At 37.7% G+C, this 144,179-nt stretch overlaps 1 protein-coding gene across 1 annotated transcript; it reads left to right on the top strand.

The window, feature by feature from the left end:
- The first annotated feature begins 55,125 nt into the window (after positions 1-55,125).
- LCORL (ligand dependent nuclear receptor corepressor like) lies at positions 55,126-142,644 on the top strand. Its single transcript, XM_059817901.1, has 8 exons — positions 55,126-55,279; positions 85,463-85,528; positions 92,420-92,499; positions 92,769-92,898; positions 101,983-102,237; positions 110,732-110,822; positions 120,063-124,939; positions 142,619-142,644. The coding sequence occupies exons 1-8, from the start codon at positions 55,126-55,128 to the stop codon at positions 142,630-142,632; spliced, it is 5,667 nt and encodes a 1,888-aa protein (XP_059673884.1). The 3' UTR covers positions 142,633-142,644.
- The last annotated feature ends 1,535 nt before the right edge of the window (positions 142,645-144,179 follow it).

The raw sequence follows: 144,179 nt of genomic DNA, 5'->3' as shown, positions 1-144,179 counted from the left end.
GGCAATTATCTCAATTACTGTGAACTCGGAGCCGAACCTGGCAGTATTTCAAGGTGGAACCCGCAAGTTTGTCTGCACCGAACCTTCAGAAACTCTGAACAATTAATAATAGTGGCTTTATATAATCTGCAGAAGAGCAATGTCTTATTTTTCAGTCATCTTAAAAATCACAGAAGATAAGAGCTATCCTACTGTGTCTCTCCTTTTTTTTTCATGGTTGCTCTCCCTCACTGGAAATTATCAAGGCCTTAGGCCCATGTGGAGAATCACTCAGATCCCCATACACTCACCAACCATCCCTCCTGCAGCTGAGCATCCCTTGCAGCAAGAAGGGAAGCCATCAGGAGCCCAAAAATACCCTACCCTACCCTACCCTGTAGCATCCATTTATCTCTCAGGACCTGCACAATGTCTCACTGCCATCACCTGCCAAAGTAACTTAAAACTTGGAAATGTTTTAGAAACCCAATACGGACATTACAGTCAATCAAAATGAAGCAAGGATATATCTGCTATGATATCTACTGACATAGTTGGAAAAAACCAAGAAGCTTTCAGGCACACAGATTGCTTTTCAATTACAATTGAGATTCTGTGTTTGTTATAAATCCATGCAAACATTGTTTGCTGTAACCTGATAAAGAGCTTGTCTTTATGAGGATGGATACCATATTAATTTGCTGCTAACATTCAACATTTTGAAAAATTGAGTCATTCACATTTCAACATTTTAACTGTCCTCTATTTTTTTCAATTTGCCTGCACTTGTACATACATGATTCTTATAAAAGCCATGGTTAGCTTGGTGTAGCTCACATTTTCTTCTACAGAATTCTAAGCCAATAACCTCAATTACTGTCTGAGTATGTCTTAAACTAGCATTGTGTTTTTCCTAAAACTTGCCATAATATTAGACAGTTGCCAGCTAAAGGAAGAACAAGGAGCAGCTGTAATTTGATAAGCAATTATTGTAATGTACTTGTTTTTAACAGATTTCAGTTAATTCAGGCAGAGGAGGATAGCTATGAAGTTGTGATTTTAAGATGTGGGAAATTCTGCATTGTCACATTAAAAATAAAACACAATTTATATGTTTCATGTAACAGTTCAAAGAACGAGGAAACTATTTTTTTGACTGATATAAAACTGAAAAGCTAATATTGCAATTGTGGAAGATTGAGCTTCTGCTAAAGTAAAAAATCATAATTGGGATCTGGGATATAAAAACTGTGGAGTGAGATTTATCCTGAAAGAGTAATTAGAACCTGCCAAGCAAAGTCACCGAAATCAAAGTAAGGTTTATGCAAGCTAGATGGTATTCTAACGTTATGGAGAAAACAAAATACCACAAGAAATGAACCTGGAAGCAGACAAGCAGACATACTTCAAATGAGTCTTCAAGAGCTACACTAAAGACACTTGGCCAAACAATACAAACCAAATTATGATCCAATATTTGAAAGAAGATGTAAGGTGGTAAAAGCAAAGAGAAGAAGGCCCTTTAGCTCAAAGATCACTTCATCGGCATGAGGCACAGAACTGCAGTAGCAGAGGATAATACTAAAAGCCTTGCTGCAAAAGATGTGTTAGTTTTCAATTAGTGCATTGGCAGTATGGTGCCAAAAGCAGTAACATTAGTTTCAACAGAGCCTCATGTTTTAAAACTTATACTGATACCACTCAGTGTTATAAAAAAATACTGTCCAGGTTAACAAACAATGTGAACTTGATCTGAGAGTAAATAAACTGGAAAAGATGGAATTTGCAGTAATACTTCAGGGAAAAGCATCTTTTAGTATATTTTTAAATGAACAAGTATGTCTACCGAAGGAAAAGGGGGCTAAAACAACTGAGGGAGAGTTTAAGGAGAATTTCCAGGTGGATATCTCATCAGAGTATAGAATATAGGTAATGGACCCCAAATCTTCACTTTGTCCCAAGGTAAAGGATGCATATCAGAAGACACTCATCACTCTGGAAATCAAAGACCAAACAAAAGAACCAGTAGAATAGTTGCATGTGCTGACCACTACTAGAGAAAAAGAAAAAAGAAAAAAATTACAATGCATTGTTTAAGTTAAATAGTAGAATACATAAATTAGGGATATTTTCCAGTACTTCAGAGAGATTTTATGAGAGAAGGCTAAGGTTAATTTTATTTAATGTAAGAAATACATTGTGTATGTGCTGGTAGTCACCCTTCCAAAAATACTGTATACACCTGTGCATGTTCAATTTCTCTTTTAGGTGATTCTTGCACTGCTATTCCCATTACATGCCATAGCCAACATGCTGAAAGTTTAAAGGCTGACAAGAGAAAGTTCAACACACACACAACATGATGTGTGTTATGTGTGTGTGTGTACATTTTATGATACATATGATACCATGATCCTCAGAAGAAATATTTTCATGCATGAGAAGTTTCCTAAAGTCTTGCCTAAAGTCTCGGTTCCCTGATGAACACTTTTACATACAGTACTCCTGAATAGTATTCCTTGAATAGGTCTAGCTAATCAAGCAATCCAGATTTCTCCAAATGACTGCAAAATCTTCAGTGTTAGTTATATCTCCATCCACACATTTTATCATTGCTGATTTCATATTTACTTCCTCATATCATTGCTGAAATGTTGAAAAAACATTGAGCCTAATATGAATCTGAGTAGTACCTCACTCGTAAATCCACCATTTGATGATGATTCACCATCGACAAGCATTTGAAATATGTCATATATCTAATACTTAGTCCATTTATCAAGTGCTTTTTTTGCTGTGCTATAAATCTGATTTTTCACCAGAATATTATTCACTGTACTTATTACAAAAAACTTTATATACTCTATATCTACAGGAAATTCTATGCACCAAACTTCACATTCAATGCAATAAAAAAATCAGGCCTGTTTCAAATTATCTATTTCCTTAAAGTCACACTAACTACAATAAATTCTATTCCTCTTCTTTAATGCTTTTATCAGATAACACTTTTCACATTATTTCACTTGGTTTTGATTTGAGGATAACCAGAATATATTTACATAGCTATCTCTTTTGCCCTTTTGAATTACTGGCACAAATGGGTTTAGTTTTCAACTGTATGGAACTTCCCTGGAATTCAAATGTTTATTAAAATTAACACTAGCAGACTAGATATCTTAGCTAACTCTTTTCAAACTCTAGACTCCAGTTATTGACGTCAGCAGTGGTATCAGCACTACTTCTGTGAGCAGGCTAGAAAGTTCTTCCTTGTTCTTATGTAACTCCTGTACATCAACCTTTCCAAATAGGGAATAGGAACAGTTGTTGAACATTTCCTGCGTAATTATCTTCACTTTAGCCATCCAATTTCATAATGGCCTATCCCATTAGTAGGATCTCCTTTGCTCCCAGTGTAATTGAAAAAAAATTTCTATTACCCTTTTTACTGGCAGCCATAACTTTTTTGCAATTCCTATTTTATTACCAATTTTCTATGCCCTAGATTGAAGCTCATTTCTCTCTCTTCTGCTTTTCTTCAATTTCATAGACTGTTTTTCTATTCTGTTATCTTCATTGCATCACTGAATTAGGGTAAGCTTTTAAGAAAATCAATCTCTTTCCTGATAGGGAATCATGACTTTGAAGATTTTCTGATAATTCTCTAGATTTAATCAGAATGCCTACTTTCTAATAACTCTTTCTAAAGGAGCCAAATTTATTAAACTTCCAGTTCAGTAAAATTTATCCACTATAATGAGGTTCAAAATATTGTTACTTCATGGTGAATTCGTGTATTATAAAACTACTGCATTTGGTTTTAAAACCTCCAACAGTGATTAGAGGTTCTTGCTCCATAAATTCTCCTACACCTTACAGTCAGATGTTTTCTATTTTTATTAAATGGTCTTTAATAGGTTCCCTTTTGTAGCTGTATTTGTTTGCCCTTACATGGAGTTCTCAATACTATGCTAGAGATACACCAAAATGTGCCTATTTGAATTCAAATAGTAATTCAAGTGGAAAGTAGAAGGAAAAGGGTTGTGTGCAGAACTCAGTAGACACTCTCAAAAGTATCCATTACTGAAAACTGTGTTACCATACTACAGTTTTCAGACATGGATGCCTAAAGTTAGGCACCAGAATAAAGAATGTAAAATGAGCTAAGCACAAGCAATATGATTTTCTTGGAGGCACTGAGAGGGGTTTTATTTTTTCAGGTGCCTAAATATGGGTTTCAATGCTTAATATTTAGAATATTAGATAGAAAATTGTAAGCAATCATTATTAAACTGTTCACTTCAAAACTAAAATTTGACAAGGGCTTGTAAAAATTGCATGTTGTTTCTTAAGGAAAATGAAAAGTCATAATGTCAATGGACTGGAAATCCCACATCATCCCACGTGTTTTCCCACATCCTTCTCAAAAGCATTGCCTTTGTCAGGTTTTGACTTCAACTCTAATTATTCTGGTTTCTTAATGGAGGGAGAACTTAATTCTATGGAGTACTGAAGGGAATTTGAAGGGAAAAAATATCTGTACTCAGAAAAAGGGTAAATATGTTTTTAATTGGGCAATGCCCCTTCCTCACATCTGGGGGGTGGAGGCAGTGGTTCCATAATTTTAAATACATTTTTAGTACAGTTGAGGAAGCTTTATCATAGCTTTCATCTATCCAACGGCTATTTGTCATTAATTTTAAATATGACTTGAGTTACAAATCTTACACAGAATAGCAACTCACAAGAACTATGTTCCTTCTTAGACAGAGAAAAGCAAGAAAAAAAAAATTGGGTGTCACTTCACTGACTGTAAAGCTGATGTAAAACAGCTATAAGGAGAATCAGATACCCTATTAACAGATCTTATATAAAAATAGAATATAGCATTGTTCATTACACTTTTATTTCTGGTTTGTATTTTTGAGAAATCTTTCTGAGAGCTCATACTGAGGTAAGAGTTTGTTCATCATTTGCAGGAGTACAGGTTTTTATTCTTTCTTCACCTTTTGGTGTCTGTTAAAAATTATGATCTCATGGAAGACCAGAACCTCAATTTGCTTTTAATAAAAGCAGATATTGTGCACAGTTTTCTTTTTATTTGTTTATTAAAAACTGAATGCCCTGATAAAAGGTATGATGAAGGCCCCACACGTACTTGTTTTCACCTGCCTGATTTCGGCTATTAATTTGATCTCAGTGAATCAGCATGTCTTTGGCAATTAGAACACACAATTAAACTCTATGATCTGGTTCTAATGTTTCTCTGCTCTTGCATACTCACATTTTATTTCAATTTTAGTTCTTTAGATTTATAAATAAATGGCATGTCTTCTCCTCTCACCCCAGGCAACCAGGTAAACAAAATCTAAGCTTAATGATGCTGTGCTTTCCTCCCTCTGCAAACTCTTGTAATCGTTCCCATTCCAAACTCTAAGTGTTATAAGAACATGGGTATTAAGAAAAAATGGGTTTGTTGTCATATTTTCTGGACATTTCATCAGCTTTTTATTACAGATTCTTGTAAGCATATTAAAGGTTGCAGTTGATGCCCATATACAAGAAGGGCCAGAAGGAGGATCCAGGGAACTACAGGCCTGTCAGCCTGACCTCGGTGCCAGGGAAGATTATGGAGAGGTTCGTCTTGAGGGAGCTCACAAGGCACGTGCACGACATCCAAGGGATCAGGCCCAGCCAGCACAGCTTCATGAAAGGCAGGTCCTGCTTGACCAACCTGATCTCCTTCTATGACCAGGTGACCTGCCTGGTGGATGAGGGAAAGGCTGTGCATGTTGTCTACCTGGACTTTAGTAAAGCCTTTGACACTGCCTCCCACAGTATCCTCCTGGAGAAGCTGGCGATTCGTGGCTTAGACAGGTGCACTCTTCGCTGGGTAAAAAACTGGCTGGATGGCTGAGCCCAGAGAGTTGTGGTGAATGGAGTTAAATCCAGCTGGTGGCCGGTCACAAGCGGAGTCCCCCAGGGCTCAGTTTTGGGGCCAGTCTTGTTTAATATATTTATCGATGATCTGGATGAGGGGATTGAGTGCTCCCTCAGCAAGTTTGCAGATGACACCAAGTTGGGCAGGAGTGTTGATCTGCTTGAGGGTAGGAAGGCTCTGCAGAGGGATCTGGACAGGCTGGATCGATGGGCCCAGGCCAATTGTATGAGGTTCAACAAGGCCAAGTGCCGGGTCCTGCACTTGGGTCACAACAACCCCATGTAACGCTACAGGCTTGGGGACGAGTGGCTGGAAAGCTGCCCTGCAGAAAAGGACCTGGGGGTGTTGATTGACAGCCGGCTGAATATGAGCCAGCAGTGTGCCCAGGTGGCCAAGAAGGCCAACAGCATCCTGGCCTGTATCAGAAATAGTGTGGCCAGCAGGAGCAGGGAGGTGATCGTGCCCCTGTACTCGGTGCTGGTGAGGCCGCACCTCGAATACTGTGTTCAGTTTTGGGCCCCTCACTACAAGAAGGACATTGAGGTGCTGGAGCGTGTCCAGAGAAGGGCGACGAAGCTGGTGAGGGGTCTGGAACACAAGTCTTATGAGGAGCGGCTGAGGGAGCTGGGGTTGTTTAGCCTGGAGAAGAGGAGGCTGAGGGGAGACCTCATCGCTCTCTACAATTACCTGAAAGGGGGTTGCAGAGAGGTGGGTGTTGGTCTCTTCTCCCAAGCGACTAGCGACAGGACAAGAGGAAATGGCCTCAAGTTGCGCCAGGGGAGGTTCAGGCTGGATATTAGGAAAAATTTCTTTACTGAAAGAGTGGTGAGACACTGGAATAAGCTGCCCAGGGAAGTGATGGAGTCACCATCCCTGGAGGTGTTCAAGGAACGTGTGGACGAGGCATTGTGGGACATGGTTTAATGGGCATGGTGGTGTTGGTTGATGGTTGGACTTGATGATCTTACAGGTCTTTTCCAACCTTAGTGATTCTGTGATTCTGTGATTCTGTGATTGAAAAAAAGGCTGACTTCGTACTGAAAGGGTCCCAAAAATATACTTCATATTTTGAATATGATTATACAAATTCTGCTTATGCTATTTGATGTCAAAGAAGGGTGGGATCATGCTGCAGTTTAGAATAATATAGTTAAAATTCAATTAACTACAAGATACAAGCTCATAGCAAACCAGACTTCATTAGTTCCACTGTTCGTGGAACTACTTATTTAAACACACAGCCAATTGACATTTACCGAGACTGTGAATTATTATTGCTACAGATGCAGAACGTGCTGGGTCTGACAGAGCTTCCTGGCTCAACCTCAGAAACAACAAAACAGAGATACATTAACCCCAGCCAACTCTTGCCCAGAAACAGTTCAACTTACTTCATGTGATACAAAGGCTAAGGTTGTAAACTCAGCAGCCCTAATTTTGCTCCTGGAGAATCATCTCAGTGCCTCAGGATTGCACTTCTCAGCACCCCAACTCCAGAAGAGTTTCTTAGATGGGCACAGCAGCATGTGGACAGCAGAAGTGAGAAGGCTTAAGCCCAGCACCCAAGCTACCCAGGGATATGATCAAAAGATACCCAGTGCACGAAGCCAGCATGTAGCTGGAAAAGCCAATGTTGAGCTTTGGAGCTGAATAAGCTTTACTGAGCCCAAAGTAAGTTCCAAGTAATTACAAAAACATTCTGCTTTTCAGCCAGATTCATAATATTCATAACATCCAGGTTTTTCCACTAGCCTAGAGCTTCCTAGTCACCTTTCTCCAGCATAATCCATAGCTGACTATGGCCAAAACATGAAAAAAAAATTCAAAGTCCATTACTATGTCTGTTGCTAGATGTAGATATTAAAGTCACAAGCAGTGATGTCTATTTGACAAAACTGTCCACTATTTATTTCTATTCTGTATTTGTAATGAAGCAGAAGGAGATGTTATATCCCATATGATGTTAAGGATGCAATAAAAGTTTACCATCTGTTGACAAAGAAAGATGTGCAGGAGCATTTGCTAAAATTAATTATTTCAGTTAAAGCTGAGTATCTTATATCCAAGATTCCCACAGTACCTAGCTGGGGAGCTCGCTGGAACAGTCTAGGGCTATTCTGAAGGACTGGGGGACCCTTGGTGTAGTTCCAGTGTCAGACATGGGCAAGATCAAGGGTGAATCAGGGACTCCAGGCCAGCAATCACTCCCTGCAGCACAGGAGGGCTCCCATGACCAGCTGAATGGCTCACATTGCCAGTGATGTGTAAGTAGGGGTTTGCGGGTAGAAACTCCCCCTGGGAGTGGTACAGATGCCTCTGTTGGGATGCTGTGCTCCAGCTTCTCACGTGCTTCAGGAGCTCTCAACAGCAAGGGAGCAGCAGCAGGCACATTCCTCCACAAAGTCAGTGTCCTGGGAGACGCAAAAAAGCCAAAGCAGCATGCATGGATCTGTGATGGGAACAACTGGGAGGGAAAGTGCTCTGAATGAGGGCCTGGGGTCGCGTTAGCCCCTGGCAAATCCCCACCTGCCAATTTTAAAAAGAACTGGAGAACAGTAATGCTGGTCTGGCATTCATGTAGTAGTTTATTTATCAAAACTCATGCTTCAGGGATTCAGTCAGTCCCTTAATTACATTAGGAAAATTTTCCCTTCCTTTCCTCTGCAACACACAACTGAGAGGTGCATTCAGAGAGACAGCTGGTTTTTTAAGAGTTATGATATTGGTCAACAACAGAGAAGGTCAATCTGCTTCCTTTGCTTTCTTTGCTGCAGTCCACTTTCTTAGCATGTCTGACTGAAGTATTCTGCTTACATGATCATATCTCCATCACTAGATTTGGAAAGTGTGAACTTCTGTTCTGCTTGCAACAGATATTCCAGGACAACGAATATGTCATTGTTTAGTCTCCTGACATTTGGAATGATTTTCATTAACAGAAATCTTCAAACTATAGGGGAAGATCAGTATGCAATGTAACAGCCTTTAATATACAGAAAGTCACACTAAGTGAATAAATGGTATTCTTCGGCAAGCTGATCTGCTGAAAAATCTGACTTTCATATTCCCTACTTAAAGAAACAGCCAAGACCTTGAACACAGAAGAAAAATAAAACAGAACTACAGACCCAGCTGTGATGGAGTCATGGGCTCAGAGGCAGAAAGAGTGCTCCATAGAATGAATTTCACGGACCACTGGATCACTAACAACAGATATCCAATAGGAAAACTAATTCAACAGGTAAGCTTTATTCTGTGTAGTAGGCAGATGGAGAAGGATTTAGCTGCCTAAACACAGGCAAAAATTTTAGATGCTCCAGAAGCTGGAGTTATCCACACTTGACTGGCTGGTAGACTCATCACATTCTGTAGTTGTAGCCAAAAGCAATAGGGAATCTAAAATGAAAAATATGTCTGGACACATGAATATCAATAGGTAGCAAAAGTCCATTTAACAGTCATAAACTGTTTGGGCTCTTAAGTCTTCCTGTTATTTCCCAGGAAAGAGACTGGATTTTCCATATGCTAGAAATGAAAAAGGTGTACACATCCTCGACATCAGTTTTTATTTTCCTCCCCATTCACCATTCTTTTGTTCAGAGTTTCATATTGAAAATCAAATGGCTAAATTTAGAAGATGAAATCTATATATTGAAAAACTGCAATGGGCCTCCTAAATTAGGGCAATGAGTTAGAGAATAGGCCTGGTTTAAAATATTGAGATAAATCAGTCAGACATCAAAGGGAATGGAATTAAAGTGGACTGATACAGCCAAAACAAGGAATCAAACAATGATTTTATTTTTTGGCATGGACTTATAACTGCTTATAGAGCCAAATTTATTATGAAAATGTGGTGATGCCATACTAATAGGCTGTATTAAAGCAAAAGACAGCATTGCCTTTCTTTTCAGGGATATAATATGTCCCTACAACAAATCGTTCTTCACTGCTCCTGAAAGTTTAAAGTACTGGGTTAGTCATAAGGCAACAAAAGCAAGCCTCCAGCAGTAAGTTACGCTTCCTCTTTTTTCAGATTAGCTACTCTAACAATTCACCCTGAGAAAATAGAGCTACCATGTATGATAGAGCAAAAGCACAATCCCATGAATACTGAGTAAGACAGAACCAGAAGGTATGGTTAACATGGGTCATAACAGGTAACAAAGCTTTAGCAGGACTTGCAGGTCCTATCATGCTGTTATAAGAGACACACAGTATAACAGTAGAGGGGTTTAATAAAGAAGGAAGATAAAGGAAATCCATTATTTTCTGTATCTGTATCTTGTATCTTCCCTTCCACTTACAGGGAACAGGACAGATAAGTAAGCCCAACAAGTCATCAAGCAGACTATTAACCGCTTTTCTACAGCTCTGTCTGCAGGTTTGTGAGCAGGTAGGGAAAGAGCGCTTTAACTATTTCCCTTCATGCCTCCATTCCTCACATCTCTCCCTCTACAGATTTGCTGAGTAGCAAAGCAGGTTTCCTTCCTCTCTGGAACCCTCAAGTGAGACTTTCCTCCTTCTTTGGTACATCTGGATTCTAGAGGAGAGAAATGTTTCTGCTTTTAATTTGCTTTCTCTACTTTCTGCTCTCTGTCTTTAATGGTGCTCCCATCAAGACCCATGGGCTCCCCAGGGAAGAGGAGTTTGTGGGGTTTCTGCAGTGCTTCCAGCAAAAAACCTGAGCAATATCTCCTTTGTAATCTGTGCCCCACAGTTGCATAAACAAGAGTTTTAACGTGCAAATGCAAACAGGGAGTGACACTGTTGATTCAAATGGTCCATATTAGCATATCACATGTAGTACAAATGGACCTAGCATAAAGTCATTTGTTCTAGCCAATATATGCATTAGCTTTCTTTTTATTCTCCAGTCAAAATATTTGTCAAAGCAAGAATAACATTCATCTAAATCGTGATTATGGAAAATAGTTCTCCATATGATATGGTCAACCCTCCCATTAAAATATTAATTAGCAAATGATAGCAGTAAATTTTCAGGTATGTTTTTAATACCTAATTCACACATTTCATGTCCTCTGAACCATAGTTTACTTTGTAAACATTTGCTAATCTAACAAAATATATACTGCCAGCCTCAGGTCATAATTCATGCAGATAGCAAAGAGGACTTCATGCCATTTTATAATGTGACTTCCCCATTTAATTAACTCCTTTAAGCTGTTAGTATCAGACTTTTTTTCCTAGCTCTTGTGTTTTTGCTTGTGTGACTAAAAAGCTCTATGTTCCATTCAGCACAGGTCAGCTTCCTCCCTCTCTCATAGCAACAAAATCCTGGCTACATCTGAAGTGGATATGCTAAATGGGAGGGATTTCACATCATCTCTTGTCTCTCTAGCTTACATGCACAAAATGCCACAGTTCTGCTCAGAATGTATTTTTCAGCAACCATTTTGTGTGTGATGCTTATCAGTTTGCTATTGATGACCACATCTACTCAGTAATAAAAACATATCAATAACTAGTCTGTCTTATGTTCTTTCCTAATTCAGTAATGTAATGTATGGTATATACAGACATTCTTTTCCCAATTTTTTAATTTTCCAAAAGCCATGCTTAAAGAGCATGAACTTTTAGAAACCTGCTTGCTATTCTTGCTTAAATAAGAAAGCCACATTCTTCTCTGGATGCTTCACTTAGAAAAAGATTTGATGCTATCAATTTCTTGCACCACTTAAGCATTACATTGAACATCGTAGCAAATTTTTTCTGACACAACTTACACTTTTTGTAAAGACAAGGTCCAGTCCTGTAACCCTGATTCAAATGACCACATGGGATTAATCTCATCAATTTCAGACAATCTATTTGCATTGGTGCTGTTTAATATTCTACTCCGTCTTGCTGAATCAGACCATTAGCAAAGATATACAAATGTATTCAGCCATAGGCAACTTGTATTTCACTGTTTCTAAATTAATGAGCTTATCCTGCAGCATAAACAGTTCTTATTTTCCACAAAGCTTTGAAAGAATGAACATGGTCAAGATTAAACTCTTCTTTTATTATGATATCCGTTATTTTTTTATTATCCATTACTAAATTTTGTTGGGTGCCCTGCAATCAGAGAATGTTTTGTTGCTGAGTTCAGTGGTAAAAGGATTGTTTCTACAAGGCACAACTGAAATATTTCCCGACCAGTTGGATGAACTTCTGAGCTCCCTTCACTTCTAACGAAGCACCACTACTTAGCAATGATAGAGCATTTACTAGCTCTCAATAGCTTTTATTCAGTGAGGCTATTTATGACAGCAGAACTAAAAGTGAGTATAAGCATGTGCAGTGTGACGGCTTTGACAAGAGGTTCTGCAAAGAGTATTGCTAACACAACACCTTACTCCTCAGAGCAAAGGCAGGCAATGTGGTGCATTGCTGACCAAGCTGCTATGTTAATGCTTGAAGAGTAATTGAAGTTAAAAGGGCTTTTGACCTAATGGTAAAAGGAAAAATTAAATACATTTACCAGTTTGGTGTAGTAATACTGCCCAAATCCATGTAACCTCATTTACGTTCATCTACATTACTGCAGTGATGTTTCTCTCCTTTTATCTAAGTCAAAATTCTGGTTTGATAGCTTTATTGGAAGGGGAATATGAGAAACAGAAGGTCTGCTGCAGCTGAAGGGAAAAGGAAAGATCAGGACCTTCAGTGTGACTGCAGTGTGCATTGCCTGAGTTTTCCTTTCCCTCTCCTTAGACAAATAAGAGTGTTTCTAGTCTAGGTTACCATAGTTTCTGGTTTCCTTAGTAACCCCTTTGAGATCATTCATGTGTTTGTGTCAGTAAGAAAGGGTGTGAGGGGGTCTAAAATGGAATACAAACCTCTCAAACTTGGAGTGAAAAAATCCCAGATTTTCTCCTCAATCAACAAAACCAAACAAAACTTAAAACAAGCAAAGTCTCACTGGAAATCAGCTGAAATAATTATGAGTGGGTATAATTTAAATCATGATGTGATGAAAGGACAAGTTTGTTCTCAAGTCAGAACCATTTAGGGTCTCCAGGGTAAACCTGGAAGTTGAACAGAAGAAAAGCACACTTATTATCCTTGGGATGGGAATTTGGAGTTATGAACTCTGACTCGCAAGGATGCTTCCTTTCTAGAGTTTTGTTGCATGGTGGTTACAAAGAAAGTGGTTACCCACTTGGGGTGTAATATTAGCAAACAAAAACAAGGCCAGTAAGAATTACGTGTTTTCTAGTAGCTTTGTGTAAGTGTAATAGAAATGCTGTCACAATGATACACCCAGTAGTATTTTGTACAGTACTTCCTTCTCCTTTCACCCAATTGGCACTAAATACCACAATAACATGTTCCATGAGTTAATGGCTTGATCTTACTTTTTTTTAATCTGAAGTAATGGATATGCTCCTTAACTACTTGAGAATTTAAATTTATATTTAAATTTAGACATTTATTTATGTTTAAAGAAAACTATTTTTTACTAGTAGCCTTCACTGACCCTTATTGTTGTGCATCTGTCCTGCTGTAGAAAGAAAATTGTCAGTAGATTTGCTCTTTTGCTCTTGTTCTTGAAGAGCCCTTTTGTGTTTGGAAGCTATGCAGACACTTAACTGAAGCAAGTCTTAGCTAAACAGCATAAAAAATGAATATAAGAAAAAACATTTTTACTGTGAAGGTAATTGAACACTGGAACAGGTTGCCCAGAGAGGTTGCAGAGTTTCCATCCTTGGAGATATTCAAAACCCAACTGGACACAGTGCTGGGCAACCTGCTCTGAGCAAGGCGACTGCACGAGATCTCCAGAGGTCCCTTCCAATTTCTGCTGCTATGTGACTCTGGGATTCTGTGAAGTGTGTTATGGTTGGGAAACTGGCTAAATGCAGATTACTGAGAGAACTAGAAAAAGTCTATGATACCTGTAAGGAGGCACCAGCACATGCAAAAATGCTGTTTCATAAATGTAATACTTTCCTAAGTTAATTTATAGCATTTGAGAGTTTAAAGTGTAAGTGCTTTTGAGGATATTTCCATATAAAAAATAGTGAATAGTAACTATGGCATTGGTATTAAATAGGTCTAATGTCCTAACAACAATTTTGATAATTACAGGATTTTGAATTATAGGAATTTCAGGAAGTTAGAAGAATTAGAAGTTACAGTCAGAAGAGTTTCTTTTTTGTACGACAAAAGGTACAGCTCTTGTCACATACAAACGGGAGAAAGATGGAAAACAAGTGCATAGACAACTTGAGAATAATATGAAGGATGAAATGCTGGTAGAAAGACAGCAACATAAACATATATTGGGTTTTTTGTTCATATTTCCCATTCTTGTCCCTAAGCTGTCATTCTCCTGCACTATTGATGGCTTGCTGTGTTTCTGAAGGCAGTGATGGCAAAGCTGTTGATACCACTTTTCTAATTTTTGGCTTCTGTGCCAATGTTTTTTAACTTAAAGTAAGAGATTGCAAAATACATTTGTTGATCTTTGTCTAACTAATTTTCTAAAATGAAAATAAAAAAGAATGACATAGGTTAGCAATGAACGGTTTAGTTCATTTCTATGAGCTTCTCCTCAGAAGTGGTTTGAAAAGAAATTGAAGTTTTCATATACTGTACATGACTGGAGCATTAGTAACAGCCTCATTCTATATACAACGCATTACATACACATCTTTAATGAGGTAAGCAGTTTCAGTAGGTGGCTCCTAATGAGCTATTTGCTACATTTCAGAAGTGATTTATTGATTGGGTTTCCATTAATTATCAGTAGGAGCTCTGCCCTTCAGTAGATATGTCTCCACTGGCCAGTTTATTGTCCTTAAACTATTCTCTGATCCTACCTTTGTTTGATGTTTCATTGCCTTGAATATTATAGAATATTTACTTCAGCACAAAAAGGAGAATCAGAACAGTAATGTTTTGCGTCTGTTTTGCTGTGACAAAATTAACTACCTACTGTCCACACCAAAAAACACTCAGGACCTTTCCTTCGGATAAATGCCACTAAAAACACATGGGAACACAGTGCACCACTTAAAAGTCTGACTCAGACCTCAGTAAAATCAGTGGGAATCTTTCTATTTAATTGAATAAACTTCAGATCGGATCCCAAATAGCCCTGGCTTATATTATACTCAAAGAAATCTCTTTTCTCTAAGAGGCAGAGATTACTCCCTAGTGACTTCTAATGCTGTTTTTGAAAAGCAGGAAACTGTAAAGATGAGACTGCAGAATAACAAAAAAATAATGGAAAATACCATTACCACAGTTTACTTCTTAGTTGCTGACCACAGAATTCAAGAGTCAGCTCAACTGAAAAAAAAACAAACAAACAAAAAAAAACCCCTACAGTGAGGACTGTAGTTTGTATGTGTCCAGACTGCTGGGAAAATTTCCCCCCTCATGCTTAAACAGTCTGGACTGTAGGGGCTACTTATAATTTGGGCATCATTCTTGGTTTGCAAACTGAAAACACTCATGTATTAAGTAGAATGCTTTTAACATAAAATACTAGTGTAACACATTAGTGCAATAACTAAGGGTAATATTTTTAGAAAGATACATAGTATTGCATATTAATATATTTTCTTCTTAGTAAAGTGGGTTCCTTCCAGATCTTGATGTTTACTATTCAATAAGATGAAACAAACAAGTGTTACTATTTTCTTTCATCTTCTCATTTCATCTTTTACTGCTGACTTTCAGGTTTCATATGAAAAACATAATGAGCATTCTTTAATAGACAAAAAAAAAAAAAATCATTGGCGTTCTATTCACCAATTAGCAACTAGCTCTCACAATAAAAATAAGTCTTTTCTAACCCAGAAACATGCATAAATATGATAGGAATCATTAATTGGATAGCATACTTATTATGATACCATATATTGTACTCATCACAGCCACAGAATCACATATGAAGTATCCAGTACGGTATGTTACTAAAATGCCTTTCTTATACAGATAAGGTTATACTTCAAACATCCTTCTTAAAATACATTTCCATAAAACCTGCAATCAGATGTCTCAGAGGATTAGCAAATCGATGCCTATACTTTCAGTTTCAGGTACATGATTCAAGTGTCAAAAGGTTGTGGTTATCAAAACTTGTTACCATCTGACGGTGTTTAATGGCTCATATAATCCAGGGCATACTTCACTTCTTGCAGCAAGTGATGTCCTCCCACAACAAAAACAGATACTGCCTGGGACACTTGGTGACAACCTCAAGGTAAGGATCTTGAATCACAGAGGCTTAAATGATCTCTCAACATTTGGGGTGCCACCCCAAACCATGGTTTAGGCAAAATGATACAGGGAACTTTTCATTAATGCTGTCTGGTATTGAACCTTGATGATAAAAATATTACATTACCATGAAAAAGAGCCCAGGGGATAGTCTTTTTTTGTACATGATGGCTATTTTTAACAGTTCTTATCCTTGAGTGCTAGGTAGCAGTACAGGGATAATACTGATAATACTGATTTCAGCAGAGGCTGTCTGGTAAAGTTGTTGGTGAACCAGCCAGAAAAGTGTCTTATTCTGACTAGACTACTTGTTTCTAGTAACTTTGTCATTTGTTCAGGTTCAGAGGCAAAGAAAGAAATTCATGTTCCTTATTTTCATCCCCTGGCTTTGTGTACTTTTCTTTTAGATTGAGAAACACTGAATTTCCAAGGTAGTATTAAATAGATGCATTGTCAGTAACGCTAAGAAAATCCCTACTCTTATACAGTTAATTAGTCTTGTTACATTAATTGAAAACCATTCAGAACTCATATCTGAATGGAGGGCGAGCTGGGAAAGTGGCCAAGCGGGGTTTTAGAGAGCGATGCACAATGTGCCTCTCCACAGCCTGCTGGAGGCAACGGACGTTGCCTTCACAGGGCAGTGGATCAGGCTACGCTCCTATTCAAAAATGTTGCTGAGGAGCCATGTATTTATCTTAAGTAATCGCATTTAGTAGCAGTTATAATAATGAAAAAGGTGGAAAGGGAAAGCCTTTTAAAAGGCTTTCAGCAATTAAGAAGCAAGGAAGCTATCTTCTTCAATGACCATAAGGGTGTACAGAGGGCAGATTGATAATGACTAAATGCTCTTCAGGAAATAGCTGTGCCCTCTTGCAGGTATTTGCAATGATCAGAACACATTTTTGCCTCTTTTTTTTGTTCCCAGTTTGGTTCTTTGTATAACAGAATGCTAATAAAATAATTATAGATCATAAATAAAAAGTAGATCAAATATTCTGTTTACACAGAGAAACTGAACTTTGCAGTGTAGCAAAGAGGTAAATGGACTAGATTGAAAACATTTTTAAGAACTGGATCATTGAATGTGAAGAAATGTTTTCTCAGCTCTTTCTTGAGCTTTCACTCTAGAAGAAAAGATAAAACACAGTAACAAAATACTGTATGATGGCTTTCTCTTACTAAAAGGCAAAAATATATAAATATAGAAAATTAGGCATTATACATACATTTGGAATCTAGTTTATGGAAAAGTGAATCACAGTGCAGTTGTCTTAAGGAAAATAAATGTGTTTGTAGTGGGTTACCCTTGGCCAAGGACCAAACTCCCACCCAGCTGCTCCATCACTCCCCCTCTTCAACAGAACAGGGGGAGAAAATAAGATGGAAATACTCACATGCTGGGATAAAGACAGGGAGATTGCTTACCAGTTATCACCACGGACAAAACAGACTCAACTTGGGAAAAAAATCCATTTAGTACCAATTAAAATAGATTTGGGTAGTGAGAAACAAAGACAAAAATTGAAACAACACCTTCCTCCCCTTCGTCCCAGGCATGACTTCACTCCTGCCTCTTCTTACCTTCCGCCAAGCCTGAGTGGTGAGGACTGGGGAGGGGAATGGGGGGTTGTAGTCAGTCCATAATGGTTCCTCTCTGCCGGTCCTTCCTCCTCACACTCTTCTCCTGCTCCAGCATGGGTCCTCCACAGGCCACAGTTCCTTCAGGGACTATCCACCTACTCTGGCATGGCATCCTCCACCGGCTGCAGGGAAATAGGTGCTCCAGCACCTTCAGCAGCTCTTCCCCTCCTTCTTCCCTGGCCTTGGTGTTCGCAGGGCTGTTCCTCACGCTCTTCCTGCCCACCTCCCCACCCCCCAATCTGTCCAGCATTTCCTTTACTTTCTTAATACGTTTATCTGGAGGCTCCCCACACATGACTGAGGGGCTCAGCTGTGCCCTGCGGTGGGTCTGCAGGAGCCGGCTGGAACCGGCTGCGTCCGGCACAGGGCAGCCCCGGCCTCGCCTCACAGAGGCCGCCCTGCAGCCCCCGCTGCCAACACCTCACCAAGTAAACCCAGTACAGTGTTTGGTTCAGAAATTTGATTAAATTTAAATATGAGGGAATGAAAATACATTAAGCAAGGCTCTTGGTAAGGAAAGCCTTCGGAGGTAATAACAAAATACTCCTGAACAGTTGTAGGATATTTTTTACATTCTTGTGGTACAAGCTGATCCAAATTAAATCCAATTGTACATTGAAAGTTAGTAGTAGCACTTGATTTTCTGACAAATCTATAGTTCTTCAAAGAGGCAGATCATTTGTTTTCTGGAAAATGTTGACAGACTGCTGGAAAAGATTCAGCTCTTGGGAAATAACGCTTCGAAACAGAGGATGGTGTTGAAAGTCTTTGTGGAAAATAAAGATATGCACCTGAAGGCTCTCCTCTTTTTATCATGCTGTGGTTGGACTAGTAAATGTATCTTTCCTTCAAAATATTGCCTTTTTAGATCACTACAGCGTTCATTCCAATGTCTTGAATACCGTCAGGTTTGTAAGATGCTTTAGTAATCAAGACTGTCATTAAATGCTGTAATTCATTGCTATAGTGTATTTGCTCTGTTTTCCTTTCCTTTTTCCTCCCATGTGTATGTCATAAATTACTGTAAGTCCAGATATCATATTATAGCCATCCTCATTCATTCGTCTGCATCATCTTTGACTTTTTGCTACTATGACTGTTTTTCTTTTTTAACTACAGATCATTTTGTGACCTGAGCTCTTTCTGTAATAATGGAAAAACCCTGGGATCAGGGCATGCATTTTGCAAAAATTGATGCTTGAATTATTAAATACAACTCTATTCCCACGTGCAGTGAGAGACAAGTAGAAAATGGAAGCTGTCTATAATTTAATTATAGTACATACAATAATAATCAGTTGTCATTAAGACCCTGATTTTCACTGTGATGTGCAAATAGAGAAATGCCCAATTCACAACTGAGGTGTTGTGTGGCTTGCAGAGCAGGACTGGGTTCTTCTTTGTGCAAAACTGGACTTTTTGTTTATTTCTACGATTTATTTCTGGTGACAGTATGTCACTCTAAACTTTTAATTGCACACAGTGAATACCTGACACTAATAGGTGTGATAACTTAAAGAATCCCTAGCTTACAAATAATTTATTTTTCATGCAAATTGCAATAGATGGGCATATTCTAGAAAAGGAATCAGAAACAGTATTCTTATGTCTATGTGATTCCAGTTTAAATTGTGAGCCCATGCTGCTATTTTGAAATTAAATGCCATAGTCTCAGCTCTCTAATGATAGAAATTTGTTGATTATTACAGATCTTTAAACAGCTCTCAAGCACATACCGAAACAGATTGATAATGCCAACTGGATACAAACTGGAAGTGTTAAATTCTGCTGCCAGTTTCAGATGCTTTGAAACACTTCAGCAGTAGAGTTCTGGTGGCTCCAAATTGAGGACTGTGCTAAGCACTGTATACATATGTAACAAAAGGTCCCTATCTTAGCCAGCTTACATCCCAAGCATAAAAAGATTCCCATTGACCAGATGTATGCTCAAGTGACACTGGGCAAAGGTCATTAACACAATGATATGAAGATATGATAAATTCAAAGTCTAATTATCATAGCTGTGCAACTGAAGTAGATACTGGCAAGAAAGATGTCCATTGTCCATTGAAGGACAACTGAAAGTCTACTTGTGGCACTGTGTGGAGAAAGACATGCAGCCTGGGAAATACCAGAAATAGGTTTCAAACATATATAGCTCGTATTGAACATGTGGTGCTAGTAATGACTAGGTTTTGTGTACATGTTTTGAATATTAATAAATTAAATAAACAATTAAAAAGGCACATGATGAAAATTATAATCTATAGGATTTTGTCTAAGGAACTGATTAGACCTCTATGAAGGAGAGGTGTAAGGCGGATTCAAGTTGCTGGACAGTTGACACAATGGTGCTGGCAATGATTAAGCAGCAAAACACTCTCAATGCTTTTCAGTTGCTGTACAGCCTTAATAAAGAAACCCAAGACATAAACCAGGTCAGTTTTGAGCCACTTCAGTCAGTCGTTGTGTCTGGGCAAGGCTGAGCAAATCAGGTCCCTATGAGAGTTGAGATTTGAGGTAGACCCTGGGGCAGTGAGTAGTAGCTTCTGGAAGAGCCCATGAGCCCTGTAGCGCCTGGCAGGTCAGGGTAACCAGCTGTACTGGCTTTTTTGGCAGCAGCTGTGGACATATTCAGCCCCTCTTTTCCACCCACCACCAAACACAAGGAATTTCTAGAAGAAACATCTTAATGTTCTATATTGCATGTTTTGGGGTTTTGGAGGCTTTTTTTTTTTTTTTTTTTACAGTTTTCACACCCAGCAGAGTGCCCAAACCTGCACACTGGAAATGGCTACTAACTCCCACTGAAATTAAGTGATATTACTTTTCAGACCGGTTGAGTTTTCCCATTCAGTTGAAGAACATTATTCAAGACTACCTGAAAAACATACAAAAACCAAACGCCAAGATTCAAGACTGCACCCCACTGCTAATATACAATGGAAATCACAATACACTGCTTGCACGGGAGCTTGATTGCTGACAATTTCACAGCTACATTTGCCACAGTACAAAAGGGTTTGTTAAGGCCTTAGCTCTCAAACTGGTGCCATGAAATGAGACTCGCAGCTTTTATGTAATCGAAATAATGATTTCAGGCTGTCATAGTTGCAAGCACATTCTTGAATACATGACTCAGGTGCACCTTGTGGGCCTAGAAACCAAAATGTAGACCAGTTATTTACAGATACGCTCTGCAGCTTCAGAGTGGTTTGAACTGCCTACCCTAGTGCCAATGTCATATACCTGAATGCCTTTTCCTTTCCCTTACTAGAACTGCAGTCTGAATTCTTAACAGTGCCTTGATCCAGCACTAAAATAAGGAATTGCATACCGGTCAGACTAAACGCGCCAAGCCCAGTGTCTAGCAGGGACCAGCACACTCCACTCAAGTGTGCCACAAAGAAGGCTTTTACCTGAAGTAAAGCACAAAAATCATCCCATACCTACTCCTTTTTTTATGTAATGTATTTTCCACAGTATTTGCCTACAGAATTATACATTTAAGCCATGCTACCACATATTTTTTTAAAATTACATTTTTTTCAATTTGCTTTCTTTCTTCCATTATAATTATAAGGGCCATCTAATGCTTTTGGTGATGTGGAAGTTTTGAACTACCTTCAGTAAGAGCATAGCTAAACCCTGTAGGCAAAAATTGAGCTCTCTATCACCACAGAATTTCTCTGCTTATAAGGAAGAAAATACTTACTAGCCAAAACACAAATCCACAAGCATTTCACTTCTGGAAAAATACACATTTCAGGATATGGTATCAACAAAAAACCCATCCCCTTTCATCCAAACATTTGTTTTTACACCTGTCATACAGGACTAAATATAGCCTGATTCTGTGCTCTGCCACCATATGTTGCCAGTTTCTGAATGCAGCAAAAGTGGTTTTAGATTTAAAAGGTTCTATGCAAATTCCAGCTGCTAATGGCACTCATTTTTATGTTCAAAAGGGGTTTACTGCTTTATGTAGATATTTAATTTCTACTTCTGGTTACTTACAGTATATTCAGACATCAGATGGCACTTGTCTAAATTTTATATGGTATAATCATCCTATACACGTGTGAAAAATTCTTGAGAAGAATAAGGTACAGCCAACTACTCACAGAAAATGTTAGTTCATGCTAATCAGCACATTATGAAAACACATAAGTCATTGCTTAAACTCATAGCCTCTATATATTAAGACCTTACAGATTACATCTTCTCAAATAGGATTAGAATTATGGCCTTGTTATTACACAGTTCCACAAGCAAAATGGGGTGTTCTGGAAGCAGGTTAAGGGAAGCATGCCTCCCAATGTTTGGGACAAGACTCTTGCTCATAACCTGTACATGCAAACACCTTTAGGTCAGGCACAAAGTAAATCCATAAGCAAATACCACTCTGCACATAAAGTGATAACTTTTTCCAGCATAACTGGAAACTGAACTTATTGTAGTAAGTTCAGCAGAACAAGACTCCACAGAGTGGCAGCAACAGAAGAGAGCATCTGTGGAGAATTAAATATGCCGAACACCAACAACAGAGCACTAATACCATGTTTAAGGACACCTCATCTCACTGTTCCCTGCAGGAAAAGAATCAGCCCTTTCATACCCTTAGTCCTACTGCAGGTATGTTACAAACACATGAAAGGGTTGAATCCCTAATTCAGTCATCCAGATCACTTATGTTCACCCTGATTCAGCTCAGGTATTCCCTGGGTGAAGCTCTCACTGAAGTTCTCACCTCATCCAGATGTTGCCTAATCACAGCTTTTCAGATCTGGCCTGCATCACATCCCAGACCTTTCTCAGCATCAATTCTGCCCTTTTTTCCTAGAAAGTCTAGGTTAGGTGGAAAAGCCTGGCTGTTCTTTTGTTCATAGAAAAAGAGGGTAGAAGAAAAGTTGTCACTACTATATCCAATAATATATAATTCATTTTTTGGCTTCCGGTTGTCTCTAGTAAGACTCTACAACACCTTTAATACTTGATGACCTCTTAGAGAATTACCTTTTTGTTACTCTGTAGACCCTGATCCAGGAAAACTTTTATATACAGTCCAAGTTCATGCTTATCTTAAAGAGTGTCTTCACACCCTTCTGGAGAACAGGGCTTTCTCCAAAACTGTATTCAGAGCGGGGAAGAGGATTTGGAAAACCAGTATAACCATCTGATAGTTTATAATCTATATTCTCTATAAACTGACAAGCAACACCTGAAACAAACAGCATTTCAAAGTCAAAATGTTGCTCAATATTTCAAAATACTGATTAGTCATTTTCTTCAGCAATGTGGAATTCACTAGTGCAAAACAGCAGCTATGACACCTTGTGGAACCCATGCTTTTTTTGTCCTGCCTAAAAGCCAATGGGCAGGGCAAACAGGAGAAATGCAAAAACCTTAGAAAACTAAAAGAAAACTCAGGAGGGAAAAAAACGTTCAAAAGCTGGTTGAGTGTACTTTATGTTCAGGTGCCCAACTTGAAATACATCAAGTGCTTTTGATTTTCAGGAAGCCCCAAACTTACTTTCTGAAGACGAGCTCCTCTAGGACAAGGCACATTGGGAATTCTTTGTCCATTCAAATTGCTTTGAAAAGTATCAGCCAAAGTTGGTTTGAGTTTTCTTAGGTCTTCAACTAAGCTGACAAGTTTTCAGTTGCTCTTCTGCAGAGATACATTATAGGATGATTTGAGATTGACTTTTCTTGAAACTCAAATCAGGCTCCAGCAATGAATTATATAAGACTGTTAATCCAGAGCTTGTATAACTAGTTTGTAACTATTAACTTGTGTAACTTGTGGAACAGTTACATCATCCTATTTTGCATCTGCCTTTTTCTATTTTATGCAATTAAAGACAGTGACATGAAAAGACTATCAATTAGATACAGGGCACATAATGATAACAGGTTTTATAGCCATGATTCTGGGAAGAGTACGTTCCTCACAAAGAAGTTACACAACTGATTCTTAGAAGTGCCAATAAAATCTTTATTCCTCTCCTTCCCCACCCATTCCCATTTTTTTTATTAGGACAAATTTTTATGCTATATTTTGGAAAAACACATTTTATTGCATTTTCAGAATTTGAGCCTGTTTGTCATTCACCTAGTTTATTCACTATTCTGTACCTGTGTGAGGCTTTCAACAGCTTCATATACATACCATACATATATAAATATATGTAAATTGCTTCTTTGTCCTATCGCTTCATTAGGCATCAGAAAAAAAGATTTTAAAATATTTTAGGTCAAGTCTGGAAATATTCACTGCTAGGTCACGCTGTTCTGAACATACTGTCTTGTAAAAGAGCATAACTGGAAACTTGTAGATTATTGCATTGGACTACTGGAATTCCAGTCTCTCCCAAAACTTTTAAAGCGTTTGCAATAACCTCCTAGTTAGAGAGTCATCAGTCATATAATCAAAACATGCATTTTTAGAGATAATCCTTTTAATCCATTTTGAAGTTTTGCATTTCACAACAGAGAACACAGGATGATCTAGTAAGGCAGAACATAAACAGCCAAACTGTACTGCAGATTTTGCTAGGGATTTCTTGGGTCAGAGCAGGCAAGAAGATTTCTAACTGTCACACACTGTGTCTTCCTCTGAAGTAAAGAAACATGGTTTCTCTCTTTCACAGAGCACTTCAGATTTACAAGGTACGTGCTTTTTTCTCCCCGCCCCCCGAGGAAATAAAAGTCACAAAATAAAAGGGGGTTTCTTGATCAGAACAATGACAAAACCAAAACTGACAGAATAAAGTCAAGACATTTCTGTGAAGCTTATTACAACAGCAGGTACAACTTTACAAAATCCAAAAAAGGGTTAGCTATTTGGGAATAGAGTTTCTCATATGTATTAAAGATACTCATGGTTTAAACAAATCACTGTGTATTAGAAGTTAGGATAGCATTTAATATATGGGAAAATTTTTTACTGTAGCTGCTTATTGGAGTTTTTGATACTGTCTTCTTCAATCTATACAATCTTCAATCACTGGCTGTTGGAAAATTCTGGCTACGGGTTTGATCCACTGTGTCTATTCCAGTATGTGTATTCTGTTGTTTATTACATTGATAAAAGTACTATAGTGTCACAAACTGAAAAGACAAAAATACTACCTAAACAAATTAACAAAGCTGAAAAAAACTTAAACAGTATTTCTCAGTCACACTATTAGCTTATGTGCAGTACAGATTAATTCCTCTGAGGTAGCTCATAAATTTGAGACAAAGACTTTGCCTCCTATAAAGTCTGAAAGTTGTAGGTGCCGCCTTCTGTAAATATTAATAATGGCACCAGCGCGAGTGCCACAAGCAAAGGGCACTTGGCCATTCAGAGCCTTCCCAACAAAACCCTCACTACCACATAGACTCGTATCATTAGTTCTCGAAGCTTCCTATAAGATTGCAAATGTAAAGGAATTTATATATATATACCACAACAACATGTGGATTAAAGACCACAGTTACTCCTTCATTGCTACTTGCATTCTGGATGTAGCATTTAAATATTTTTTGCAGCAGTCAGAAAAGCTTCGCTGTGCTTTTGAGCACTCGCAGTGACTGACCCAATCCAAACTACATACGTCCCCCAGCCAGTCTTCTCTAACTGCACTCCAAATTGTACTCTTCAGCTGTAAACTTGGAAACAGCTGCATTTAACCTCTTTTACAGATTTAAAAAAAAAAAAAAAAAAAGGAACTTTCCAATCACTATGAAAGACACCACCCTAAATTCCGCTAACAACCTGACCACCCGAGTGGGTGCCGGGCAGAGATATCTTGTGCCTCGGTTTCCTGGCTAACAAGCAGACAGGCTCAGGAATGGAGCACAAACCTGTCAGGAACAACACAGGAGCCATTCCACTTTTTTGCTGCTCTATCGTTTTAAAATATCCCACAAGCATTCACTTCCTCAAAAGGCAGCTTGAAAAGAGGGACAAGTTACCTTGTGTGCATTTTCCTTTTGAATGCAGGGCAGATCAATGATTCTTTATTTATCCTGTGTGAAGCAAGTGATGTTTTTTCTCCAAATTCTAGCAGACAACACTCCCATCACTGAACCTGGCACAACACATCTCACACAGAGCTGGGAAGGGGCATGGGACTGGAGCAGGTTAGAAACCGGCTGCCTTGGTCACACAGAGAGCACAATTACTTAATGACAGCAATTTACCAGTTTTACAGTTTGCAGTGCCAAGGAAATATCGCTTGTGACAGTGGAAACAAATCAAGCCTGAAGTGGTTATTCAGCACAGAAAATCAGAGCTAGTTCTTCTAACACTGAAAATCATGGATATTATTTCAGTACTTAATTAATGCTTTGGATACCCAGTTCTAAATAGATTTGCTGGAAATTCTGGGACACCGGCCTTTTTAAATAACCGGAAGTTATGGATTAAACTGTCTTTGCTTCTTCCAGTTATTAACTTGACACTAGATTTTCTTCTAATGATTGTTCACTGTATGCCATTAGTCTTCCAACTGTGAGAGTTATTTGTTTATGCTATTTCCCTAAGCAACCCTGATAATTCCCTACTGAAAGATAATGCATAAGAATAGGGCTACCAAAGCCAGCTGAAGTCTTTCAATTCATAGGGACAGGACATTAAGGAAGAAAAGGGTTGTTGAAACCTCTCAAGGCTAGATCTTTACCTTTCCACACTAAACAAGTGCTTTTCAAATTTGTATTATCATCAGTTGTAAAAGGAGTTCATAGACAGAAAAATTACGATTTTTTTGTATTTAAAATCATGTAAAGAGGAAAGAGAGAAAGACATTCAGGTTTCACAGGTAACAAGTTCACAACAGTCTCTCAGGAATAACGTCATCAGTGCACAGAAGGGGAAATCCCAGCTATATGTATTTTTCCCTGTTGTTTATATACAGCTGCAGTGATGGTCTCCTAGAGTTATAGGAAATGAATGAGAGTCAAAATGTGAAAGAATTGGTAATTAAATTAGGAGGTTGATTTTCGACTAAAAAAACAATTAGTCCAGAAACTAATACACAAAGGTTTTTACAGTCGAATAGATTTCAGACCAAAAACCATAGAAATCTATGACTGCTTTCTGACCTACTTTCCATGGTCATCGCTAATTCAATCTTCTTGCCTTTCGTATCTCTCTGTCTCTGCCAACAGACAGATGAGCAGTGGAAGAACAGAAGAGGCAGGTTGGGTTAAGAGGCCAGATCAAGGCAAATCATAGCAAACAAGAGATTGGAAGATTTCAGAGACCTAATCCCTAAATAAGCAGACAATTACTCTTATTAGGATGAACTCAAAGGACGTTGTTATCACAAATATAGTATGCCTCATAAATCACCAAAAAGTGTCCAAGTAAATGATCTATGCATGGATCATGTAGTGTCTGAAACAATTATTATACCACTTACAATATCAAATCCAAATTCTACAAAAAGTTAATCAAGAGAATTGAATAACTAAATCTGTTGAAAAATGAAAAATCAGAAACTGAGGGGAAAATTGAGTACATCAGACATTTTCTAAAAGAATTATTGTTATTTTTGTTTGAGAACTATGTCTTTGTTTTGAAACAGAAGCAATTTATAAGATGTGAAATAACGCAGAAATCATACATTTCATTTCTATTCCGCTATTTTATCTGACCTGAACAACATAAAAGAGTGCTTTTCAAGCTAATATAATTTTGCTTTTTTTCCTCCCTAAGAAACTTCTCATATGTCCCAATTTCTATCCTGAGCTCTCCCACATCAATTTTATTCCTATTTCCTAAGTAAATGAGGTTTATGTAACAGCACTGTCAATTGTCATCTGTACCCCATGTCTTCCAAGAGATTTTCTTCCCATTGACCACTTTAAAATAGCTTGTATGAAGATACAAATTTCTATAACTGTGTCTGAGCATTGACAGCTGTTTGGAGAAGATATAGACCCAAATTCATGTCCCTATTTGAAGCAAGATAGTGTAACTCCACCAGTTCCCTTTTAGACAGGCAGCATATACATGGACTAAGCCAGCCTCTGCGTGAGCTGCTACATGCCCAGCTGAACATGGAAGTGATTTAGGAGCTACAAAAAAAAGAGGGGGAGAAGACAGGAGCATTAACACATCAGGACATTCTGTGAGATGAGAGATTTAAGACACAGATCAGCTGGAAGCTAGTCTCCACTAGTTTTACTGTTGACATGACTTCTTTCTCCCCTCGAATTTTTCAATTTAGCTCCCAAAATGAAGTAGTCACTATTTGCACACTCCTTATTAAATATCAATAAACTCTCAGGTACAAGCTACATGAAAGAGATCCAGAATCTAATCTTGAAATTATTAGGAGGGTTTGAAGGGAGGTACCTTATATGTAATTACACTGCCTTTATTCTGAGGATCTGCATCCTCCCACCTTGGCCCAAGTGTAAAACAAGCCACCGACTGCACTGATCCATGTCTACGGTTCCTAAAGGCAACTATCATGTCTACGGTTCCTAAAGGCAACTATCATGTCCTTCCATGTTAGCTTCTAGTAAACACAAAACACATTGCTTATAGGGAATAATTGCCTTTTTGAGATGAACAGTTTATTCCTCATTGAAAATTATATTGGGACTGAGACAGCTGTAAAACTGATAGGAGTGTCAAGTCTGTCAAAGAACATGCAGAAGTCTTCCCAGTCCCATGTTGTGTGTACATCTATGTAATCCAGTTTTAAGGAATGTGTTGATTTTTTCAGCCTTAAAAGAGCTAACTGGATTTTGTGCATTTCAGTTATGACCATAGGAACCTACAGGACATGTTTCAACAAACTGTCCTAAGTTCCACCCTCTAACACTGAGATTTCTAGAGGAGCTGTGTGCTCCCCACCACCATGAAATAACAGCACCTGTACTATTGTTCTTTATGGTTTTGCAGAAATCAATTTTTATTTATTTGTTCTTGTCTGCAAATTTCACTTCCAGAAAGCTGTCAATATTGGAAATAATAAATATTCCCAAAATGCTGTTCTCTCATTTGCTATATTCCTTTTACAATCCCTTAGGAAAACAAAACAATAACAAAATCGCCTCAAAAAACCAACTACGTTCTTTTTTTTTCAATAAAGCTGTGGAACAAAAATGACTAATTTCAGTGAAAGACTTTTAATTGGAAAATACTATAATGACGAATTTTCAGCCAGCTCAATGCCAAAAGAGAAAGTAGAAATACAGAGGTATTGTTCAGCTCCATGGTTAAGGATGTATGAACTGTTAGACCTTGACCTAGATTAGACACAACTTGGTTTCACAATTTAATAATCACAAATTTGAAAAAAAAATTCTTCGGAAGATGACAGAACAGAGATACAATTTTTAATTTAATGTATAATTTTACATATAGATGCTTTATTCTGGAGTGTTCTGGCCACACAGGGAAAAGGAAAAGGGGGAGTTAACTTTACTGCAACTTTCAGTTTCAAGATTGCTAATAAAATTTATTTCTTTGAATTCAAGAACCGGACCCATTGTTTGTGTTGTCTAATGCTGCTACAGATTTTTATTTCTATAGATATTTTGGCAGAAAATAAAGTAAAAATAACTGGAAATCATTTGGGGAATTTATTTTAAAAATAATTAACAGGAAGTTAACATTTTACTCTAAAACCTTTTAGGACTGTTTCAATTTTTTTAAATTATTTCTTTATACCATAGAAGATTAATACACCTAAAAAGATAGTAAAGTACTAATCATTTAGGTAGTGAAACTCCCTAAGGCATATAGTAAATCTAATTAAATATTTGTGGGCTTTTACTTTTCTTTCTTTTTTTTTTTTTACTTTATAGGCACCTCAATTGAGAGGTAAAAGTATGTGGAATATTGATAAAATGCTATATTAGCCTAATGGCTATAATTTTATCTATATTGAGTAACCCAGTTCATACTAAAAGGGGTTTAGTTAGAGTACAGTTGTTCATACACATTTGCAGACTACCAGCTTGCAGCATGGTGCTCTACTTCAAATGTGTTTTTAGAAAAGCAGGTTCAACTAGGGATATATATGAAACAAATATAAAGCAAAGAAAGTTCACCTTTGAAAAACCAGTGTCTTTCACGTGCTTCTTAAACCAAAGAGGCTATAATTTTTTTTCTGTTATTCAGAAACAATAATTATTTTATAGTTTTCTGCTTTCATACTTTTTTTTAAAACCTTTGAAGCCGTGCTTTTGTAAGAAAAGAAAACATTTTCTTCCCTCAAGACAACAGGAAGAAATTTCTGTTGTGTAGCAGAAGTACAAAGTTCAAGCTCAGAAACCTATGATAGATCTGTATTTATTTATAATAGTTTACCTTCGACCTTATATGGGCTAAAAATATCCTCAGAGTTCTTTCACCTTTTTAAACAATAGAAATTGTTCATGTATTATGATATTGCTTCAATGGTCTTCTAAAAATTGTTTTAGAACTTCTTTTATAAAAGGTATGTGTCATTTTTAACTATAAGAATGTAATAAAACATTTAGTAAAAAATTCTATATTTCTCTACTGAAAGGAATTATGAATCTTCAAAGGTCAGCTATAAATACCTTTTCTAATGCCTTTGTGACTGAAAAGAGCTTCATAATAATGAGCATAATCTTTATCTGTCCAGATTTTCTTTTTCAAGGGAATCACAAATCGGTAATTTCTACCTGTTAAATTGGTTTCTTTAACTCTCTTCTTTACAGGTGCTCTGCAAGATTCATCCTCTCATAGCAAAGGAGAAAAAAATAAACCTGTTTAAAAGGAGTAGCTGGCACCATTGCATAGTAGACTGAGAGACTATCTTCAGGGGAAAAAAAAAAAGACTTCAGGAAGACAGGGGAAAAAAAATCAGTTCTGCTTCAGTGTGTGAAACAAAGTGAAATGTTTTTTGATTAATATAGAGAAACACAGGAAAACCAGATGAACAGGTAGGATTGCTGTTTTCATTGTTTTCTTAGATGGGCCTCACCCATAGTTTTTCCCAACACCAGATCAAATGTACAATAAGTCCTGAAGGGCAAAATAAGCTACTGATGTACCTTTCAAAATTACAGTCTTCAGCAGTTTTTATATGAAATCTATAATAATACGAACAGGCAGTAAAGTTGGAGACATTGCAGAGTTCTCATGCAAGTGCATCTTGTCTGCTGTTTTAAAAGATCTCATGGAGTATTTCTTTCTCTGTTTATTTAGTGCTCTCCTTAATGCAAACCAAACAAGACACTGAAATATGGAGCTGAGTAAACCAGAGTAAGGCCCATGCTAAATACAAGAATTCCCAACATCTAGGGTTTGGAGTTGTTTGGGTTTTTTTAATTATCATCTCTTTTTTAACCTGGAGCGTAAAAATGTTATTTATTTCATGGCAACTAGCAGAGAGAGAAATATATTGACCTTTGTGGAATAAAAAGCGTACTGGGATGGAACCAGCCAGTAGTCTTACTGTCTGTCTCACTCTAACTTGTCTTCCCTGTCAAGCAAAAAATCTTTGAGATATATACGTATAAATACCTCTAAGCATTTTCTATATATCTGAGGTAATATATATGTATTTCCCATGTCCTTACTTAAGACAACTATCACCAGAAGACAAACTACTCCTAGACCTTTCTTGATGACTCGAACACTCCTGAAAGTGTTTGTAACCAAAAAAAGGACCTATACAGATGAAAGTGACAGAATTAGGAGCCTCAGTTTTATTTGAGCTGACACACTGAAAACAGTTCATTTAGTCTGTATGTGAAGACATGGAAGAACATAATTTTTTATGCCTCAGCTACTTAGCCTTTAGACCCCCAGGGTACCAGGGTCTCTTTCAGGGCACTGGGTCGCACATCAACGAGAATAGGAATCACCCTTCAGGTAGGTGTGATATGTACACTTATCTAATAGCAACCAAATGAGGAAAGACAAGATTTCAATCTCTTCGCTTCAGTCTGACTCAAAACCAGACAGAAGAGTAGGGGGTTTTTTTCCCAGAAGTAGTAGCACAGGTAATCAGTTGGCCCAAAAATCTTGTTTTTGAAGGCCTGCCAGCAACAAGTGGTGCTCGAAGGCTGTGTAATGAGCCAGATATCAGCTCTCAACAGCCTGCCCAAGAAATGACATGAATATAGAGCTAGAAGCAAAGTAACACACCTCAGAATAACACACAATGCAAGTGATCTAAGGGTTGAGTGATCACTGACCACCACATGACGCCAGATACAAAAAAGAAATTCAGCTGCAAATGGATCGTCCCCAACCGCAGCTGAAACTCTGGATATGTATAAAACAACAAGGAAGTGTAAGATACTGCTTAAATTTTTAAGTAGAAGCAATGGGGGCTACAAAAAACAGATTAACTGTTACTCTTTTTCCTGAGATGGCTTTAAGGCATTCAGTGCATGCAGCTCTGTTACAGAAATCTGAGGATTATTTCATGTCAAGGAACCATAAAAGGGTACTAATTTTAAACGAGTGCTAAATACTGACGTTTCCAGTGCTCAGGCCAATGCAGCAGTAATTCATTCTGTCTGAACTGTTGCAATCAGGAATGCAACATGAAGCTTTATGTCATGATGCCCCAATTAGTTTAATTCAGTGTAGATCCACACTACTGCTGAAAGGGTTGAGCCTGTCTCCCTCCCCGCTTCCAAGTTCCTGTCCCCTCTCTTGTGCTAGCACTAGCACTCAGGGAGACACGTGGTGCACCAGGCAGAGATCTCATCTCCATGAAAATTACATTTGGGGGGTTAGTTTCTTACCAGATCAGTGCCAGATCCAGTTCACCTTGCAGCTGCATGAATGTTCATGTCTGCTCAAGGGAAGCGCCAAGAATAAACAACTAAGGCTGTGCCCTTCAGTAGCAACAATGATTTATGCCGTTTAAATTGCTGTTAGATGCCCAGGCAATGGCCGCCACAAAAAACCTTAACATGGAGCGAGCAGACTGTTGCCTACTGTAGCTTTGCACAGGATCAGTGACGGTGATTCCTCAGCCACCTCTTGCAGTTTCTTTTTCTGCCTGACACTTCATACATTTTTCTGTTATTTAAGCTATTCAGTTGCAGTAATAATAGTTATTCCAGCCTCATTAACTAATGAGAATAATTGCCTATTGTCATCTTTATTAAATCCCTCCTTTTTCCTTTTTTTTTTTTTAACAGTCATGCTTCTTACAGTACTTCTTTCCCCTAAGTTGAATAGGGTGAGTTGATTTCCATAGTGTCTGCTAGAATAGGATGTTGGCTTAATAATTATGGACTAAATCCCTGTCCAAATTAAATCAAAAGCATCTCTCTATCATTGTATTGCCACTTCGATTAACGCATTGCTATTCAAATGCAAGAATTCTGCTAGAAGACCTCCAAGCCTCTACTTTTTTCTGTCTAGGAATCAGCATCCTTACTTGCGCTGTAACTTCCCTGAGTCAATGCAGATTTTGCAGTGCCTCTGACCTACTGTGAAGGGAGTTGTATTTTCCATCCCGCAAGCACACAGATCTTCCCTAGCTGCCTTTAGACTAATTTAAGGACACGTGGAGAATTTGGCAGAGACTATTACAGTGCAGTGAATGGAACCACTGTAGTTAGTAAGGGCTTCATGAACAAGTCCGTACTACAGTGTCGTAATACAAACATATAAGTAATTAACTAAATAATGAAGGAGAAACATAAAAACAGTTTCTTATGCCTGGGGAATTACAGAGCCTAAGGCTCAAATGGCAGCTTTAAGTAAGAATTTCTTTGCTTTTGTTAAGACAGGTTGCTTTATTTTAATACACATTTTAAATTAAAATTAATTATAATGTATATTGGATTCTGTGGTTATAATTTGTATCTTCTGCTTTATGTATCACTCTCTCATTAGTTTCCTAAATAAAAGAGAACACACTTAGTCAGTTGGCATTTTCCAGTGTTTTAATTGCCTGCTGTGATATAATTATTGTGACATTTTGGGATGTTTTTAACATCCTGAATTAAATATTCTGACATCCCACAGAGCACTTCATGAAAACAGTCAAACTGTATTCAAGTCATTAGGAGTCTACAGTTGTCCTTTAATATTAAAATTATTTTTGACACAAAAAATGCAGATAAAATTAAAGTATTTAACAACTTACATCTTATGTCAATTTTCATCTTTAAGATTGTAAAATGTTATTAGAATATAATGAGTAACTATGGAGCTCAAAATACTGCATTAATATGTATTTTCTTTTCTTTTCTTTTTTAAGAAGCTATCAAAGAATGCTACCTGTGAAATCCTATCTACAAAGCTTAATTTTCGGTGAATTCTCACAGTCAAATATGCTACACTTCTTTTAAAAATAAAATAAATAATTTATTCTATTATTTCACAACAATGGTTGTACATCTTTAAAAATTATTTTACTTGCACAAATATAGTTTATGACACAATATAAAATGCTTTGACTTCCAGATTAGACTTCCTTTCTGCAAACATTAATTGTTTAAAGGATTAAACAATAAGAATGACATACATCAAATAAAATGTTGTGAATTAGCTCCTAACAAGGTGCAAGAATACCTAAGAATGAGATACATTTACATAATAAACAGCCATTTCCCTGTCTTGGTCTTTTCAGCCCTGTTTTGTAAATGGCTTGGAAGTTTCCTGGTATGTGCTAGGAGAGTGTGGAAAAGGTTTTGGGAACCATAGAGCCAATAAGGTCAGCTCCATTCAGCCTTTCAGTCCAGCCCCTCCTGTCTCTACCACCACTGATGCAGAAATGTGTAGGTCTTGTCAGGGATAGAAAGAGAAGTCAGGCGACTGATGGAGAGTGATGCTGCACTTGGCAATCTCCAATTAATACCTGGTCCCTAAAGACTCATATGCTGGCTTGTGCACAGCAGTATATTAAATTGCACTACGGTCAGGCTAGAAAACCAGACAGACATAACCTGCCACTTTACTTCCCCATGTGAGAGTGTGGCTCTAAGACACAAATTGTGCCTGTTTATTAAATATACTTTTAAAAAGCAAGTCAATGTTTTAACATATGCTTAAGGTCTCATTTATACTTAGCACTGATATCCCAAAAACTCAAACAAAATCCTCAATTTATATTCTCACATTTCAAGGCCTAAATAATGATTTCTTAATCTTAACTGCAAATTTAGTTAGTCTATAGTACTAATCAATTAAATTTCAAAAGAATGTCTGAATTTCCCTGTAATAAGAATTAGACATAAATGCAACACTGTAACACTGAAGTAATATGCCACAAATCTTAAATGTAATCATGTATGTTTACACCAAAATATATTGACCTATTGAGTGACCAAGGCACGGTCCATGCAAGATGAGTGACAATATCAAGACTTTGTAGCTTATGTGGAAAGACAGTAGTTGCTAGTTATCAGAACTGAAACTAGAAGCAAGGAAGCAACAGCAAACAGCCCTGTACTACGTTGGCATCAGTCTGATAGCAAGAATATAGAAAGTAAAGTTCTTTCTATTTCTTAAGCACAATACAGCAAAAACTTGTAAATAGAAGCAATTATCTGATACAAGTGGAAAAGATGACAGTATTACTCAGTGCAGTGTGTGCAAAATTAATGTCCATCATAACTTTAGTGAGAACCTGGAGAGAGAGATAATGGAGTTATGACTAGGGGACAAATCTGCAGCAAGGATGTTACTTTTATGTATACAATTACCTGTCTCTTCTATGACTTATAGCTTTACTTATATGAGTACTTGTTTACTTTACATCTTTCTGATAGTATACTGATGATTCATATTGACTTGAGCATGCCCTAGCATATTTACCACAATAAAATACACTGAAACAATCCAAATTATATGATCAAAATCTTCAATAACCTAGCTGACATTTAATGCTGACACTCCATCCTCACATCAAATGCAGACTTGAGAGTCTTTTTTTGTTGTTGAAATCATGTCTCCACTTTTTATGTCTTTAAAACACTTTAAATGGGTTAATTACAATTCCAAACAGCAGATGTGGGTTTTAACAGCCATAGGGTTTGCAGTAACAGGATATTTGAGCAAATATCCTATTAACTTAAGTGAAACTAGCTCTCTTGCAGAACTGCAAGAATATGGAACCAAGAAATAAGAGATTACAAATAACATTGTTACAGTTAAGCTCACGTAAACTCTGTCTGCATTTATAGCCAGGAGCAGATCAACACTGGTCTTATTTTACTCCAGTTCTGATTCATTTTTTAATATAAGATCAGTGCAAGTGTCCTCAACCCTACTGACCCTATTGACGTCAAAAGTTCTACTACTTCATTTTACCTGCTGTTTGGCCAGGCATCTAAACTAACCATGCTAAATGCACCCGCATTCAGCAGAGTGTTTAAGTACATGCTTCGTGCAGCTGAACCCAACGTAGACTTAAGCATCCACTTATAAGGAGTATGGTAATACACAGCCCTGAATTTGCTTTCCCTTCCACTTTAAGTATTACCAAGCATGAAGATGGTGACAGATCACTGGAATTGGGAAAAGATTATCCAGAACAGCTCAACTGTTCATTCTCAGGCAAAAAATCTGAGAGAACAGAGTTTTGTAATCTGAAATATAATCAGCTGACATTGTACTCCATTGTGGTATAGTATTAAAACCCAAAGAATAAACCAAAGCACTGTTAAGTGTCAGAAGCAAGCCTTTAAAAAGGCTTTCCAAGTTTTATGAGATTTTTTTTTTTTGCAGTAATATCTACTAGAAAAAAAACCAACTTGTGTTTGTGTGTTGAAAGATGCTAAAAGACCATCTCTTCATTAGAAAATAAGCACCCAGCTAACAAAAAAACCTTAATGCTCTAGTCATTTCATTCATGACTTGCTCTGAGATAGTATGGAGTTACCTTCATATACTTACTTACATAGTTCTTTCAGATATATCAAAGTGATTCCTGAGGTCATGAGTAAAATCACACTTATGTTTCAACACTGTCAGACAAGGTATTTTGCTATTAATAAATTGGAATTGGATCATTATCTTTACTGAAGGAAAATTATATTGGGACCGCCTACATTATCATTTTAGTTCAATCAAAAGTTAGTGTTTTCAAGCATGTTTCCCACTCATCACCATGTACTCTGCTCCACAATACAGAGCTGTTTCAGAGTACAAAAGCTGCATTATTTTCAGATGAAATTAAGCTAGAAGGTATGCTCTAGAAGGACACCTAATAGTGTCCACTCCTAGCCAGACAACTAGTCCATGGGGCCAGACTACAGAAGTCCAAAGTAAACCTCCAAAAATATAAATAATGAGGACATAAACCTGATCACCAGTGCATAACTCTACAGGTTCAATGGGTGAAGCCACTTGCTGATGTGAATGTAGCCCTTCTGTCCAGAAAAGTGCCGTGAGAGGTTTGATGTTTAAATGTACAAATCACTGAAAAACAAGATTTTTAAGAGAAATCATGAGTACTATGGTGACTGAAACGGGTGGCAGCAAGTTTTTCTCTTTTTATGAGGTATATAATAATTCAGCACTGTATCACATCCTCCCTTGCCAATGGTTCTAACTCTATGGGTTTCCCAAAATATCCGGTGATCAGCCATCCCTGAGACTTAAGCTTCCAGGTTATATCTGACAAATCCTTCTTGTCAATCATCTTCACCTCTTAAATAGCAAACCCAACAAGGTGATCCAAACTCCACACCTGCTTCCATCTGCAGGGATTTAAACCTCTCCCTCTCAAGGGATATGTATAACCATGAACCTGTGGGTAATTTGGGGGAGAAGGTGTTCTCCATCCATTCTACTGATACTGTGACATCATGCAGAAAGGAATTCCTGATAAATTGCACAGGAAATAGAGAGCTCAACTCTAACTTATAGAATAGGACAGTCTGCAGGTAGTTGTAGCTGCCATTACAGAAAGTGATCCCTAGCATTGGTTTTAAAAAAAAACATTACAACTGCATTTTGCCAGGGGCCTAATCCTGTAGTAAGTACTAGGTATGCTCTGAGAATGCCTCCCAGATCAAGCTGCTTAGAGGATTTGGTAGAGAAACAGTTCCCAGATTGCTGCCAGACTGAGGTAGAGCATAGGCAAGCCTCCAGCAGCCTTGGACATGCATAAAACCAAAAGTCTAGACATATGTGCACCTTTAAAGGCAAAGAAACAAAGACATTCAAGTGCATCTAGAATGAAACTGCTGAGCAAGGTCTTTTTGGATCGTATTTTAGGGTTCGTGATCATAAGCCCCTTATTTGAGCTACTGTGATTCCTCTGATTATGAGGTCTATCAGTACTTTCCCTACAAAAGAAATAGGAGGACCATGGGGAAATAAACAGAGGCAACTGCTCTGCAGAAACTAGAGCAGACTAACAGAAGGAGGTATATACTGCAAGCTGCATAACTTAACAGGCTTTACCAAGGCAGCTTGAGCACTGGAAGCAAGTCAGTGAAATCACCCCGAGCACCAGGCAGCTGTGGTTGTAGACTGTTTCCAGCCCCTGAGCAAGCTGCTTTCAAACTAGCTCAGATAGCTCTGTGCTCTGCTGCAGTCAACAGGCATAGCATAAAACCAATCCAGGAAATAACTTTTGGTATGCGCTTAAGTTCATTTCTAATTAGGAAAGTGGGTAAGTGGATGCTTGAAGTTAATCACCTACTTAAGTGCTTTCCTGAATTACAGCCATACACTGGTATAACCGATAACTATATCTTTATGTAGACTCCGTTTTATAATTCTATACAGAAGCAGAGAAGGAAAGTATGCAGATTAAAGGAAGGGGAATGAAGCTGAGTAAATTCTATTCATGCCAGTTTTGTTGGCTTTCTTAATGCTGTCATTTGGTCAGTTTGACCTTTATTTAGAAATCTGATTTTTGTCATTTGAGATTGATATGTTTCTAAGCAATAGACTATTTCTGGAAGGAAAAACATTTCTTCCTTTGGTTTTTTTTTTGTTTTTCCTCATATTATAACAATTTGTACCGTTTCTTAATTCTATTGCTAAATAGATACGGTTATTAGGTTTGCAGTAATTCCAACCATAACTGTTCAGTGTATATGGCAGAGAGCTGTTTCCTGTCCCTCACCCTGGTGAAGCAGCTTTCTGAGTAAATATTTACAAAGAAATAATTTCAGTACAGTTTAATTAACATTTTAATTTATAAGGAATGAGAAATACATAAAGTTGATACGATTAAATCAAATGAAAAATCAAAACAAATATGAAAACATGAGCTAGAGTCAGTATAATCCTATTGATCATTGTAAACAATAGAACATTTATTCTTGAAAATGATCATTCAGCACAGAATATTTTATGTTCACTGAATTCATACAAAAACCCTTCCACACCTTTGTGTTTACTAAACATTCTCCAACATACCTTATTAAAAGTGGAAACAATACTGTTAGCTATTCTGAAAAACTCCCAGGTTTCAGTAAATGCAGTCTATTCTGCTCACATCAGAAGCAAGCCATGTGCAGTTATAACATCAACAAGGGCACCTATTAGTCCAAAGTTTGATCTTCGCTCTCTGAAAATGTTGTTCACATTGTTAAATACTCACTGCATTTCATTTCAGGGGTAGGAAAACCATCCCTTTGCAGATTATATTTCAGATTTGGTATTACTCTTTTCTCCAGAACAAAAGATACCATATATAGTCTCAGTCTTGCATATTTTAAACCAAGCTTTACTAAAAATTTGCCTGTGAAAAAGTCACAAAAAATAGCTACAGGATCACAAAAGAAATCATTATTTTGCAGATATAGACCTGAGTAATAAAACAAGAACCCAAATATCTTTAATTTTTAGCTATGTATATCCATTTGTTTGCAGTCAGGTAAGCTAGGATAGAATTTTTTGAAGATTGCTACAAATGTAAACACTTATCCACATAAATTGTCTTGCAGGATCAAGGCCTAAACTGCTTCAAAAAAGAACCCAGATTCAGCCAGAAGCTTGATATTAGCTCAGTTTCACCTTTTTTAAAGATAAATTCACTTAAAATATGCTACAGATTTATAATCCTTACAAAGAGGTTCCATTGGACAAATAATAATGAAGCAGAACAAACTAATCCTGTCACTAGAGCAAATTCAGAAATATTGAGATATATGTTTAAAAAGTGGTTTGAGAACAAATCTGTCCTCTACCTGCTGAGCCCCTAGAGGCTATGAGCTTCCTTGCAGGCCATTTTTCTCACCCAGAAGTTTCCCAAACTGAATATGCTCTGCATAATTTTCTCGAGAAAGCCAACTTCTTTCTATTCCCTCTGAGGCTTAACCATTTGAATGTTAACACTACTGTAACTTAACCCTAACTCTTTTACAAATTTGTTTCCAGTTGCAAATTCACCGTGTCCTCTTTCTCATCCTCATAAAAAGGCAAGATTTTTTTTCATCATGTACTAAAGAAATTACTTCTTGTAATAATCCTATTCTTTCACACCTAAACCTTCTTTCACACCTAAACCTTCTCCCAGGTGAACACGGTTAACTGCTCCCAGGGGACTTCCCTCTCCCCTATGGACTTCACCTGACCAGAGTGCAACAGCCAGAGCAGTACAGGCAGCTATTCTCTCTGTGCTCAGCCACAGACTTATTAACAAAACATAGCATAGAATAAACTGTGAATAAAAAGTTCAATTGACTATCATAATAGGACTGGTTTTAACTCTAAGCTTGGGTCATCAGGTTAGATAAAAATAACCTTTGTGTCCTATCTTCTAATGTGAAATGTGTCTCTTTCAAGAAAAAAAAAAAAAGAGATGCTGACTTATAGCCCTTGTTTGGGGAGTGATTAGCTTGTGTTTCACATTACTCAGTGCTCATACTGGGTGAGTATTTTAATATTTTTTCCTTTGCTCTGATTCTTTTGAAGATAGTAAATTAAAGTTTTTTTGATTCTGTATTTTTCTTTTTTTTTTTTTTTTTTTTTTTAACAAAGATCTGCTAATATTGCCTACAAAGCAGATAGTATGTGCTGGAGATAGGAGTATCGGTTATGTTAGAGTCAAGTTAGCAGATCCTCAAGCAACCTTTCCATAAACTCCAGAATCCTTACTCTTCATGGAGAGAAGCAAGATGACTACTAGATCACTTAATATTTTGAGGAAAGGTGATTTCTAAGTCATCATTTCCCAAGCAAGACATATCAAAAGAAAATGAAAAGTTCACTAAAATGAAACCTCAAGAATCTTATGTAGCTTGAAGGTTTACGTAGCTTGTACCAAGAGGTCTTTTCCAACCTTAATGATTCTGTGATTTCCTTACAACCTTTTCCTCTAGCTACTCTTGCCTGTCACTTACAAAAAGAAGCAAAATTTGTTCTCAGTATACAGTAGAAAAAAACTTGTCGTAATGACGCTTTCTTTATATGCTTTTGCTGAATTGGTAAGACCATACTCACCTGTCTCTCTAATTCTGTCATATTTATAAGAAGAAATGTGAAGGAGGAAAAAATGTTTAATAATGTATTTCAATAGTCCCTTCTTTTGACTTTCATTTTCATACTGAGCTTTGCTTGCATGATGAGGGAGTGCTACTGGTTTATGTGTGTGTACATAGGGATATGCGTGTGTATACATATATATGGCTTTGTTTCAGAGAGAGAAAATCTGTTGCAGGTCATCCGGATTCTGCATGGAGTTGAACTGTCTTTTTACCTTTAAGGTTTGTTTGGTTTTAATGTTACAAACTGGCATTTTTAAGGAAGAACATTGGCTCCGGAGGACTTGTTTTAAATGCATTTTCCTGCTCCAAGGCATGTTATTGCTTGACTGAATACCTCTGTAACTAAGAGGAAATGTCTTTCTAGATGACCAAAAGTGTGACTGTTTTCCCGTGTCTAGAATCACTACCATCACTTAAGTTTGTATCTTTAGATAAACCTACTATATCATTTTTTCTGCTTCTAGTGGGAGCACAGCTGTGCTTACAAGAGTAAATTCTAGCTGTAGATGGTATAGCCAATTCCCATGTTGGCTAGAACAGTTGCATCAGACACTCTATGAAGGGTCACTGTGAAGTGTACAAGAGAAAAACAAAATTGAATTAGATGTGATGCCTTAAACATCTCGAGTATCTCAAAAGTTTTTGACAAGTGAGAGATGAAGTGAAGGGGAGAAGAAACTTTACATACCTTTAGAGGAGAAGGTCTTAATGGATATTGAATGTATTTATTTACCTCATTGTACTATGAAGTCCAGAAGCCCAGACTTTCAATGGTGAGTGAAATTTCATGTGTTTTACACTAAAGCAGTTTCAACCTGTGTTTCACATTTTGGAAATTATTTAATGCTCTACTTAATTACTGTTCTCTCTACATTAAATTACATATAAAGTTATTGACTGTTGAAATAATGAGGGAACAATTTCTAAATTGTGACATTCTATACTTTTGTAAGGTATTTGACTTTGTCTTGAGTGACATTTTTTTCTTAGAAATATAGCACAATATTTTTAATCATCATTTGAAGATGTGAAGCATCTGACAATGTAGTGGTTAATAAGGAATTCTTTATTGAAGACGTTTTAGCGGGCCTCAGTAAAGGTTGACAGAAAGCTCCAGCACTATTTGATACTTTAAAAAATGGATTGCTATTTTGAAGTTATCTTTAATGATCTAATACCAAAGATGGAAATTTGCGTCTAATGCAGAAATTGTTGTGTTTGTCAATGATGGTAAGAATAAGCTTATTGCATTGCACCCAGTCTTTTAAATAAAATGTGGGTCTCAGTATAGCCAAGTGGAAGACTGAACATTTCTAGGAAAAAAGAAACATAGGTGTTTCCTACAAAATGGAGAACCATATTCTAAGCAGCAGTGATCAAAAAAATCCAGGGACAATATCACAGACCCAATGAGTTCCTCTAAAAAGGCTGATGTGATTCAGACATTTATATTCTATCAGGGAAGTAATAAGTATCCTTTAACTGAGGTAATTTTACTTCCAGTATCTCACTTTTGAGATTTTCTTAAAATTCTGCTGCCTGTTCTTATTCTTCCTTTTTAAGTGCATTGAGAAGCTAGAAAAGAGGCCAGCAAGGATTAAAAAAAAACTAAACAAACAAACAAAACCTCTGGAATATGGCCTAGTTTGTGACTGCAATTTTTATGACTCCAAAATGTAAATCAATATATTTCATGGTGAAGTCTATTTCTTAAAAGAAAGTTGTCATTGTTTACTTGTTTAAAAAATACAATTTTGAGGACTGCCTGAAATATCTTGCAAGTGTTGATCATATCCATCAAGTATTTTTGGACTGAGAGTGATGAGGTTCCTGAAATTATGCCTTCATGCACTTTTAACAAAGGCTGGGGCATGGGGGCAGGAGGGGAAAGAGCACCTCTGCCATTGGGTCACATTTTCCTTCCAAAATAGTCTACGATGTTCACCCAGGTCATGGGAGACACAAAGCACGTTATCCTCTGGCCTAGGAAGTTAAAATACACATCTCTGAGTACTGGGAAGAGCCTGATAGCTTTCATACCACCAAGGGCATAGGGCAAGGCTTGCTTGTCTGCTAGCTCACGTGCTCTTTCTTTTTACAGCTGTCCACTTTGTATGGATTAGCTAAATAGTTGCATTGCCTATTTGGTGACTAGCTGTATATCCATGTAGGGTCCTATAATGAGGGCTGATCTTAGTTCAAGCTTCTGCTTCATTTGTTTCTCCAGCTTGGTTTTGTTTCATACCTTCCCCTCAGCTTTTTGTCCTCTACTATGTATATGTTTATCATCTTATTCTAGATACGGTTCTTGTATCATCTATTGCATCACTGACAGGAGCATTATTTTATTAGCAAACTCCAAGGTTTCCCTTCTGTGAAACAAATAAAATGCATCCCAAGTAACTGTATAAATTGGTGATAGAAGTGGTATAATAATATTTAACACTTAATATTGAACTCTCTTCATATCAAGATGTCCTTGGGCAACATTGATTTGTCACTGGGTCACATGCTGTATAAGACTTTGTTTATGACAATTTTGATCAGAAGGACTCAAATTTAACAATCAATCAGGCCACAGATGGCAGTTAATCTAATATTTGACTAAATTAATTGCTTTCATAATTGGGTACACATTGAGCTGTTTAAACATTAAGCACAGTGTTCTTGGCCATACTTTCTCTTGTTAAAGATACCTGTTTTAGGCAAATGCTTTGAGCAGCTAAGAATAACAGGAGAGCATGTGTCATAGGAAAAAACTAGAATGCTGTGGCTGCATTTAGCTCTGCAGAGACAAGAAACAGCAAGATTAGAATTGGCATGTTTGGTTAAATTTGAGAAATGTTTTGTAATTGCACAGAGGTAGGAAACTTGTTACTGTTACCCCCTCACTGGGCACAGAATTAGCTTAAATGTTTGGGAGATAACATGTTTTATCAGTTTCCCCTACGCTTAACCAACTGACTACCCACATATGAAAATAAGAGGGGAGGAGTTTTAGTTACTACTTGCACAGCCTTTCCAGTGCTGGAGTGTGCAAACCTTGTTGAAGCTCTGACATATCTAGCCAGGGACCCTTTGTGCAGAGGGTGGTAATAACCAGGGTGAAAACATGATAGCTGCAGTAAGGGGAATCTGATAAGTACTAGAATACCAGGGAGTAGGGATTTTTGCGCTTGGCAGTTTGTACACTTATGTAGCACTCTACACATAAAGTTACTTGTGAATCATAGTAACTTGTGCTGACCTTGACTGGTTTCTACCTGACAAGCCAAGTTCTGTCTTACCTGATCAGGTAGTTTTGGGGAGATAATTTTTCACATACGCACAAGCTCCTGCCTAGCAACCTATAGATCTATACAGAACTGCACAGGAATTCCCCAGCAGCAGATCAAGCTCCTGTCTTGCAGGGCACACCTGGTAAGGCTACATCAAACAGCGAAGCATCTCCACTAAAAGTCCTAATATCCCTGAAAGTGCAGTGAAAATTCTGTCACTTAAACTCTATTTATATTGCAGCCAGTATGCTCTTCCTAGCCTTTCCTTTTCTACAAAGGATATGCAATATGTTTTAAAATACAATATTTTCACAGATAAGAAATATTGATCCTATCAGTGAAAAGATGCTATTTCCAATAATCTGTTGCCAATAATCATGCAAAACAGTTGTACAATGTCAATGTGGAAATGGAGCTGAGATTTATTTTAGCAGTAGCACTCCATGTGTAAAAGTAGCACTCACAGGGGACAAGGCCACTGTTGAGGAGCTTAATGAGTTCTTTGCATCAGTGTTGGAGGTGGGAGAAGCTAGGAAGATCCTTATGCTGAACCCTTTATTTCTGGGAGGAGGGAACTTGACAGAGGAGTTGTCTGAAATCAAAGTGGCTATGCAAGAGCTGTGGAACAAGTTGATAAAATAAACACTAAAAATAAATCACGAAGACTTGAGTATTCACTTGACTTCTAAAAGAATTCCAGATTGAAATAGCTGAATTACTAGTGGAACTGTATGACCTCTTACAGCTTTTTCGGGTCTGAGGACTGGAGATAGCATCCCTAGAGATTTGCTATCTTCAAAATAAATAAAATTTTTAAAAAGATCAAGATCAAAATTGCTTTGGATCTTAAAAGCTTATGTGCTTTCTACAATGTGCTTGTAGCTAAATCTATTCCAATTTCATAGTCCTGTAGATATAAATGATAAAAGATTGAGCCCACTTTAATCATCAGCAACAGATGCTGCTGGTTTAAGGCATTCCCAGCACCTCCTTTGACTCTCCAGTCTGAATGGCTAGTTGAATCACACTGGAATCTATTTTATGGCAGAAACACCTGGTTGATAAATGTTGAGAAAAGCTGATTGTGAGAATGCCTAAGAGCCTAAGAATATGAGAAATCATTTAAATGGGGAGGGCTTGTTACAAGGGTATGAAAGGTACTCAGTATGAAACTTTGTCAACCAAATCTGATAAAGTGGTGGTACAGCCTTGGCTTGTAACAGTATTTGTGTAACACTTAAGTCCATGGTCCATTTTTTATTTTTAATAATAAAATGCTATAGTTAAGATATAGTCCCTACCTCAAAGAACAAAATGTTGCCAGTGCTCACACTCACATTACAAATTCTGTTATTTCTTTAAGCCCAAGACTGTAGAATCAGTGAAGACAGGAGCCTCCTGTAATTATGAATTTACATACATAATAGTGCAGAAAAGGTTGAAAACATACCTTGATTCAACCCTAAGCAGAAAGGCAAGAAAAATTGCACAATGGAAAGTAATACAATAAAGAGACTGGAGATGGAGAAGGAATATATCTGAATCACTGTGGCAGTGTGCCCCAACTTGATGGAGCAGGTTCCCAGCATTGCTCTAAAGTGGTTGTAGCACTTCTAGATCTACACCAGCTTCTTAACCATCTTTGCTTTGAGCTGTGGGGAGGCATTGCCAGAAAATATAGATATCTAGCTGTGAAAACATCCTTCAAGGCAAATGATAGGAACTTAAACACTTACGTTTTAAACAAGAGGTGGAAAGGGAAGAAACAAATATTTGGGGTTTTAGAGGAAGTAGACTTGCTTAAAACAGAGAAAGAAAAGATTAATTCTGTTTGCATCTGAACCCATTAATACTTGGAATGCAAAAGGCCTTTCCAGGGATGATCAAATTATGGGAAAGGACAATAGCAATGTTAAATTTTTTCTTACGACGATCTGCAGTAGAGGTACTCTGCTGTCTGCTTCTCAGCAGGAATCCAACAAGGAACTGTTCAGTCTGCCATATTCAGCCTACTGCGACTTCATTTTTTTATTAGCTGAGGGGATTACTTAATGCAGTCCCAAAAAGGAGTACTTAATGTGAATCTATGATTGTTCTGTTAATTTGTTTGAATACAAAAATAGTCTTTAAAAATTAATGTGAGAATGGTCAGACAATGTAAGAAAATAATAAAATCAAGTTAAAATCAAAAAGCTAGTTGAGAAATAACATGAACAAAAAAATCATTCCATGTGCTTGACTTTAAAATCGAAGTATGAAAAAAGGTACAATAAGAAAATATCTTGGTTATGTTGAATTAACTGTCTTTGGAAATAGAAATATTCTTTTCAGTCCTTTTGCAGCACAACTAAGATTGATTAAAACCACATGAAAAGATACCTATTGAGAACCAGCAGAAAAAAAATCCAAACATTTCAAGAATGCAGTTATGTGAAGCAATATAAGGTCATAGCAAACTAAACCCCACAGCACTGATCTAGCTAGTGAAATACTTGCATTTCAAGAATAACCAGGTCCTTATTCTTAAATTATTTTGGGTCTCAGAAATCATGTTGCTCTCCGTTTGTTTTGCTAAATGGGTGGTGAATTTCACCCACAATATTCCTCCTTTCTTTTTCTTCTACTTTTTTTTTCAATTTGAGATGTTTAGCTTGAAAATGGAAGAGATGGAATTGGTGGGAAAGGAGGGAGAAGGGAGTTGAGTGGGGGATTCAGAAGATAACATAACCTAAACCACAGACAATTCAACTAAAAGGAAGGTTATACATAAAATTGGTAAGATGAAGCTTATAGATGTAGTAAAAATAGTTTTTCTAAATCAAACCATGAAGAGCTCTACTTCAAGAGGCAGTAATTCCGTAAGTGTTGTTACAGGAAATAAACCGCTTTGCTCAAGTGACCAATGAGCCATTCAGTCTCATTTCCTACTACCTCCCATGGTGGATGCTGGTTAGGTTGGCTATAAAATTCCAGCCTATGCTGGAAACTGCAGCTGGAAACAGTTGCAAAGGACTCCAAAACACAAATTTCTGCAGTAAAAACAAAAACCAAAAACCTGTTACAGGCATATACCTTCTTCCCCCCAGAATCACATACACATCCGCTCCTGGGGAGATGCTGGAGACCTAGGAGGTGGTACCCTATGCTCTGCTTCCTGGGCAATGACTCTGTTGGAGCAGCTGTCTTGTGAATTGGATGTTGCTTATGCGATACTCTCCCTCTATATTTAGATTGCAGTCCTTCTGGGAGAAGGAACCACGTCCTCTGTTTGATGCTCCATGTGTGCTGTATCTTGTCACATGCTCTGTTGGTGCTACTGTCACACAAGGAAACCCACCCAGTGTGACATTCCATGCAAGGAGTAGTACTGGGGGAAAAAACTTCCTCCTTAGCTTAAATGATAATTAATCTGTAGTCTGCATCAGAACTAGCAGCCCTTGTATTACTTAGCTTCAGCAAGTACTTAGCTAGTGTAATTGTATAAGTCATTCATGAAGACAGTAAACAGTTCTTTGTCTTTTCAATAATAGCCTAAGTTTGGATTACCAGTGCATGCTCTGATGGCTGGCTCAGTATTTCATGTCTATCTCTAATATTAAGCTGCAATTAGTGATCTATTCTCTCTGGGTTTAATAGCAGTATATTTTCAGCTGCAGAGTTGTTCTGGTGATGGCATACTTAAATTACTTGGCCACTTGGGAAACTTTAGAGAGAGTGAGTGACATTACTCAGCTGTGTGGAACATAGGATAACAGTTTAAATGGAAGCAAAAAACAGCCATATTTGATAGATAGCACTATGGAGACGTCACTTAGGAGTATATATCGGATTTTACCTTCCCTCTAAATTTAATTTTAATAGTCAAATAATGACATGTTAAAACAGCAGTCTAATCTATAGAAGACTAATTTGTTATTTTTTGGCATTTCAAGCTGGCTCCTTTCACTTACGCACCTTTTTCTGCCAGGCTAGTACTGAAACATAGGATATATCGTCCTCATAAGAACACTTTAAGAATAATAAATGTTTTAAATTAGTAGTGAACAAAGTTTCTATATTTCTAGTTGCAAAGTATTCGAATTGTTTTTTATAAGCTAAAACCATGGAGTCTTTCATGTAGTTTGCATATTAGCATTTGATTTCACCTTACAAGCCTGTATTGTTTAAAGCCCTATTTTTTTTTTCCACCTTACTGTGCACTGAAATGTAGCTCTGCTGTGAGGAGTGATTCTGTAAAGTAACGTTTTGGATTCCACTCTGATCAAACGTGTTCAGCTCACCATAAAAGCTGTGTGATTTCCCCCCCCACCCCAGCTCTAGGGTTTTGTCTAAATGTAATGCAGTCTTCATACATGTGTGCTCTTGCGTAGCAGAACATGTGTGTGATGAGACCGTGGCCCTTTGGCCACAGTATCACCAGACCCTTAGTCTCTAAAGAGCAGTGATAAACAAACATTTGAAAACAACCTATGAACATTTCACTGCGTATTCTAAAATGGTATAAGCTGAAAGCTCTATTCACGTTTTAGTTACCCATGTAAAACCAAGTGCATTTATTTTATAAACATCTACTTTAGAGTTTTATTATAATGCTTGCTTGCTACAAACAAGGCTAGTTTGATACATGGAAGTGACATCTCTATTAAACCAGCTAGTATAGTTACTGTAGACAGGACATGAAGAACATTGGTGTTCTTGAAAGCTTGGCTGCTTTTTACGAAGTTAATTAGATGGTCTGATAAGAAAACATCCGTTCAGATACAAACTTTGTTTTATCTCTTTAGATCCTCACAGCTTTAAGAGCGCCACTGCTAGAACATATGATAAGAAGCATTTTCCCATTTTTTACCTTCCTATCACGGGATAAAGATGTTTGTGGAAAATGGTCATCTGCCTGCAATAATCATGTTTCGTGTACTTAGAAATAGGTCAGTAACAGGGGTGCAAATATAGCGCTGACTTGGTTGGCAGTGCTGCCTTTCTACTTGAGGAAAGCCTCACTTCATGAATTTCCTGGTACTTTTCTCTAGGTAGAGATTCAAGGAGCAGGTTTTTGCTAAAAAATGTTATTGTGCACTTAGAAGTTTGCCTTGGCTAGCTTTCTGTTAACCTGTGCTTAGATACAGTTGTGCACATATGTCGAAAGATAGTGATATCAACTAATTCTAATGAGACTCACAAAAGCAGACCCTGTAATTGAGAGACAGCAGTACTTTTCATTGTATATGCTGCTGAAATACGCAGTCACTGGAACACCAAATATTATACTCCAAGATTTCAGATGTAAACAAGTGCCATTTTTTTCTTCATCTGTAAGTTATTTGGTATTAAATTATAGCCTCTTCACACATCACCATTCGTAAACTATTTTGAAGTTTATAGCAGCACAGTGAGATAAAAGGCCTAAAACTCAGGAGCCTGGGATGCTTGCAAATCTTACTTCTTCCTGGTGATCTGAAAGCCAATGTGTAGACCTGAAATTGCCTGACCTTTCTGCCCTGTTAAAAAGATCATTCTTTTACCTGTTAGTGAAATGGAAACTTCTTCAATTGTTCTTATTTTGGTTTGAGCTTTCATTTTCCTTACTAGAACTGATGAAAATGCAAGGAAATGTCTTGGGTTTAAGTTTCAAGGTTCACAGAACCCCTAACCCAGATGTCTGCAACTAAATGTGAAGAATTTTAGTAATTTTTAAAACAGTTCTGTTTTTTAAAGATATTTTTGTGTAACTTCACACTGATTGAGGTTGTTATGAAAATTCAAAGTCTAAGTTATTTGATTAGGCATAATCTTTTCAGTTGGGCTGCGTTGCTTGCCACCACAGGCAGGGAAGAGGTAGACAATGGGATGGCCCCTCTCTCTCAGCATTGTTGCTGTACTGTACTACAGCTGCTGGTCCAGCTTCTTCTGCTGGAGGTTACCTTCCTCCTCCACTGGAGGAAAAAGAATAGGCTGTATATCAAACTTAGAATAGTGGAGGTATCTGATGGCAGTAGGTGAAATGGTAAGTGGAGCAGTAATGCCTCAAACCATACAAATCCAGCTGCAGTGGCAAAATAATTATCGTTGCCCAGCTGTCTGTGCTTACCTCTCTTTTGGAGGTTGCCAACCTATTCAGCTGCAGCATTTTACAGTAGAGTGTATCAGTTTAAATCTCTGAAATTCACAATATTCTAGCTGATGAGATGGTGCTCTTTTGCATCTTGCCAGACTCCCACAAAACCACTGTCTGTGCTGGCTGTCCACTCATCGCAGCCTGAATCTAAGGATGAGATTGTGACTGAAAAATCCTGTTGCTTTTGAATAGGTGTGCTTTTCCAGCTCCTGAATTCAAGCTCTGCTTTATGCAGGCAACTCTAGAGCAACTTAAATACTTTGTATGAATGTGCCTTTAGGAGTGACCACAGGGATTCTGCCTTCAAAGCATGAATAAAAGCATATGCAGATCACTGAACAGAACTGGAGGGTTTGCTTCTCAGAGCTGCTTCTATGGAACCTATGTGCTAAGTCCCCTAGCATTTTTAAGATTAAATCCTCAATGATCAGTGAGGAAAAAATGATAATTTAAAAAAAATGGAAAAATGGCCTAGGTAACTGATTGCTTAAAATGACATTTTTCCTACATTTGACACTGCAAAAGAAAGTGGTATATCTTACGAGCATCTCTGAATTCTTTATAATGTGCAAAATTGCTAGAAAATGGATATTGCAAATAGGTTTAAGTAGTCATGTATTGGCAATCTAATATTCATACTGATTACTAAATAACCCTTATTCAGTTTGGCTAGATCCTGTATCTAAACAACCATATTAGTGTTTACGGTGAAATCTCCTCTAGTGTTTTTTTGTTTTTGTTTTTTACCCTTCTATTTTCTGCTGTGGTATATCTTCCAAGTATGAATGATTCTCTGCAATACTCATTCATAAAGCTATCACAGAATTAATCATTTAACTCTTTCTGTTTTATCAGGAACACTGACAATTTTCAGGTTTACAAATTGCATTCATGGGGGGGGCGGAGATCACCACTTCAGAATGTATTCACTTCAAGATAGCATCTGCAAGAGGCTTACTACAGGGTTTTGACTGTTCGAGTTAGAGTGCTTTAATTACACTTCATCCTTACCCCCAGTTTCTGCAAAGCAGTACTTATGTGACAAAGAGCCATGCAAAGCTGTCTGTACAGGAGTGAATTCCACCTTTGGGGATTAATTATAAAGAGGTTTTGGTGATGAACAATTTTGCAATATTTCAGTGAGATAGTTAAATCTCCCCAATGTGTGTTCAAAAAAAATTAATTCAAAATGTCAGATTTTGAGGGGGTTGTGGTACAAACCTTAAGCATCTGTGACTATTTTAATTTGTCTTTACCCCCAAATTAATATGAGATGAAACATACAGAAAGAACAGCAGTAATAATTCCTGTAGCTTCAAACAAAATTGTACTGGACTTTGCCTCCAGAGCCTCTTCTAAGTAACTGACTCTCTGATCCCATAAAAATTAGCTAGGATAGGCAGCTAAAATTAACTAAATCAAAATTATCCCTCACTGCTCCAGCTTCTGCCCTCAATCAGCCTTGGAGTTTTGATCCAACCTTTGTTCAGAAAAGTGGAATCACTTCTATAAAATCAAGTACAAATCCACGTAAGAAGTGACCTCTTGGCTGGAAAGTCATTTTCATAGAGAAGAAAAAACAGTACTGCTAATGTAAAAATAACACCCCTGATGGTTTGATGAAGCAGGATCCTTGGCTTGCCTGTTCAGTTTTAAGTTTGGAAGAATAAAAAATCTCAAAGGGAGGGAGTGGTTCAAAACCTAGTCTCTACAGCATAGCTGATGTCTAGGCAGTGTTTTCAGAAGGCTTAGGAGTTCAAAATCTAGGCAACTATAAAAATTCAATTTGAAATTGTTTCTTTCCCCTTTCCTCCTCCTGCTCCCTTAAATCTGCCCACCAACTTTGTTAGCCAGGTTTACTTCTCTTTTCTTTCATGCATGGAGAAGTCTCTCAAACGCGAGGAACCTTGAAACTACAATAAAAAGTGTGTTAAATGAAAAAAATGGGGGGGTGGGGGGTATAGTTTCTTCTCTACTCTTTATTTAATTATAAACATCTCAAAATAAAACACTTCAGATGCAGGGCATTTGTGTCCCTACAAAACTGACTCATGTCAGAACCTCAGGGATTCAGTTAAATGAAGTGTTTAAAATCCCTGTGTGTTGAATTCATTAAGCTCAATTAGCTGTTTTACAGAAGTGACAAAGTTTATTTTTATGAAATTTACAAAAAAAGGCATGACCTGCCATCTGTTACCAAAGTTTTGTTCATTCCAATGACTGTGCTCTACAAGCAATCCCTAAATATGTCCTTCACCTGCAAAAAAAGAACATCTTTAAGAAATTGAGAAGGAAATACCCACCTTGGAGGCTTCGTAGGTGAAGCAAATGCACTACAGATTATTTTTTTTTTAAGCCCGTCTTATGGCAAAAAAATAACTTTTTACTGAAGGATATTATTAGTTTGATGCATTCTATCCAAATAAGGTTCCATTTTAGTTTGAGTGGGTTTTGACAATGCCTTCCCAGAGCTGCCTTGGTTTTTGCCGTTTCTCTGAGGCAAGGCTGATTATTTTTGTTGCTGTTTGGAAGTTCAGTGCAAATAAGAGAGCCAAAGTACTCGCCACAGAGGTAAAGGAGGAGGTGGCCAGGAGACTGGCAAGCTGCTGCTTGCTGTTCATTGCTGGCTGCCGTGATGAAAAGCTAGAGGAAGCAATAGGCTGCCTTCTCATCTGCACTTCCAGTCTTGCCATCCTCCTGAAATGCCTCACTGAAAGGTGGTAAGGGCTCCATTCCGAAATAGCCCTGCTTCTGGTTGCACTGGCAATCTACGCAGATACTTAGAGGGCTGAATGAGTGGGGAACGGCTTCCCGTTCTTTGTTCAAAGTTGAAGACCATCTGCAGTTTTGACGCAGTATTACTGTTGTTAACTCCGCTCATCCTCTAGTACAAGAAAAAAAATTATGTATAGATAGGGGTGACATGATTCTTTCCAGCATTGCTCCTTCAACCCTTGGGGAAGGGGGGAGGGGAGGGGAGAAGATAAGCAAGGGTGTCTTTTCTTTTCTATGGCCTTCTTAAACCCTGTTTTCTATCACAACCAGCAAATAGGCACAGAAAATGCCGTTTCTTGCCGAAGTAATGCTGCATGCAAAGACTGTTTTGAAAAGGGGAGCATGGGGAAGGAGGAGGCGCTCAAAGATGCACCAGGATCTGAGAAAACAGCAAGATCTTGATTTTTCTGTCTGGGGAATTCAAGACTGCTAATTGCTGTCTTGCAAGGTATGGGTAGCAATTGTCACATTAGACTGGTGCTGAGGGATGTCTGTCTTGTGCTGGAGTCTGGAGGTACAGCATGAGGGTGACTGTGTGCAGAGCAGCAAAACCGACTTGTCCAAGTGGTTGTCCAATGCTGCAAGTAATGCAATCTGACGTTTGTGTGTTAACTTTCTCGCAGTTACCTTAATCTGACTTTAGTTCTGAAGTCATTCGTAGGTTGCTGGTGAGCTTTCTCGGGCGTGCTCCCGGGTACTGAACTAAACTGACTTGCTTCTAGTTTCCATGCTAGTCTTTTCCAAAGGGGGGGTGGGAAATAATGCTGGTGACGCCGGTCCCCAGCTCACCTCCCGGTCCGACTCCGCATGATCAACGCCCTGATAAAAAAGCAGGTTGAAGGCAAAGCCGTTAAAAACAGTCTGGTGAACTGAGCAGTAGTTGAGAGAACTTTGAAAATCTCCCTAGGGAGTGTATTTGGCAAGCTAATTAGGAAGGCGTAGCGTTGTGCCTTCCCTCCTGTGACAGCCACGTCCATCCCGGTGGCGGAATAAGGGAGGGACGAGGGAACGGACTGCCATGATGGGTAGCGGCCCTGGGGCGTCAGGTGTGGGCGAGGAGGTGGAAGGGGCTGCGGGGGGACAGTGGGCCGCGGGCGAGCCCTGCTCCAGGCAGCACCTGGGGCAAACCATGGGATGAGGGAGAGACCTGCGCCGCTTTTTGAAATCCTCTTAACCCAGAGCTGCCTCCCAGCGAGCAGCGGTGCTGGGAGGTGTGGGGCGAGGGTCGCCCGGCGGTGTGGGAGCTCAGGCAGCCTGCAGCCGTTGGAAGGACCGTCCGGGGTGTCTTCCCGCTGGGGAAAGACATTCCCCCTCCCTCAACGAACTACGACTCCCGGCGCGCATTGCTGCCGCCTGCCCTGGCTGGGCTGGAGCAGGTAGCGCGCTGCCCTGCGGGAGTTGTAGGCCGGAGGGACACCGATGGGAAACGGGGCGGCGGTGGGGTGGGAGGGGGGTGGCCGTGTTCGGCCCAGTTACCGAACCGGCCCGCTGTCTGCGGCGGAAGGCGGGAGTCCGGGAGGGCCCGCGGCGGGGCGGGGGCGCCGCGGGGAGCGGGGACACGTGTCAATCACCCCGCCAGGCGGCGCGCGCTCCCCGCCCCGGATGCTGAGCGGGGGGGTGGGAGGGGGACGCGGGCACGCGCTCGACGAGGCAAGGGGGGGTGGGGGGGAGGGTGAGGAGCCGGGGGAGCGCGCGGCTCTTCTGGGTGGCGCGCGCGCTCGTATGTAAATGAGCGGGCGTGAGGTCAGAGGCAGATGGAAAAGGGAACAGACAGAATGGCCGCCGCGGCTCCCGCTCCTCCTGCCGCCGCCGCCGCCTCCCAGTGCCGGAGCCCCCGCTGCACGGCGGAGCGCAGGGGAGTCCGCCGAGAACTCGACTCCTGGCGGCACCGGCTCATGCACTGTGTGGGTAAGAGAGGGGGGACGACGGGGTATCCCGGCCGCAGTGGGGGGACCGAGGGGCGGGGGAGGGGGCAGCGGGGTCCTTGAGGGGAACGGGGTGGCGAGTCGGGGAGCGCGGTCTCCGCGGCGGGAGCAGGCGAGGCGCCTTGCGCCCGGGTCTCTGGGGTGGGCGGAGGGGGGGAGCGGGGATGGAGGAGCGGCTCCAGCGGCTTTCTCGGAGGGCGGAAGCGGAGACGGGGTCTGTGGGGAGAGCGAAGGTCCTAAGCCGCCTCCCGGCAGCGGAGGGTGGTGGGTGTTACGGCTTCGGTTGGGGCCACTCGGTCCCTCCCTTTGCCGCCGACCGAGACCCTTTCTCGGCTCGGGTCCTTTTGTCTCGGCTTCTCGTCGTTCGCGCGGTGAGTGCCGGTGGTGCCCCCCTCCTCTCCTCCTCCATCGCCAGTGCCTGGGGGGCGGAGGGGGGGAGGGAGCCCGCCTGTGTGTGTGCGCCTTTAAGAGGGAGCCGCTCCTGCACTGACGGTTGGGATTTGAAGTTTTCCCTCCCCCCTGGAAGTTGTCATGGCGACGGCAGTTCTCCCCTCGCACTCCCCCCCCCCCCCCCGCCCCCGGGGCTGCCCCGGTGGCTCTCGTGCCGTGAGGTTCCCCGGGTCACGTGACTTCCCCGCGTGTCTGGACGGGGGGCGGGGGAGCGCGGTCCCTGGCGGCCGCCTCGGCGGCGTTCCCGCGCGGGGAGAGCCCTGCCGAGGGGACGGGCGGCGGCGGGGGACGGAGCCGCTCCGCCGGGCGGGTGCCCGTGCCGCGGCGGCCTGCCGGCTTAACGGCTCGCGCCTCTGCCCTCGCCTCCCTGCCCCTTTCCTGCGGGCGGCCGGGCGGGCTGCCCGCTTCGAGTGCTGGCATTTGTTACGTGTGCCGCCGCGGCGCTGCCATCTCAAGGCGGGGGACGCTTCGGTCTGGGGGCTTTGGTTAGCTTTTTTTTTGCCTGGGGGGATGAGCACTTTGATGCCAGGAACTGCTTATTTGTGTCGTTCCAAGAGACGTTTCCCTTCTTAGGGAAATAGATAAAATCCTTGATCTTCAAGTAGCGTGCTAGTGTCAGTACTGGTCTTCCCTGATGGCTGAGCGGTGGAAACACCTCTAGCTGTAACTGGGAGGGTAAGCAGCGATTCATTCAGTGCTTCTGCGTGTGTGTGAGACGAGATCAAAGTAAGAAGTAAATATCTAACAAGTAGGTACACTTATAACTACAGATGATCAGCTTTGTGCGGGTTTATGGGGGTTTTCACATATTTTCAGTAACCTGTTAGCTGCTTCATGCACACATGCTTCTTGTTCTTGCTATGTTGCCCCAATAACACTTTTAAACACCTGTGTGTATATTACGATACCTCTATGCTTGCACTGTCTTTTTAATCCTTCAAGTTACAATATTGTTTAGGAAAACAATGTTTATGTATTCCCATATGCTAGCACATTATATAACGCTTCTTGTGGAAAGAATGCAGATTAATGTATAGGAAGAGCTAGTTCATTGGCATAGGTGCTGTGATAAACTGTGAAATCTGATGGACTGATATCTCTCACAATATATAAGTGGCCATTCCTCTGGTTACCTGTTATTTAATGGCATTTCAGTTTTAAATGTAAACTAAAATCCTAAAAGTCTGCTTGACAACGGGTGACTGAAGGGACTTTCAGGTGGTAATGGTATGCTGCCAAATGTGTTCCGGGAACACAGTTGCATGACTGACATGACAAGGACTGCAAAGAAATGTAATGAATGCTCCATAAGACGCAGTTTCACCAGACATCGGTTCTTCTGCTGGGCAGACCTGTTGTGTTTAGGGAACTTCTTCAAAGTTGTTTTTTTAGGGTTGCGCTTTCACTGAGAATTGCAAAGTGTAAAACCGTAACATAATTACTTACATTTTGCACTGATTGCAGCATGGCATCGCTTGACGGTCAGTTTTCTTTTCCTTGGAATGAAAGTTATTTAGGGTATGATTTCTTTGTATGTTCATGATGCAAAATTCAGTTAATAGAAAGGAGCCCCAAAATGATTAGCAGCTCACTGAGGAAGGACGTTGGTTATGGTTTAATAGTTAGTCGAGCTATCTCGGTTAAGAACTGTTACTTGGCACGCCTGTTGAGCAGCTCTTTATCTGAGAGAAAGTGTAAACAAAGTGGCAAGAAAGTAAGTAGTCAAGGTAATGGAGGTAGAGTACTCTTAACAGGTTTGGGTTGTTTTTTTGTTCCTTACTCCTTTGAAATTCAGTAGCATTAACTTCTGTGAAATAACCTCCTACATTAGCTCAAATTAACTTCCAAAGTAAAAATGCTTAATTGTTCTCACTCGGCAAAGTATTCCTAAGGATTTGAAGAGTCTAACAATGTTAGTATTAACTGGAAGGTCTGAACAATTGTCGGGTTGATGGCAACATGGCGGGGGGAGGAGTGGTGAATATGGTGGATTTGGTATAACCTTTTTTTTTTTCTTTCTCCACCCTTCTCAAGAATCATACATTTGTAGCAAATTGAGGAAAATTTATGTGTAAAAGTAGTAGCCCCCCGATTCTTGAACTAGCTTACTGTCAATCCTAAAACAAACAAAAAACCACTACCACCAAAAAATTCGGATCATTCTACCCTTAGCATTTTTTTAATTAAAAAAGATGTTGAAAGGTGATATGGTTCTGTGGACTATCATTTGTCAAGCATTATGTTCAGAGAGCAAAGCTATAAGAAAGTAGACTCCTTGAACATGTCATATTGTTTCTGCTAAACCCTTTGGATGAACGATTTTATTTTGATGTCTTGTATCACCTACCGTATTGATACTAGATTTGATATTTGTTTTTCTGTAGTATAATCACTTGAGCACTTTGAAATCCTTTATCTATAAAAGATTCCTCATCCACTTACTTTACGGAAATGGTAAACTGAGCCAGAGATACTACCTTCAAGACAGTGATTGCCCAGCTTGAGGCTCATAGTCAACAGATCGTTAATATCCACAGCAGTGAGACAGAAATAATACTTGGTTGCCTGCAGCATACCATTTGCTTGAGGATCAGTGATGGTTAGGGACCTCTACTCAAAGGGCTTGATTGCTGAATTGTTTGTTTGTCAAAACCTGGTTGCAGACTTGAATATTTGCATGGGCTTTAGAATTAAAAGCTTGGGTTTTGCCAGCCTATTACATTAATTCGTGACCTGTGGAATATGATTTAAAATCTTGGGTCAAAATGTTCAAGCATTTAAAGAATTTGTGAAGAAAACCAATGATAAAGTTTCACTGACATTACTGAGAATTCTCTTATTTGGTATCTAAACATATTTGAAGGTACAAAAGACTTCACGTTGTAAATGAATGGAATATATTCACAGAAATTCTGAATAGGTGTTCAGTACAAAATGGTTGTTCAGACAGTAGTCTTTGTGTGTGTGTTATGTTGAGCACTGACATTCCTAAGATGCCTAGACTTGTGCTTATGGATGTACCTAACTCTTGCATGACTCAATCTGAGTTCAAAACTAGATGCTTTCAGAAGGCACCTGAAGGTCTTGATTTTTGTCAGTGTTTTTACACCATGCATAATAAGTGTTAACAAGTACTGTTTATAGCAGCACTCACTGATATGTTTTGTCCTAGGTACAGTCTGTGTGACATAACTAACAAACAAAATACCCTAATTCTAAATTCTGTGTTTATGGAAAAGTGCCAGAAAGCTCAGAGTTGAAGCACCTAACTTAGCCAGCAACTGAGTTCTGTGGTGGTTTAAATTGCAAGGTATTTTATAGAGGTGAATATCAGAATTGTTAAAAATTGCTCTTTGATGCTCTTTGATTAAAACTTTGTAATGTGAATTGGCTAAATGCATTCCATTGGATTGAGAGGCTTTGGTAGTATGGAGCTATAAAAGTCTAGCTTCATACTGTGGTCAGCCTTAAGAAACAGGATTTATGCAATTTTTTGAAGTAGTCGTTGATCCTACTGACTGATGTCATTTGAACTTTACAGGTAGAGTGTTGGCAAGTACATTGAGTCCCCATAACTTTCATGAATAGGCACAGAGGAGAGACCTAGTAATTGCTGGGGCGCAAGAAAAAGCTTCAGCATGAGGTGGTGCTTTTTACTATGTTATCACAGTATCCTAGGGGAAAGTTTGGAGGAGTAACTTGAGGCTTTTTAATGGAAAGCGCCAGGTAACTCCAGTCATGGAAGTTGAAATCTTCTTGCTAAGACCTTGCATTGTATTGTGAAAATGTAAAAGACTCTGAATAATCTTTTGTTGTGAAAAAGAGCATTTAAAATATTACCTCAACTACTTTAAAAAAAAAAAAAAATGCATTGCTATTTGGGGGGAGGGGAAGGGTAGAAGTTTTACTGTTCCTCTGCTGTAGCTCAAGGGCATGCATTTGACAGGAAATAGCCTTTTTATTGCTTTCTTACAAAAATGGATTTTCACTTTTCATATGCTTGTGAAATCTAGCATACAAATACTCCTTTACTCTTGTTATATTTTTTCAGACTTTTTTTCCCTCTAAACTAGGATATATTGGTGCACCTAATTCTATTTTGATGGATCTAGACTTTCATTATCTTTTTAAAAATATTTTAACTTTTGCTCTAGCTCACTATTTTTGAACAAGCTGTCTCTCAAGTGTACTTTCCAGGAAGAGGAAGTCCCCCCACAAGCTCAAACAAAAGGTTTGTAGCTACTGCATTTGGTATTATCCCCATGCTTGCAACACTCCTGCATTAACTACTTTGTATCTTTTTTTCCCTACAATATGCAGAAGTGTTCTCACTTTCCCTGTGGCTGTAAGTACTTTACAGCAGGTTAGTGTCACTTTTTTTGTAACACTGCTGCAGTTGTAAGTGATTTTCTATAGTTGCCACAGTAGTAGCGGTAGAACTAGTTACTTTACGTCTATAATGTTCTTGTTGATCTGCTAGTGATTGTTTTGATGGCTCAATGTTCTGTTACCTGTCAGGCCACTAACAGACTGTGTGCAAGACATTTCAGAATGATACCTGCTTTGAACTCTTTTGCTTCCTTGGCACTCCAGCTTCTTTAAACAGCAAACAGGCGTGCTATAGCTGTAATGCCATCATCCAATATGATGGCTAGTAACTCTGGTGTATGGTATTCCTGTGGATCTGTCGTGCTTTGAGCTGTGATGTGAAACTCTTGGTGTTATTCCAGTGTAAAACAGATCAGGGAAGTAATCTCAGTGTTACTGCAAATGTTGGAAGAAGAACAGGAATTAAATCTAGATCAGAATCACAGCACAGGTTCACAGGCAGTTTTTGATGCAATGGGGGAAGAAGGTAGCTCAAACTAGTATTACAGAGGCAGGTGTGCAAGTCCGCATTAGCATGGAATGCTTATTATGAAACCACAATCTAAGATTACAGTAAAGTGCCATCTTGCATCATCAAATGTCACAGAACTAGTACCGGAATGGGGAAATTGCAATCCTGACTGCGTGCTCCTGCTGCTTGTATGCGTGCATCAGCACTCATTGGACCACTGTCTGATCTGCTTTAACTCAGTAGCTGGTCAGTTGTCTGTTGAGAGGAGTTAGGGGCTTGCAAAAAAAAAAAAAAAAAATCTGATGGATGCTGGTGCTAGCACAAGGACAGCGGTGGATCTGTGAGACAGAAGCAGGATGGTTAGTAGCAGAAATAAGCCATTGGATTGGTTTAGCTGCCTATGGCACTGTCAGCTGCCAGGAATGGAACACAGCCCTAGACATACCATTCCCATTTCTCCTGAACTAAGCAGGTTAACAAAAGAGGAAAAAATGGTCAGTGTGTTTATATATGTCATTGGAAGTTGCTGCTGTGTATGTATCACCTTAACTGTCTTTAGATTGAAATAAGAGAAAACACATGGGGTTTGTTTTGCTTGTGTTGGACTTTGTTTCACATATGTAGTGTTAAATCAGTTTCTTTTCCATGTCTTCTCACAATCCGTTTCGACTCATCAGCTTTTCTCTCAGAAAGAAGTAATTGCCTACTGCTGTCATTATGTGTTTTTGAAGGGATATCTTACGTTTGACTCTTGAGATAAATTTTTACTTGGGAAAACAGTACAAGAAAAGTTAGAGTAATGACACCCAGAGGCTTAGTTTAAAAGGCAGAAGGTAGAAGTTCTGTGTATTTAGCAGTAGATGCAGTGCTAGTTCACTGATCTCTTGTGAACCTGCAATTGTAAGGATGTATGGAGCATAATTTTATGAAGGACAAAACTGTACCCTGCTACACAGACTAATCCATGGACCATGCAGGATGCAAGCGACGCTTTGTTTGAATTCTTTGCACTCGGAACAGGAATGTGTTGCAGAGCATGCAAGTAGATATACATATCTTCAGTAGTGTTGATAAAACCTGTGATTATGTTTTTGGTAATCCTTATGTCTAGATATTGGTATATGGAAGCAGTTCAATTTTTAAGTGTTCCAGGAACTACCGTAATCTTTGTCAATGTTTTTAAGCATAGCTTGAACTTTCTTATTGTATGTTCTTATATGGTAGATGTTTACTTTTTATGTGGCTGATAGTGAGCTGAGAAACTCTGATAGTAGGCACTAAGAATTTCTTAAGTTGGAACTTGTGTAAAACAAAAATGTTGAGTACAGACATTGTCACTGCAACTCAGCTCTTCCCTTGAATTGGCATTCAGTAACTGTGTACTAATGGTTGAGGTTGTTAACTTTCAGGTTTTTTTGTTGATGCGTAACACGATTTTATTGTTTTTCTTTCTGGGCTCACTGTACCTACCTTCATGATTTATGTGGGCTGGTATGAGCATTCATTTATTAAGCAGTTCAACAAACTAGACTGTAAAACTAATCTAGCTTAAAACTAACCTAGAAAAAAGGAGGAGAAACGTGGCAGGAGGAGGAATAGGAAAGAAAAGGTCAGATCTAGTTTAACTTGGATCAGTTTCCTAATCAGGTTTACTACATACCTGCTTTTTTCCTGAGTCAATTATAAGTAGTTTTACTGGAGAGAACAAGGCTTCTGATTTTTATAACTGCCTATTTTAGCAACAGTTTTTTGGGGGTTCGAAGTGAGCGGTAAACTAAGTTGCCTGAACAGCATCCTAATCAACAAGATTGTTGACAAGAGCAAGAATACAGTACTGCTAACAATAACATCTTTCCACTTGTTCTCCCTTTGCAGTGGAACTTGTCTGATGTAACGGTGAACTACCCTTCTGTTTTAAGTTAGTCTAGGGGGCCTACTGTGATTTTTTTGTTGTTGTGGTTGCTCTGGGTTGGTCTTCTGTTAGTTGAGTCTCCTGAACTGTCTTACTATGGTAATAAGTACTAGTAGTTGTGTAAGGGAAATAATAGGAATGTGTCATGCTGATCAATTTATCAGATCAGTGTATGCTGTTGAGGAGCTGTATTCCAGCTACTGGCAAGTAGCCAGGGCTTGTACTACCTACAGCTAAAATGGGAAAAATTAGTACCTCTTCCCCTTATCCACCCTTGCCTTTTTTATTCTTCAACTGGATTATATGTGTGTTTTGACTAGATAGTTACAATGGATCCCTTCTTCTTGAATATGACTCAAGTGTCAGGGCTTCAAACAAGGTGGTTGTTCTAACCTTTAGGCTTCAGTGTGTTTATGTTTTCTTTCAGAAAAGCCAGAGCTTTATAGACTTCACTAACTTAAAATTCTTTGTCCCAGTTAGGACCACTGTCTTTTATGTTATTCTTAAACCTTGCTCTCTTCCACGTGCTTAGAGGGAACTCTGGTAAGATAGGTTGGAACACTGAGAACTGAATTTGTGTGAGTCACATGTCTAGTATCAAATTTATGAAAAATAGGATGCCATTATAAACTTAGCTACAATACATGAAAAAACAAACCAACAACCTTGTTTGAGTATGTAAAGTTGTTATGGGATTTTATTTTTTTTTCCTTTCTACTGCTAATCTACCACTTTATCCTTCCATCCACTAAAGGCATAGAGAAGCCAGGAAGAAGTGGGGAGAGAGTAGGGAAGGGAAGGTGGATGGTAGTGGCTCATCTGTTTGAGCCTGTAAGGGGGTGGAAGATGTATTACAAAGAGTACGGGACTCTGAATCTGCAGAAATGCATTGAGTGGTAGAGGTTGAATTCCTTTTTATGGGGTGTGGTCAGCAGCATGTGACTCTGCAGATCAAAGACTTGTGTTAGGTTGTCATCTTTCTTTTTGTTTCCACTTCTGGCACAGATTAGGTTCCTGTGTAGTATCTTGAGAAGCTGGTTTAACCCCTTCTTAGATAAATGTTTTATTCTTTACAGAATTCTTCTGGAGTCTCAGCTGCTGTTTTTAATTATGTTTAGTTCTTAATATCCATCTAGGCTTGCATCTCCGTAGCAGCATGTGTTGTATGGGCATGAGTTGGGTAAATGTCACTAGATGTGATTTATTTTTTTTTAAAGTCTGTTGGTAAACGAAAGCTCACTGAATTTGAGACCTCTAACTATGTTCCTCAGCTTTCAGTTTCTGTGTAACTTGGTAGGGTCCTGCTTTCCAATTACAAGACATCCTAGCTTTTGTGGCACCTGGGGATTGATTATTCATGTTTAAAGAGCTGTTTAGTGGAAAAAAAAAGTTGCTTTGCAATGTGTTTTATTCTGAAATTCTACTGACTGAGTTTAAAAATGCTTAATTTTCAGATTATAAATGTTTATCTTCCTCATTCCACAGTTCCCAGCTTCTTCAAATCATTTTAATTAAAGGCTAGTTAAAATCTTATATATGAATAATTGTTCTCACCATCATAATTCCACTGCTTTATAAACTAGCTTTGGTGCATTTCTAGTCTGATGAGCCCCTAAGAGGTCAGAGGGCAGTGTAACTAATCTAGGGTTGAATATGCTGCTGCTTTTCGTAACTACTGTCAAAAAGCCTTGCACATCTTATTTAGAAGTTTTATTTTCCGTTCTAAAAAGACTACACAATTTTATAATGCCATGTTAAAATACTACTGGTGCAAAACTGCTGGCCCTCTTTTGATTAACAGTGAACTAATATTGCTGCTGTATACAATGTAGATTGTAGAAGACTGCTTTATAGGACTCCAGCTTGTGATTGCAGCTGTCGGTTTGGCTCACGCAACGGAAAGTGTGCCACAGCAAGACCCAGTTAAATGTGAAGATTTGACTTCACCTAAGTGTAGCTATTAAGCGTCCTAATCTGAGTATGGGGGGAAGATTATCAAATGGCTACTGCTTTTTGACCTGTAGTTCAGATGCAGTTCAGACTGGTGTTAGTCATCTGATGAGGGGGAAGAAAAATAGGATCTACTGCTGCCTTAGACTGCTCTGTAAAAGGGCTCTAGTGCTAACTGTACCAAACTCTTGTCTCAAAAGTTCTCTGTGCTACCAGTGGAATAATGCAGTGACTGTGGACTTAGATGTGATTCTGGTTCATACTCCTTCAATTTTTTTGTTCTTCCTGGACCACCCTATCTCTCCATCCTTCAACTTTCATAAGCCAGTCATTTCCTATCTTTGACTTCTCCTTAAAACCACCCATTTGTCTTTGCTTCCAAACATTTCCTTTTGTTTATTGTCAGTGACATTAAAGCAATTTTGAGAACTTTATCTGTCTCCACAGGTAGTTTTCTTTCAGCTTGTGATTTTCGTATGTTTCTGTATGAAGTGTCTTCACAATTGACTTGCATTACACCACAAACATGCTCATCCAGGCAAATTATACTTTCCATCTTTCAGTCTAGGAGACTTGTGTGATGTCTTCTTCTAAGTGTCTAAACCCATCTGTTTGTTTCTATATGTACTGCTGCTAGATATCTCATCTCATGGTGCTTGAGGAAAAGGGGTGTATGCTTCTTCCTACCACCTTACTCAGGAAATGTCAGTATCTGGCAATCTTGCAAGGTCAAGAAGTCCACCACCCTGTTATCAGACTTTCACATACTAATCAGTAGCCATTTGGAAGAACTTAATTGTTCTTTTGTGGAAATGGATCCCAAACTCATTCTGGCTAGAAGTGTCCTCACTTCTAACCTTAATTTATCCCTAGTTTTTATGTATTGTGGCAACGCTGTCATTTAGGGTTTTTCCTTAAGTATTCCACTTCTGTTTTTCCCTTTTCCCCTTCCATATTTATTCCAATTCAGATATTATTGCTTATTTAGCATGGTAAAAACTGCATGTTAATGGTAATGAGCACTAATGACTCAAAAGTAGCTGTAGTGGATTTGAATGTTAAACAAGTAGTTCACAGACAAGTGGAAAAAAAAAACGTAGCTACAAATATACAAGCTAGTGCAAGCTGTTAATAGTGGATATTGTCCAAAGTTTACTGTCTGCACTGTGGTAAAATCGCAGTTGCAGTGTAGAGGCTATAATAAGCTCTCTGTGCTTGTGTTCTCTTTGAGTATTTTCCTTTCCTCCTGTTCCAGTTTGAATGGGTTCTACAGAGTCATGCTAAACAGTATTTCAAACAAAGTATAGCCCGTGCCGTGTTGAGTGGGGGTCATAATAATCTGTCTCTGCATTATCAAATAAGAACAGCTCTAGTAGATCAGAGCAAGTCTGTCTAGTATAGGATCTGTTGTCTGCTGCTAGGGATAAAATTATTACTACATAATGATATTTCTGAAATATCTTCCAGCCTTCAATGACGACACTTGTCTTGATCCTTGGGAGAAAAACAGTTTTCTTGGTTTTTATAACTGATTTACTAGATTATTCTACATAAATTATTGTTGATTTTATGTGGATGTGTGATTTCGAAGCAATGTGAAACTTCAGTGGATCTCTGGTGTCCCCTGGTTATATTGTGTTCTATGACGCTTCTGTTTGTTCTAAAACAAGAAGTGGAAGCTCCATATGAAACCATTACTTAAAAAAGGCAAGGGATGGCAAAGGTGTTTCCTATTCATGTGGTTTTGGGGTTTTTCCAATTTTCCTTTTCTCTGAAGACCTGACCTATCTTCCCTTGGCCATCTTTTCCATCTCCCAAACTGAATAGTTCTTATGTGTTCCTTGTAGAGAAGCTGTTTATTAAATTCAATCATTCTTCCCTCCTTTCTTGTGTTTTCTTAGTTCTGCTCTCTTCTTGAGATGGGAAGCTAGAACTACATGTATTCAAGATCACATCAGTGTGAATTTAATTGGTGACAAACCAAGGAACAATGCAGAAGATCTTCCTTTCAGAAGTCAAAGCATTTGACATGACCTTTACGGAACTCATCCTTTCATGGAACTATGTGTTGGAATCCCAAGATAAAACTTAAGTGATAAGTCAGTTCAGAGCCCATTACTGTCTATGGAATATGAAGATTTGCTTTCTCCACTATTTAGCTTAATATTTACTTGCTTTTGGTAATCATCTTCAATTTTACCACCTCGATACCTCAGTATTTTGAAGTTCCCCTGATATTATCTTGATTTTTCTTTGCTGCTAATACTAGGCTGTACTGGGCAGTGGATTGTCACTTTATTAGATAATCTCTTTGGGTGGAAAAGCAAAGGCAACCCTGGGACACTCTTATTTGTGACCTTCTGCTGCGAGAATTAACCATTTTCTTCTGTCTTTTAACCAGTTACCTACCTATGCAAGGACTTTACCTCTGTTGCTTGAGAGGTTTTTAAAGCTTTTGGAGATGGATGTCAATAGATGTTGTCTTGAAATCTTGATTTACTCTTAGTGTCCCATGTCTACATGCCTATTGACATCTTCAAATAACTCAGTCAACTCAAATAACTCAGTGTATGAAGTATGAATTCCCTTTCACAGAAGTTGTATTGGGTCTTCAGTAGTACATTATAATTCTTTATGCATCTGATAATTCTGTTCTTTGGGTTTTATTTGCCTGGTTATGAACATTTGACTTGCTGGTTTGTGAAATGGCCTCAAGTTGTGCCAGGGGAGGTTTAGATTGGATATTAGGAAAATTTCTTCACCAAAAGGGTTATCAAGCATTGGAACAGGCTGTCCAGGGAAGTGGTTGAGTAACCATCCCTGGAGATATTTAAAAGATGTGTAGACGTGGTGCTTAGGGACACAGGTTAGTGGTAGACTTGGTGGTGTTAGGTTTACAATTGGACTTGATGATCTTAAGGGTCTTTTCTAACCTAAATGATTCTATGGCTTTATGTATGCCATTGCTGGCATGTATTCTGAGCAGGTATCTGTCTGGTAGGAGTATAGAGGCCAGTACGAGATAGGTGTACACAGTTGCTGATTGGTTTTTGTTGATTGGTGTTAAGTTTTGCCCCTTTCCTGTCCTCTGGTGTTGAGCTAATTAGCTTGCTGATTTCTTTATAATAAGTACTAGTTCAGGGATATCATCCTCGAATTCCTCTCAATTTGTCTTATTGTTGTTACTTTCTTTTTTTGTTCTTGTGAACAAGAGGCTGTTATTACAAGAAGCGTATTTTACTCCTTAGACAAACCGATCATAGTATGACTGGGTCAGTTAGGCTCTCTGAGGAGCAGAAGAGGCCGCTCCTTTCCTGATATCCGCTGAACTTGCTTGGCAGAGGGAACGTCCTAGAGACTATAGACTGTATAGCAGACCATCATGGCAGCAAGCTGGGAGCTTGCAGCTTAAGCTGAAAGGAGAGTTAAATGGGGAGGGGAAAAAAGGGATGGAGAGAAAGAAGAGTTAGTTGCTCAACCTGAGGAGTTGAAAATGAAAACTTATGTCGATAAGGCTGTATAGAACTCACAGGTAGTATTTAGCTGACTAAAACCGAGCTTGGAAGTGATATAGTACAATGGCTGTTGGGGAAATATGGTTTATAAACTCACTTCTACCATCTTACCTATTTACTCTGGAATTCTGCCGCCTGTTGTGTGTTGCACTCTGTTGTGGTACCTGGCTTTTGAGGTCAAAGATTCTTCTGGGGATGTTTAGAGAGTTTTGTCATAAGGAAGGGGTTCAGGAGGCTTTGTTTCAAAGATCTCCTGATTCTTGCCCACACCTTTTTCTGTTGATGCCTAAATCTGAGGAATTGATCAATTAATGGCTTATAGTTGTCTTATGATCTATCAGGAAGTGAGATCCTTTGGTCAAAGTAATTTCAACTGTGCAGCTCTTAGTGGGTTCTTTACTTGTTTCCAGGTGTATGTTCCTGCACGTCATATGATCAGATGTGAAATGAAATGTCATGTGTTTCTCTTTGATGCCTACTTTATGTTCTGTGCTGATGCAATCAGTCAGAACTTCAGGTATACTTGTACGCTTCTTTTGATTGTTGGTAAAATGTATGTAGCAAGGTAGAACTTACTCCTAAGAAAATTGTCTAATAACCCTTCTCCAGGCTAGACAATCTCCTTCAGCATTGCTTGTTGTTGTCTTCCTCCTTTTTTGTCAATTCCATGCGTGTTTTACAGGCATTGTGCAAATTGCCCTCAGGCTTGACAAAGTTTTGTCTTGAAATGCCAATTCATATATCTGTCCTAACTCTATCTGATGTATATGCCATAGGCACTTGATACCAGACTGCTATAGCGGTTTCCAAAAACATGCACTCCTTTTCCATGTCATCAGGTCCTCTCAGCTGTCTAATGTGGAGCTGAGAAATGTGAGGTGGCTCTTGATTTTTCGCCTTTCCCTTTCATTAGGTGCTTTACTGTAGTTTATTTTAACCCCTTGCTGCTTTTTAAACAGCAACAACAAAAAAACCCCCAAACTGATACTGGCCTTCTCTGTTGGAATGCCAAATGTTTTATACCTTCTCGGAGAGAATTTCTTCAGCAAGACCATCAGACTGGTTAGATTATATTGGAAGGTAGTTTTATTTCCTGTCTGCACCCTTGTCTAAGTCTGCTGACTCCTGAACAAATGTGTTCTGCCCCAAGAAAATGGGATTTAATAAGAAATGCTCTGTTTGCAACTTGTGGCATCAGGAGTTCTTATCTTGAAGTGTTGAAAGTGTCCAGAGTGCTCTCAGCTTAGTGCTGATGTGAAGAACTGCACTTCAGCACTGACCCTAGATCAACTTTCGTGCAGTCCTTAGAAGCAATGGTAGATTACTTGAGTCCTGGATACTCCTGCATTTAGTACCTCACTACTTCGCTTGCACAGAGCAGAGTATTTTCTTAAAACTAGGGCTTCTCAACAAAACATGAGAGTTTCACTGGAGAATTTGCGTTAGAAATAAAACTGTTTAGTAGATCCTACCAGTATCAGAGTTTTTGATGAAGTATTTGTCTGTAAATCAGTCACATCTGAATTATTGTCATCTCTGGCAAGCATTCTTTTGTCCCACAAACCTTTAGGGAGTGAACTGAAAATTCAAGGGATCGTGGATTTCTTATTTAACTAGTCAATGCTTTCTGCAGTGACACTGCAGGAGAAAAAGCTGTGAGAGAAGCACACTGTAGTGTGTCCTGAGGAAACTTGCTTATTTAGTGTGATGATGTTGGTTGTTGAAATCTGTGGTCTTGCTGAATATGCCTCTTAATTGGTGACTTTAAGAATACTTGTCCAATGGTTCAGGAAGGAGTTTTGCTGGCCCAAGCCCAACTTTGTAAGGCCTTTATTTCAGGTTGTCACATATAGTAACATTTTGAGGGCAGGTACTTGAAGTGAATTGAAGTAATTTCTGGCTCTTTCATATTGTCTGAGGAGATCTGGGCATCTTTTCAGAATCTCTTTTCTGAGGAATCAAATCACTTTGAGGAAATCAATATTAACAGAGCATCTTAAAGGCAGCAGAGTGACTGTTTTCTTGAGGCCTTTTTATTAATTTCCTAGATGGGAGCAACGGATTGCACACCTGCTCACCTTCTCTGCCTCAAATGCCAGCATCACAAACTATCACAAATCTTGAAGAACCAGAGCAGCCTCTTCTACTGTTGTCTGCAAGACTAGCTACTCAGTAGTGATTTGGATGGTGTATTTGAAGAGTTGTTAACTGTCCTTCTTTCTGTGTGGTGCTGTACTTCTCCACCTGCCCTTTAACAACCAACTGACCTGATTATGTGGCATACAGAACAATTAAGAACTGGATACTCAACAGCGTGATCAGTTGTACATCTCTAGTGGTACTCCGGCATTTTCTGCTTCATTGTCAACCTTGCAGATGAGTAATAAAGGCTGTTTTGCTTTTTGTGTGGGATATAAGTGACCTTGACCTATGAGACTGATTAAGAAGTTTGGTACCAGATAAGTAATTTCATATGAATGCTGGAACTTCCACCATATGAACTTCCAGAATGCTGGAACCAAGATTTATCTGGTTCCTGCAGGAGTTTCCCTCTTGCTGGAAATGCAGACTGTAATCACACCTTTCTTTTAAGAAATCCTATTCCTGTAATCTCGACCTCACAGTTCCGTTGGCTTCCCTAAGTGGTTGCTGTTGTCTTTCTAAATTGTTTCATTAAGAGGGAAAAGCACCCTACTTACAGATCAGCTCAGAGTACTGAAGTTTCCTGTTTTGCCTTGCTTGAGACATGTGGGAAGCAATAGGATATGGCTGTCTTGGGCCAAAGAAACTCGCTAGATTGTGAATGGAATAGTGAAATCTGGTAAAGATTATACCTTTTCTATTTATCTTAAAATTCATGGTCTTTCTGGAAAACAACAACAACAACAAAAAACTAGTAGCTGCTCTGCTTAAAGCTTCTGATTCAACTGCATTTTTTTAATCTGCTTAAGTTTAGGACAGAATTTGTGCTGAGTTTTTGTTTTAAGGAGCGAAATAGGGACATAACTTTTTTCCTTTTTTGCATGGTATAAAATGAAGAAGTATCTCTTCTCATTATTTTTAAAGCAGACTAACAAATTTAGAACTGAAAATCAATGTCTGTCTGGAAATAATGAATGAATGCTTCTGCTAAGGAAGAGCCAGTGCTGGAATACAGAAGGAACAGAGTGTTTCTATGACAGGATAGCCTACTGTTTAAATCTATCCACCTTGTGTAAGAGCTCTTGTCTGTTCTCCACATGATTAAAGTATTGAGAATCGTGCCAGTAGGTACTTGAAATACGTACCTGTTTTTCCTTTGTGGTGTTCCACCTCTGCTCCCAAGTCAGGTTGAGCAGTTGTTAGTAATGTGAGTTTTATAGAATGTAATCAGAAATTAATTACAGAATTGTTACAAAATTTATTATCTCCCAATAAATTCTCAGAGCTGGTAATATGGCTTCATTTGAGTACCATATGAATTGTGTTCCACAGCCGATGAGAGAAAAAAACACAAAAACCCCACACCCAAACATACCTGTTTAATCTTTGAATTGTGTCAAATGCTAAAAGCAAAAACAAGAGACTAACTTTTTCCTGTTCTCTTCTTATCTGACATCTTTTATCTGATGAGAGTGCCTAATGTGAAGCTAAAATTTGTATTTAAAGTCTCCATTTCTGTATTTCTGCTTTTTCAATCTCCAGTGGGAAATGAGGGAATTCAGCCCTCTTAATCAAATGTTAAATGATTAGAAACTTCTGTATTCTTTTAAGTATATTACGCAAGTGCAATAGAGGTACGCTTTGAAGATGGAGATTACAGATTACACGTCCATGACGTGTAAGTTGAGATACACTACCTACCTATTTTGAACAATGTCATCACTTATTTCAAGCACTAAGCATGTTTAAGAACTGATTTGAAATCACAGTTTAGCAGAACTTAGAGTTCTTCCATTGTAACTGGAGCATCCAAGGCACTTGCAACTTTAACCTTGAATTCCAGAAAATCTTTTAGAGCAAGAAGGCATGGTTAATACTTTTTATCTCAAGCCAAGTTTTCACATAGATAAGAGTGTCCAATTCTTGTTGACCTAGTTGACATGTTACCAGCTCTAAATTTTGTCTCATTTGCCAAGCCAAATTTTGGCTGGTTACAAAAACGATGGCTGTCTGGGGTTTTTTTGGTTTTGTTGGTTTATTTTTTTAAAACCAGCTCTTTATAAAAATAAGCTGTAAGTTAAAGGTGAAAATACATGCCATATGTATTATGAAATGCAGGAAAGTAAACTTAGAACAAATGTAACAAATTAACTGCTAGTTTAAAGGTATGTTACACTCATTCCTTGGTAAAATTGTGGTATGTCTAGGGTTATTAAAAATATTTTTTTAAATAAACTGGTTTCAGCGTTTCTGTTAATAACATGTTTGGAAATAAATACCTTGAAGAATGCAGCACTAAGATTTATAGGTTGATAGTTCACTTACTGTGTTATAATTTGGCATCTAGATAGAAAATGCCTTTCATTCTGTAGCTTCAACAGAGAGGAGGTAAGTGTCAATTCATTTCAGGGAACCACCATATTAGTGCAGGATTTCAATCAATTTCAAACTTTTTTTTTTAAATAATAGAAACCAACAAATGGTTTCTGAATATGAGGGAGTTGGATCTACTGGGAGATAAGAATGACTTTCCTCTTGTTCATCATTTCAAAACAGTTTGCAGGGAATAGACAGGTTGTTTGAATGATGCAGAAATGATAATTGAAAAGAAACCTCCTGAAAATTCCTGTGAAACTCTGAATCCCTTAGGAAATTCTGCATATTTGTTAAACTTACTGTCAGGCATCAGTTTCATGGAATGCTCTTGAAGGCTCGCAACTTCATTAGCTTGCAGTAGATCCATGGTGTAGTACAGAATCCTAAGCTTCAGTTTCTCAAAAGCCTATCAGGCTAGGAGTGCTTTGAATCACATATTTTTTGGGTTGGTGAACTGGCATTTTTTGGTAACTGTATTTTCCTCTAACAGCTTTCAGGTAGCTCTCCCTTCTTAGCAAAAAGCTTCATGTTCTTTGATTCTGATAATCCAGGAAGTGTGCCAGACGTTCTTATTCATTAGTTGACTGCTAGACTTTCTCCCAGATGCTAGTTAGATGTGTGATTGCACCTCGAATCCTGTGTTCAGTTTTGGGCCCCTCACTACAAGAAGGACATTGAGGTGCTGGAGCGTGTCCAGAGAAGGGCAACAAAGCTGCTGAGGGATCTGTAGCACAAGTCTTATGAGGAGCGGCTGAGGGAACTGGGGTTGTTCAGCCTGGAGAAGAGGAGGCTGAGGGGAGACCTCATCGCTCTCTACAATTACCTGAAAGGGGGTTGCAGAGAGGTGGGTGTTGGTCTCTTCTCCCAAGTGACTAGTGACAGGACAAGAGGAAATGGCCTCAAGTTGCACCAGGGGAGGTTCAGGCTGGATATTATGAAAAATTTCTTTACTGAAAGAGTGTTGAGACACTGGAATAAGCTGCCCATGGAGGTGGTGGAGTCACCATCCCTGGAGGTGTTCAAGGAACGTGTGGACGAGGCATTGTGGGACATGGTTTAATGGGCATGGTGGTGGTGTTTGGTTGATGGTTGGACTTGATGATCTCATAGGTCTTTTCCAACCTTAGTGATTCTGTGATACCGCATAGTAGTAGAGCAATGTTGTGACCTATTCATTGTTACAGATTTGCTGTGGACTTCACTTTTCCATGATGATTTTGTGAACATCTCGCTAGGCTTCATGTAGAAAAGAAGTCTTTATCTGGCAATCCTAAACTTTTTAGGTGAAATAGCCAAACTTTTCAGTCCTCTTGTCCATCGTAAAATTATGGTTAAGAGACAAGAACATGCTTCAGGCACAGGTCTTCTGAAAGTGACAGTTGTTTCTATGTTTTAGTCTTGGGCGTTATTCTCCTGATGTTGTAAAACGGTTAAATTGATACCAAATGGGGAACTCGCAAGCATTTTTCCAAGCTGGATGTTATCTTGTTTTACAGTGACTTATTCCCTCTGAATTTTCTTCTCTAAGGATATAAACTTTTAACCAGCCCAAATTATCGCCAACACTGTTCTGAGTAACAGTTGGTATCTAGATAACTTTTTGATGTAATGTCTTGAAAAAAGAAAGGCAGGAGGATAAGCTTCAGTCTCTGAAGAACACTGATATTCACACCAATTTCATGTCTAAATGTCCCTGTGTGACAGCTGGGATTACATCACTATTCAAAGAAAGAAGAGTTTTTAGAGAAAACAGAAATTGAGTTCTGGTAACTGCCACTTAGAAGCATTTTTCTCTTCCCCTATCCACAGAGCAGCACAGTCACTTCTGAAGTGTTTTCCTTATGCCTTTTAAATCATAAATAACACAAATCTCTCAAAATATCTTGCTACAACATTAGAAAGTAAATCTAATTTTAATTTTGACAGGGTCTGGAAGCTACAGTAGAAGGTGTCGTGGGCTTTCCTATTTACAAGTCTACAAGGACACATTCTTACTGGCACAGAAGATTACTTTGGAGTGTGGAGATGCTTCCTTTTTTTATTGAACCTTATTTTTCTTACTGTGATTTATAAGTACTTGAAAAATACACCTGAACTCAGAATTTATGTTAATCTCAGTCTTTCCTTAAACTACAAATCTTTTTTTTTTCTTCTCTGTTGTCTGCCACCATTTTCTTTAAAGTTGTTAAACAGTTGCGGCAGGACATTTCCTCATTTTGTTTTGCCTCTGAGGTATGGCCAATGTCAGTCTCCCTAGCACTGGAATATTGCTCCCTCTTTGTATTCTGCTTAATGCTTATAACTGCTTAATGTTATAGCTAGTTCTTTTGATGTATATATTCTTTTTGAAAACTGTATTTCGTCACTGTCTGCATCCCCTCAATAAAGCACAGTGTAGAGAGTTGAAAACAAGGTTTTTTTATCCTACGTGAAAAGTAGCCAGTTAGAACTGAAGCTGTTCTGTAGTCTCATTTCAATTTTTGGTCACCCTATCTCTTCTCAGTGGCAGCAGCAGTGTCCTCAACTACATTGATTCTTGGAGTCAGGATTTGCATTAGGGAAGGACAGTTCTTTTTTAGCTATGGTTTGGAATTTGTATTGGAGTCTAAATAGAGGATTTCCTCCCTTTCACATTGGAATCTCTGGTATGTTGGTTCCTGTTTGCTCGGGGATCTGAATCAATATGGTAAAGAAAATGAGTGTATTAAGTTAAATGTTCAGAACTTTCTATTATAAGAATCATTTTTAGTGCTATAAGCAAAGGGTGGATTCAAGCTAGACAAGATATTCAACAGAAGCCCCCTCCCTACCCCACTGCTCTGCGCAATCTGTCCTAAATTATGTCCCAATAATTTTTCTGCAAGAAAAGTGGGCTGGTTTTTTACCTGAGAATCTGGCCAGCATTTTATTAAATAATGAATTTTACTGAATAGATATTCTGTAGTGACATTACAAACAGGAAAAAGATAACATTTGAATAAAGATTTATTAATTTGCTTCTGTTGTCATGCTCTATATCTTGAGTATTCTGCCCAGCAAGCTAGTTTATTTTTTTCTTACCATTTGTATAAATGGCAAAAAGGTGATTGATTGAGTGTTTGCTTGTTGTTTTTTTGTTGGTTGGGTTTTGTGTGTTTTGTTTTTGGTTTTTTTTAAACTCAGTGCTTCAGTGGTTTCATAAGCTGGTCCATCCTTTCCAAATTATGGTTATAGTAGATCTAAAAAGAAAAAACAAACCAACCACAAAAACCCTGTGACTGAGAATGGTGTCAATATACAAACAAGGCTAAGATTATGAATCCTTCTGTGGCTGGGGAGGAGGGCGAGGGGCAGAGAGGGCAGCTGCTGACCTGTGGAAGGAAGGGAGAGGCAGAAGAAACAGACGGATATGTTAACGTGTAACTTAAGTTACTCTGTAACAGAGCTCTACTCTTACAAAGTATGAAAAAAACCTGTCTTCTCTACAGAATATTCCCCTTTTTACAAGTTGTAAGGGAGTTGCTGCTCGTATCCTAATGGTGGGATAAAGGTAACTAGGTGTAATAAAGAGAAAGATTGAGACAACTATATAATGCTTTTCAAAATCTTGAATTATTGCAGCAGAAAACTCAAAATATTTTCTAAATCAATTGAGAGTGATCTGACATATTAGAGGAACTTGGTGATGGCTGAGTAATGAACACAGATATTCTTAAGGGGTTTGAATTTCTGATGCAATTTTTTTTTTCCTGTTATTTGGAAGCGGGAGACCATTTTTTTATTTGGAGACAAAAGAATGCAAAACTTATCAGGAGGAAACCATTTTTCAGGGGAACCAGTGATCTTCTGCAGTGTCAAATATGGTGGAACACAGAGTGCAAGCAGCACCTGTAAATGGCAGCATATAAACTTACAGCCTTCTGAAGTATATGATTAGAAACTAAAAGATGACTGACATGAGCTTCAAGTCCCTTTCTTATGAAAGGAATAACTTCTTTTTTTGCCTTTTTAAGTAAGCAAAAACAAAATACTGTTTTCTAGTCTTGCACCTGTATTTTAAAAAAAATATTGAAGCACTATTGAGAGAGAATTTGAAGAGAAGCAGAAATTTTTCTTTCAGAGAAACTGAGAGACTTGGTGCTCTCTCTGCCTGGGTTACTTGTTTAAAAAAATAAATTAGAAGTGGTTCTAATGCCAAACGCAGTTGTGAAACTGTATAGAATGGGGAGAAGTAGAACTGAAGCTTGTCGTTTATATAAAATACTTTTTCGAATTACACATAGTTTTCAGAAGGGATCACTTTTTAGTTGAGTGAAAGAGGGCAAAGTGCTGAATGGGGGAATCTTTTAAGTCGTTGCTCTGGTGTGGAAGAACCAAGCTTAATGTTTTTAACTGCTTATATATTTTCAGATACAAAGGGAAATTTTTCTTCTTGTGGTAATGTCAGTTGTCAGTGAGTTTTAGCTCAGAACTGTGTGTTGCACCTTGCCATGAAGTTACTGCTACTTAAATAAAAGTGTATGGGGCAAAGGAGGCTAGCAGTTAAGGAGGTTAGCCTATTGGTTAGGGCAATGAATTGGGGTGTGCAGGATATGTCTTTGGTCCTTACTTGGCCATAATTTCTTTCCAATGTGACTTTTCTGAGACTCCTCATACAATTTATGTAATACTCATAGATGAAGAAATTATACCTCAAAATATGGGTTGTATGACTTCAGAATGGGAACAGAATTATGAAAACTAGATAACAGTGTTCCTGTGGTCAAAGGAAAATGCAGAAGCAGGAGTTGAACTCTAAGTTGTAATCAAGTGTCTAACAACCAGGTAAAGTAGCACTAACTACTATTACAGAACACCGAAAAATAAAAGAAGGAAGTTTCATTTTAATGCTGTGTCTGGCAGTACCGTGCCCAAATCTCATTAAGTGTAATCCTATTCTTTGGATTTTCCTAATTACATTTTAAAGACCATTTGTTAGATTTTTACAGTCCTCTAAGAACTGAAATCGGCAATTCTGAACCTACTTTCACATTAGTTTTGATTTAAAAAGCAGCATTAATGGGCTAAAATCCACACTGCTTAGAATGTGCAGGTTTTCTCTACTCTAACTTTCCATTCTATTTACTCTGCTTAGAATATCGAATAAACTCAAAAAACAAGGAGGAGACATGAATTTTCCTTGCTGCTGCATGTTACTTAACAGCATCTTTTTCTTAAATAGGAGGAGGGGTAAAGCCTGACTTTACTTAAGCTAAATAAGTGATTTGGACTTCAGTAAAACATCTTGAACTACCATAATTCAGATGTGATTCTTGGTACAGTAAGCCACAAAGTGGAGGGTGATGGAAGTTCCTGCAACAAGTTAATTTTTAGGCACACAGAAGTTGTGAAGATTCCGACATATGATTCTGCTAACTTTGTTAACTCACCTAGCAAAAGTGTTTTACAGAGCCTCAATATCCCTGTTTTCCTGCGGTGCCTCCAGAGGCTGTAGTGCTTTAAGCTAAAAGTCTTATTTCATTGTAGTAAAAATACACATGCATGCCCCGTCCTTCAAAGCAGTGTGCAGCGGTCTTACCCTATGCCTAACTGAAGATATGCTGGAGAAGAAGGGAAAAAGCAGAACTTAATTTGCAGGCACCCAGTATTTTCCAAATTCCTTAACACATGGTTAGAGAGAACAATATGGTCTCTTCTAATGGGTAACCTTTCAGGATTAAGGTGAAAAATAGAGCAGTAAATATGAATCAGATGAGGAGTATTGTTAAACATCTCCCTCTTCCATTTAAATTTTGTCTATCTATGTAAGGAATATTCATCTACCATTTCTGGAATGCACCCAGAGATATGAATAAAACAGTCTTTATGGCTTGGAAAAATATAAAACCAAAAAGTGAATTTAATTAGAAATGTTTTCACTGAAAGCTTTTTATCAGTTCATCTGTTCATACATTCCCAAACTGGAAAAAGCTGCAGCAGATTGGGGCGGGGGGGGGCAAGTATAAGTGGAGGTGTTTTCTAGGTGACTTATTGTGAGGTCATTGGTGTGATGAGAATTTGAAGTTATAGGGTTTTCTTTCACTTTTTTTTTGTAAACTCAGTGGCTACAGCATGGTAGCTAGTTACATGGATTTCCAGTTACCCTGTTGCAAGTGACTAGGCAAGTACCTCAATATGCCCCAGCATCAATTGTAATTATTATAGGTTGCCTATGTCTTATGAGGCCCCTCCTTTAGATTTAGTACTATTGTGTTTAAGCACTGAGTAAAAGAGCAAAGAAAAAGACATTTTTTTTTTTTAATAAAAAGGATTAAATGTTAGTGAAATGTTTCAAATACAGTGACTTTAACAAAAAAAAAAAAGCCTTGTAGCTAAAGCCCTAGAATTGGATTACTTCTGAAACAGAAACATGTAAATGGGGGGGGGGGGGGGGGGGGGGGGGGAGAGACTACTTGTGAAGGAATGAAGAGTCAAGGGTGAATGGAAATATACTTGCTTTTATAAAATGGACTTTCTTTTGAAAAGAAGATGCAAATACTGGAGTTAATATGGCCATAAACAAGACTAGGGGAATCAAGAAATCGATGTCATGTAGACTGTACCAAACCTATCAAAACTGTTTTAATATAACCTGCACATACACTACTGTTCTGTTTCCCAACTGTATAGTAATTACCTCTCCTATCTTCAGACCCACCAAGTGGTGCATTTGAAAATAGTACTCAAATGTCAGCTTCCATTTATTATATGATATTTATTCTTTTTTGTCTGTTTTCCTAACACGTGGTCTGAGTCATTCAAACCAATTTGTTGAAAACATACTTGCAGTCTCAGTTGTGATCATCTAGAGGATGTTGAGAGGGAAGGAGGAGGGGTGTGGTTTGAGAAGGCACTGAATTGGGATCAACTGTGAGGCTAAAATAACTATTTCCTCTCAGAAACATTATGGAGATGCAACTTTTAGAAAAACAGTAGCCGATGTATAACTAAACCTGTTTGACCTCAATTTGTATTGTACAATTGTTCAATTACGTCTGTCCAAAACTAACCTAGGCCAACCTTGTATTAAAAATTCTAAGTCTGTACCTTGTGATTTCCTCTAGACTCGGTGCAACATACAATCTACTCCATAGATAGCTGCCACAGCGACAGGTACAGCTAAGCTATTTATTGGTTTCTGGATGGAAGAGGCTTTCATAATACATAGCCACACTGCTGCTAGAGAGTAGATGAAAAATGGCTGTATTTGGTCATGCAGTGAGGAAGAGTCCTCGTGCGTTCCTTGAATACCTCTGTAAGTCTGTATAAGGTGCACAAACTGGGAAGCTTCCATGGAATGTATCCATTTAATCATTATTCTGTTTTATTCATAACAAAGAATTTTACAGCCTGTACTGTTCATACTTGGCAACATACTTTCTAATGTAGATAAGCTTTTAAGATGTGACAGATACTAAGTAGTTTACAGTGATAAAATGTTATGGAAAACTTATTAAGTTCTATGAGCACTTGAAGGGTAGTTTCCCTTTAAAAAGACTTTACTTAAAAGTTTTGAAGGCAGTCTTAAGACTTATTTTGGATTTAATAATCCTGTTTTAATACTCTTTTGAATGTGAGTAAACTTGTAGAGACACTTAAATAACATACTGGAAATAATTCACAAAGTAATGGTTTCTGAATTGCTCAGTAGTGGTAATTACTCTGACCTTTCCAATTTCTTTTGACTTTATAAAGAGTTAGTAGGATAGCTCACTAAAAGCCTTGCCATAGGCCCTTGGCCCATTTAAGACTCCTCTGGTTTAGACAAGGCAGTACAGCAGTCCTACTTGTAGCTTCATTGCATTTCCTCCCCACCCAGGGAAGGGATGTAGATCAGTGACTGCTAAGCCCAAGGCTACTCAAGTTCCTCACTTCCCTTGGGATCTTAAATTCCATCTCATGGCTGCTGTGGCCAAGACCACTGTTAACTGTCGTATCACTGATCAGTTCTTCCTTAATAATGAGTAGCAGGTCTAGCAGAGTGCCTCCCCTGTTGAGCTTGTCCACCACCTCAATCAGGTTTGTCCTCCAAGCACCACAGAAATCTTCAGGGTTGCTTGTGCACTACCATGTTGCATTTCCATCAGATGCCAGGGTAATTGGTATTTTTCATGAGAGCTAAGGCCTGTGATTGTGCCGCATTTTTTCTTGGTTTTTTTGAAGGCTTCATTTACTTACCCTGGATTGGGCAGTCTGTAACAGATGTTCACCATGATGTTCCCCTGGTTGAATCCTGACCCATGGATTTTCAGCTGTCCTGTAGCCCGTTCCATTTGTTCAAGTTCTTTGCATGAAGTGTAAGCATTGTCCTCCTTGACTTTCTCACTTCTCCTTCCTTAAAAGCCAGTGTGCATCCACTACAGTTCTTCAGTTGTGTGAACTCTCTCACCATACTGCGTACTCCTAGTGAGATTGTAATGCGCTCTGATTTCTAATCCCTTGTGCTTGCTTCCTGTGCTGAATGGATTCATATGCAACTACTTAAGATGTGTCCCTGCTTATGCCACTTTTTCAGGGGGACTGTAAGATCCTCACTGTTGTGCTGTCCTGTGTGTTTACCCTCTCTGCCATTCTCCCACCTTCTAAGCTTCGGTCTCCACTTCCCTGGCAAACCTAGTTTGAAGCCCTCCTTATGAGGGAAGCCTGTTGGCAATGATGATTGGCATTACCAAATGGATCCTGTGTCTCTCAAGCACTCTGTTTCTCAGAGGATCTTAACGTCTTAAGAGCTGAAGTCCTGCCTGCAGCCATGTAGTCAGATGTTGATCCACAGGTTGTGTTTGCTCCTGTCAGAGTCTTTCCCCTGGGTCAAAACCTGGGCTCTGGTGTCATTCACCATTGTCTCTGGACTCCGGTGGTTAGCTTTGATCTGCTGACGATCTTCTTTGGTCGTATTGTGGTGGCCATGTAGATGGGCCGCAAATGATAATATTGCACTGGCCAGATGAGCTGTAAGAGTTTCTCTGCAATGTCCTGGATTTGGACCACAGGCAAGCAGCAGAGCTTTTAAGACGGCCAGTCTTGCTGCTGTGCAGAAGCCTTCATCCCCCTGGGAGTCTGCAATTACTGTCACCCGTTGCTTCCTTTTAGTGACATTGCTGTGACCCATGGATCAGGCTTAGATGCCAAACCTGACAGAACTTGTTCCTCCTCACTTCTTTCCTGGGCTTCGTGCCTTTTCAGCACCGGAATAGCTACCGATGGAAAAAGAGAGCCCCCTTCCTGTTGCTGGAGGTCACAGCTTCCAGCCTCCCTTGTCCTGGGAGTCCTCATCCTAGCCCTGAGTAAGGAAAGCAATAGATTTGGTAGAGGGTGGTTATGGGGTGGGGGGCGGGGAGAGTTAATGTAGGGAAAAGAACTGTTCACAGCTTTGTACAGGAAAGCAAACCGTGGAAGCTTTTAACTGGCTTAAGAGACTAGCTGTATCAGAAATTTCTGCTTATGAAGACTGTTGAAGGAACCTGACTTGGATCATAAAGGATGTCAGGTAATGAAGAAAGCTTGGTATTCTTTTTACATGAAGATACAAGAAGTAACACAAATAAGTAACAAAAGAAATTTATTAGAGGTAAAGGGAGTTTGACAGATTGGGGCATTGCAAGTTAATAAAGCCAATGGTGTTTCTTTTTAGTTTGGAGCTAGAAAGTGTCAGGGCTCAAGTAACAGTAGTTTTGAAAGGTAGTTTGCAATCCAGGAGACAATCGGACACCAAAAGACACAAAAAATTCTGTAAAATTAATTTAGAGCAATTTTTTTTTTATTGGTGAATCACAAGAGGTGTAAGTAAAGTATATTTGACTGGTATCTGTAGGCTCTTCAGGTTCTGCAGAGTTCCAAAACTACTACTACCATCTGCTTGTGCGTACTGTCTCATGAAGTAAAACAAAGGTTTATTGCAATGCCTGCGTTCAGGTGATTACACTTTATGAAACAGTGCCAGCCCATATTCATCAGTAGCTGTTCTAGAAACTAAGATGTATCTTCCTGTTTAGGCTAAATTAAAATTCTATCAATCCTGCTGAAAAGCGGCAGAACTACTTTGTAGAAAACTGCACAAAGTGGAAGTACTACACATCTTCTCTGGGAAAACCTTAGGATAGGGGCTGGAAAATGATTCTCTCTATTTTGTTAGGTTGTACAAGTAAATTTCCTTTTAAAAGAAAGGATCCAGTATCCAAGGTGAGGAAGCAAATAATGATTCTGTGATTCCGTGATTAAGGTTGGAAAAGACCTGCAAGATCATCAAGTCCAACCATCAACCCAACACCACCATGCCCACTAAACCATGTCCCACAATGCCACTTCTACACGTTTTTTTGAACACCTCCAGGGATGGTGACTCCACCACCTCCCTGGGCAGACTGTTCCAATGCTTCACCACTCTCTCAGTAAAGAAATTTTTCCTAATATCCAGCCTGAACCTTCCCTGCCGCAACTTGAGGCCATTTCCTCTAGTCCTGTCACTAGTCACTTGGGAGGAGAGACCAACACCCACCTCTCTGCAACCCCCTTTCAGGTAGTTGTAGAGAGCGATAAGGTCTCCCCTCAGCCTCCTCTTCTCCAGACTGAACAACCCCAGTTCCCTCAGCCGCTCCTCATAAGACTTGTGCTCCAGACCCCTCACCAGCTTCGTTGCCCTTCTCTGGACATGCTAATCACATTGATTAAGTCTAAATTGTGGCTCCATGTGGAAGGTCTGGGAGGACTTGTAAGAGAAGTGTCACTTTGGGTGGGTAGCATGGAACTAAGTTTGGTGAACTAGCAGAGAAGTGGCTTGGTGTGTTCTTTGCTCAGGAAAAAAAACCCCACAGTGTGCTAATTGCTGTCTTTAATACAAGCTGTATGGAAGTCTGTTTGGAAATTGCATTATTTCTTAACGAACAGCTGTTTCACAAAGCTGTTCTTTCTGTGCTCATGTTTTTGCATAGGCAGGAGCAAGTAGTAGGGCAAGCAGATAAAAAGTAAAGAGAGAAACAAGTAACACCCTCTACACCCGGTGGAGGAGGGGGGAGAGGCGGGGGGGGGGGGAGAAGGTAGGTGTCCAAAAAAACAAGGCGGTTTTGGGTTCTAACTGGAATAGTAAACAAGCTGCTTGTTGTTTGATTTACCAAGTGCTAAGAAAAGGGAGTTAGTGTTTGTTCTTTTGGAATAAGTACAGCTGTCTCCGAGAGATACTTCACTCCATTCATGTCTTTACTCAGTGACAATAACTTGCAAGAACCTAAGTATGGGCTAGCTGCTGAGCTGAAGTGGCTTGCAGTTTATACATAGTGTGTTTTATATTTCCAGACTGTTCTGTTTGGGGAATTGCTATTTTAACTTCGGACATCTTCATCTCTCTTGCTTTTTTTGTCCATAATCTTTTGAAGCCAGAGGAACTGGGAATTTGTGCAATGCTAATATGATGTGAATTTATATTACATTGAATCTAAGAATCGGTGGATAATGCTGTAAGGTAATTTTTAGTGTGTGCTGGGGCCTTGGATTTTTGCTTTCTAGCTTTTGTAGACTGTGTTTTAAAAAGTGTGTGTGTGTATGTGTATATATATATATTTGTGAGAGGACAGTGGTTTTGTCACTTAATTTGTGTTCTACATAGGACTGTATTTATTACAAAGAAAAGTGAAAAAATAGAAATAAGTACATTTATAGCTTAAATCATAGACTTATAGTAAGTATAATTATAAACAACTTGTTTTAATAATATTAATATAATTAATAAAATCATAAAATAATACAAAATTGAACGGTAAATTTTAACAAAATGTAACCTGTTAAGCTGAACAGCTCCCATGTGTTAAGATAGCTTCTCTTGTCCACGTTAGGATTTTAATATATTATTTAACATGCTACTTAAGATATGGTACATATTTATTCTTCCTTATACTAGTGTACATACAATCTAAACCAAAAAGTAAATGTCATTTTTGGTGAGAGCAGTATGTTTTGTTGTCTTAGAGGGCATCACAGCTGATGAGCAAATTTTATGATTCTAAATGTTCTTTGTTGATGGTAATTAGTTGTTTCCTGAAGAGACTGGTATCTTTTATGTGGTGTGATGATAAAATAGTCCTGCAAAGTACTGTAAAATAGCTTTAATATAGACAGGGCTTGAGTATGAAGAATGAGAACCTTCAAATACTGCTTTGAATTATCCTCTTAGTTGAAAATAAACTTGTTATTAGGAAGGAGAAAAGAGGAGGCACTTGGAAAGTATTTCTGTATTGAAGGAAACTTCGGTTATATCGATGATGATGATATAAATTCTCACTATATTTCATCAGTTGTCCTGCATCTCCTCTTTTTTTAATCATTTGGTTTGCTCTGTATCTCTTCTCCCTTGTTATAGTATGTGATTTTACCAAATACCTAAACAGACTAGCTGGTAAATCTGGAAAATAATTGGATTTCTATAATCCGCCATTTTAAAACATTTTTGTACATATAAGGGGAGAACTAGAGAAAACTGTCATTATATCAGAAGCAAAATAAGCTTTCTCTTTTATATTTGTAGAAATATTAGCCTACTCAGATTATGTAATTTCAGGTTATCATAAATGAGAAGTTTCTGATTTTGAAGGTTTCCTTTTTTTTTTTTTCTTTCTTTCCTTCATACATGATTCTAATTCTCAGTGTCAGAGAGAGAGACTACTTCAGTTGCGTAGAGCTATGAGGCTAATCCTCCCACCTTTAAGATTCTGGTAGTTATTTTAAGTCTAATGAGGTTGTTGGGACATGGCTTAATAGGCTCATTGTGTGCAGATGGCAGTTGCTTTGTCTTATTTTTATCTTCTAATTCTGTTGAACAGTACTGTAGCAGAAGGAGTAAATATTTGGATGATAAATGTAACAATTTTTGGAATTGCTCTCAGAATTTGAGAATACTTGTTGCCAGTGTTCTCGAATTTGCTTTGTTTTAAGAAACTTTTGATTTACTGTTTCAAATGTTTCTTTTGTCTCCAGGTTTTGAAAGTATTTTAGAAGGGCTTTATGGACCAAGGCTACGAAGAGACCTCAGCTTATTTGAAGGTAAATGAGCCAGCTTTTAGTGCAATGACCTTAATTTATTAGTTTTTCTTTTAGTGAAAGATAGTTTAAAGTATATATTGAATTCTAAAAAGGAAATCTTCAGTTGTTTGGGTTTTTCTTCTAATGTTTATTTCATCGTGTTCTTGTCAATACTGTGCATAGGCAAAACACTAGGTAAAATGGTACCTAGGTTTTGTTCCCATGGAGTGAAATTTTGGATTAGCTGAGCGTTCCTGAGAAGCTCTCATGAAAAAGATTTACTTTTCTGGAATACTGCATCTCCTACTTCATTTTTGGACAGCTTTTAGAAAGGGAAGACAAGCTGCTCAGCTTCCTGTTGATGTTAGTTGGGGGAAGGAAGATAATGAATGCTAGTTTGTTTTTTTTGTAGTGGTCAAGAAAATTTAAGCTTTTTATAGAATTTTTTTACATGTTTTTATATGCATATAAATTAAGCTTTTTGTTTTTATATATTTTTATATGTAATTGTATCTATATAAAAAGTATATCTATATTTAAGTGTGTATATATATAAAAAATATCTTTTCCATTACCCTTATAAGACCTAGCCTTATTCTAAATGGGTTTGGTTTTGCTGGAATAGCTGTCAATAACACCTGAGTCTTTAGTTAGTTAAGTATGAAATGATTTATCTGTCTTTAACAAAGCAGAGGAGGAAAATCAAGCACAAAATTGCTTTGAAGTATTGAAAGAGGTGTTTTGTCAAGTTCATTTTCATGGCTTTAAAAAATGTTCTGTTATTGAACCTTCAAAATGTTCCATTTCATTTCTTTACAATTCATTATCTGATGGTGTAATTTGTAAAGCATGTAACTTATATGCCACTCTGCCTCATGTACTAGCAGTATATATTGTTTATGTTTGCTTGGAATAGGTTTGGAATGATTGCTTTAACTTGGTTATGGCTTTGTCCTCTTCATATTGTGTAAGTTCCTTGGCCTATATCGTATGTATAACACAATATTTTCAAGGGAAAGGGGGAGACCTTGAAACGCTACTTTACTGATGTTTTAAGAATATTTTTGCCACTTATAAAGCTAAGCATGCCACTAGTCAAACTTAAAAACATTTAAGAAATGTGTAAATTTGGGTTAAAGCTTATTTTCATGAGTAGTATTTCCATCCGCTGTGATATGCAAGCACATTACTGCTTTGGAAAGGGAACAGGGCATTGTTATAATAGTGTACGGTATCTTTCTTTTTCTGTTTGTAATTCCAATGGGTTACTATGTATTGGGCTTTACACTGATTAATGATTGAAGTTTTATTATTATTTTGTATCAAAGGGTTTACATTTTGAAAGAAATTTCAGGATACTTTTTTTGCTTTAATGTAAGAAGGCAGAAAGTGCTGAGCTAATGAATCTAAGTGTTACAGTTAAAGGAGCCTGATAGTACACAATACGGTGTTATATTGCTCCTTCGGAGTTCCTACATGTATATATTTGAGCTGTCTTATGGGAAAAGATTTACTTATTTACCTCACACTGTTCAAGATTTCCTGGAACCTGTTTAAGATCCGCTATTTCCATTGCTTGCAGAGGACCTTTGATATTTGATGCCCCATTGACTTTGTCCTGCAAATTAAACTCGTGTTTATCTAAAATGTAAAGTTTTAAAACTATTTTTTTCCAATTTGCAAGAATATTGGTCAGTAATGTGCCTGAATTTTTCAACATTTAAAGCCTGTTTCCATGTTTGACACATCTGTAAAACTGATTTTACTTCTGGACTAACTGCAGAAGAGATGGAGTGTTAGGTTGGGATGCCCACCTTACCTTACAATTTTTGGTTAATTTTTATAGATATTGTATCTGTAACTTCAGTAATCCCATTTGATATTGCCGTGTTTGGTACAAACACAGTAGAGGTAGACCTTATAGTATAAGATGCAAGGCTATTTCTAATTTGAGGTCTGAATTGCATTATAAAGGTTAATACAGAACTCTTGAGTAAAACTTGTTATAAATCTTTCTACAGCCATAATTTAAGTGCCACTTTTCACTTTACAGATAATGAAACTAAGATACAAAGTAAATAATTTGCCTTAGTTAACAAAATATATGGTTGGTAGAATCAGAATCAGGACCCAAGTTTTTAGACTCTTAGCAACATGCCTAAATCACTGCATCTTGTAACGTGTCCATTTTTTTCTCATCATAACCGCTGAACCATTACTGTCAACATGCAGCATTATGCCTCTTTAGTAAAAGTGTATGTTTCTTGGAACAAACCTCAAGAAATTATATGGCTTTCTTATCCAGAAATGTGTGAGAATCGGCTGAAATAGCACTTTTTCCCTTGCATTGTTGGGTTTATGTATTGTTTGTAACATAGAAAAAAATTAATAATGTGCATAAAATGTAACATGAGTGTGTTAATTGATATATTTCCTCCTTAGTTCTGTCTTGAAATAATAATTTAAACTATAGATCTAATACTGTATTGTATATTCTCAAAGTTGCTTGAGAGAATAATAAATTGTAATAAGAAATTTAAATGGTAAAAGGTCACTTCAGTTTTACTAGGGTTTTTTTACTTTTCAAAGAAAATATCTTGTAAACCTCAAACAATCATGCTGAGTAATTGAACTGAAATAGCCACCCATAGCAACAGATAGTTACCTGAAGATGGCAAGATATTTTTCACTGTCTTGAAATTCTTATATGATGTATATGTAGATACATATACATGTGTATATGGGCTTGCTTAAATGGTTCTCGTCACCTTTGTTACTCAGCACTAGGTTTTTCTCCTGACTGCTTTGACAGTGCAGCTTCTGTTTGCAAAGTTGTTGTCAAGTTCTGTATCTTGGCATCTGACCTCAGTCATGTTCTGAACAAGCTCAAGGCTTCTTGTCATTGAATCCTTAAGGCTTACTAATCCTTTGCTTATACCCATTTTCAGCGAAGTAGATTCACGTGTAAATTGTTATTCTTTACATTCTACTTACGGATATTTAGCTTAAGTGTTAGAAAGCCCTCTAATCATCTGGTATGTGTGTATTTTCTTTTTTGGGATTATGTGCTGTTCTCTTATGGACAGAGGAAAAAGACTGTCTTGTGGGAGAAAAGCAGCTCTCCTACCATTCTTTCTCTGCCAGGGAAAAAACCTTTATACAGGATGAAAGGTTTATTTGAGGGTGTGTTTTATTTTTCCTCAGGTTGTTCTGGAATATTTATTCATATGTAAAGTAATAGGTTGAAAAATTATATTAGAAACATGAATCTCTAATATCATTCAAGTTTTTATGAAATTAAAAAGATGAAGGAACATCATAAACACCTTAGATATTCTAATGTAATTATTAGGAATCAGTAGTGCCATATAAAAAGGACGGGGATGATTTGTTCAGAATTGTGACAAATAGCTGGAAAATCTTTTGGGACATTATAATAAATGCAGAAAATACAGGAAAGTAAGGGTTGAATTTTTCTAAGCTATCTCATATTTAGATTTACTAGATAATTATTTCGCATTTTAAGTGGTAAACATGGAATCTGTCCAGTACTACAGATGTCTGTATTAATTTGTTTAATTCAGCATGACTCCTTGGGAGAAACGGTTTGGGGAAACAAAGTTTTGAATGGCTTACATGAAAAAAGATAGTAGCTTTTGTCAAAGATCACCATTTCATTCTTAAAAAATAGAAATAGGTTTAACAGCTTTGTACTAAATGGCTTTGGTTTCAAGTAATAATCTGTACCATGCTTAGTATTAAAATGCTCTTTGCACAATCTTAACAACTTTTTCTCATGGGCTGGCTAGTGTTGTAGGTTGTCAATGACTCTTTCATCAGCTGACCCTAAGCAAGATAAAATGGAGAGGGGAGGTGATCATGATTCTAAATTAAATGTAGCTAAGAGAAAGCTTGTTCTGCTTAAAGTGCCATCTGTGCCTCTGATCTTTCTGAGAGTATGATTGTCTATCTGTAGTTAAAAACTAATACTGGTCTCAGTATGTTTCCTGTGGTGGTGACCTGAGACTGTTGGATGCCTGGCATTTGATTTTTCTGGTATATATCTGCTATCTGATGGCAGTTTTGCTTAGCTCACTGGCATACTTAATGTGCTATGTTGTACATGGTTTATACTTCTTTGAATAAATTTAGTATTATGTAGAGCTGATGTTTCTTAAGGTTTGCTTTTTTGGCGACACACAAGGATTGCTCTCTAGTTAGACTTTTAACAGTGGAACTTCAGGATTCCAAGACAGAAGAATTTCTCTGAAAACATAAAACCTGTCTTGGAGATATACGCAGAATCCCAACATTCATAAGTAGATTTATCATGAATGCAAGGAAAACAATGAAAACATCAACTTGTTATGAAAGAATAGTGTGGAGTTTTTTCATCTGTGGACATCTTAAAGGAATAGCTCTAACAGGCTGGGATAGCTAGGTTAATTCAGCAAAAATAACTCATGACCTTTTGTTACTGTCCAGTAAAGAAAAATCCTGTGTCTGTTTTTGATCATCAGCTGTCCAACCTGTCAAAACTGCTTGTTTGCATCTCTGGAAGCATGTAACACGTTGTTAATACAGAATTCTGTTCTAAATTAGCATTTTGGAGCTGAGAAAACTAGATTTAAATAATAATACAGAGTTACTTGGGTTATGTTTGCACTCAACTTAAGAACCTCATTTTTTCAGATTGATTTAATTTCTGATGGTGCTTCTGTGATAATATATTTAAGAAAGGGTAAAAGCTCAGCAGTTTGGAGGGGCTGGGGAGTGGGAAACAACCTTGCAGACAGCAAGAAGGTCAGAGAAGTAAGAAGGGAGAGGAGGTGTTCTGGGCACCGGAGCAGAGATTCCCCTGCAGCCCACAGAGGGGACCACATCCGAACAGATATCCAGACTGCAGCATATGGAGGACCCCACACTGGAACAGGTGGAGATGCCCTGAAGGAAGCTACAGCCCATGGAGAGCCCTTGCTGCAGCAGGCTCCTGGCAGGAATTGCAGCCTGTAGAGAGGAGCCCACGCAGGAGCATGTTTTCTGGCAGGAACTGTGGGCCTGTGAAGCGGTCTCTTACTGAAGGACTGTGCCCTGTGGAAAAGACACATGCTAGAGCAGTTCATGAAAAACTGCAGCTGTGCGAAGGACCCACACTGGAGCAGTTCATGAAGGCCTGAAGCCAGTGGGAAGGACCCCACGCTGGAGCAGGGGAAAAATGTGAAGAGGAGGGAGAGGCAGAGAGGAACTGCTATGAACTGAGGATGGCCCCTGTTCCCCATCCTCCTTGTGTTTTTTGGGGTGGGGGAAGAGGTAGAAGAGTCAGGTATGAAGGAGTGAAGTTGAAGCCTGGGAAGAAGGGATGGCAAGGTGGTTTTAGTTTTGCCTTTCTCATTCTGCAAATCTATTTTTATTGACAATAAATTAAATTAATTTTCCCCAAGTTGAGTCTGGCTTGCCTGTGACAGTAATTGGTAAGCGATCTCCCTGCCTTTATCTTGACCCACAAGTTTTTCCACCTTATCTTCTCTTTCTGCCCTGTTGATGATGGGGAGTGAGAGAATGACTGGGTGGGTGTTGGCAGCCAGCCAAGGTCAACCTACCACAGTGTGTTATTGAAAGCAGATAACCTCAAGAACTTCCCTAACAGAACTGTGATTGTAATTTAGTGGTACAGAGAAAAGGACAAAATCTATTTGGCAGCTGGGGGTGGGGGGGGGGGGGAGGGGGGGGAAGTTGTTTAGGCTGTAAGCACATGAACTAGAAATGAATGGGATGGAGAGGACCTTGGTGTTGTAGTTAATCGGGTTCATATTCACCTGCCAAAATGCTGCAGCTGTGATAGACTCATGCATAACTAGGATACTGTAGGAAAAGTACTGTCTACAGTTTAAGGAAGTCTGATGTAAATGTAAAAGAAAGGCACTATGTTGAGATCTTGGTCACCTGTGTTCAGGAAACAGGTGTTCAAGTGAGAGTGGTGCAGAAAAGATGGGGTTGAATCTCATAAGAGTAAACCAGGTGGACTAGAGTAGCCTAGCAAAATGAAGTGTAAAGGGGGGATAATGATATTCTCTGTAAATACATCAAGGTGCTAAATACCCATGAACAATGTTGCCACAAAAGCCAACTGGAATAACTTGCCATGATTAAATTTAAACAAGAAATTAGAAGGTTAATTTTAACTATTAGCATAGTCGGTTTGGGAAAAGCTTTAAAGCAATTGGTGGTTCGGGAAGAGAAGAGTATGTGGTGGAAAACTCTTAACTTTTGAAATGAAGCTTAATAACTTGTTTAAAGAAAATACATGGCGTGTCTCCATTCAGTAGGAGAAGACTGGACTTTGATACAGGTGATCTGTTTAAGTCCTGTGTTCCCTTAAGACCAAAGTACATCTTCTGATAAAACATATAAAGGTATTTTAAAGTTTTCTGAATAAATCAAGTGCTGCAAGTGAGTATAGGGGTTTGGTTTACTTGCAGTGATGGTATAAAATAAATTTAAAATATTCTAAGTACAACACATGTAGCTCAAATGGCAAGGAGTCCGTATCCCAATTCCTAGCTTAGTTGCTACAAGTTTGCACACTTTTGTTAAAAGGAATGATGACTGGAATTCAGAGTTTTATTTACAGTATTCATGTGCCTCCAGTAACTATTATAGGTAATCAATTGAAATGTATGAGTTTACCTTTCCTGTTAAGAAAGGTGCCCTCTGCTATTTGAAAGTTGAGCCATGTGAGCCAGACAAGACTTTGGAAATATCTGAAGAATTGAATACTACTGACTACATTGTACCAATAAATGCATATGAGATTATGATGGAATTTATTTAAGAGAATTGTAGGATGTGTATTTTGTTCTCAAAATCTGTTTTTACTTTTTAAAACATCTAGCTTTTTTTTCTTCTTTTAAGACTGTGAGCCAGAAGAGCTAACTGACTGGTCTATGGATGAGAAATGTTCCTTTTGTAATTTACACAAAGAAACAGTCAGTGTAAGTATGAACGTGATATCAGGCGTGACTCCCCAACACCCAATTTTTGGTATGCAAGTAAGAATCAGAGAATTGAATTTTGTGAGTAGGTTAATACTGCATTTTCACTCAAGGTAGTTTGGCTATGAGAGGGCGTGAGGTGGTTTGGCTTTAAAGTAAATATATTTTTAGTGGTTCTTTTTCACTCAATAGCTCAATAGTTTAGTTGTATACTGTGCTACCAGTAGACTAACTTCTGAAAGACATTAAAATCTTCATATGTCTTCTAGGATCGTGCATCAGTTACCGGTTCTTCACAGTCAACGCCTACAGAGGAACTGTCATCTCAGGGCCAGTCCAACACTGATAAGATTGAATGCCAAGCAGAAAACTATCTAAATGCACTCTTTCGAAAGAAAGGTAATAAAAGCATGCCTTTTATATTAAGAGATATGACACAAATCTAGAAGAAGGGAATGATTTAGGGTTGATTTTTGATTCTTAAATAGTTTTTATGTATCCACTGAATGCGGTTTCTCTTCTTTCTTCCTTTGGTTTTCCTTAATCTTTTTCTTTGCTTACTTGAATCACCAAATGAAGCACTATTCTTGCTTGCCATTGCCGTTAGTTAGTCCTATTGCATGGTGTGTTATTTGCTTGAATCCCTGTCCACAGTATTTTATTTTATTTTATTTTTTACCATGAGCTGCTACTTTGTTTTCATGCCAACTTCAGATGCCATTCTCTGGAATTTTAAGCTTTTAAATGTTTTCTGTTCCTAAACTTTCACTTCTAGTTTTCAGTAGGAAGACTGTTTTAGGTGAGAGAATGTGTCTTAAAGATTACAAAATGGGATTTGGGATCTTCTTGCACAAAAGCTGCTACCTCAAATACATTCGAGTCAGAGGTTGAAACTTCTTGTCAAAATACAGTACTTAGTAGTAACTCATTAATTCTTTGACTATCCTTGTTCTTTTGGTACTCAGCAAGTTATAGCAGAACATGAGTGACTGACAAGTCAGCTTGATTCACGTAGGTTACTTAGCTAGTCACTGGCAACAGCAGCAAAAATACTAATTTTCTTCCTTAAATTTCTGTGTAAGGAATGTGAATGCAGCTCTACTCAGTAACTCCAACTTTCACAGGTTTTTCTTGGGTTTATTAGGTGTGCTTGGATGTCAAAATAGCTGAGTATGACTAGGGTGACAGCCCTCTCTTGTTCTAACAAAGAATTAGAGTCAGACACATTCTCTTTCTTCACATAGATGGGAGAAAAAGACAAAGTTAATTTTCTTCGCTTTACCTTGCTGTAGCAGTAAGATTACTATGCCCTTGAACCAGGGGTGAGTGGAATCTTTTTCTGTACAGGTCATCTGTCTGTTCAGCCTACATTTTGCTTAGGGCTTTAAAGAACTTTGAATGGAGTGCAACAGCATTTTGAGTCCATCTTCATTCCTTGGCTTTCTTTAAAACCAACTGTTTTCCATTTGAAATGGAACATCCAGTGAAGTTGCCAGCTCATTACTTCTGAAATTCTTATTAGATTTTCATCACAGGCCAAGTTGCATAGCATCTCCCTAGGCGGGTATTTTAATTCCTTCAAATTTCTTTCTCAGATCTTTTCTTGGTCTTGATGTACAGTGTTTTTCAACATTCACCTGCTTTATACTTCTGCTGGAGATGCTGCCTTCTGATTCTCTTTGAGAGGAACTTTTATCATGGAAGAAGTGAAACTTGGCATGACCTCACCTTACGAGAGTGAGTGACTTTTGTGAAGTTCTTCACAAAGAGCATTTGGCTTTTAGCATCTTCCTTAGGTTTTTGATCTGCCAGATCAGTAATGCTAGGTTAAAAAGGTTTTGTCTATTGAAAAACAAAGTCTTTTACAATTGTTTTTGTGATTTTCTGAAGGACTTGTGTATTCTTGGGTAAGTGGTACTTTGCTGAAGAGTTTTCTAAAAATATTGCTTCAGTTCAGGTTCCAGCAAAGTCTCTTAAGTTGTTCAAATTGTGCGAAGTGAAAACGAAAAAAAAATTGTATCTGCAAAGGGCATGTGAAACCAATTTATGAGGTATTTAAGTAATTGTCTTGGCTTCGTGGGAGGAAGATGAAGACTTTTACTAGGAAAATCCCAAGTCTGCTTTCTGAATTTTTGTAGGTTTTTGAGATCAGTTATCAACTTAGGAAAAAAGGAATCAAAAAATTTCAAGTAATTGTTTAGCTAAGAAACAGTTCTTATACCTAGTACTAAAACAGATGTCCTCTCATTGTCAGAAAAAAAAAAATGTAGCATTCTTGGTCAGCTCTCTTTAAAATGAAAGTAACACTTGTTTCACTTATTTGGACTGCAAACTCCTCAAGATCATATACTGTCTCTTACTATCATAACTAGCACAGTTTGATTTAGGGCCTCTGTGAACAACTTCTAAGACTAGTGAGCAGATTTGAGAGTTATGTTTGTTGGTCTCATTATCCTTTTATTTTAGAACAAGTTAGTATATGGCTGGGTTTTTTAATTTGCAGACTGGTTTTGGGGTTTGGGTTTTGTTTGGGTTTTTTGGTTTCACATCAGGAAACTAGTTCAGAAGATCTCGAAACATGCAGCCACGTTATATCATAGTGTACAGCATACAACCTTCAGGCATTCATAGATGAGGATTTGTCTGTAGAATCCCTGAGAAAAATGATTCCTCTTTCCTTTTAAGAAGATGATAGAGTTACTGCCAACATGGTTAAACTCTTGAGAGGCTATAAGTAACAAAGTCTTCCTATTAGGAACCTATCTTGGCTATGTGTTAGTGAAAGACTAGTTTGGTAGGTAGTTGTCTGTAGGAAAGTCCTATCCTCAGCAGACACCTCAGTAAAGCCAAAGTAGTTTTTGTCATTAAATGTTGATTGTTTGCATTAAACAATATATCTAAAAACAAGATGTTTTCTTCCTGGCTATGACACCTCTCTCTGCTCATTTGGTGTTGTAAGCAGGGTAGACTGTGATACTTTTCCACTTATATAACATTAAAATACATCCATTTTCTTTTGTCAAAAAAGCAGTTACAAGGAAAAACCATGATGTGCTTTAAAAAAATACATATTAGTAATTTTTTAAAACTATGAATATTGTAGAATGTGGCATATGTGATCATCATTACATGGCAGAACCACAGTTGTTTAAGAGCTTGATCAGACATTTTGATTATGGATTATTAATTTTCTGGCTTTCTAGTGATCCACGCTGTATGTTCTTGGAAGCTTTTTTTTCCATTCAGTATTAATGTGACCTCTTTAAATGAAAACAACAAAAAAGGTCATTTAAATACATTCGTGGTTGTGGATCAGCTTCTGTCTTCAGGACATGATCCACCAGGAGAAGATAGAAACCTGAAAAGCTTCTGTAGAAATTAAGGAATTGAGGCACAAAATTAGAGGGAGTAAAATGGTCAGGATGTCTTGAATCTTTCCAGATTCTCTGGGCAGCTCTGTCAAATATCTTCAGTGCCATGTTTTCCATACCAAAATAATTTCCCTGTAAGCTTTTTGAAGTTCTTTCTTGTTTCTAGGTATCTGTCTCGTATTCTAAAATATTTCTATTCGTAACTATGGCTTCCTTGCACCATACCATCTACCTGCATTTAACTCTCAGTTGTCCTGTTCTTTGCTTAGTTATATCTCAGATGTCACGAGCTGGTTATGCTTCTTGGACAGTGTATATATGATTTGGCAAACCTGTGAAAATGTAATCTTGCACACATAATCTCGGACTAAAAAAAAAATGTTACTTTCTGAGGTGTAGTTTTGAGATGTACACACTACTTGATCCCATACCTGCAGTTCCTTTTATTTAATAATTTTAAGTACTCTAAATTGTCCTTTCAAAATCTGAAAGGTTTTCTGTAAGAACTGATAACTCTATCACAGCTTGTGCAGTAAATTTGTACGACATCTTTGCTATCCCTCTTTCTCAAATTCATCAGGAAGGAATGTTTAGCAGGATTTCAGCTGCTTTCTTAAGGAAGTAAAACATAATTTTTGTGTTGCCTGCCTGCCAGTATTACTGTCTTCACTGACTTCTGAATTTCTTGGTCATTTTCAGCTACATTTAAGAAAATCCTTAGAGATGTGACTGTATATAGAGTAATGAAAATTACCATCTGAGTAGAGGAAGGAAAAGCGTTGAATGTTTACAAGAACAGAAGACTAGAGTGAACTTGGCCCTTATTCCTTCTGTTTGATCAGTCAAGTTAACGAAACTAATCATGATTCATGGCTCACATAAATTGCTGTATTCTGTATTTAACTTGCTTGTGATCTGACAGTGAGCTGGACAAGTTTATGGGTAGAGCTAAGAATATTGCTGGGACAGTGGCTGTTGAGGTGGGGTAGTTATAGAAAACATGGCCTTTTTGTGAAAAGGGGAGAAGGAGAGGAAACATGCTGATAAGCAACCAAGTGTTCTTTAGTTCTGCTACTCATGTAACAGGATTGTAAGGTACAAGGGGGGTTGTGATTTCCTGCTGATTGCCACTGCTTTTTGGTATTGTATCAAAAGATAAATTAAGTCACTATTGTGACTTTTGAGTGAAAAAATACTGTTTTTCAAGAAATAGAATACTATTGTGGAGCACTGTTTTGGGAGCTTTTCACTCCTTGTCCAGTGTCCTGCCAAATACAGATGCAAGTCTGAACTATCAGTTAAATCAGTTGTTACTTTGTGCATTGCAGTCTAGTGATCGCACATAGTGTTAATGTACAGAATAGTTAAGAATATGAACTTGAATAGTTACAAGGTGGTGCGGTATGTAAACTGAGGAAGTCTTAATCTTAAATATTAGCTTTGAATTAAAAAAATCATTGCAATTAGTGATAATTACACATCATCTTTATTACTGCCTTCTCTTGCATTCTGGCTGTAATCTTGACAATCAAAAGGAGAAAAAGACAGATTATGTCATACAAATGTGTCATTTAGCCTTCTCTTATCCTAATAATATCAGAAGGTCTACAGTGATCTGAGAGAAACTAGAGGAACATCAGAGCTACCTTTTACTCCAAATCCTTAGAGACTGTTCTGCTGGGTTTGAAGTAGTATGTATGTACACAGATGATCCGTGAAGTAAATACAGCTGTCTTGTGTTGTAAATCAACTGTGAAAAATAGAAGTTTAAACAGATGTAGGCATGTAGATTTAAAACTTTGTAAGTAGCTATAATCATGACTCCTAATAAGACATCTTAAAATTAAAACTTTTTGGGTCATACAAAGTATATCTGGTGCCATCTGCTGATAATAGTTAAGAAATATTTGCTAGTGATACTAAGCTCAGATACCTAATACTTTGCTTACCCCAAAATACATTAAATTGCATTTAAAAATTTTATATGACTAATTACAAATTTCCTGTGTGTAGTGAAACTTTACTCCTGTGAACTTAAAATTACAGGTCTCTACATGTTTTCATTGCATACTTGTATAATAATACAGGCTTACAGCCATTGAATGTAAGTAGTTAGACTTTAAGTAAAACACTTCAAGTGCATGTACCCTATTCTGATCACTCAGGACTTCTATATTGATGAAACATTATATAAACATTGCATTTACCCTTAAGTCTATGTTTCTTTCAAAAATCTGCAGTGTGTAAAAAAGAAAATAGTATGTGAAACTGTATCACTTTTTCTTCTTTCCTTTAAATATCTCACATCTCTCATTTCTGTTCTATATCATTTGGAGAGCCATGGGAAATTATTTCTAACTTCAAAAATACTCTAAGTTACTACTTCCTCATAACACAAGTTACGCATCCACAGCTTCATTCTCCATGAGGAAGCAAAGCAGCATAAATAGGAATGGATTAAGAGCAGCTTTCCAGTACCTCTGAGGAGGTTACTGAGAAGGCAGGGTCAAACTCTTTCCTAGTGTCCTGCTAAGCACCATTGTAGATTACAGACAAATTGCAACAAGAGGTTCTGTTTTGTGTAAGGAAAAATGAGGACAGGCAAGCAGTCGAACAGACTGCCCAGAAAGGTTGTACAATCTCCATCCATGGAAGTATTCAAGACCTAACTGAGTAAAACCCAGAGAAACCTAATTTGATCTCATAATCAACCCTGCTTTGAGCAGGTAGTTTTACTAGAGACCTCCCAAGGTCCTTCTAACATGAATTATGTTTTAATGATTTGCACAATAGAACAGTCAATACTGAAGATGTGATAGCGACAGTATTTGCATTTATGGCAGTTAAGCTTAACTGTGGTCTAGCCCAGTAGATTGAATATGCATAAGCAGCGAGAGCACTTCAGATGCATCCCTGGAGCACATCTTCCAGATTATATGCTCCGAGATACCTTTTCTCCCCCACCCCACCCCCCAGTATTACCTTTTTAGAGTGAATTAACTTAAAATCTGTAAACGCCCAGTAGCTGTAGCAGTTGAATATATGAGAAATTTTGCTGCATTTATTCTTCCATAGGGAGTATTTGGAAATTATTAGGAAAAACTTAACGCTAATAGTAAAGAAAATATTACAAGAGCAAAAAATAAATCCTTTGTTATTCCAACTAGGTCAAAAGATGACTTTGCCCCTAATGGAAAAGCGGGCTTCTGTAAATGTCTAAAAGCAATTTATGCTTGGATATTACCAGCGTGCAGAGTCTAAAATGGAATAGAAAGGCAATAGAAACTTGGCAGTTCTGAAGGAGTTTTGTCTTGCAATTTTATAATAATTGATGCTGGAGATGATGATTAATAAGCAGAAATTGGTTATGTGTTTTACATCTAATGGTAGGCATCCCTATGATCTTTTGCTTTTTAAAGGCACCGATTATACCAGGATGTAAAATAACTATCTTTCCCATTTGCAGTGATGATCACCTGTTCTCCAAAAGTCTTCTAAGAAGTTTTTCTTAGGTGCATGCAACAAACTAATTTCTCTATGTAAGCAGGGTCATTCCAGACCAGATACCTGGCAGACTATTCAGTGTTGATGATGTTTTGTATATTTCATTTTGTATGAGTGTCTTGATTACTGCCTGTCAGATTTTTATTTGCTTGTGTTTGGGTTTGTTTTGTTTTTAAGCTAAGCTATAGATCAGTAGTTTTCGTTGTCTAGAGCTACGATTCCCCTGTCATGCAGACACTTACTTTTGCTCTGAGATAATTTAGTTTTTCAAGTCCATCTATTAACTTTCTTTGTTCTCTTGTTATTTTTGCATATACGTTACCATTTTTACACCTGTTGCCTTACTGGTTCAATATCTTTTGTTGAGTTTTTTTATTTCCTTGTAAGTGTGTCTGTAGGATGACAAAATTTCAGTTGAACATTTATTGAATTCATTATTTAGGAATCAGGAAATACCAATACACAAAGAATACCTGTGCCTGGATGTAACATGAGAGATGTTTTTCTTTGTAGGTATCCTCCATAATTTAAAATTTCACCTCATACCTCTCCTCTAGAAACTCCTATCAATTTTAGAAATTTTGGTAGAGATCTGGTTGAAAGACTGTTGGAAGATAGAGCTTTAACCATAAGCAGACTTGTTTTGTCATGCCTTGCATAAGGTGTCTTGAAGCCAAGATGTCTAGCATATACTCTGTGAAAACGTTGGAGCTTCACCTTATCTCATAAAGCATTACTGAAAGGCCAAAAGGTATTGACAAGAAACATCAGTCAGCTGCCTTCTTGTATGCTTTAGACAGCAGATTGCATACATGCATGTTTGTAATTCCTTGCAATACTCTGGTGAAAATGAATTCTCAAAATGGAATATGTTTCAAATAAACCTGAAACAAACAAAAAAAATCTTCTACTCGTTCATCCTAAACTTGAGCAGCATTCTTTGATCTGTCTCAGTAGTCGCTCTCTTGCTAGTAGATGGATAAAGTCTCGCAAGCATAAAATGCTTGAGCAAATATGCCATGTGATCCTCCAAACTATTTCTATAGGAAATACACACTTTGCATGCAAACATCTACCCAATCCAGTCCTTTCAGTTTCTCCACTTCCGTTAAAACAAAATTCAATTTATCATCTGTCTTCTCTGTTTCAGACTAACTTAAGTGTCCCAGTAACTGCCACCATGTTCTGTTGCATTTCTTTCAGGCAGTCAAGGCAGACCTAAAAGCTAATTCATCTGTATCACGGTCACACTTACTTTAAAACTTTAAATCCCTGTCCCTTCTTGATGAAATCTGTTTCACTCATTACCTGTGAACTCAAAGATGGGCAGTGGTTAAAATGTCAAAAAGGATATTTTTGTTTTGTGTGTGTAAAGTTGAAGGAAAGAAGGAAGAGTGGGATAGTGAAATGAGTACTACTACTTCCACTTTAAGGAAGAACATAGATCTTTGAGTACGGGCAATTGTGCTTGTCTTGTGAAATAAAGTATTGCAGTCATCAATGCAGTATTGCATTGATGAGTAAGCTTACTTTAAGTGAGCTTCTTAATTACATTGTTATTTTGTTATTTATGCTAAGTTACATATCTTTATTTTGTTGATCTTTCTGGTACTTTTATTTCTATTAGGATTCTTTTTTCAGTGATTCACAAATGTAGTTTCAGCTATGCTTGTTAAGAGGTTTAACTTTTTTCTAGCTGACAGGTAATATTAAAATAAAGTCATAGGTACCTCATGTTTGATCTTTTTTTTTTTTCATTTTAAAAGCACAAAAATAAACACTTCTTTCCATGGGACTGTTACATACACACAAAAAAATAGGGTACATACAGTTTAGAATACGAAATAAAACTTTTCTCCCAAATGTTTTCATTGGTAGCACCTTGAAAATGTCCTGAAAATCCTGTAAGATTTTACAATAAAAATGTACAACTTTGTTGTAAAATTAAATTGCTTATATTACTACAGTTTGTATAGGACATTTCAAGTAGCATCATATCAGTTTTGACATTGCAATCCTGAATCTACAATGGGTATTATAATCTAATATGTAGTTGAAACAAATTTTTCTCTCTTTTTTTTAAGATCAGCTTCTCAAAAGTCCAACTGTTCTATGTTATGAAAAGGACTAATCTATAGAACTGCACTTTAATTATTTTTCTTGTAGTCGTTCTTTGAAAGTAACTTCTTTATGTATTAATTCATAGCTTTATTTAGCTTTCACTGGTTTTATTCAAAATTCTTCATTTTCAAAACTGAAAAGAACAGTCTGCAAATGAAAATTCAACTTATTCACCAACAATAAATACAGATTCTGACTCCCATACTTGCATTATTTATCTACCCACATAGGTTGACTTGCATGCTATGACAGAGGAATAAGGTAAAAATTACTGATGTGTGCTAAACATGTTCTTCCAAGTGACCTCCAGTTCAGAATGCTCATAAGAAAAACTTACTAGACATCTGAATTAATGTGTTCATTACACATGCACTTACTACATGCATTTATTGTGTTTATAGGAAGTATTTATTTAAAGAAAAGTACTTAAATTTGGGGTTTTTTAATACATCTGTTGCCTGTGTTGTTGTTGTTTTTTTATTCCTAGATCTTCCTCAGAACTGTGATCCTAACATTCCCCTAGTTGCTCAGGAATTAATGAAAAAAATGATCCGTCAGTTTGCAATTGAGTACATTTCAAAAAGTAGCAAAATTCAAGAGAACAGAAATGGTTCATCGTTTGAGCCAAGCCTGATATGTAAAAGTATCCAAATGAACCAAACGGAAAACTCCCTTCAGGAAGAACAGGATAGCCCTCTAGACCTCACTGTGAATCGAACTCAAGAACAGAATACTCAGCAAGGTAAATTTCTGTATCTGCTTCTCTGTGTTTTGCTGTCATTTATTAACTTATTACGTCTTATTCCCTTAAAAAAATAAATATGTGTCTGTGTCAAATATCTATATGTTTTGTCTTTCCAAAGTAGTAATCCACATATAGAAAAAGAATATTATCTTACGTGACTAAAATAAGGTTGAAGGAAAATTTGGCATTGCATCAACTTCACACTTAAAGCAACTCTCACATTTTCTTTTAAACACCAGGAAAAATGTTGTAAGAGAACTGTAAAAAAAAAAAAAAAAAAAAAAAAAACAAAAAAACCCCACAAAACCCAAACAAAACAAACAAACCCACCCCACCCAAAGCCAAACAAACAAAAACTGCAAAAAACCCCACCCACAAAAAAACTCCCAAAACCCACATTCTTTCTAAAAACATTTTTCATATTGTGTGTTAGCAGATAAATATTCTCATTTCTGACTGCCTGTGTTAAATAAGTGGCATCAGAATTTCTCAGCTTTAGAATACTGAATCTAAGTCAGCTCACCTGTGGCTATCACAGGTAATAGTGATTCAAGATTTTGTTGAAGAAGTGGCTGTTAAGAAGCATTCTGAGAAAAGAGAGAAAGATACTGGAATTTCAGAAAGCAAAGGTCATTCTGTCTGTGTTAGGCCTTGAGTAGGCAAGGCCTACTTTGATTCTTTAGATACAGACTGGTTAGAATGATGGAAAGAGAAAATTAATTTGGGAGGAAATTTCCATACTTCATGTCTTAATCATTATAGATCAGTGCAGCTTTCTTAATTGAGAGTAAAGCTAGAAAAAGAAAAATGAAGTCTGTCTCATTATCATTTACAAAAAGGAAATAATTTCTTTGCCTTAAGGAATATTGCTATCCAAAACTGATAACAATATAATCACAAGAGTGTTTTGGACTTTGAAGTTGATTTCGTTTAGCAGCAATTTTCAGGAAGGATTGTGACTGTCATGTGTAACTGAAAGCAGTGGCAAAAGCAGCTTTTTTCTTTTACAGATACAAGGGTCCATGGTAGTGCAATAATACTGCAGACCAAAGGGAAAAGTTTACCTGTATGTCACGTACCATACTAAAAAAGTTAAAAGAAGGTAGAACTGCAGAATTAAGTGTTTTTTTAAAAAAAAAAAAAGTACATTGATCAGAATGAAAGCAGATTTTGTATGTGTGTATCTAACAGTGCAGTCTTTACTTAGATGACACATCCTTTGGGGGGGGTGGCACGGGGGAAGGGAACTCTGACATGGATTTACCTTGCTAAACATACCTATTCTAGATTAAATTTTAAGCGTCCCTTCTCTTTGACAGCAGAAATATCAAGAAATTGTGGAATTCCTGCTTTTATTCTGTGTGGTCAGCAGAAACCAGTTCATACCTGAGTTTAGCGAATACTTAGTGCAGATTAAATCCTGAGAAAATATCTGTTGTGCTTTGACATACCTCTGCTATGGATGAATTACAGATTTTAGAGATTTATAATTGGCCAGCTTGAGGCAGGTTTCTTTTGCGAGGGTAATAAAAAGTACTTTTCTGATATGAGCGCTATAGTCTGTTGCTTACTTCAATAGCTGGTTTGTCATGAATGAGTGGTTTAGGCCACTTAAAGAATCACTGTCAAGGATATTGGCAAAAGCAATTTTAATAGAAGTTTATAAAAATACGACTTAACAGAATTAAATGGCAAGGTTCACTTTACTACTTACTAAAACATACAAAGGAAAATCAAATTAGAATCAACTCAATGATTTATACAGAGAGAGAGAGTGAAGAAACAAAGGGGTAAAGAATAGGGAAGACCCTCCCATTGAGTCATGAGGTTCAGAATGGACTCCTTTCCTTTCTAAACTTCTCAAGAGGAGTTTAGGTGCGGCTGAATCCAGACTTAGTATCAAACTTGGTCAATGATTTATGTCTAAAGGAAAAGAGAGGCTACAAGGAATAAAGAAATCCTCCTGTTGAGTCACGAGGTTTGGAATAGACCCCCTTGCTTTCTAAACTCCTTCTCAGAGAGGAGTCTGGGTGTGGCTAGGCCTAATCCCGTTGACCAAGTGTGGGACTAGGTTTTATCTAAAGGATTGTCTGTATTTAGCAGCAATTTGAGGTTCATTCACGGTTTGAGGTAAATCATAAGATCTTAGCAGCACTTAATCATGGATTAGTTTTAAGATTTACAAAGTGAGTTAATTACAACAATAGCTTGATTACAGATTGTTTCACACACGCACCCACACAGACGTAAAGCTATAGATATATACAAATGTACCTGTTAAAAATTCCTGTCGAGTTCTGTGAAAATAATCACTTCAAATGTCTCGGCATTCCTCAACGGACCAGGGTTGAGTCTCGAGGAGGAGAGACTTTAGCTCAGGTTGTGGTCCTTCAAAATGTCACAAGCTGGAGAGTTTGCGAAAAACTCTGAGAGGCATCCCACTCAGAGGGAGGCACTGGTCGCAGCCCGCTGTGGTCCAGGAGAGCCCAAAGGGTCTCGCTTGGGACCACTGTTTATAGGTTCACAAGATGATTGGCTTTAGTAATTAGTAAAATGATGGAATTTCTGTAACCATGGTGTTGTTCCACTTGGGTTACGATCCTGATAAGGAGTGCTCCAGGGCTGTTAGGGAATGATGGCTTGCTCATCATTCTTCTTGCTCTCATTACCCACCTCAGTCAGGTAACAGGAGTGCCTGGTGCAGTCAGTGCCGTTCCCTGCCTTAACCGTGTAAGAGTTCCTGGAACGGTCAAGGGACACTTCACCGCCCAGCTCAATACACAAAGGTCAGGGCCTAGCTGAGCCCAGGAGAGAGGGGAAAGGAATGCACCATCACACTGGTTATAAAGAATAACTAGTTAAAAATGTCCATGTCCCCAAACACAGGTTCTGGTCCTTGCTGAACTCAAATAAATCTTTGAGGAATGAAAGGGAAGGCAGAGGGTGAATGGGGCTGGGACAGAAAGTTCTGATGCCACCCTTAGCTATTTGAAAATCCATCGATCTTTTGTCTAAAAAAAACCTTGAAGTATAGAGAGATTGAGGTATTTCAATCTTCTTTTGTATCATTTGAATTGTTCTTAGAATGAGGGTGAACAGCAAGGTTAGAATTGTGTGTCTTCAGCAAAACACCTGAGGCTAGAACAGTTGCTCAGCATACATAGTTTACTATGTAAAACTTGCATACTGTGTAAGAGATTGTAGATTCTCAGAACTTACACTCCCATGTTTGCTGGAGTGCTTTATAGATTTTAAAGATACTAGTTTTGCTGTAAAGTTCAGAGCCGCTGAAATGAGAGGAAGTATTGAAACAAGACTGTAGCTGGAGAAATGTTTCACGTTATCTTATCTGTCAGGGAAGTTGTACTGCACTTCCCATTCCCAGGAACATATAAATTTTTAGCTATCTTAGCTTTCCACTGTAGTGGTAGCAACACGAGCAAATAAGATCAAGATGGAAAAAGACAGCCTGCTCTTTTTATTTGCATTGTGTTCTAGGTGCAATGATTCATTAAAAATTCTTCCAGTTGGCTATTGTCAGGGACTATGTATTATTATTCTACCTACCCTTCACTTCTGTCCTTTTCCTGAAGAAAGCTTGGATATATTGAAGTGTTATATGCTTACAGTAGGGAATTGTGAAATTTTTTAATTGGGTTATTTTTAAAAATATATTATTTTGTGTCTAACATTGTATACTACTTCAGTCTGGAGACTCGTAAAAGCTATACCGTGGGTCCCTTCTTAGTGGTGTCTTTTAATTGTCATGCAACTCTTTATTATTTGCCATTGTAATTCCTGTTACAATTTTCAAATGAAGTGGCAGTAACAGAGTAGGAAGTTCAAATTTGTACATTGCTCTGATGGATCCTCAAAGTTGAAATCTTTTCAATTCAAATCCTGTGAAGCAGATAATGACCTAAATATAAATACTTCAGGTTCATTCTCTGTTTAGGCAGGTGCCTTGTATTTACAGTAGTCGTCTTTAAAATGAATGAGCTGAATAATAAAACAGACAGTCTTGTTCCTTTACAATGACAATGTTTCTTGGACTTGAGATGAAAGAGTAAACTTTATTTTCCAGATCATTAGAAGCATTTTTTTACACTGAGTAGATCCAAGCTAAGTCCTAGCTCAGTACTGAAAAAAGATTCTGCCACTGAAGACGTCTGGATGATCTTATCTTCATTTAAGAAAGCTGCTTATTTTCCTCCAGTATCTGCAGGCCATCTCTGAAGTACTCCCAAAATATTCAGGTCTGACGCTTCCAGACCTGATACCTCTGTGTATTGGGTTTACACGGCAAGGTTTTGGTAGTTGGGGAGGGATGTGGTGGTGCAAGGGGAATGGGTGTGGGGTGTCCGCTGTCTGTACCTAATGGTTTCTCTCTACCATTTTCCTCTGCCATTGGGCTTCTCTCTGCCATTTTCTCATTCTTTTTATTCCCTTCTTCTCTCTATCTGGCACCTTTTGCCCTTTCTTAAATGTGTTTTCCCAGAGGCTCCCCACAAGTGGCTGCTGGGCTTAGCTGTGTCCTTGCAGTGGGTCTGTTGGAACCAGCTAGAACCATCTGTGTCTGGGACAGGGTAGCCCCTTGGCCTCTCCTCACAGATGCTGCCACGACCTTGCCATGGACAGCAATATATAGCTATATACTTTTCATCTGGCAGTTTTTAATTTTACAAAATAGCACATCAGGTCAGCAAAAAGGGGCTTGTCAAAGCAGTAGTTAAGTATTAACAAAAGACTCCGGTGTTCCTGCTGACAGTCCTCTGAAAACATTGTTTCCATGTGCAGCAGCACAGAAAATAGCTAGTAAAACGCAAGGCAGGCATCATCAGGAAAGGTATTGAAGACAAGACTGTGTCATTTTGTTGCTATGAAAAACCTTATTGAGGTTTACCACAGTATGATGGATAAGGTAAAGGGAGAGTTGTTTACTAAATCTCACAATATAGAACTACGCAGGGCTTGCTGAAACTTCTTAAAAGAGGAAAACAGATAAGGGGCAGCTTTTGCACAGCAGGTTGTGAACATCAGGAGCTGCTGTGACAGGAGGTTGTGGAGATGGACAGTGTCACTGGATTCAAAAAGGGCCTTAGACAAGTTCCCAGCTAACAGAACCAAGGCCAGAAACTAAAGCTAGAGTAAGCAGGGATGTATCTCTGAGATCCCTAATCCAGTGATAGCAGCTGCTGGGAGAGCAGGAGAGGAATGAGCTGCGGGTCGTGGCCGGGCTGATGTGCTCTCCCACAGTAGGAGTGGAGTTTTTCCCATGCCTGGAGACTGAGGACTGGGCAGAATAGGTTGTCTGACCTAGTAAGGCAGTTCATAATAGCTAGTGAGAGATTTCCTGAAACTGAGGAAAAAAAAGAGAAGTTTGCTAGAATCAGTATAGAAATACCAATTGTAGGAACTCAAGGGTTGCCCATACAGTTTCTGTTAATTGCTCTTCCCACCCCACCCACCCTGTTTCTCTAACACCACTAGTCTGGAGGAGTTTCAAGTGATTGTTGTCCCAATTATTTTGAAGATGACGTTTGATCACACTTAGTTATATCTTGGTATTGCTGCACCTGATGATCTGGTGCTGAGAAGTAAAGGCCAGAGGTTGAGCCATTTCTTTGAAGATCAAAATCATTTAATTTGAACAGAAATAACTTCATTAGAAGACCATGAGCAGCAGACCTGAAAAACTTCTAATGATTTTTTCTATATTAACCAGTGTTACATAGTATTGTTTATGAAGACTATCATCTTAGTAGTCATGGCTTCAGCTAAAGAGTGGAAGTAATTCCATGTCTTTTATTAAAACCACCTTACAGGGTGTTTTTTCTGTTCCTGATGTCATTCTGTTCCTGTCCAGAATTCTTGCCTAAATACCTGTTTTGAGTGATTTGATAGAGATAATAGAAAGTTCTGGCTCAGTTTAAAAAAAATTATTCCTACCTTGCAGGTAACAGGCTTTCAAGGTTCGTTGTCCACCTGTAGGATGCCTCTTTGCAAACTTTTTGGTCTTGTACCTAATGAACCAAAGTGAACATCTCCCCTGTGTATATATACATACATTCATTTAGTTAGGTAGCATTTCATTATGCCCTAAAGCTTTATAGCAAATGTTCTGACGTTCCTACCAATTGTAGGTGCTCCTTCATTGTAGTAATTGATACTACTACAAAGCAGGAAGATCTACCAAAACCAGGAGCTACTGTGTATTTTTAATGACTCTTTTTGACTTATCAGCCCTTTCTGCATCAATTTTCGGGGTTTTGTGTTCTTCATTGTATTGGGTTTTTTGTTTGTTTGTTTTAATTTGAGTGAAATCCCTGAATAAAAGGCTGGTGTGTGGTGACTTTATACGGTATTTTGTATGTATATCAAATTTCTTGCATGGTTCTCTTTCACTCTTTTTACTGAGGAGCATCTTCCCATAAAGCATTGTCTTCAGGGAGGTGTCATATACTTAATGAATACATTTGCTGTGTGGGAGGAACCAACTCTCTTGAACCTGAAATGACTCTTTAGTTCTGCTTACCCTTTAGATGCCCAAAACGTATCTAATCTTTTTGTTTCAGGAAGTCTGCATTTTCAGTACTGTGTTCTTTTTAGTAATTTTGCAACTTACTGGTGGCCTTGTGTTGTCAAAACCAGTTCTGAAAGATCGGAAATTAAAATTATTTTGGTTAGATTTCATTATGGAATCTTACGAGAGTCTGGGTTTTGTTTGTTGGGGTTGTTTTTCCTAAAAGTCTAGTTAGCTTCAATTTTTCTGTACATTGAATAGAGAGAGATGATTAGCTCTTCATAACTTGATGAGTTGTGAACTTCGAAGTAGTTTCTTCTCCAGTGACTTTGTCCAGTGATCTCTTCTAAACTTTTTTTATCATAGTGCCTATGAATATCAACTGAAGATGGAGAAACTGTTGTGAAAGGGAATACACAAACACTTAAGAAAGGGAGGTGTACTTTGTATGACTGACAGAACTTTCTTAGGGTTGAGGAAGACTTTGAAAGGAACATATTCAGAAGAAAAGGAGCATCTTTGACAAGTGGCATGTTTATAAATAGTTTTTCCCCTTATGCTGATTTACAATGCTACTTTTTCTCTTTTTAACCTTCTTCAAATAATACAAAATGGTTGGGGGAAAACAGTCAAAAATTGTTAAAAACAGTCCAAAACAAATAGCTGGATTTGATTATTACACAAAACTATTTCTTTGCGGTATTGGTATAAAGGAGAGTTACCCTAGCAATTTTTCTGACTACTTATTCAGGTTTTGGCATTTAGACTATTCAGCCAATGCTTCATGTCTGCATCTGAGGCTGGGGGAAAATATATACAGTTGATTGATGTTCTAAAAATAATACGCAGTAATATGAAAATGACACTAATGTAAAAAGGGCTAGCATAAGGTTGCTTGTAGAGTTGAATGTTGAGCTACATGTTGAAACTCAAAATTGGATTCACAGAGCTCAGGCACACAAAGCAGCCCAAGTTTGAAACAGAGAACCAAGGAAGAAAGGTATGAAATTAAATATATTTAGAGGATTTATCTATAATTTAAATGTGATTGTTTTAAAAAAACAAAAAGTTAAACTAGGAGTGGTTTAGGTGCTAATTAGTTTCTTTAATTTTCAATGTTCTTAAATATTGATTTTAAAAATAGATTGTTTTCTATTTCAATACTTCATAGACTTCAACAGCCAATTATAAATCTTGACTTTAACATTTGCCAATGACTTAACAGAGCGGATTCCCACCCCAGTTTAGGTCTTTTCTGTTTCTCTAGTTTCGTTATTACATATATGTGGGGGCAGCAGGGGGAATATGTATAAACAAACTGTTAGAACCTTTAATGACATAGGCCTCACATGCTTAAAACTTTATATTGGGCTCAAGTTCTCTTCCCAATTACTGGGGTGCTACTTTCTCATCCAGTAACCTGCTCTGGTCTCATAGCTGACCCTGCTCTGAGCAGGAGATTGGTCTAGAAACCTCCTGAGATCCCTAGTAGCCTGAATTATCCTGTAAGGCTATGATATAGTTAGGTCAATTTTAACTTCAGTATCAGGCTTGTTTGTTTACAGTATGTAAATATGTTTACAGTATGTAAATGTGAATATATGAATGATAATAATAATAATATCAAGTGCATTGCTTTGATTGCCTTGAAAGTAAACAGTGCAATATATATATGCATACGTGATTTTTAGGAAAGCAGTCACGTTTCTGTTTAAGACAGATTCTTCTTTTAAATTTAATTATTTCTGAATGGGTTTATTTTTTATTAATTTAAAAAAATATTGTTACACACATCAAGTCTATAAAACCATTTCCTGACGGCTGACATTGTTTAAAGGAATAAGATGTCAGAAATTTTACACGATAAAGTAACTGCTTAAAAATTGTGCCATAGGTACAAACATGTGCTAAGAAAATTTCTGGGATCATCCTTAAACAACTGCTATCATCACTACTCATTCTTTGCAGGGGATGGAGTGCTAGATCTCTCTACAAAGAAAAGCGCAAGGTTGGAAGAACCAAACTATGATCCATTGTGTTCTGAAAACTCAGTGTCTGGGTAAGCAACGTTTAGGACTCTCTTCGGCTTATGTAAAAGACAATCCAGGTTTCTCTTCTCTGAAGTCAGGTTTTATGTTCATAACATATTTGTATATACTGACACACACATGTGGTTTCTATTTTGCTTTCAAAAGAATTTTTGTCACTCATAAGTGTGTGTCTATGTATATATCATATGTTTCATTTGTCTTTTTCCTTTTTTTCTGTTTAAAGAAAAGTTATCAGAACAATCACCAAACTTTAGTTCATGTTACTAAAAATGAACTGAAAATTGATTGCATAACACATTAAAGTAATAGGATAGTAGAAGAAAATGTAAATATTCTTTTAGAGTTTATTTAGGAAACGTCAATTTTGGACAAAAATGACCATGTTAATATTTAGATTTAAAATATTCTTCAACTAACATGAACAAGTTAAATGACTATTATCTATAATATTCCTTAATAAGAGAGAGAGCACGCAAGCACATGAGAGAGAGAGCTCTTAATCATAGTACTTATACTTACATCATGGTTCTGACTATGGTGTGTGGTGGCAAATGGTTAAATTTCTTTGTTCAGCAAGAAAAATGTTATTGCATCTGCTGAAAGCTACCACAAAACTAGTGAAACGCATTGTTTTGTTGGATTTTGTTATGATCTTGGCATCCTTCCATCCACTAGCCATAGCAGGACCCTTTTTGTCACCTGTACGTCTTACCAAATAACTTACTACAAATAGGACAATAGCAGTATTTGTTGAATCATGTAAAATTGCATTTTATTAATTCGCTGATATGAAGAAGTTTTAAAATGAATATGACTTTGTAATTAGAGAGCTGTAAATAGTGGCTAGAAGTTTTTAAAACTGTGTTTTATTTTGCCAAAATGGACTTGATTGTTAACTACAGCACTTTATCTTATTGTTGTAGAAAGTCTAGTTTTGTGTAAGTCTGGGATGTCTGTGTGTAGTTATGTACTTATTGCTGCAAATTTTCTATGAGGGGGTTGACTCTTTTATTACTTGTTTAGCGGTAACGTCACGTTTCTACTAACAAAAACTCCTTCAGGATTTGGGTACTTAATGGAACGTTAATTGTATAATTAAAATTATAACAGTGTTGCTCTGCAAGCATGTGAACAAGGGAATATAGCAAGCACATGAGAATATTATCAAATACTGAGCTAGGATATAAAGTTCTTGGAAGGGCTGCTGTAGAAGCCACCGTATGATTTTTGAGACACTGTCCTACCAGAACTGTAACATTTTGCTAGGATAATCATTTAACTACCACACCTCAAAGGCTTAAAAGTATCAGAAGCAGTGATGTTACCGAAGCAAGGAGTATAATAAAGGAGTGGACCCTTCCCTTCCATAGCTGTGTGAGAGTCTCTCATACATCAGTTTACCATCGTTTCATTCCATCCATCCAGGAGACTACACAGACACAGAGAGGACTATGTGGAAAGAAGTGCTGAGTTTGCAGATGGTTTGCTCTCAAAAGCTTTGAAAGACATTCAGTCTGGAGCACTGGACATAAATAAAGCAGGCATACTTTATGGCATACCTCAAAAAACTTTACTTCTCCACTTAGAAGCCTTACCAGCAGGAAAGCCTGCACCTTTTAAAAACAAAACTCGAGATTTCAATGATAGTTATTCATTTAAAGACAGTAAAGAAACTTGTGCAGTCCTACAAAAAGTAGCCTTGTGGGCAAGAGCTCAAGCAGAGCGCACAGAAAAAAGTAAACTCAGTCTACTTGAAACCTCAGAATTAAAATTCCCAACAGCTTCCAGTTACCTCCACCAGTTAACTCTACAGAGAATGGTCACTCAATTTAAAGAAAAAAGTGAAAATCTACAATATGAAACTTCAAGTCCTACTGTACAATTAAAAATTCCTCAGCTAAGAATAAGTTCTGTGTCCAAACCACAGTCTGATACTGCTGGTCTTCTGGATGTTATGTACCACGTTTCTAAAACCTCCTCAGTCTTAGAAGGATCAGCTCTTCAAAAATTGAAAAATATACTCCCTAAACAGAACAAAATTGAATGTTCTGGACCTGTAACTCACTCAAGTGTTGACTCCTACTTTCTGCATGGGGACCTCTCTCCTTTGTGTCTTAATGCTAAGAATGGGACAGTAGATGGAACCTCAGAAAATACAGAAGATAGTTTGGATCGTAAAGATAATAAGCAACCAAGAAAAAAACGTGGCCGCTATCGGCAGTATGATCATGAAATAATGGAAGAAGCAATTGCAATGGTAATGAGTGGGAAAATGAGTGTTTCCAAAGCACAAGGAATTTATGGGGTACCTCACAGCACTTTAGAATATAAAGTAAAAGAAAGATCTGGAACATTGAAGACTCCACCGAAGAAGAAACTCCGATTACCAGATACTGGCTTATTCAATATGACAGATTCAGGGACTGGCAGCTGCAAAAATAGTAGCAAGCCTGTGTAGAATAATTGTTAGCAAATTGTTTTGTGTGTGTGTATGTATGTCTGTATACACACACTGTGTGAGAAATACATATGCTCACTCTGACAGAAGACATGAAATTATACAGTTCAAAAACCACATACATGCCTTTTGAAAAATAGTTTTATTCAGGGTTTTCACTGTGGACAGAATTATAGAGTTGCTCACTTAATTCTGATAGTGTGTATTTAATATAATCCTTGTATAAATAGGTGAAAAGATTCAGGTTTTATTTAGTAGTCAATAGCATAAAGATGTTTTGGGAAAACAAGTATTTGTCATGTGAAGCATAATTTTTAATTGGTGAAGAACCACTATACCCATTCAATAATCCATCTTATTATGGAAATACACAACCAAGGGTTAGCAGACTTTTATACTTCACAGAATACTTGCAATAAATTGTAAGTAACTCAGATCATACAAATCAAGGGATTTTTTTTAAAAAGCTAGTTCCTTACAAGGAAGTGGATTTGTGAAGTATTAGTAGGATATAGTACATTCTGTGAAAGAAAAAAAGTTCGTTACTTAAATATCCAATACAAGTAAGAAAAACATTTCATTACTAAAAATGTGTGTTTAGCAGGCATAAACTGCATTTTTTTATCATTTTAAGAAAGTTTTGTTGTTGGTTTAGAAAGAAATTGGTGTTTACAAAGTGTACACTTATGAAACCTGAGAAATTACTGTAGTTATAGAATTATTAAATATGAAATAAGATGGAATACTAAGAGCATAAAATAATTTAAACTTTAACATAATTTTCCTTTTTAGTTTGACAAATAAGGTAACTTGTAAGGTTTAAAAAGAAAGTTGGAATGCAACTTAGAGCATGTTCATAATGTGCACAGAATGAGCTTGAGAATGGTTTGGGTTTGTTTGGTTTTTTGTTTAAACGTGCTGGTTAGTTGATGTTATGACTACTTAAAATTTATTTAAGGATTGTGTCACACTCCTATTGAAAAACCTCACTGTAACTGTAATGTATTTGCTGCTGTGACATTTCAAAACATTTTCAGTTTATCAAAATGAATACCAATTTACATTATCATTTTGCTAATAACCAAATTTGCAGTTCAGGGTCTTGATAGAAATACAAATATTAAACAGTGAAGCTGTTTTGAACTTTCAATAATATAAATTCTTTATAAATTTGGTAGTTAGAAGTTAGGCAGTTCACTTTAAATACGTAACTTTTAATAGAATTTAAGGGAGACCAATTACCTTCATATTGCAGTTTTTACATGAATTTCGAAGTATTCACATTGGACTTTATATTATACTATTTTTTTTGTGTAATATCACAAAGTATATGTCTACATATGAAGAATGGGGGCTTGCTTCATACATTCAATACTGAACATCAATGCCCTTTTCGTCTCAAAATGTAATTTTTTCTGTATGCATCTAATTTGATGTAGAAAAATACTTTTCTCCAACTTTTATACATTTGGTGCACATGCATACATTTTTTTCCCCACCTAAATTTGCATGTGTATAGGTTAATTTTATAGATGAAACGGGACATTAGATACATATGGGCCACATCAAGTAATCTGATTTGTAGATAAACTTGCCATTAAATTCAGTGGAGAGCATACTGCAATATTGATGGCAAAATCTAGCCCATATTTATTAATGCTACTGAAAAATAGCAACTTCCATTTTAAACCAGAATAATCCTTTGAAACTGCACAACCAGTGTCTCTTTGGTCTCTCAGATCTATACTGAATCTTCTTCAGTGATTAAGGTTTACTTGCATATTACAGAATGAATCCTTTTTTTAAGTAGAACTGTACCTGATAACAAGGAGGTCACAAAACAGCAGATGTCAGGGTCATCTTTCGTTTTAAAAGAATTAAGCCATATTTTGTGAGGGCCAGAAGGATTAACTTGTGAATAAATCCTCACTGAAAAACGAAGTTGAAAAAACCTTAGATGTTTCAAGATCTATCTTTATACAGTTTTACTTGCAAAAATTTCGGTCTTCAATACATTGCCTAGTATTTGTACCATACTGATGTTTTCTACTCCTCAGACAATGTTATAAATTTGAGTCAGAAGTTTATATTGAAGGCAAGTTACAGTACTCTTTTTATATCATTTAAAAGATGACCTGACCAAAAAATTAACAGGATTCATAAAATCAGGGATCATTTTACTATTGACTTAACAGTACTCAGTAGTTTTGTATGTAATATTATAATTAATTTTCAACATTTTAGTACTTGTATTTATTTTTTGGTCAGAAATAGTATATTAAAATATTTTTTGATAGTTTATAGATGATACTCAACCTGTGAGTGTTTAAAAGAACAGAATTATTTGTTTCTAATTATTAGGCTAACCTTTGATTACACAACTAAGAAAGGCAGGGAAATATGTAGATTCTCCTCTCCCAACCCCTATGTATTCCATTAAATGTCATTTAAATTACACATATTGAACTGTTTTATAAATTCAGTTACCAGTCACTACTTAGTAATTGACAATTTCTGAAAATTCCTGTTTCAGCAGAATTTTAAATGAAGGCGAAAGCAAGCCCTACATGCTTTCTACTTATTTGAATGTTTCTCAAGTATTTTATATTAAAAAACAGTGCCTCTGTTTTTAGAACTACTGCTCAGTAAAGCTCTTTAAACCATTTCTGGTAGCTAATGACAATTTTATATTAAATTGTATATTAACTTTAGTGAGACTGATTTTTTTAGTTGTTTACAGTACAAATACTTGTATTTGTTTTTTAATTGCAGTATTTCCATTGTCGCAGTAATTTAGTAAAACTCTGTGGCTGCCTTGATTTTTGACAGATTTTTGTTAACAACTGATTTTTAGGCAATTAGTTATATTTATGCATAAATCAATTGCACTATAATTCATGAATTATTTATTACAATATTTTCTAATGAATTCCATGTATTTGTCTTGTGTTGTAAATGTACTGTAATTCTGTTTCTTCTTTGTGTTGTTATATTCCTAAATCTGATTGTATGAATTTAATTGTTTAGTTAACGTGTTTCTACGTTGTAATTTGTAGTAAAGCACTTCAATGCTTTTGCACATAAATTTACAACACTGATGTGTGATTGATTTGCTCATTCAGTAAAAAAAAAAAGAAAGAAACAAAAACCTGTACACTGACTCATTTGACTTACTCCTGAGGCACGAGTTTATTAGCAGTGGCATAAGATCAAGAACTGCACAAATTAGGCAGTAATTTACTATGAGAATTTTATATATGAGAATAGTAGCTTTAAGGAAGGATGACTTCTCAGAATTTATGCGTTACTCAGAACTGAGAAGAAATTCAGAAAACTAATTTTGTAACAGTTACATCCTTTAGTTTGCAGCTAAAAATTATTTATTATATATTACAGAAAATATATAGCTTTGTTGAGGGATTTATTTATTTAGTAAAGTCAGAAAACAAACTTTTCTATAAGACAAATTTATATTTCTATAACAGTTCTATGCTGTTCATATGAGTACTTGAAAGTATGTTCTGTTCCCAGTTTTGTTCCTTTTCCCAGCCTGCAAAGAAGTTGCTAGATTGACCTACCTTGTCTGTGGTTGAGACGGCAGAGGATAGAATGCTAGGGAAGGACATCTTTTGGGCATCCTCTGATACAGCTCTTTCCTGATAGTTTTTTGGACTTGTGGAGGAGGCAAAGGTTTACTTTTTTATACATAAAAAAATACGCTGAAAGGCTAGTACTTAACCATATCACATATCTGCCTTTGTGCCAATTTTGGACTCCAGTCAATACCCACTCCATGGTATTAACTGCCCTTGCCCTCCAGCAGGGAAATAACGTCCTTCCATGCGTAACTTTTGTCTGCAGAGACATTGTGCACAAAAGGTACTGGGGGAGCAGTGCGTATTGATCCTCTCACCTCTCAACCCCTCCATTTCCTACCCACTCTCTTTAGCCATCTTTTTGTGTGTGATTTGTAGGAAGTGTAAGACTGTTCTGTGAAGGAAGTTTGCAACTGTGAAAATGAAAGCTCCTCCTTCTGTGAAATTATTGTTTAAGCCTTTTATCTTGAGGATAGTCTAAACTACTGTGTGACAACACAAATTTAAAGGGCTATAGGAAGGACTTACAGGAAACTGAAATATAATTCCGTAATTGTGTTGAAAAGCCACTAAAAATTAGTTTAACTATATGAACATCTCTACAGCAAGGCACTTTAAAGAAAATGTGTTGCTTTAACGCATTATTTTGTTGCGTAGTAAGCTCTGTTCCCAAATGGCAACCGAGTAAGGGGTCCATGTGTTTTCACAAACTTGGAAGATCATTTAGAGTGTGGTACTATTAGAATAGAGTAGATGAAGTTAAGCTGTCTGTCAGCTTTAGAAACTAACACACGCTAACGTAAAGCAGATTATAGATGTTACACGAGGGTAGATAACCAGGAAAGAAATCATATTAGAAGAATGTACAGTATGTCTGTGATAACCAGGATATTACTTCATATAACGGGTTGATCCCCACATAGCAAATTCAAAGCCGTTCTGAGACCTTTTGAAATTTTGGTTGCTGACTTTGGGAAGGCTCTAGGGCTCTGGAAGTTTCTCTTCCACCAGTGAGCGTATTTTAAATAGCAGTTGTGGATACAGATCCTCTACAATTAAAGCTCTCCAGTGAAACTCCATTAGACATACCTTGCAAGTCTAGACAGACAGAAAGATACCTGTCTAGAGATTCAGTCTAAAAAGTCTGTACTATAGCCGTCGTCTTAGCAAATCGGTACTTAACAAATTCACTGTGATTTACAAACAAAATATTGAAGACCTAGTGCCATGTTATTTTTTTTCCCTATCTGGCCTTTCAGAACGTTATTTAATTAAAGTCATGGTGGTGGGGAGGGCAGTTAGTTTTTATCCATAATTGTATTACTAGAATAATCTTTGCTTTCACAAGTGTAGTGATACATTTCAACACCTCGTGACTCCCGAGTTGTTTGGACTGAGTAACACAGACTCTTCTCAGTGAAGTGGCATTTCAAAAACAGTTAAATCCTGACAATGACGTGCCCTTGAATAATGCTGTTTTTACTTCAGATTGCAAGTGCAAAGAGGTTTTTTTTTTCCTTTTAAGACTTCAATTATTTCAGTTTAAACATAATTGCAATTCAGCTAGTTACCATCACAATTATCTTACGCTTTTATGAGTTAGTATCATCTAGATGCTTGATTTTGAATATATACTGTTTCATAATAAATATTACAGGAGAAAGAAAAAACATGAGAAATTATTAAGCATAGTTGGCTGGTTTTAAGTGCTAAACTTCAAAATCCATGTGGGACAATAAAAATACAAATTTGTATGTATAACTTCCAGGAGGAAACCTGAAGCTAAAAGTGATTATTGATACTAATAACATTGGGTATGAGCTAATTGATGAATAGGTAACTTTATATAAATATGGCACATTAAATTTTAAATATGTTTGTTCCTTGATCAATACAGTTGTAAACACAATCAAAATGAAATTTTTCCAAAGTATAGGCTTAAATGCAAAGAATTACAGGAGATTATAGTAGGGCAAAAAGTTAGTGTCATGTTCAGAGTTTGGTGATATGTTTAAACAATACATACTTTTCTAAAACAGAATTCTTCTAACGTTTTCTGCTCATGCAATTGGTTTCAGTAAAACATTTGAATTAGGTGTTAACTATCTGTTGATAGTTGCTATCCAGCATAAGGATTTTGTATTTAATTGAAGAAATATCTGTATTAATTTCTACCATGGAAAATTTTCAGCTTTTCAATATAAATGATTGATTAGGTAAGTAGTGACATTAGTTTTAATAGTTTATAAGAAATTAGTTAAATAGTAAAGGTAGTATTTTATAAATGATTTTATTTTGAGTTAACATCTTTGAGAACAACTGCCGAGAAATCTTATTTAGATATAGGCCTACCCTGTATTTGAGATTTAAAGGATATTAACCTTTATCACAAAAGTGATTTATTCCAGTGGCGATTATCTCTGTTTCTGTTTAATGAACGAATCCGTGTGTGTGTGTGCACGCGCACGTGTGTGCATGTATGTGTGTGTAATATATTGCAATGAAGAGCCTGTGATGCACCACTGCAATTTATTTAAAAACTAGAAGGGAAACTTTTATCTGCAAAGAACAGTAACAGTAGGAAGTGGCTATTTTTTCCTTTTTCTGTTAGCCTATTAAGTGTTCTTTTAAAATAAATATATAAATAAAAATATCTTTAGAAGAATCTTTAAGAGCATCCTGAAGACCATTCAATACACTTTGGTATATGAATATCTTAGGGTGGGATTCAGGAGAGACGGATCCTTTCTTGCCTCTGCCACAACCTTGAATTGTGACCTTAGGCAAATAATTTACCCTCTTTGTGCCTCAGTTTGTAAAATGGGAGCAATACTAAGCTCCCCAGGTTCTTGGTGAGGATTTCCTTCATTAATGACTAAGGTAGTTTGAAATACCAGAAAGTTAACATTATTGTAATTACATTTAGATATGAGAAGCTATGTTTCAAACTAACCTTTTTGTCCCTTAATTTCTTCCTGATTATTTTTCTTATGGTAGGACTATTGCTGCTGTATATAAGATGCACATTGTTGCTAGTGACACTTGCAAGTATGCCTGAATAGCGCAAATAAAACAGAACTGTTTTGCATACTTCAGGTTTTTAGGCTTGAGTTTAATCATTATAACAAACATTAGATATGGTGTTTTACTGTAATTTATATTTTGTTTTGATTTGTTTTCATTTTCAGTTCAAGTTCAACAGCTGATGCAAATTCAGAGGAAACAGCTAATTTGGAAAAAGGAAAATCAACATTAAACAAAGTTTTGGAGTCTTTTTGTTCATATCACTGGCAACAGACTTTGTCTATGTTAAAATTTTTAATACAAGATGAAAATGTTCCTATAGTTTGCAGTTGCAAGCAAACACATTTGGTCCACTCTGAAACTCCCAGTTCCCTTACTGAAGAGGATGTTCACATTCCATTTTGCAGTTGCAATGGACATATGCTGACAAAAAGGTGCTGTTTACAAAATCAAAGACCAAACACTTGTTTACCACCTCTGTCTGTTTGTATTAAAGATTTCCATTCTTTGTCATGCCAAGCTGTAGCGATTGGATGTATTAAGACAATGGTGAACAAAGCATGTAGTTCTCATAAGTATTGTGCTGAACAATTGCAAAATTGTAACAGGCATTCTGTGAAAGCAGCAGCATGTACATATTCAACTAAGGACTGTGATCTCCTGAACAGCATTAAAAATTCAAGTAGATCTCGCAGCCCCTCACCGCCTCCACTATCACCTGTACAGAGTAAAGAGTTTGAGTCATTGGAGGGATCGGTTATAGATTTTCCAACTTTAGACAATAACAAGCTTGAACTATCTACCAACCAGCCTCCATCCCTCTTGCCAGCTGAAGGAAGCAAAGGAGAATTTGAATACGAAGGTAAAACATGCAGAGGAAAAGAGACCGAATATTCAGATGGCATGTTGCTATCAACAGACCAAGAAAGCAACAATTATAAATATATAAATTCTGAGAAGGCTGAGAAAGGTGAACATTCTGCCATTTTTCAAGATTTAATGGACCGTATTAATGAGAAGTTAAAATCAATAGACACTACAGATATAGCAACAAATCTTGTAAAACTTCCTAGCAGTGACAGGGTACCAGAAAATGATGTCAAATTAGGAGACTTCATAACCTCTCTTTTGCATAACGCTAAGGCTAGTGATTACAGCTTTATGGAATTACTTCGCCAACATGATAAACAAATGGAAAATAAAATTATCCAAACAAGATTTCGCAAGCGTCAGGAAACTTTATTTGCAATGTATAATTCTCCTGATTCACCATTCATTCGACGACAGTCTTTGCAAATCAAAAGGGAGCTTGCAAGCCTTGATGAAACTCTTGTAAGAAAAAAGTCAATTTCAGAGAGAAATGCAAAGAAAGCTACAAAAAAATTTGATAAAATATATCCAAACAAAAGACACAGTTTTACTGTGATAGAAGATGAGGCTTTGCAACATCTTGAAAGTAATCCATGTATGAATTGCCAAACCAAACCAATATGCTTTCCAGTACACCAAACAGAGTCTTTCAAACTACCTCTTACTAATTTTCAAACCAGCTCCGGCTTTCTAGTTCTTTCAGAAAACAGTGCTATTGCAGCCAGCCAGGCAAAACTCACAAAAACACAAGGAGATTGTTCAACTTTAAAAGAGACTGATCAGATTTCTCTAAAGGATGAGAGCAATGGAATCTTGGGCAGAACTAAACGTAACATTGTGCCTCCTGGATGGTACTCTGTCTATGTAACGAACAATATTGTGTTTAGAAAGTCATCCAATGCAAAAAAGTCCTTAGAAAGTTTGGAAAAAATGAAAATAAAGAAAGATGTTCATGCTGAAAGATGCAGTGACATAAATATAAGCAAAATTGTGAGAGACACAAATCTGCAAGTTGTTGTAGAGCGTTTAGAAGATACAATAAACTTAGCCAGAAAGACTAACAACTCATTGCTGGATAGTTACAAAATAAGCCAAAAATTAAAAGATAATGCTTATGAACAGGTTATGAACCCAGCTGCTAGAAGAGGCTTACCTTTCACTCTGAGTGAAATGGGATGCACAGGACAAAGCTTCCTTCCACATTCACATGTGCCAAGCAGCAGTAAAATCAAAACCGTGTGTGTGACAACAAACAAACAAGAAATGGTTATAGATCAAGAAATCAATGACAGCCTATTGAAATCTCTGACCTTTGATTCATTCAGCTCAGCTTCCAATAATGAGGACTTGCATACAACTTCTGAAGCTGGGGAGATCTCACCTCCCTTAAACTACTCTAGTCCTATTAAGCTTATGTTTGTCTCAGAGGTTAATAGTAGTGAAGGAATCAAATATACTTTGACATCTGCAGCTGAATCTTCTAAAGGAAGCACAGATATTTGTTTGTTTCAGGGGCACACAAACACTTTGTTAGACAAACAGGCCACAGGAGATCTTTCTCATGCAATCTGTGTCAAGGATTGTGATTACAGTGAAAATGATACCAAGGAGGAGTCAAGTTGTGTTTATGCGGAAGCAGTTACAAGCTCTTGTCCAGTTGGGCAGACTACCTTAAATGACTCAAAACAAAATGATGAAGTTGTGGAGAAATCAAGCAGTGAATCGGTTTTAAAAAGAAAACCTGGTAGACCAAAGAAAATAGGTCCTCAAGTTGTTAAGCAGGTTAAGAGACCTATTGGACGGCCTCCAAAACCAAAAATTGACATGACTGAAAGCACAGAACCTAGACCTGAACTTAGCAGTGATGGCAAAAGTACCAAATCTGATGCAGCAGTAATGGAAGAAGTTAACCGCAACAAAAATATTACTGTGACAGTTGTTTTTGGAAGGTCAAGAAGAACAAAGAGACATGTTTCTGAAGGTAATCTAAATGTAATCAGCATTCTGCCCACACAACACATTGATTCCAATTTTGCCAATGACCATAGCAAAGCGAGGCACAATGCGGAAACTGAAAATGCTTTGACTGAAATAGTAAAAGCTTTACAGAATTCTTCTACTGAAAACGAGGTCTCTGGTTATGACTATGTCAGACCTATCAAGAGTAACCTAGCATCACCACATCCTTGCGGCAATATTATACGGCCAATTAAGAAACCCTTAACCACCATTCGAAAACCTGGTAGGCCAGCAAAAGTAAAAATCTCCGGCATATCAGTGACTGTTAATAGAGTTTCACCTCAGGAAAGAAAAGTGAGTATTAGCAACTGTTTGCCTCCTTTACAACAGCAGAATGTGTTAGAAAAAAACATACCACAGGAAAGAAAAAATCAACTGTGCAATAATATGGGTCAAGTTGAGAGCATGCAGAAAGCTTCTAGAGAGGATGGATCAAACAATGTTATTACAACAGTGTCAAGAAAACATGAAGTTCCATTGAGACATTCTGCTAGGGACAGAAAACCCTCGTTGCATTTTTTACATTCGTTCGCATCTTCTAGTGCATTTACTTGTAGAAGTGCCTTACTACACAAATCTTACAAACTCCATTTGAAAAAGGCTAAAGATCGAAAGGAAAAACATAGGCAATCAAATCAGAGCACAGCATCCAAAGATACCTCAGAACTGAGAAATTCAGAAAATGCAAAACAGGATCTTAAGGATAGTGAATTCGGGCCCATTAATGAAGTATCTTCGGATCCCATTTTTTCGTCAAACCCCTCTCTCAGGTGGTGGGCTACTTCCACTTCAAGTGACACTTTGTTGGAAGAACTAAATAATAGATTTGAACGGATAACTAATACCTGGTTGCGAGTGGGGGGAAATGAGTTTGATAAATGTGTATGTGAAAAAAGGGATTCCATTGAACAAGACTGTAATACTGAAATGTCAAACCCTTTAGACTCCTGCCTTGTAGAACTTGAAGCATCACCTATAAAAATGCTTTTTCAGAAAAAGTGTAATATGAATGAACTCTGCACCTGGTTTATGCAAACTACAGAAACACAGTCTCTCTCTCTAGTGAGAAAGGCAAATGCTCGCAATCCTTTAGAAGTAGTTAGTACTAGAGAGATAAAGATGGAAACTAAACAATCTGATCTTAGTACTTGCCCTTTCAGAAAGCACTTTAAAAAGTTTGCACTATCTTCTCCTTCAAAACCAGCAGGGAAATTACAAATATTACGTAACATGGCAAGGTCTCCAGTCTTAAGCATGAAAAGTAATTTCACGTTAGCCAGATTAAAAAGAAATGAATTTAAGAAGTTACAGCGTGACAGGTGGGGACAAATGAAAAAGCTCTATAATCAGGCTCCTGGAGGCTGGAAATCAAAAAAGAAAAATTTGCAGTTCTTTTGCCAAAGCCAGTTGTTTAACAGTACAAGTGGGGAAACCAATGATGAAATGCCCAAGCTCCAGGAAAAAAATATGGTAGAAATCCAGCCCGCTCAGACTTTGGTAGAATCTCAGAGTAGCCTCTTGCCAACTGAAAATGAAGCCAGAGATGCATTTGTTCAACAGATGATGGGATCTTCTGACTTTAACCCACATCCTGGTTTAGAAAACATACTTAAGTCACATGCAGAGACAAATGGAACAATTTGTTGCCAACAAAATGTTAGAAAAGAACAAAGCCAAGATAAACTGTTTCAAAATACTTGGAAAGCCAAAACCTTTAAAGATTGTAGGATATTTCTGAGAAAAATCAACCATGTTGAGGAGCACAATTCATTTAAGTTAAATAACGTCATTTATTCTCCTGAAGCTGTTGAAAGTAAAAGCAATCAGGCCTATATGGAAGAAAAAAGACATCCTCTTTTAAGGTCCCATTCTACTAAGCAAAATGCATTAAAGAAACAAGAAAATGAAATGGAAACATCTAAAGGATCTAATTCTTCTAAAGTGACTGAAAGGCTGGATGACCAGTTTCACAACAGAAAGTTAAGTAGTGGTGTAAACCATGATGATAATCCTGCTGGTAGTTCTGAAGTTCTTAGCAGAATAAACAAAAGAAAAAGTCCACAATGGGAGACCACTGATACAAATATAAGAAAAAGGCATAAGAGACAATCATGCAGTAGTGGACAAATGGCAACTTATTACCCAAAGTACCAAGTCGGTAAGTTCCTGTTCCCCCCTTCATCTTAAAATTGCAATCTTAAAGAATTGGAGAAGTCAAACAACTAAGCACTTTGGATTATTTTTTTTTAATTGCATGATATTCATTTTAATGTCAGAGAAGTCATGAAAATAAACATTGTATAGCATCAGAATAATGCAGAAAGTGCAATTATAAAATGTATATAATATTTTACACGACTTTTCCGGCTACGATAGGTGTGTTACATTCTATTAAGGCTATAACACACCAAGATAAAAGAAAAAGAGCGAACTAATATAGTTCAGACAGACAGCAAATCAAGTTCTGACATGTCTGTAGTCAGTCGCAACTGATTATTGATTTCAAAAGGAACAGAATTTCATTCCACTGTGTAGTTTCCTACATTGTGAGGAAGGGTAAATTATAAAATGGAGCAGAAATTCAGTGTATTACATATAGTTGCTTTTAAAAAAATTGTTGTTGAATGATTTCTAATATAAATCTGTAATGGTTTTATAATTATATAGTAAAAAATAGTACTACATACTTCTGAGAAGTATTCATTCAGAGATCCGTTTTAGTATCCATTCAATGCCAAATGAAATCTGCTGACTCTAAAGGGTTTGCGCATTGAATCCTTACAGAACAATTTAAAATGCAAAATTATTCTAGACAAGTACAATATACAGTTACTATGCTAAAAGCATCAGCTTGGAATCTTTTTAGGCTAGTGTGAAATTAAATCCGTTTTTAAAGCTAGATATTTATAATACATTGTAATACAACCGTGATCCCAGAAAGGCCATTATATTACGTACAAAGAGGGTACACTTGTGAAATTATTTCTTCTGTTGGGTGAAGAGATCTTGTTAAACAGAAGTCTCAACTCATTTCAATAAAATAACTAAGGTGTGAAATACTCACCAAGTAAAAAAAGTTCTGCAATAGGAATTAAATTACTGCAGAGGTATTAATTTGTGGAAACAATACTGTATTAGCTAATCTGATTATATTGCTCGAAGAATAAAAAAAAACTATTCAAAACATCAGAGCGAAATCTTATTTCCCCTTTGTATTCTATATTGTAGAAAACTATCCCTGATAATAAACTGAAAAGTTAATTTAAGTTGTAATATAAACAAAATTATGGCTCTTGTATACTTTATTTCTTTTGTGCTTTATGTGATATATAAAATTCTTCATATTAAGCTCATTCAGTGTAACCCTGCTTTTCTGAAGTATAGCATTTTTTATCTTTAGACTATTATTTTGTATTTTAATTCACTGATTTGGGGCCAAACTCAACATAAAAAACTTGGTTTTAAGAAGTTCAAACCTTGACACAAGGTTGCTGTAAAAAAGCCAGAACTAGAAAAGGATAGGGTAACATCTATCTGTTTCTTTTTTGCAAATGAAGAAAGAGCTCTCTCATACTTTTATTTCATAATTTTGACTGTAGTTGAGAAAATTTTGCATTTGAATTATATTTATCTTTAAACTTTTTCTTGCTATGGCTATGTAAGACCTATTACTGTGATATGATTTCATGTTAGTTTTAATTGGGACTCAATTTTATTTACCTGATAACTTTCCTCCTTTAGTTTTGGATCTTTAGGAAATCTGATAACTATTTTTATATTTTACATTATTTCATTTGCAATTTTTGTTATTTTCCCTTTTACTCATAGTTTCTCATATCAGTTGTTGTCTTTAGAAAGGATACGACAGAAACTTCATTGATAAAGGAAATGTTAACAACCAAAGAATTTTCTCCACACTTGTAACCCCAAATCTTTTTTAGGGGTACTGTTGCAGTATCAGGGGATTGTCTGATATAGAAAAGGATGTCTTGTTTTTGCATGTTGATTCAACATTGTGTACTGTCTGCACTAGCCAAGGAAATCATATAAACATTTTTAGTCTAGAGTATAGCTACTGGCTGAAAAGAAGGAACATGATTTCTAGCTGTGCATGCATGTGTTTTCAAACATCTGGAAGTTTAATGCACATGAAAACATCATTATTCGTTCATATGTTGTTTGGACTGCATTTTTGTTGATGTGGTATCATAAATTACATCATAGTTCTGTTGTCAGGCTTATAATATACTTATATCCACATTTATGGTCAATACTTAAAATTTTTCTTCAAGTTTTACTGGTGCCTTACCGAATATTCTTGAGAGAGAGAGGTGTTGTGATGCTGTTGTATTGTGAAGCATTGTGGTAGGTAGGCAGAATGTTGTTATCAAATTTTTATGTATATTTAATTTTTGTTAGAATGTGCAAGTGGGAATAAAGCAATTGAATTCTTACAGCTCAAGGTAGTATCAAGGAACCAGAACTAGCCATGTACTCATTGTAGCAACAGAAGAGAGTTAATCACTTTTTCATATTGCCTGGTTTATTCAAGATAAGGTGGATGGTAGATACATTGGTCCATATGCTGTTTGTTGCTACTTGACTTCTGAACTGTTGCTTCAACGATGCATTTGACGTGTTGAGGGGCAGTTTCCGTTTACTGTAAATCTATGTTCTGACCCTTTTAATTTCTTCAGCAACACTGAAACATTATTACTTTCTGTGGTGGCAAAGAAAATGACGTAAGCACGTTTTTAGGAAAGCATTTATGTTTTCTTTCCATGAGAGTGGTTCGGTGTGTTTCCTTATAACACTGAAGACCACATTCACGTGCTTTGTACTTGGCCAAACTAGATCCAAAAAGGCTTCAAGAGAGCCAAGCTAAAATAAGGGAAACTATTATCCAGCAATAAAATGGAACACTATAAAAGACTCCATTTTAGGAACTTACACTGTACTGAATATTTTAAAAATCTGCTTCAGAAGGTGTGGATTCATAACTGTAATTGCCAGACAAGAAGTTACTTTTTCACAGACAGATGTAAAACAAAGTAAGAAAATTAGTAGAAACTGTACAACAATATTGAAATGAATCACTATTCTCAGTAAGTGGGCCATTTTTAATGCAGAAGTATAAAAGCAGAAGGGTAGACTTGATATATAGTTGACTATACTTGTATAATAAATCCTGACTCATTTAATGAACTTAATGGTCTGTGCCTCATTCTCCTTAATGCAACAACAGCAGCTTTAATACTCCATCTTGTTGTACACTCTGGAATTCCACTTGCCAAATGCAATTATATAGTCTTTCTGTCCCTTGCCTTTTTGTCCCATCATGTGATCTAGTGTGAGGTGTATAAATTTTGGGTGCTGTTTTGTTTTAAACTGGTTATTTACATATTGCCTTAGGGTATGCTGTTCCTCATGTTCTTTTGAGGGTTTTGAGCTAAGGATTTTTACTTTTGCTTATTTGAATAGTAGACTTCTTTCAAATAAGTTAACTCTGAAGTCTTTCATTTCCTTTACCTGCAAGAAAATTTCTGTAGTTTAGTGTCATGATCATTAAGCCTTTGTGTAGGATTTATATACCCAGTTTTATACATGGGAGGGGGGGTGTCGTAATTTTATTCAGTATTGTTTTGTTACCTCTTTTTAATTTTATCTTCTCAGAAACTGAGAAACTCATAGTCGTGCTTTCCTATTTGTCCTCAGTCCTGAGGAAATGGTTACATTTTTCAGCTTTCTTTAGGGAACTGGTAATACTATATAAATATAGACAGGTTTCTGTCTTACTGCTTAAGCCTTTCTCTAGAAGAGAAAATAGTAGTTTTCCCAGGCCTGCCTAGTGCTTTTGAAAATATGACAAGTACATATCCTTTTTAAAATCCTCTCTTCTGTTAAGAGTTTACATCCTTAAAGCGGAGCTTTGGTTGGTGTTAGATAGAAAAGGATAGAGGTCAATTAACACAGCCTGTGATGATGTAACTTGGAAAGAAAGTCAAAGACCGTCACAAAGCAGGTTAATTATACTGGGACAATTCCACATTTTGGTGTTGAGCTCTGGGAAAATATTCCTGTTCAAGAAAGATGCTTTAATGCATAGAGGCACGTGTATTGTGCCTTAGTTTGCATTTCTCTATCATCTATATGCTAAAGCTAGTGGTGGGTTTTTTTGTTTCACCAAATTTTTCTAAAGTCTCTTATACTAGAATCTTCAGTTAGTTACATTCAAAAAGTGCAGATTCTGGTTCCAGAATCGAGGGGAAGATTTAAAATGGTGTGAGATGACTGGGCTGTTGTTTGCATGTATTCTTGGGTAGATTTTCTGTCCCTAATTCTTCTTTCAATCAAAAGATAGTTGTAGTCTGTCCTTTGATAATTCGACACCTTCTTCAGATTTTCAAGCCAAATATAATGCTGCATTTATTCACTGTTTATCCTTTTGCTAGCAGTGTCCTTTCATTTTGCTATAGTTACACAGTTGTGCCTTAAAGATACTGTTTAAAGAAGATTTGAGATCAATAGAAATGTTTTCATTATTTTAAAGTATTTCAGGAGAAAGTCTCAACATTTGTTTGGAGGGCTTTACGGAGTGGTGCTAAATCTTATGAACTTATCTGAAATTTTGTTTCAAATGTAGGTAAACATTTGGTAGCTGTTAGAAATTATTTTTCATATTTTATGTTCCTTCTTCCTTGTATTCATTTGGCAAATGGGTATTAATTTCATACAAATAAGATTTTTGCCATATTTTAAGGACAGCATTTTCTTATCATAAGGCTGTTTTTCTCTCGTGTTTCCTATGGTCAACATGAAAAAGAAAGACTCTCTGCCATTTAAAATGGCCTTGAATCTTGAATGTTCCCTAGCATACTGAGTGTTTCTGAAAGCTGTTGACAGCCTTCAGGTTCTAATTAAGTCAGATATTTTTACAGTAATCAACAACTAATTAGATGAATGTATCTGACTAGAAATTGTTTTATATGGGAAGCCCAAGATTTTAAGAGCAGCATTTTGCATTCACATGCGCACACCACTACAACATCACAGCTTGACCGTTTCGCCCTTAGTGGTAATTGAGGTAGAGTCATGCTTTGTGGTTTCAACGTAATATAAAACATGATGGTGTTCTTGGGTGTGTAATCTAGCAAAGAGAGTTTATGGAGTCCTCATTTACAAAGTTTACTTCCTAGTTATTTAAAAGGTATTATTAGATATTTTCAAATAAATTGGAAGAAAATGTTTGAAAACCCAAGTTATGTTTTTTAACAAATACAAGATTATAATATAGAAAGGTGTGATTTATAGACCTGTACCTATATATGTATTTGTGTAGGGATGTGTGCTACCTATGAACTGAGAACATTTCTAATGTATCATTTTAAGACAAAATCTCTTCTTTGAAATACTGCAAATAGAACCTAAATTGAGGTCCCAATTTAGAAGGTAATTGGAGTTTTTTAATTACTTTGTTGTTCGCAAGGATTTTTTTAATAGTGCCTTATAAAAAAACTAGAAAAGAAAATAGAAATTATTGTACTGCTAGTCAAATAAAATATTGAAGTTATTGTAACTGAGCAATAATTAAAATGTACTCCACGCATTTTTATCAGTTTCCTAACCAGGTTATGACTCAAAATAAGGTTTGATTGGTTGCAGTGTACCTTGACAAAATAATGCTGTTCTTGAGACACATCTCTCTCCATCTTCTCCTTTCAATGTGTAAGGTATCATCTTGAATTACTTGAGTTTTCATATCTCCTCCATCTGTTATTTCTTTTTCCTCCTTATTGGATTGCAAGCTTTCAGCTGACTGACTTGTTTTCTCATCTAAATGCTCACTTTATTATATTTTTTTCTCAACGTGTGATTTTTGTCAACATTATTTTTTATATTACTCACTTTAATAAGTCAGACTAGCTATGTTTTCCCTGCAGCTTTCTAGCTTTTTTCCTCTCTCACAGAAGCATAGAAAGTGTGCACACATTTTCAGGGAGGCTGATGAGCCCAAACGGGATGTCTAACCACTTCTCATAACAGCTTAGCTCCCATAATGACAATTACACGGTTGTCACTGGCTATCTCTTCCAATGTCAGCTATCCCACTGCTTTTTATATATCGTGATACTTACTTGTATTTTTACAGCAATATAGCATTGACTTGTGCTTCATATGTGATCTACTATAGCTGCCTACGCTTTTGTTAAAGAACCGTCTAACCTGCATTGGTACTTTGCCATGGTCCCTGCTGAACTGTTGTTTATTTCATGCCATTGCTTTTATTAATTTATTTTATTCAGACCCATGTCTGAACCATTGTTCAGACCATTCAGACCATTCCCGTCTGGATGTTCCACATTCATCTGCATCCTCTCTTCATACTTTGCTCTCCTTTAGTGCCAAACTTTAACTGATTCTCAGATCACGCATCAGCTTTCTTTTTTTCCTAGCTGTATGTTTGTGAGTGCCAAAGCATACTCTCAGGAGCACTGCAGAATGAGTGCAGACCAATTTCATTCCCTGTTTTGTTTTTTACTGCATATTTGTCATTGTGTACTTCTGTTGGTCCCTACTATCTCTTACACCTGATAAGAGATTTATAGTATCATATGAGCAAAATGTCAGTCAGTCTTTGTCATAGATTTCTTCAAACCCAAGTATGGAAAATCTTTTCTAGATAGTCATGCCTACTTTTTAGTCCACTTTTTCTTATTGAAGACCAGGTAACTTCTTTTTTTTCCTACATTGTAAAGTTACATGTCTTTTCCAAAATCAGGATGTATAAATAGACTTTGTCTTTCTAGCTCCAGGCTTTTGGGCCAACAGCTCTGGACACTTTGTAATTCTAGAAAAGTTACTGTTTCTGCTCCCATTCTCATGGCAAATGGCACATTCTGTTCTTGTGGAACAGGTTGAGCAATTTATATTTCTCTTTCCATTTTTTCATAACTGAGGGAAGGGGACCTTTTTCTGATGCTGATTTCTCTCATGTTCTAGACATCAGTAAAGGCTGCTTAGATTATTCTTCAGTGTTCTTTGGAGTACAAATAGTGGTATTTGTTGCTCTATTAAGAGGATGTAACTCTTTAGTGAGAAGCTTCATGCTTTATGGAGACCTAGGTTTTATTTCTGTATTCTTTTGTTTGCTTTTGTCAATCTGACAGATTTTACTGTCTGATTTGTTCTTTCAACAGCAGAAACTCACCTGACTTATGTCTGCATTCAGCTTTATCAGTTCCTTACCACAAATTAAATATAGACAGGAGTTTCACAAACTTTTATTTCAATGGCTGTGCCAGCTCACCTGCTCTCTATGCTCTACTTACTGCCTGTGGTGGGTTGACTGCCCACCAAAGCAGCTCTATCACTCCCCTTCCTCAGCTGGACAGGGGAGAGAAAATAAAACGAAAGGCTCCTGGGTCGAGGTAAGGAGAGGGAGATCACTCACCAGTTACCATCACGGGCAAAACAGACTCAACTTGGGGAAATTAGTTTATCACCAATCAAAATCAGAGTAGGATAATGAGAAATAAAACCAAATCTTAAAAACAGCTTCTCTCCACCCCTCCCTTCTTCCCAGGCTCAACTTCACTCCTGATTTTCTCTACCTCCTCCCCCCGAGCGGTACAGGGCGATGGGGAATGGGGGTTGTGGTCAGTTCATCACGTTTTTCCTCTTGCTCCTTTCTCCTCACACTCCTCCCCTGCTCCAGTGTGGGGTCCTTCCCATGGGAGACAGTCCTCCACGAACTTCTTCAACATGGGTCCTTCCCACGGGCTACAGTTCTTCACAAACTGCTCCAGCATGGGTCCTTTCCACGGGGTACAGTCCTTCAGGAACAGACTGCTCCACTGTGGGTCCCCCATGGGGTCACAAGTCTTGCCAGCAAACCTGCTCCAGCGTGGGCTCCTTGCTCCATGGGTCCACAGGTCCTGCCAAGAGCTTGCTCCAGCATGGGCTTCCCACGGGGTCACAGCCTTCTTCGTGCATCCACCTGCTCCAGCGTGGGTTCCTCCACAGGCTGCAGGTGGATATCCACCTCCATGGGCTGCAGGGGCACAGCCTGCCTCACCATGGTCTTCACCACCGGCTGCAGGGGAATCTCTGATACGGTGCCTGGAGCACCTCCTCCCCCTTCTTCTTCACTGACCTTGGTGTCTGCAGAGCTGTTTCTCTCACATGTTCTCACTCCTTTCTTCTCCGGCTGCCATTGCACAGTTGATTTTCCCTTTTCTTTAATACGTTATCCCAGAGGCACTACCACTGTTGCTGATGGGCTCGGCCTTGGCCAGCGGCAGGTCCATCTTGGAGCCGGCTGGCATCGGCTCTGTCGGACACAGGAGAAGCTTCTAGCAGCTTCTCACAGAAGCCACCCCTGTAGCTCCCCTGCTACCAAAACCTGGCCACGCAAACCCAATACACTGCCACGTGCTCCTTTCTGTCTCCACTTTTTGGCATACATAAAAGGAACCTGTGTTTCTGTCTTTTATCATGGTTTATCTGTAAGTGGGGCAGGTATATTAACTTGGCTGTAGCTCTTCAGTGATGATCGACTTTAGACCTACTTTTCTTACTGTATGTGTACCACTAGAAATGGCCTTAATTTATCATTAGCTTAGGACTTAAAATCCTTTCAAAAGCATAAGCCTATGCATTTCTACTTGGTTTTGAATGTTTTTTATCAGTTGTCAGGCCATTAGTGAGTAATGTGACTACATTCATGTTTTCCCAAGCAGGTCTTACGTAGGTATTCTTATTACAGAATCACAGAATCACTAAGGTTCGTCAAGTCCAACCATCAACCCAACACCACCATGCCCACTAAACCATGTCCCGCAATGCCACGTCCACAACGTTCCTTGAACACCTCCAGTGATGGTGACTCCACCACCTCCCTGGGCAGACTGTTCCAATGCTTCACCACTCTCTCAGTAAAGAAATTTTTTCCTAATATCCAGCCTGAACCTCCCCTGCCGCAACTTGAGGCCATTTCCTCTTGTCCTGTCATTCGTCACTTGGGAGAAGAGACCAACACCCACCTCTCTGCAACCCACTTTCAGGTAATTGTAGAGAGCGATAAGGTCTCCCCTCAGCCTCCTCTTCTTCAGACTGAACAGTCTGAAGTTCCCTCAGCCGCTCCTCATAAGACTTGTGTTCCAGACCCCTCACCAGCTTCGTCGCCCTTCTCTGGATATGCTCCAGCACCTCAATGTCCTTCTTGTAGTGAGGGGCCCAAAACTGAACACAGTGTTCGAGGTGCGGCCTCACCAGCACCAAATACAGGGGCACAATCACCTCCCTACTCCTGCTGGCCACACTGTTTCTGATACAGGCCAGGATGCCGTTGGCCTTCTTGGCCACCTGGGCACACTGCTGGCTCATATTCAGCTGGCTGTCAACCAGCACCCCCAGGTCCTTTTCTTTGTTTTCACTTTGCAGCTCAGGGTAGAATATTTCTAAATCGCCATCCTGCTAGGAACTAGAATAGTAAGACTTTCACATTTCATATTAAAATACATGCATACATAAAAATTAAAAGATGCTTAGGGAAATCAGTCTTTTCAGATGGATCTGGTCACAGGTTCCTATTATCTAAGGTGCAGATTTCACAAATATGCAGAGATTATACTTGATATTTTATTGACACAGGCTTGCCCTCAAAGTTGTCTATTTCAAACTAGCAAAATCTTGATTATTTGAGTCAAATAATGGATTATTTTCCCGTACATGACATGGAAGCCTAGCTGAAAAATTCCTGTCTAGAAGCTGTAAGAATGCCATATGATTGATATTCTTCTTAATCCAAAAAAATAGTCTTATTCTCACTTAGATGGTGCTCTTTTGTCTATGATGTGTCATGTTTTTCATTTGGAATAGAGGCTAAATTTTGGAGGGGGGGGAAAAAAAGTGCTTCAAGTTAGGTTTCAGTGCTTTTATTGGGGCTCTTTTAGCATACCTTTCAAATCATTCAGTAACAGTAATTTATTTTTTAAATTTAAGAACTTTATTTATAATGCAAGTAAAAATTTAAGAGCAATACTTAAGGTATCCATTCTTTAAATTGTGGTGGTTGTTGTTACCTGTCTTTCTAGTTTAAAGTTCTAGAGATGTGTGTTTGAAGAAGTGCTTTTGTATCTCATATTTGTTGCTGAGACATTTCATATTTATCAGTTTACTACTTACAGCTGTTTTTAAATTATATTTAAGTAGTAGAAATCTCAGAAAAGGAAATGACTTATTTGCAAATTATTGTTTGACCTTCCTTAATTCAGAAGTCTGGTGGGTTATAAACCACCCAGGGACTGTCTCATCATATTTCTGAGATGATCTCCCTCCATAACATAATTGCATTTGAAATGTCAAAAAACTATTATGAAGTAAAGATTTGAGATTAATCCAGCTCCAATGACAAGATTTACGTAGCTGCATTCTGTTTCCTCTGAGAACAGCCTGAACCAGCATGCGTAGTTCTGAGCCTGCAAGCCTTAGCCTTATTGTACCTCGTTCAAAACCATTTTTAATTATGATTAAGTAGAATAAAAATAGCAAAAACTTTTTTCTGTTATAGTATGTTTCTAAGGCAAATGCGACAGTACTTATATGCACAAAAGGTGTTTAGGGTTTTTTTAATTTATGTGCATGCTAATAACTTCTAATAATGCATAGAAATTAGGTAGTTTTCTTTCATGGAACTGATGGTCAGAGGCAGACTTGTTTCACAGCAGTGCCTAGATTCTAAGAATTAATTATGTTCCTCATAAAATTAATGACGCTTCCTTTCAACTGTTAGATTCTTAGCTGGGTTTTGTGTCCAAGATCTTTGAAGACAGTATGCTATGAAGGATTTGAGATCATAGGACTATTTTTTCTTTAACAGGTTTAATACTATCATCACTAGTAAATTATGCCCTAAAATTTTATCGCTTCTTCAAGCCCATTTCAGCGACAGGTTACAGTAATATTTTGCTTCCTTGTTCTTTAAGAACCCTGTGCCTTCTGTGGATTGCCAAATAATCTGTATTACCACAAAACATAGTGATTCTTGTCAAAAAGATCACAGTTCTAAATAACTTTCTAAGTCAGGCTGCTTTAAATAACTGTAACTTAAAAAGGGGGCAGGAATGTTGCCTATATTTAAACTCGTCAAAATACATTCAAATCTGTACTGTATTTTGGGGCGGCATCGGGACTGAGCTCTGTACTTCCATGGCTGCGTTAAGTCTGATTAATTTCTTTCTTTTTTTTTTTTTAAATACTTGTTTAAATACTTGTTCCCGATTTCTGCGGTGACATTGCAATTTAAACCTTTTATGTATATTGCCTATGATCTGTTATGTTTAAGGGAGTGAGAACATTTTCTATAGCTGGCTGGTTTTGGGGAGGAAGTCATGTTATTTCTATGACTGCACTCTGAAACCATTGTCATCTATTCCACTGGCCAAACTTACCTGAAAAATGCATACAGTATGCTGTTTGGTTTTACTATTGTGCTGCTTTCTTTGAAGATCAGTTAGGGATGTAAAAGGTGCAACAAACATCCACTGCTATATAATTTTGTCCCTGTGCAAATTAAACTTAAAGCTTGAACAATCTGTGGCTATTTCAACATATAGCTTCAGGAAATAGCTACCAGTAAGTAATCCTCTTTCACTGATGTGCCACAAGTGCTCAGCACATTCTTACTAGCCTCTTTTAGTTATCTTTCTCATATATTTCATACATATTTCATTCCTATTTCCTTTCTTCTTCCCACCCTTTTTTTTTGCTCAAACCAAGAAAACATTTCTGAGTTAGTGTGAAGACCAAAAGAAACTTTTCCACCATAATTTCAGTCTGGGACTACAGCTGGTTCTGACTTCTCACCCTGTCTTTTTGTCTCCGTTCTGTTCACCTCCTGTCTTGGTCCTGTCTTGTGTACTGTTTTATTTGTCTTAGTACTCCAGGTGTGTTAAACCCAGCTCTTGTATCTAATTTTTAAAAGACTCCCTGGATATTGCTTATCTCTCCCCAGCTTGCTTTGATCTAGTTGAGTATGCCATCTATTTCCTGGGCATTTCTTTCTCTCTTTCAGATTCCCAAATGGGATTTCATCCACTCAGCTGAAAAATATTATTTCTTATTACAATGAGAATCCATTTGATAAATGGAAATGAGACATTAAAAAATTCTTTGTAGTTTTTTTGTTGTTGCATTTTGGCATTGTGGAAAGAGGAGATTAAATTTTAGAGACAATAAATCTAACTGTGCATGCTTGGTTTACTTTAATTTCAATGTATGTTGCATTATCAAATCAATCTGTGTTGGAAAGCATGGTGAGGCTGCTATAGTCATTGTAGATTTTAACCTAACATATTCCACTATTTTCTTTTCTGGGAAATGTTTGAGTATTTTGTACAGAGACAATTTTTCTATGCTGCTAAAGTTTTACTATTTCTACTCAGTATTTTTGAAACCTTTCTGTAAAAGCCTCAAATCAGTGCTCTGTATCACAAATGCTCTTACGCTTTCCAAGCCATCAATTTGCACATCATTGATGGCAGTGTTTAATAAGTTCAGTTTGCAGAATTTTTGTCAGACAGGAGAGTAAAAAAGCAGTTTGACGTAGCTTTCAGCTGGTTGGGAAGGAGACATTTTTATCTACGAAATGAGTGTTGCAAAAGATTTAGAGAAACATAACCCTACAGTGATACTTTCATAGTAGTTTTAAAGCATACAATGCACAACATTTGATGGTAATCTCTTCTTTGATAGGAAATGCTGAGGAGATAAGAAACATTTATCTACATTCCTACTTTTTCTGCATGGCCTTGACATGTTGTAGACACAGATTAACTCAGCAAATGTATGGGCTTCAGTAGCCAGATATTTTTAACTTTGTCATTTTCATACAACAGGTGTCAAATTCCTGTTTTTCCTGAAGAATGCAGTTCCAAACTGCACAGAAAATAAGAAGCTCAAAGAATATTACTTTCTTTTTGTGCTTGGCAGCCTATCAACTTATACAGTGTTGCTCTCATGTCCTCCTATTAAAAATCAGTATTTCTGTTATCATAACAATGATTTGGTTAAAACTAAAGAAAGAAACACAAAATTTCACAAAGAAATACTTGTATTCAAGCAGTTTTAACTGGAAGTGTGGAAAAGAGCAGGGTTTTCTTCAGCTCTTAAGAGCATGGAAAGGCCCCTTGTTGCTTTAGTAGAAGGTTGAATTCAAAGACCTTTCTATTTAATTCCTTTTGCTTTAATGATAGGAGGACGTTTTTGTGGAGAGAGATGATCCTTTTAGGTCCTAGCAGGCCTGGAGACTTAACCACACAGAGGTTGTCTGCTTAGCCAGGAGAGACTAGATAGGACTTCAGAGTCTATTGGCATTATTCTGAGTTGGCTGCTATGATTTGTTAGAATAACATAGGCAATTGCCTCATTTTCAAATACTGTTGAAAGACAGTAAATTCAGAGATGATTCAGTCATGGGGATTTGGGAACTGAGAGTTGCAACACGTGAAAAAAAAAATCCTGGTGTCGTCACTGACAGTTTTCAAGACCCAGTGGTTTTGTGTGCAGCAGCATCCAAAGAAAGCCAAGAGCACATGAGGGTATCCTCGGCTTGCATTAACAGACAGTGTGTCCTGTCACTGTACATGACCTTAGTGTGTCCACTTCCTCCATGCAGTACCCAGCCTCTCCTGCCTCTCCACTAGTTCACATACGCTCACTCACAGAGAAGAGATAAAAATCTTTGTAAGACTGAATGTACTCCTTATACAGAGCAGTGATGTAGCACATACTAAAGGACTGCAGAAACACACAACTTAGCTCCCTGGGTTTTCTTAAATTGCTATTGTTTCAGATCAAAAAGGTATAGTCTCGTTTCCATATACTTTTTTTTAAATTTTTACTTTCTAAGAAATGACAAGAATAATCAGGATCAGTTATTGTACACTCTGAAATATTAAATCTTTTAAATTAAGCAGTAAATGTGTTACCAGCATAGCAAGAGTAGTTAGAGGACAAAGGCTGTAGAGGGTAGTATAATTAAAGATGAAGAAAAGCATCTGAATTTTCAAGAAATATCCCTAGTTTATCATACAAAGAATTTTAAAAAAATAAAGACTGTTTCCTTCTTTTTCACTGGACTTTTAGCACTGTTGGCCTGTCTTCGAATCCACTAGTGAAAGCAGAACTATTGAATATGCCATGGCTGGAATTCATGTTCCATATTACAGAAGCAACTGTAGCTGACTTCCAGTCAATCCCAAGTGAATACAAACAAAACAGATCATAATTGCTGGAATAGTAAACAGATGGCTTCAGAATTGGAAATTCTAACCTTTTTAGGGGCCATTATGTAAGATCAGTAAATGCCTGTTGTCTGAGAAGTTAAATGGACCTCCATCCTCTTACTGGTGCAAGCGCTGGTAGTGGAGAACTCCAGGAGGGTGCAGAGTAGAGATACTCTACAAGCTCTACCAAAATAGGCTTCATGGCATCTGGAAGCATCAGGCTGTAACCTGCAGTTCTTCCTGACAGGAAGGTTGCTGTATGAAATCACAGAATCACTAAGGTTGGAAAAGACCTGTAAGATCATCAAGTCCAACCATCAACCCAACACCACCATGCCCACTAAACCATGTCCTGCAATGCCTCGTCCACACGTTCCTTGAACACCTCCAGGGATGGTGACTCAGGGCAGTCAGTGGTGTCTCACCACTCTCTCAGTAAAGAAATTTTTCCTAATATCCAGTCTAAACCTCCCCTGGGGCAACTTGAGGCCATCTCTCTCTTGCTAGGCGTGCTTAATGCACAGTGCACCTTTTGTAAGCGGAACAGAATAAAATTTAGAGTAGAATCTATTGATGGATCTGACTGGAGAAATTGAACTGCTTCTATTTAATTTTATGCCTTAATTATATTCTCTGATTTAAAAATATTAATTAAATACACCATTTTTGTACCTTCTTACATCAACAGCCAGAAAATACAGGTAAAAGAATGAAAAGCGAGATGAAAGACTAGGTTCTTCTTGGTTAATATATATCTTAATGCAGATCTCTAACCGTATTATTTTCCACTTTATCAAGGATAAAATTTCCTAAAATACTTGAGCTTTTTATGTTGATGTTACCCATACTGGGGAACTGAAATAACATTAATTTAACATTTTTCTATTCCTGTTTTTATGCATTCTCTTAAAATGCTAATGACTCTCAAGTTCCCTAGTGTTACTCAGTCCTGCCTTTTACACTTTGTACAGAAACCTGTACAGAAACTAAAAGATGAAGAGTAGGACAGTCCCTCAGAGAGTCAACTATGTGGGAAGTGCTGTTTGGTAGTATTCTAGCACTCTGCATTTTCATTTGCAGTCCAAGCAAATGGGAAGGAATCACTGTCATAATTACACCAAGTCCTAGTATACACTCTTACTGCTAGCAGTGCTGTTTGGAAAACGAGCCATACTGACTTAGTACAATTCCTAGTTTATATACAGCAGTAACATGCCAAATCATTTGAGAAGCCTTGAACCTTTAGCTTTTTCTGTCTGGCACTTGCGCAGCTTTAAACGAGGTTTACGTATCTAATGCTTTAAAGATAGTAGAAATGCTGTTCTTTAAAGCACTTTGTAGGTATGTACTACTTCATAGTTTGCAATTTCTTGATTCCCAAGGCATTTATGTTCCTTTCAGGTAACAACCACCACCACCAAAAAACCACACCCAACACCACCCCCCCCCCAAAAAAAAAAAACAAAAAAAACCCAAACCCAAAACACTAAAACAAACCAACATTCCAGCCCTATCTCTTCATTTAGCTGTTGATTATTTCTGTTAAGATTTTAAGTTTTGCTATGTGTCCACACCTGGAAAGCACATAATCAGTAGGGGTGAGGAAAGCTGCAAGACTTCAGAAGTCAGCCCAAGCACCATCTCATAGATACACTTAATCCTGTGGTCATTAGAAAAGGCTTTGACTTTCCTCACAGCAAGTGAGGGCAAAGGTTCAAGTCTGAAGAGATTGTAAATTCAAGAAAGTAACGTTGCTGACTAAAGTCTTCTCTGTCACCCACGCTTGCACTCTCTGTTTCCTACGGGAAGAAAAAGATCAGAGCAACAAGAGTGCATGCAAACCACAAACGAATGAAGGAAAAGGGTACAAGGCAAAAACAAGACAAAAGGTAGAGGCAGAAGAATAAGACACAAGCAAATGCAGGTCATGGGAGCAGTACCCCAGTTACAGAGGGCTAGGAGCTAGTGTTAGTAAATTAGAAATGCCATGCCTGTTTCACCACCACGTCAGAAAGGCACACAGCTTTCTAGAGAGCTTGCATAAAAATGTAAAAGAATGCAAATTGTGTTTCAGCTGACCTGTGAAAAATAACAATGACTTGTCACTTTAGCTGTTACACAAGCTGCCTTTCCCTCTTGCCATGGCATAGGAAAAAATTTAATCAAATTCAGTCAATAGTATTTGAGTAACACAAGCTAATGTTTTAGGTTATAGTCTTACAGTTACTGAATGTCCTCAGCTAGACTTTTCACCCATGTGAATGCTATACTTGAGCAGATGCAATCCTTGATAATTTGCACCTAAGTCCTGTGGTGGACCTGGTTTCCTGAAATGCAGCAAGTAAGAGCCATTAAGAGATATTCTGGCTGCTTAAACACGCAAGTAAGAGCCATTAAGAGATATTCTGGCTGCTTAAACACACCTTTGTCAGGAGAAGCCATGTGCGGGTAGTTTATAGCATGATCATTACCTCCTACCCTTAATTACAATACATAGAACTTCAGTATATCAGTAATTAGAAATATTTCCAACTTTGTATCATTCTTGCAATTCTTGAAATCTTTGAAAAGGATGGTGAGAAACAATGAATTGCACATAGGGCACAGATCACTGCAGGAGGTAGGCAGTAAAAAAAAAAATTAAAAAAAATAGTAGGGATGGAGAGGTTTGAAATTAGGATTTCCAAACTCTACCTTCTTGTCTTCTAAGTGTGCACAATTAGAGTGCTTTATATATAAAGGAAGAAATTTTTTACGATGAAGGTGTTGGGACACTGGAACAGGTTGCCCAGAGAGATGGTAGATGCCCCATCCCTGGAAACATTCAAGGTCAGGCTGGATGGGGCTCTGAGCAACCTGACCTGGTTGAAGATGTCCCTGCCCATTGCAGGGGGGTTGGACTAGATGACCTTTAAAGGCCCCTTCCAACCCAAACCATTCTATGATTTTATTCTATGATTCTGTACAGCAACAATGAGAATATGACTTAATCCACACTTATGTCCTAGTCCGCTTAGTGATCCCCACAAAGGGCTGGGTTTCTTTCCCTTCTTGTATTACTTATTTTCCTAGATTTGAAATAAGAACTGTCTATGTATTAGTCCTATCACGGCTGTACTAAATTAACAATGTGAGCAAAAAAACCCAACCCCAAATTCTTGCCCAGTTCCTGCTCTATGTTTTTACAGTAGTCAGCTGGACACTATTTAAGAAAGGCCAGCCTGCAGAACACACCTCTTCCTTTGCGAAGCAATAGCGCCAGCAGGAGACTGACCTAGGACCACCTCTGCAAATTAACAGGACCTCAGCCATTTCAACGCAAACAAGCCCCATTACTTTTACAACATGCAGAGTGCAGCATAGTCAGGTTCTGATCTCGGTGTTTCTGGAACATAGTGCAGTAAAACAACAAAAAATCCCCAAGAGTATACGCAATCTGCCACCACCTCATCTTGCCTCTTACCGGTTTGCTTGTTTGCAGGGGAAGAGGAAAGTGTACTAAACTCTTTCTCATTTTTTTCCCTCTCCCACCCCCACTTCTTTTCTCACAGCACGCTACAAGTGAAAGTCTCGGAGCCGCAGAATTCAATAGACATGAACACAGAAAATGAACATTTGAAGTCCATAAAGATGTGCCTTAATCAGCCCACTGAGTGGAATCTGAGTTTTTCAGCAGCATCTCTCGCCAGCTGTAAAGTTTTTAACCAAAATCTCAAAACTGATGAGAACAAATAGATTGCAGCTGTTCTTGCACTATTATTTTGTACATTGTTCCTGATTTTTTTTTCTGCTGAATAATAAGCATTTATTACATTGATCTTGAAATTATCTTGTGTGATTTGGCTTTATATTACTACTAGCATTATTCATTTTGATGTACTTTTTCTTATTTTAAATATAAAGTTTCACATCTGACCATCATGAAATTCTTGCAGTACAAATTTATATCAGAATCAGATGTTCCCCTTTAATAGTATTGTGATTTTTCTATGTTAAGTTTAATTATTATTTCCCAACTTTATTTTTGTGCACGAAAGTTAATATATTATGTAATTTGTGGCATAGGTCACCATGTAAAGATTTATGGTAATAACAATTCAAACAAATCTATAACAGGTGGAGACTGACTACCTCGAAGCAAAGCAGTAAAAAGAAAAGGTAGATTATCTGAGGAGATCTCCTTCGCAGATGGATTGAAACGTATTGAACCACCAGTTTGTTTCTGCCGTAAGCTTTCGTCTTCATTTATCTTGAGAACTTCTGTGTGACAGTGTTTAATGACGGTAATGTCTAAAAGAAAGGCCAAGCCTGCAGGAGAATCTCTTGAAAGATTGTCATTCAACAAATCTGTATCTGCACTTTTTGAGGTTTCTGCTAAATGGTCTTTCTTCCCCTTTTGTTTTTATGAATTTATGCCTGCCACCAATTAAAATGGATGTAAATGCTCTTCTTATTTCATTTTTTCCCCTGTGTACTCTGGAAATTCAATGTAAACATCAAAATTTAACTCTACTCAAAGAAGTAGTAAATGGTTGTAGCTGACTACCGTTGTAGACATTCCATGCTTAGATCAGCTTTAGCAAGGTTCATGTACTTCATTCATCAAAACTTTATTAATAATAGAGCTATAACAAAAGTGTTAGAATAAAACCGTATGATCTATTTCTCTTTTCTGGAGTCATACATTCAATAGCTAGAGTAGAGGTTTCTTAATTCAACTTATTAAGAAGTTGTCTGTCCTTTACTTGCCAAGAACTAATTTTCCAGAAGGAAATTTCCTTGGAAGACACTGTATTTTATAGCACAAAGGTTTTAAGGATTCACTTAAAATTATCATCTTAGGTAACAAAGTGAAGATGCAGTTCTTCTTTACAGAAGTCTGTTGGTTTGCAGGTGCAATCCAGTAACTGAAATAAAGATTGTTGTGAATTCTGGTAAGTCTCACAAGATCCCGCAAGGATATTGAGGCTCTGAAGTGTCAGACAGTGCAGAACACAATTAAAAGAATGAACATTCATCATCACACCACTGTCTAGAGGGTCTTTATGTATCTCAACTATTAATGTACTTGGATTCTATGGGGCAAGAAAGCCAAAAAGAGAATTAAACTTC

Source organism: Gavia stellata, chromosome 5 (genome assembly GCF_030936135.1).
Source record: "Gavia stellata isolate bGavSte3 chromosome 5, bGavSte3.hap2, whole genome shotgun sequence".
Classification (NCBI taxonomy): domain Eukaryota; kingdom Metazoa; phylum Chordata; class Aves; order Gaviiformes; family Gaviidae; genus Gavia; species Gavia stellata.
Note: the sequence above shows the minus strand (reverse complement) of the source record. Positions and strands in the feature narration are given on the sequence as shown.

What these genes read in the sequence shown, in the direction of transcription:
- LCORL (XM_059817901.1), top strand. Translation starts at nt 55,126, where the DNA reads ATGGAAAAGGGAACAGACAGAATGGCCGCCGCGGCTCCCGCTCCTCCT. An exon ending in TGCACTCTTTCGAAAGAAAG is followed by an intron (nt 92,899 to 101,982) that starts GTAATAAAAGCA and finishes TTTTATTCCTAG; the next exon opens with ATCTTCCTCAGAACTGTGAT. An exon ending in TCTGAAAACTCAGTGTCTGG is followed by an intron (nt 110,823 to 120,062) that starts GTAAGCAACGTT and finishes TTTCAGTTCAAG; the next exon opens with TTCAACAGCTGATGCAAATT.